This window comes from Mauremys mutica, chromosome 3 (assembly GCF_020497125.1).
Source record: "Mauremys mutica isolate MM-2020 ecotype Southern chromosome 3, ASM2049712v1, whole genome shotgun sequence".
NCBI lineage: Eukaryota > Metazoa > Chordata > Testudines > Geoemydidae > Mauremys > Mauremys mutica.
In genome coordinates, this window is record NC_059074.1 from 116,456,012 (window position 1) to 116,600,190 (window position 144,179).

The 144,179-nt window shown below is 42.6% G+C and overlaps 1 protein-coding gene across 4 annotated transcripts; it reads right to left on the bottom strand.

The window, feature by feature from the left end:
* Window positions 1–42,658: 42,658 nt before the first annotated feature.
* IPCEF1 (interaction protein for cytohesin exchange factors 1) lies at window positions 42,659–119,421 on the bottom strand. 4 transcript variants are annotated; one of them, XM_045009413.1, is made up of 11 exons: window positions 119,377–119,421; window positions 93,622–93,673; window positions 88,602–88,638; window positions 87,800–87,969; window positions 78,803–78,876; window positions 75,468–75,539; window positions 72,951–73,012; window positions 68,866–68,957; window positions 60,943–61,315; window positions 47,850–48,040; window positions 42,659–44,071 (listed from the first exon to the last, which is right to left on the bottom strand). In XM_045009413.1, the coding sequence occupies exons 2-11, from the start codon at window positions 93,643–93,645 to the stop codon at window positions 43,907–43,909; spliced, it is 1,260 nt and encodes a 419-aa protein (XP_044865348.1). In that variant the 5' UTR covers window positions 93,646–93,673; window positions 119,377–119,421; the 3' UTR covers window positions 42,659–43,906. The 4 variants fall into 4 exon arrangements, with proteins under 4 accessions (XP_044865348.1, XP_044865346.1, XP_044865349.1 ...); XM_045009411.1 differs by having other exon boundaries at window positions 119,373–119,406; XM_045009414.1 differs by lacking the exons at window positions 88,602–88,638; window positions 93,622–93,673; window positions 119,377–119,421 and adding an exon at window positions 88,427–88,548.
* Window positions 119,422–144,179: the final 24,758 nt, after the last annotated feature.

The window sequence follows — 144,179 nt, forward strand, 5'->3', positions numbered from 1 at the left end:
CATGTACTGGGATTTCACTGAGCCTCTCCTCCTCCACCAGCCTGGGTTCCTGCTCGGTTTTGCTAAATTAGGCACTCCGGCCTCTTGCAGCACACACATACAGGTAGGGCCCTACCCAGCTGCAGCCACAGACTGAAGTCAGCTCTGTGTGAGAGGACGCCCCTAGCACTTACGTGCACACCCCTTGGGAGACAAACCCAAAATAATACTGTCTTGCACTATATGGAAAAATCTGCACAATGCAAGCTCATAAAAATCTGCCCTCTTCCTCAGTGTGAAGAGAGATGTGCATGGCTTCTTCCTCCTCCCCATTAGAAATTAAATAAACTGGGTTTAATAATAAACAAAATAAGTTTATTAACTACAAAAGGTAGATTTTGAATAGTTAAAGGGATAGCAAATAGAACAAAGCAGATTACCTTAGTAAATAAAGAAAAGCTGCAAACTGAGTTTAACACACTAGATAGGTAGGATACAAATTAACAAACTCTCACCTGGAGTGATAAAAAGCTGGTAGATTCTTAAGGCACAAGTTGCCTTGGCTTTCCAGGTTTTATGCACAGGCTAAAGATCTTAGCCTGGGACCATCACTTCCCACAGTTCAGTCTTTGTTCCTTGGGTGTTTTTAGGTGTGTTGTTGTAGGGAGAGTGAGGACCTCTCATGTTCTCATTGTCCCTCTTGTATATCCTCCTTGCTGGAAAGCTTTTTTGCTGTAATCTGGGTCAAACAGTTCCCATTGTATAGAGCTGTCTCTGGGAGGTTTCTATTGCACACCGTTCCTGGGATGATCATTATGCTAGTGTGCATTTCTTCAATAAGTCCCCAACATTGTTTGGCCTCATCCAACATAGCACATTTGAAATACAGAGACATGGTCAATATTCCAGACTTCAGATACAAAAATGATAAACACATACAAATTGGATAAACACATTCAGTAAATCATAACCTTTCCAATGATACCTTACATGTGCCATCTTGCACAAAGTACACTTCAGTTATGTCATGTCCATATCCTAACCATTTTTCCTTGAAGAATATGGGGTGTAACATAGGGTGACCAGACAGCAAGTGTGACAAATTGGGATGGGGGGAGGGGCTAATAGGATCCTATATAAGAAAAAGCCCCAATATCAAATTGGGACATCTGGTCACTCTAGTGTAACATCACAGTGTGTTCTGTTAATAATTAGCACTGCTATAGCGCTTTTCATCTGCAACTTGATTATAAACAATGATTATTTATTGTACATTTACCTCAAAGAAACTTGTGAGCATATTGGAATGAACTGAGAAACAAGAGAGACTTTCTGCAGTCAGATGTAGGCAGTGACCTTTTGACAGCCATTTTGTGTTTTATAACATACTATGAAGAGCAGTCCGACCTAACATCCTTTTACCTTCCATTTTGTATCTTGTCTGGATGGCAAAACTGACCACATCTAGAATTAGCCCCATCTAATCACACATCAGGCTTTTCCTGAAGTCAATTCTGAATTTTTTTAAGACAGTCACAATTTGTCCCCTCTCTGCAGGAAGTATCTCTTTTTTTTTTTTTAAAGAGTATTCTGTTAAAGTCAGGCCCCTCACTCAGCCAGTGCTAGTGAGACGACTGACATCTTGGCTGACATCAGGAATGAATGAGGGAACCTCAAAAGCTAAAAGCATGAGCTCCTACAGCTTAGGCTAGGTCCGGAGATTAGGCCCTGTATTTGGGAACTAGAAGACACAGCCGCTGAGTGGATGCAGGTAACATACTGAAGAGTTGCTTACATTAACGTACTGCTGAGGGTCATTAGACAGCCTTCACAGTTTAGGATTAAATTAATTAATTTTGTGAAATTGATCCTTTTTCCGCCTTTTAAAAGAAAAACAATTGCCTATTACATAGCAATAAGCCTGGTTACCTAAGATTTGTGGGACTATACTTAAATAAAATGTCTCCTTTAACTGAAAAACTGGTGGTAAATTTCTCTCTCCTAAGCCGCCGCCGCCGCCTCCTCCTCCCTGTGTTATTTTAATTTATGGTGTGACACTTTTCATCTGCTTGGACTAAATCTGCATTCTTTTTTTCTCCCCTTTTGGTTGATGGATGAAAGAGTCACACTTTAGGAAAAATGGACAATGATAGTGTGTTTGATAGTTTCGGGCTTTATATTTTTTAAAATGAAAAAGAAGTTTGTAAGGCCTTGTCTACACTACAGGACTATTTCGAATCTACTTAAGTCGAATTTGTGGATTCGACCTTATGAAGTCGAATTTGTGTATCCATACTAAATACACAAATTCGAAATTCTGAGTCCACATTCGCGGGGCCAGCGTCGACTTTGGAAGCGGTGCACTGTGGGAAGCTATCCCACAGTTCCCACAGTCCCCGCTGCCCATTGGAATGCTGGGTAGAGCTCGCAATGCCTGCTGGGTGAAAAAATGTGTCGAGGGTGGTTTTCGGTTACTGTCGTCATTGAACCGTCAATCATGCCCTCCCTCCCTGAAAGTGCCGGCGGGAAATCTGTTCGCGCCCTTGTCTGGTCGGTTACAGCGCGGACGCCACATCACTGCGAGCATGGAGCCCGCTGCAATCATCGCTGCACTTATGGCCGTTGTCAACTCCTCGCACCTTATCGTCCACCTCTGCAACAGTCAGATGCTGAGAAACCGGGCGAGGAGGCTCCGGCAGCGCGGTGAGGACAGTGGCACAGACCTCTCAGAAAGCAGGGTACGCCGGGCAGTGGAGATCATGGTGGCAATGGGTCACGTTCATGGTGTGGAACGGCGATTCTGGGCCCGGGAAACAAGCACAGACTGGTGGGACCGCATAGTGCTGCAGGTCTGGGATGACACAGAGTGGCTGCGAAACTTCAGGATGCGTAAGGGCACTTTCCTTGAACTGTGTGACTTGCTGTCCCCTGCCCTGAAGCGCCAGGACACATGCATGCGAGCAGCCCTGAGTGTGCATAAGCGAGTGGCCATTGCTCTCTGGAAACTAGCAACGCCAGACAGCTACCGGTCAGTAGCGAACCACTTTGGCGTGGGCAAATCTACCGTGGGGATTGCTGTCATTCAAGTAGCCCACGCAATCGTTGAGCAACTGCTCTCAAAGGTAGTGACTCTCGGAAATGTCCAGGTCATCATAGATGGCTTCACCGCGATGGGATTCCCAAACTGCGGTGGGGCTATAAATGGGACTCACATCCCTATCCTGGCACCAGCCCACCAGGCCAGCGAGTACATTAACCGAAAGGGCTATTTTTCAATGGTGCTGCAAGCTGTGGTGGACCATAGGGGATGTTTTACCAACATCAACGTCGGGTGGGCGGGCAAGGTTCATGACGCGCGTGTGTTCAGGAACTCTGGTCTGTTTAGACGCCTCCAGGCAGGTACTTTCTTCCCGGACCACAAAATAACGGTTGGGGATGTGCAGATGCCTACAGTGATCCTTGGGGACCCGGCCTACCCGCTAATGCCCTGGCTCATGAAGCCCTATACAGGCGCCTTGGACAGTGAGAAGGAACTCTTCAACTACCGGCTGAGCAAGTGCAGAATGGTGGTGGAGTGTGCTTTCGGACGTCTCAAGGGGAGATGGCGGAGCTTACTGACTCGCTCGGACATCAGCGAAAAGAATATCCCAGTAGTTATTGCTGCTTGCTGTGTGCTCCACAATCTATGTGAGAGCAAGGGCGAGACCTTTTTGGCCGCTTGGGAGGTTGAGGCAAATCGCCTGGCTGCTGTTTACGATCAGCCAGACACCCGTGCCGAGAGAATATCCCAGTGGGAAGCGATGTGCATCCAGGAGGCTTTGAAAGCTAGTTTCCTCGCAGAGCAGGGTAACCTGTGACTGTCCACTTGATTTTAAGAGAGCCTGATCATGGGCCTGTGTCTGTATGTGTCGAGTTAGATCTGAGCTCACAAACCCGGTTCTCCAAGTTTCCCCCACTTCCAAAGCACGTTTTAAAACTAACGAAATGTTACAGTAATTAATAATAAATCTTTCGTTGACTTTGCATTTCTGTTTCTTGGTTGAAACATGGAAGCATTCTGTGCTGGGTAAGGTGTGCACTGATGTACAGACCGCTTGTCCAAAACAGGACGGACAGCCTCCTGCTCCTACATAGGTCTGTGAGGTGGGGGACGGTTTACGGTGGTTGTGCATGTAGGGGGAGGGTTGCAGGAATGGGTGGGTTTGCAGGAAGGGGCGAGGGGTGCCGTCTTTGGATAGGGGTTTACATGATGGCTGTGGGCTGTGGGTTTGGGCGTTGGAAGGGGTGAGGGGTGTGGGGGAAGGGTGAGTATCTGCCCCTGGATGAGGGCTCTTTTTGGGGCTCAGGGCACCGGGGAGGATCGTGGCTACGGTCGAAGTGCATGTGAAGGGAAGCCTGCCTTTACATTCGGGGATGGCAGGCACCAAGACCCTGGACAAGCATACACATCAACGAAAGACCCGGGGCAGCATACACCACACAGACTGACCCTGGTGCCTAGTGACTGCAGTCTGTGTGTGCCCTGCAGTTGACCCTGCACCCAAGTCTGTACCATGGTACTGTGGGCTATGCACTGCAATTACAATTCCCCCCCCACACACACACACCCACAGAAAGTCTTCTGACACGAGAAACGTGACGGAAACAGTGAGTAACACCAAACCGCTTTTAATAATGTAGTACACAGTGGGGGGTTTAAACTTGGAGTTGGGACTGGTTGATGCTGTAAGGAAAGAACTTGTACAAATTTACAGCGCGAGAGGTGTCTCGAACATTAGCGGTCTGCTGCGGTGCAGGGACAGTTCTCACGGCCCCTACCGCCCCTCCTTCTTGTAACTTTGGGTGAGGGGGGGACAGGACTTCTTGGCGTTGGAGGGCGGTTGCAGATGCACTGCAGGGGGGCTCTCTCCTCCTGCCTGCGGTCTTGCAGAACATCTACAAGGCGCCGGAGCGTGTCCGTTTGCTCCCTCATTAGACCAAGCAGCGTTTGAGTCACCTGCTGGTCTTCCTGCCGCCACCTATCCTCCCGTTCCATGTGTGTGCGATGCTGCTGACACAGGGCCTCCCTCCACTGTCTCTGCTCTGCCGCCTCCGCTCTGGAGCAGGCCATCAGTTCCTGGAACATGTCGTCCCTAGTCTTTTTCTTTCGGCATCTAATCTGAGCCAGCCTCTGCGAGGGGGATGCCGGGGCAGTCCGGGAAAGAGCCGAAGCTGTGTGATGCGAAAAAGTAAGTGATTTCCTTGAACACATACATGTTTGCCAACAGTAAACACAGTCTAGTCAGTTTCAGTTAACAAGACCAAAGAGGGAACCAAGTCTCAGGAGATCTCAGAACTAGTCCGAGATTTCGGAATACGCTCTCATTGGCGGCGCCATTGCACTGGAGAGCGCACAAGCGAGGAAAGACAGCTGCATCCCTCTTGCACAAAGTCCTGGTAAGCCCTACAGTACATACTGCTTATCAGTTAGTGGTTAGCTGTGCTCCCCTGCTAAAGGCAATGTGCAAAGCAGAAAGGATGAGCCTTTTGCAGCCCCTCCCGCCAGTGCATGGGAACGATCGATGGATGCTTGTTCTCTGTGGCCTCTCGCACGTGGCTGTTAGGCGAGGGTCATTGTTATGCAACCTAATTGTAAACCATTAACAATAGTAACACTACACTAATTGCCCTACTTAGATGCAGTATTTGCAGAACGAGATCACCCTGAGGCGGGTCACTCGTGCCCAGAAAGACAGGATGTTACGGGACGCACTGCACAGACCAGGACCATATGCAGCAATGCTAGTCGAGGCAATGGTTCCACTCTATATTCGGATGTCCTGGCGTGGAAGACTCTGCTTCCACGGAGCGCCCAACAAGGCACCTCTTCCGACGAACCTCATGCGGAGGCTTTGCGAGGAACTGAATGACACCTTCGTGGAAATGTCGCTAGAGGATTATTTTTCTATCCCCATTTGTGTGGACCTTCTCTTCATATAGTTTAATATTTAGAATTTTGTAAATACAGTTTCTATTTTTTCTATAACAATGTTATAAAAAATAAATGTTTATACGTGTGTAGCACTTACCGCCTGATCCTTCCCCTGATTCCGAGTCCGGGTTAACGGCAGGGGAGGGTTGGTAGGGGATCTCTGTGCGGGTGATGAAGAGATCCTGGCTGTCAGGGAAAGCGGGAGTGTGTTCACTGTCGCCTGCGCCGTCCTCAAAGGACCCTTCCTCATCTTCCCCATCGGCGAACATCGAGGAGGAACTGTCCCGGTACACTATTCCATCCTCGGAGTCCACCGTCACTGGTGGGGCAGTTGTGGCAGACCCACCTAGAATGGCATGCAGTGCCTCGTAGAAGCGGCATGTCTGGGGCTGTGCTCCGGAGCGTCCGTTTGCCGCTCTGACTTTTTGATACCCTTGTCTTAGGTCCTTGACTTTCACACGGCACTGCATCGCATCCCGGCTGTATCCTTTCTCTTTCATGGCTTTCGAGACCTTCTCGAAGGTCTTCGCGTTCCGCTTGCTGGAGCGCAGCTCCGAGAGCACAGACTCCTCGCCCCACACAGCGATCAGATCCATGACTTCCCTGTCAGTCCATGCTGGGGACCTCTTTCTATTCTGGGATTGCCCGGACTCCTCTGCTGGAGAGCTCTGCATCGTTGCAGGTGCTGCGGAGCTCGCCCCGATGTGCAACCAGAACGTCAGATTCAAACCGCCCAGACAGGAAAATGAATTCAAATTTTCGCGGGTCATTTCCTGTGTGGCTGGGCAGAGAATCCAAGCTCGGACTGCTGTCCAGAGCGTCAACAGAGTGGTGCAGTGTGGGATAGCTCCCGGAGCTACTAAGTTCGATTAGCATCCACACCAAGCCTAATTCGAGCTAGCCGTGTCGAATTTAGCGTTACTCCACCTGCCGGGGTGGAGTACCAAATTCAAACTAAAGAGCCCTCTAGTTCGAATTAAATGGCTTCCTGGTGTGGACGGTTGAGCGGTTAGTTCGAATTAACGCTGATAAATTCGAATTAAAGTCCTAGTGTAGACCAGGCCTAAGAGTGAAACACTTGCTGGACCCCAATATATAGGCTAAGAAACACTGTTGTGATGGGTTTCCCCCAAGGTGCCACTTGGAACTGGGGTACCACTGAGCCCACCTGACGCACCAGCCTGGGCTCCCTTTACACTGTACTGCTATGCAGCCTGTCAAGCCCTTCATCAGGCTTCATTCTGCACTTAACCAGCACACATACAGATAGGGACACACCCAACTGCAACCATACACACATGCTGAGATCAGCTCTGCATGGGAAGGCTCAGCTAAGGCACCTCCCAGTTAAGAAGGCATGTACCCCAGTCTGGAGTGTAAACCCAAAATTATACCATCTTGCACTGCACAGGGAACACTCATGAAATTTGCCCCCTCCCTTAATGTGGAGGAAGATATACAACAGCTTTCTGCCCCGAGTTATAATTCCCACACACCCTGGTTTTAGACAAAACAAAACAAGTTTATTAACTACAAAATATAGATCTTAAGTGATAGCAAAAAGATCAAAGCAGATTACCTTGGTAAATAAACAAAACCACAAACTGAGTTTAACAGACTAAATAGGTATGCTATGAATTAGCAAATTCCCACCCTGAGTGATAAACAGACTAGCAGATTCTTAAGGCACAAGCTGCCTTGGCTTTCCCAGGTTTTCATAGACAGGTTAAACATCCCTTGAGCCTGTGACCATCACTTCCCACAGCTCAGTCCTTGCCCCTCCAGTGTTTCCAGGTGTGTTGTTGTAGGGAGAGTGAGGTACCATCATTTTGTCCCTTTTATATCTTCTTCCCACTTGCTGGAAAGTTCTTTTGTTGTGACCTGGGTCAAACTGTTCCCATTGTATAGTGCTATCTCTGAGAGGTTTCTATTGTACACAGTTCCTGTGGTAACCCTTGTGCTTGTGTGCATTTCCTCAATGAGCCATTAACATTGTGTGGCCCTTTTACGTGTACCTGAAAGGCTGCTTGTGGGTGTTTTCAATCTCACAACATGTTTCAGTAACACACACATAGCCTAACTTCACATACGATGATAGCACATACAATCCAACAAGATATTAATGTCTAGCAGATCAAGACTTTTAGAATGATCCCTCCCTTTGTACCCCTTGTACAAAACATATCCTAATTACATGATAGTGGTGAATATTGGGGTGCCAGGGTGTCACAACTGTGATGCTGAATATGCTTATATTTATTGCAATGAAAATAAAAGACCTTCCATGAGGAGAGAGAACTCTGTGAAAAATGATCAAATATTTGTCGCAATCTGATTCATAATTATGGCTCTGTATGGCCAATTGTCGGTCCACGGCCATCTTGTCCTGCTAAAAGGGCAAGGCAGCCTCCATCTTGGACCAGGTTCTTGTTGTATAGGGGAGGGCAGAAACTCAATCCTGCCCAGCAACACTGGCTGTGTATGCTCTCCTGTGTTTTTTGTTTTTTTTTCTTTTTCTGTTGCTGGGCCATCTAAAGGTCAGGCTAGTTCTGTGTATGAAGGTCTGATTCTGCCCAGCAACCTGTTTTTTTTGGGTCGGTCGTCTGGAGGCCAGGTTAATTCTGCCCAGAGACTCACTTTCCTGCTCTTTTTGGACCCAGTCATCTAAGGGTCAAGTTTGTTTACTCGTCAACTCCAGTGTGCCGTGTGCAAAGCCTTCCGACGTGGGGTGGCAACAGCTCGAAACCTGAAGGGAGGAGGGACCAGGGAGCCAATCAGATGCTGACACGAGGGAGTGAGACCTTTCTATAAAACTAGATTTCCCCCCAAAATTTGTGTGGAGCATCCGCGTGTTAGCTGAAGGACCTGATCACTCGTTCGGCCAGGGTCTCCTCCCGGTAAAGTGCACTCGTGTCGTATCGTTTGGATTCGTTGTCGTTTGGACCCGATCCCTGTCAGCTCGTCATGCTTCTGGTGTCTGTTCTGCTGGTCAGCTGTGCCTGGAGTGCGGTATTTGCTTTTTGATATCTGACAGTTAGCTTATTTAGCCTCTTATTTTTTCCCCTCCCTAACTTGGTACCAAATATCTACTCAGAATATCAGGATTGTATTAGTGAGCTCAGAATTGCACAATTGTTTAGCTAGCTTGTATTATTGTTCTATTTGTTATTGAATTGTTAATTGCAAACTGCTTTATGTGTTTGAATCACTGCTCTGTCTGTGTCCAGTGTGTGTGTGTTTAACTGGGGAGCTGCCTCTACTTAGAGGGTAGCTGACCAAGGGGGTCCAGTCCCCGCGGTCTGAGTAAGTGGAATCTGCCCAGCTGCAGCCGCACCACACTCTGGGTTTACCCTCTGTGTGAAAGCAAGGGTGGCTGAGGCAGTGGCCCGTGGGTCTCTTTTCTGTGTTTGCACCGGGGACCGCCCTGATGAACCCGATTCCTATCTGTGTGATTGGTGTGTCTGCCTATTTGGTGTGGTGTGGTGAGCAGTATAAAGTGTATTATTACTGTGTTTTGGGGTGTGTTTGTACTTTTGATACCATCCCAGCCAAAGTTGCCTACTCCCCCAGCCCACGTTGTAATTATCCCCTAAATAAACGCAGCCACTTGGCTTTTCAGTGTTACCCTGGTCCTGCCTGTCTTTTCCTCACTCAATACCAAGCTTGAACGAACCCCCAGCTAATTCAAACAATATTCATGGTACATTCTGTTTTATTCATATACATTTGAATACTAAGAGCAGCAAAAAGAAAAGGCTCATCATAAACCTGAAGAGAAATATGATACTCCATTTCACACACTCTTTGTCTCTGCTGCCATAAGACCTTTCCCCAATCATTTTCTAATTATTTTTATGGTACCCAGAGTATGTATGCATGTGGGCCTGGGACTCCCAATGAATATCACTAATATGCTACTATCCAGTGATCTGGAAAACAACAGCGCCTTGAGTTCCTATCCGAGTTCAACACCCCATTTTTCTAAGTGCTGTACAGACAAATGCAGAAGGGAACATTCTGATCATCTAGTCTGACCTCCTGAATAAATATGTGGATAATGGAGTGGAGAGTATACTTATTAAATTTACAGAAGACACCAAGCTGGGAGTGGTTACTAACAGTTTGGAGGACAGGATTACAGTTGAAAACATCCTTGACATATAGGAGAATTGGTCTGAAATTTATATGATGAAATTCAATAAAGGTAAGTGCAAAGTACTACACTTAGGAAGTCAAAATCAGATGCACAACTACAAAATGGGGAATAACTGGATCGGTGATAGTACTGCCCGAAAGGAGCTGGTGAATGTAGTGGATCACAAATTGAATGAGTCAACAATAAGATGCAGTTACAAAAACTCATTCTGGAGTGTACTAACAGGAATGTCATATGTGAGACATGAGATACAGGGCACTGGTGAGGCCTATGATGGAGTACTGTGTCCAATTCTGGATGCCGCACTTTGGAGAGTGCAGAAGAGAGCAACAAAAAAGATTAAAAGGTTTAGAAAACCAGATTTGAGGAAAGGCTACAATAACAGACTAAACATGCAGGAGAAAAGAAGAGGTGGGGACCTGATAAGACTTCCAATATGTTAAGGGCTGTTATGAAGTGTACTGTTGTTGGTGCCACTAGGCCTGAGTAAACCAAAGTTGTGACTTTGGGCCTGAAGTGAACCAAAGTTCTTACATGCTGTGAACTTTAACCAGCCTAAGATGCTAACAGACTGCAAGCAAAATGTGTAGCTGTCAGCAATCTCCGCTTGCAAATGTAGGAGTTTGAAACAGCAGAAGCGGCGGGGAGGAGGGGGAGAGGGGGAAGGAAAATCTGTATGCGTTTGTTCTGTGAAGGCCATAGATAAGCTTGTGCATGAGAACCTTTTCTAACACGCTGAAATGTAATGCCTAATGTAGCTGCTGCTGGGAAGGGAGGGGTGAGGGGGAAAACCGAACAAAAGGCTTACACAAACAAGTGGGGTATAAATGCTGGGACCCCGCCTGCGCGCGGGCGTGCAGGATTTGAGAAGGCTTTTCTCCCTGGCACCTTTCTTTGGGCCCAAATAAACCTGGTTTTGCTTCTCCACCCTGGTGTGATAATTAGTGCGACGCACACCGGGCAACGAACCCTGCTGTTGCTCCACCTCGGGCTCTTTGAGCCGGCAACAGTTTTGGCGTCCCTGGGTGGGCTCGAGGCAAAATTGTGCCTTGCCCGGACTCCTCCAATGGCCGGTGGACGATGGTCACAGCCGATGCCTAGCGCGCACTGGTGTCTTTACCGGGGGCCTCGGCAGAGACGCGTCAGGCTGACCTTGGAGGACACAACGGTGCAACGCACTCAGATAGTGGAGAAGCAGTTGTGGGCAACGGTGAAGAACCGGTCGTGTGGATAAGGTAGGACTTTTGCCTGAGGCTGGGGACGCCCAGCCGTTGTAATTCCCACTAGACAAGAGAGCGTCCTATAGTGGGTCAAGGGCAAGCCCATGGTATGGGGCAGGAACAGAGTACAGGCAGCGTATGGTGTACACCCTTAGAATGCATTCTGATGAATTGGAGAGTGTTTGAATCAGATCCATTGACTAAAAGTAAACTGAAAAGATTTTATACAGTAGACTGGCCTCAGTATCAGTTAGAGAGCCAGGAAAGGTGGCCACCAGAAGGATCACTTAATTCCAACATGATCCTTCAATTATTTCTGTTTTGTCAGTGAATGGGTAGCTTCTGAAGCTGTTTGTATGTAGAGCTCTTGTAAAAATCCCTCATCATATGCCCCAGAGCTGCACTGGGAGGAGAACTGTCCATGGGAATGTCTGTCTCTGCTGGGCTCATGCCATTTGAATTTATTGACTGTGCAGCAAGATAAAATGCATTGTGGCAATAGGAAACAATGCCCTTGGTGTGTGTGTGTGTATACCTATGTGAGTGTTCGTTGCTGGAAGACGCCCAGATTGCCCTGTGAAGCGATTGCTAATGATCAGGAGTAGTCTAACGCAAGCCCAGTAACTAGTGGATCTTTAGGAGATCCGACCCACGGTGGGCTGACTCAGCCTGGCATCGTCCGGCGAGGAAGCTGCCTGGGTCTAGGAATGTGTGAACCCATCTTCCCTCCCCCCCCCCTTCCTTTCCGTGTGGGCTACTGACAATCTGATCATCTCATTGGATGCAATTAGAGTATACGGCGCTGTGTCTCCCAGAGACTAGCCGACGCTCTTTGCTGAAAGGGGATGTAGGAGAGTCAGTCATCCTTGTTAGTCTCCCCTGTGTGACTGTTCTGTAGGGAGAGATTCTTAGTTTATGAGCCGCTAGCGCGGACAGGGTACCCTCTCTGTGTGTGTAAGTGGAAAATGGGTAAGAGACAGTCTAAAAATTCTACCTCACCCCCTAAGGGTACCCCAGCATGTTCCATGTACGTACATTATGGTCCTAAAACCTGCAGGTATTTAGAGAATTGGAATCTTCACATGTGTAAAAATCCATCTAAACAGTGCCCATTAGAAGGTATCTTCAATCTAGATAAGATCATATATCTCAGAGGAGCTTTTAATCACAAAGAAAAGCCTCTGACACAGTGTGAGCAATTTGTCTAGGAACGGGTTAATTTGAAACTCGGCTAACCCCAGAGATAAAGAGAGAGCTGCTCTGCCTACAAGGTCAAGAGCCAGCACACAGACTATGCTAAGTAAAACTACTTTCAGCTCCAGCTGGTTGTGGAAAATAAACAGAGGCAAACCAAGGGCAGTATAAATTACAGAACTGAGATTGCATTTGCAAAGCTTAATTCTCCAGTGAGATCCAACAGTGTGCTTCTGCAACCCTGTAGCTGGTATGGCTCGGTGACACTGGAAAAGCCACAGGCAGCTGACCTGAACTGGAATCTCTGAAAGAGACGCCGTAGGAGAGTCCAGGGTGTAAAAGAACAGCCATCCCAAGAGTGGAAGCATGCTGGAAATGCTGGACAAGCTGTATACAGGATAATCTCCCGTCCACCTATTTCCCTTCTCTGAACATTATACACAGACATGCCAGTCTGGATATGTGTAAGTATTAAAGTGGCTTAAGGCTTGGAGCATTCATATTTTTTCCTGAGTGATGTGGGAGTGTTCCCAATACTTTCCATTGTTGTTTTATTATTTTTAATGAAGCTTTAAAATTTGGATATATGGTGTGATTTCTCTATCTACCCCCCCCCAGTCCTGCAATGTCAGTTTGATCACCTGACATAAGGGATAATTGGTAACAGAAATTTGTCAGTTTGGTGAGCAATAGAGAATTGGGAAGCCCTGCAGAATTTACACCATCTGTTTTACCCTTGTTATTTTATGTTTGCTTTGTTTGGTATTGTTTTGGTATTATATAATAAGGATTGTAATGGTTAAAGGTGAGCCCTAATAGAATAAGGAAACACTATCTGGTTTTGGTGCACTATCTAGTTTTAGCTCTGTTCTGTTTAAACCGGTTACTGTTGGTTTTTCTGCTCTGTTTATTTGGGCGTTAGGTGTGTGGGCAGAAACTGAACTTCTCGTTCGTAATTCCTCAGGGTGGAAGCCATGTGTGCGATGAAGCTCTGAGGTTGTATTGAGATAATTCTGTCCCGCCCCCCTGTAACGGACAATGTAATAGAAGTGGAAAAATCTGGCTTAGACTGTAATTTTCTCTGCTCTCTGTGTAATTTTCTTTTCTGTTTAAGTGTCAGCAGACAAATGGGTGGGTCTCTGGGTAGACCCCCTTTAGGAGTTTGGATTGTGTGTTAAGTAAATGGCCTCTACCCAATGGCCATGTATTTTTGCCAGATGGCAAGCCTTACTAGGGAGGACTTGAGTAGTTTTGGGAGTAAAATGTTTTAGGGAAAAGACCAGAAGGGTAGGGGCTAGTTGTGAAGCCCACCCTCCTAGCTAAACTGGTAGTGGAATAAGTTTGTGTCCAGGATAAGAACAGTTCAGCGAGAAAAGCAGGATCGGGCCCAGGCGGACAGGCAGCAGAGAGATTGGAAAACAGGTTGGAAACTTTTGAGGGTGTAGTGAAAAGGAGTAAGTGAGTATATGCATGGAAAATTTCAAATACTCAGGAGGATATTTGGAAATGGTGTGATGATTGAATTGGTAAGTGGCTGCTGAAGGAAAAAGCAAGTGATTTAAGGGAAGAGCATGTGATTTTTAAGGGAAGTGAAAAGTTAACTCTTTAGTTGCTGGAGGGAACAGCAGTTGAACTTTGTAAAAATGCTAAAGAGAAGTTTTTGGTGTCTTTGAAATGTTTGTAAATAAATTCAGGCAAAGAAAAATATGGGGTAAATTCTCCTGAATTAACAAGAGTATTCGTATATTTTAAGTAATGATTGACTGCCCAGAAGGGGGTAGACTTCTGTTTTGTCTTTCAGATAATCAAAGAAAACTAATGCCAGCTGAACAGCATTCAACATATCATGCATTTACTGACAGAGTAACAATTATGTTTTTGTGTTCTATGTTCTGTCTTGTGGTGTTTGTCCCGTGGCCAAAATTGTTGTGTTTAATTTTTTTATGGGATGGTCTAATTTTAAAATCAAGTGGCAGTGTTAAATTGAAATGCAGATACTTGTTTTGTTCAAACTTAGAATACAAAGTGTTTGGATATATCAGAGAAAATGTGATATACTAAAGTCTAATACATTTTCTTAAGTAAGAGAAAGAAACTTTATTAGCCAAATCTTTTTAATTGAGAGTGGTTATTAAAATTTGCATACTAACAGTCTTTAAAAGCAAGGACATGGAAAGTTAACCCACTCCCCATATTGTACATGGGATCCTTCTGGCTACCTCAGACTTCTAGCCAGAGGGCTGGGATGGTGGAAAGCTATTGGACTAAAGGTTATATTAAGTGAACTCATCAAAGTGGGTGTGCTTGTCCTGGCCTGTTGTTCTAAAGCTCTGTAATAAGGTTAATTTAGTAAAAGGGTATATGTGGCATACATTAAATAATAAGTGTATGTGTTCATTGTTAACAAAAGGTGTATAAATGAAAAGTAAAAGTTTCCTTTGTAGGTTAAAAGAAGCCAAAAAGGGGAAAAGGAAAAAGAATGAGTTAACTGAGAAAGTAAATAGTTAACATACTCAGTTTCAAGATAAGACACTGACTCCGTTCAAGGACACAGCCAAGTTTTAGCTGTGAGCAAACAACCAAGAAAAGGGGGGGGGCTTGAATATACCCAAGCAGATGTAAAATCTGCAAAGACACTAATGCAATATGTTAGGTTTTTTTCTCACAGGTAAAGAAGAAACAACCCAAAGATCCTAGCAGTCCTACCACTCCTTGGAACCAGAAGACTGGGTCTACATAAAGATCCATCAACGAAAGACTGCCTTGGCTCCACGCTGGAAAGGCCCTTTCCAAGTCCTGCTGTCTACCAACACTGCTGTGAAGTGCCAAAGACTGACTGCTTGGACCCAGGATTCTCACTACAAAAAGACCCCTCCACGTCAGAAGAATTTTCCTATTGATGATTAGCCTATTCTTTCTTCTAGTTCTACTGTGCTTCTGGACAGCTTCTGGACAACCTTTCCCTTGTCCACTGACAGACCAACTGTGCCTTTAGACTTTTATAGAAAAAGCACAGCTATTACAGGGTGATATGTGCTGGAAACCTCTCCCCTGTAGGATGCTAAACCACAATTGTTTTGGAAAGAAGAAGAAACACTCACTCCACTGACATTGCCAAAGTCCAGGAATTCCTGACTAAAAGGACATTGAGAGAACTGACCCTGGTGAAGAAACAAAGAATTGTACACTGGCAAGGAAGAAATTTATGGGACCCATGATTGGGAATGTGGTATTAATTGACTTTTGGGGTCTTAATCTACAGGCTGTGCCCTGTGTTTTGGATAAATCCTTCAGTATGTATTGCCTCCCTAATTGGATTTTAAATGACATTGCCCTTATCCAGTTTTCAAATCACTTCTACATACCCAGATTGCTCACAAGGGGCTGCCATTAGATTAGCACAACAGAGGGCCTGGGTTATTTCCTCTGGAAAGAAAGAGAATTGAGCAGATCCCTGTGGGCTAGGGCCAATATCTTAAAAGACAAGAACATAATAAGAAATTGGGCCAACTAGAAAAGGCTACTAGCCTTATTTTTGAAACTCAGCTATCTTAAATACAGGCTGGAGTTGGTGAGTTACATGTCATTTCAGCCCTTAGTTCTATAACCCAGAAGTTACTGACAGAGATGGTATTGCATATCACTGAGGCTGGAAAGGTATTGCAGTGGGATCTAGACCAGACTTGGCCCACTGCCCTTACAGATGCATCAGGAGTACCATCTGATCTGTGGTCATGAAGACATACTTGGACACTTTCTGGATGGAAGTGGGGACATTCACAGTGCTCCTTCCAAGCATATGGATCGGTTAGGGTGGGTGTGGTTTCCACATACTGAATCCTGCTGGGTCCATGGGGAGCATGCATATGGGACTCAATTATTCACCGAGACATCAGGGAAAATTAAACCACTTAGTATACCTACCTGATCTATAGTCAGTGTCCCAATCCCTTAGTTGTTAAATGGACATTCCACTCTTTTGTCCATGCATTCATTCCTGGGTTGGGGGTAACTAAGCTCAAAAGAGCAGTTGTACATATATCTGTAAAGCTTCATTGTTTTTTGTTTTTAAAGTTTGAGAAAACTCGCCAAAAGTTTGTTGAGTATTCTCAAAGGGGGGAATTGTTGGTGCCACTAGGCCTGAGTAAACCAAAGTTGTGACTTTGGGCCTGAAGTGAACCAAAGTTCTTACATGCTGTGAACTTTAACCAGCCTAAGATGCTAACAGACTGCAAGCAAAATGTGTAGCTGTCAGCAATCTCCACTTGCAAATGTAGGAGTTTGAAACAGCAGAAGCGGCGGGGAGGAGGGGGAGAGGGGGAAGGAAAATCTGTATGCGTTTGTTCTGTGAAGGCCATAGATAAGCTTGTGCATGAGAACCTTTTCTAACACGCTGAAATGTAATGCCTAATGTAGCTGCTGCTGGGAAGGGAGGGGTGAGGGGGAAAACTGAACAAAAGGCTTACACAAACAAGTGGGGTATAAATGCTGGGACCCCGCCTGCTGCGCGCTGGGCGTGTGCAGGATTTGAGAAGGCTTTTCTCCCTGGCACCTTTCTTTGGGCCCAAATAAACCTGGTTTTGCTTCTCCACCCTGGTGTGATAATTAGTGCGACGCACACCGGGCAACGAACCCTGCTGTTGCTCCGCCTCGGGCTCTTTGAGCCGGCAACACTGTGATCAACTGATCTCTGGGTCCACTGAAGGTAGGACAAGAAGTAGTGGGCTTAATTTGCAGTAAGGGAGATTTAGGTTACATATTAGAAGAAACACTCTAATTATAAGAGTAAATAAGCTCCGAAATAGGCTTCCAGGGGAGGTTGTGGAATCCCCACCATTGAATGTTTTTAACAACAGGTTGGACAAATACCTGTTGGGATGGTCTAGGTTTACTTGGTCTTGCCTCAACTCAGGGAGCTGGACTTGATGATATCTCAAGGTCCCTTGTAGCCCTATATTTTTATGATAATACAAGCCATAGACCCTCACAAGCCTGTATTGTCTGTTTGAGCTATATTATATCTTTTAGACAGATATCCCTAAAGACTTCCAGTAATGGAAAATCCATCATGTCCCTAGGCAATCTGATCCAATGGTTAATTACCCTCACAGTGTAAAATCTGTGATTTATTGCTAGACTGAATTTGTCTAGCTTCCAGCCATTAGATCTTGTAATACTTTTTTTTTTTTGCTAGATCAAAGAGCTCTCTGCCATTAAATTCTCATCCTCATATAGGTACTTGTAGACTGTGATCAAGTCACCTCTTAATCTTCTCTTGAATAAGCTACATTGATTGAGCTTCTTAAGTCTTTCACTATGAGGTATTTTTTTCCAGACTTCTAATCATGCATGTAATTCTTTTCTGAACCTTTCCAATTTTTCAACATCCTCTTTGAAATATGGACAACAGGTAAGAAAACTTTATTCCCATAGTAGTCACACTGATTCTGTATAATAAGGTACTTGATATTCCCTTGCTTATGCATCCCAGCATCATGTTCACCCTCTTAGCTATATCATCACACTGGAAGCTCATGTTCAGTCATCTCTCTACCCTTATCCTTTAAGTCCTTCCTAGTGTCACTGTACTCCAGGACACAGTCCCCCGTCTTGTAAGAGTGACCTACATTCATTGTTCTTATATGTATGACCCTGGCCTTTCCAAGCAATCCATATTAGTGCATGCACTTGGTTGTATTCAGTACTAGGTTACCGCTTCATGCTAAACTAAAAACAATAACATTCAATGAATCATTGACAAAAAATTGAAATATTTTTGAAATGTCATTTTTCACCATTTTTGCATATCACTCCAATAGCGGCAGACTGGATGGTTTCTAGTCTGATTCACTTTCAGGTTCTCTTGCACTAGAACAATGCTGCACTATGGCAAATGCCACAGGAAAATATTTAAAAAGTAAGTTATGATATTTTGCTCACAATTTATTTTAAACTAAAATCTAGGTTTGGGGCCTGGAGTGTCTCTAACAATATAAAACCCCTCTTTCCTCTAAAACCAGTCAATTATTGTACTGAAGTTACTGTTCCACCACTTGCAGACAATAAATTGTTTAATGTATTCCTACATTGCTACATAACTAGCTGGTACATATTGACAATGCAAATTCTAGTAGGTTTATTGGGCCAAATTCACCACGGACATAATCAGGGACAACATAATCAAAGTCAACGGATTTAAATCATGTTCTATAAGCTGGGAATTTAACTCGTTCTTATTAGTTGAGCCAGCACAAGCCAATATAATAATTACATATGTTTTGCCTAAGATTGGTTTGAATTCCTCAATTCTTCAAAATAGCTCGGATATAAATGATGAAAAACACTGGAGGAAAAAAATGGACCAAAGGAAACTTAGAGATTTTAAATTTAAAATGACTGTCCATTACAATGAAACTAACAGATTGAACAGAGGTTATAGATTGAATATGTATGTTTGTTACTACTTCTTTTAAGACTATTTATATTTTATTAATGAGGGGTTTTTATGTCACCTAATGAAGGACATAAATCCACACCATGCAGAGGCCAAGCATAGGAGTTTATTACACACAGCGCTGGTGGAGTGTCACCTGGCTTATTAGGCTCAGAGACACTGTCAATTAATTGATTGCAATAGAATATATAGATTTTCCATGGGCGGGGGAAAGTGACGGGGTAGGCAGTTCCACACCCCAGGATAGGTTTTGCAGCAAGACAAGATAGCACATTAGCCAATGGTTAAAAGGTTACATAATGTCTCCGCCCATGGTCTCAAGTTAGCAAATTAACATTTAATTAATACTTTGATAAAATGTTATTAGTATAAAATATATATGTTGAATTCTGATTTGGGGTCCACAGGAATGAAGCAACTCCTTTGATTGTCCAACAGATACATTCCTAGAGGTTAAAGCAAAGAAACAGTGAAAGTCTATGGCAATAAAGATTGTCCCCTTTATGTCTTAAGGCAGGCATTGGTCCCTGGGAAGGAAGGTGGAAGGATGCCATATCTTATACTGACATGTGCCAACTTTTCAAAAACTCAAGGTTGGATCTGTGGGAAGAACGTTCCCTACAGAACAGATTGACACAATAGGAACAGGGATCCTTTGTTCAATTTGAAACTCTGAATAAGACACAATTATTTAGTTCTTAGCTTCAACACCTGGCAATTTGCTGACCAGGCCTATTTTAGCAAAACAAGATTATCTGTTTACCCCAGCTTTCTCTTAGCTAATCACTATTTGCTAGGCCTCTGGTCTCTTGACCAAACTCTGGACTTTGGGTCTGAGAAAGAGCTGGCACAATCTATATACCAGGTTGTTATATAAAATGCACATGGATTTTAACCCTTCACCTAAAGATTGCCTTTCCTCCAAAAAAAGTTTTGTTTTTTTTAAGATTACACCACATCTGAATTCCAAGGACTGATACAATGATAAGAAAGAAATCTAGGTAAAGCACTACCATTTTTTAATAAGAAAAATATACATATGGTGTGCAGTGCTGCGACAATGAGTTGCTTGCAGACGTGGAGACCATATGTAATTAACATCACCAGTAGGTGGCCCATCATTCAAATTGCTCTCCAGCAGTGACACACTATCTTCTGCATTACCAAGAGATAATGTCATTGTACACACACTGATCCATCACAAGTTATCGCTTACAGTTGGCCTTCTTTTACCTTTGACTGGCTTCTGGATATGGTGGCCTAAGTTGACATGGCAGGCAAAAAGTAAAAAAGGAACATGCAAAGTTGCAGCAGATCAGAAGTTAATACAAGTCATTCCTGTACAGGAGGATCACCTGATCAACATCATGATGAATCAGTATATCTCTAAGACCCTTTGTTATTATTATGTATCTAGTCATTTATAAAGCTCGAGATTATATTGTACTGTATTGCTTTTTTTATGTGTGGTGCCAGAATATGCAAACATGTTCTTCTGTATTGTAATGTTCTTGCATATGAGATAGACTGAGGTTTACAAATGAAGACAAATAATTAAACCAGAACACCTTGTGCATTTCTTTAGGAACACTGTCAATTAGAGTGAGTTAAATGCTCAAAAGAAAGTGAGAAACCTGTATATTCATAGGACTCCATTAAATGCTAAGAGATATTCTGGGTTACTTACAATCATATCCAATAATATGGTGCATCATCTGAACTTCCTTGGAGTGCAATGCAATAGCACTCTAATTGGTACCTAGAGGAATAACTTCTAACGTCACATTCTGTGCACACACCAAAATATTAAAGGTCATCATTCTATCCCTATTCTTTGTGCAAAGGTCCCGTTGTTAACAATGGGCATTCCCAGTATAGTATGAAGGCACCATATGTCTCTAAGAAAAGGTGAGGCACAAGAAAGGAAAAGTGGTTTTACATCAATGTGAAGATCACGGGTGACAGTTATCCTGGCTGACAAAAATGCTTTTCCATTTACCAATCAACTACTATATGGGGATATTTACATATGTGGAATATCAACAAATACATGTAATTTTAAAAGCAGTAGCACAGTTCAATCCCTCATTGCTACTTCAGAAAGGTGAGACTATAGAAACAAAGGCACACAACAAATGATGTGACAAATCATTGAAAACTACGACTTGCAGGGACTAAATAGTTCCCAGACCTTCAGGGCTGTCTGTTTGGAACCAAGTGCAGCTTGGAGTTTGGGGAAGAGGAGAGCTACAAAGGTCACTGTAAGGTTTCATGATGCTTTGGCCACTGGAAAAAATTGCAAATATATTGTTCTTGTGGAGAATTCAAAAAACTGCTCAGAATTTTAGTCTGGGCAGGGGATTAGGCTAAAAATATAAATACGTGCTTGGATTAGCATTCAGCCAAAACAGTATAAATAGTTTCTGATTCACTCCATTCTTCTGATGTAAATGCTTGACATTTAATAACTGGAAATAGAATTGGGGAGGGGGCAGGAAAATGTTTCAATTGAGGGGCAGGTTAGAAACTTTTGGGGAAAAACAAGAAGATTAAAGAGCTGATCTGGCTGTCTGATTTAGAGGTTACTATAATATCTGTCATTGTAATAGCTATTTCCAACCAATTATCAGTTCCCACCAGGACAGTTGATCCAGTTCTAGAAGTCGTAGGTAAATATTGTTATATAAGCCAGTGACTCAAGTAAGTCAGTAGTGCACTCTTTTATGTCTGTAGTACCAGGGAATCTTCTGGAACACTACCAAACACTTTGAGAGAATAGTGAAAACTATTAATCTAGGTCTGAGTCATTGCTGGAGAAATGAGTGAGGTTTCTTTTGAAAGTAATTGCTAATATTTTTATATGAATTCCCCAAACTGACTGACTGAGTTTTGAACAGAGTGATGTGGGATTTAACAAACTGATATTAGTGCAACAGAAGAGCCAAAAGCTTTACATTTATCAGAAGACATTAGATTTTTGAAGACTAACTCCAGTTCTTGTCAGATTCTTTTCAGAGAGAGACACAAGGGGGCAGATTCTGATCTCACATATGTCTCAACAACATGTCATTCAGTTGAACTCAGTGGAGTAAAAGTGATAAAGTCAGCGTCAGGATCAAGAATCTCACATTTTGCAGCTATGGAGTGGATATAAACATAGAGAAAGTGGATAAAGTTACACCCAGAAAGCCCAGGATTTGGGCTCAGCTGGCTCCCCAACAAATCCTACTTGTCCCGTACAACAATACACAAGAGGGAGTCTAAACAGGAAATCTCCTTGACATGTTCTCTCACTCTGTTCCCCCATAACACGCCCTCTGGGAAGCACAGCATGTGGTAGACTAATCAGGCAGAGAGAGTGACCCACAAAAGGAGCTGCTTACATGCCTGTCCCCAAGATCTGACAAATGTACGTTGCTACCCCTCTCTGCCCCATCTGTCTAGTGAGCTTCAAAGAACATAAGAATGGCCATACTGGGTCATACCAAAGGTCCATCTAGCCCAGGATCCTGTCTTCCAACAGTGGCCAGTGCCAGGTGCCCCAGAGGGAATGAACAGGCAATCATCAAGTGATCCATCCCCTGTCGCCCATTCCCAGCTTCTGGCAAACAGAGGCTAGGGACACCATTCCTGCCCATCCTGGCTAATAGCCATTGAGGGACCGATCCTCCATGAATTTATCTAGTTATTTTTTTAATCCTGTTATGGTCTTGGCCTTCATAACATCCTCTGGCAACGGGTTCCACAGGTTGACTGCGTTGTGTGAAGAAATACCTCCTTTTATTTGTTTTAAACCTGCTGCTGATTAATTTCATTTGGTGACCTCTAGTTCTTGTGTTATGAGACGTAGTAAACAACACTTCCTTTTCTACTTTCTCTACACCAGTCATGATTTTACAGAGCTCAATCGTATCTCCCCTTAGCCATCTCTTTTTCAAGCTGAAAAGTCCCAATCTTATTAATCTCTCCGCATATGGAAGCTATTCCATACCCCTAATCATTTTTGTTGCCCTTTTCTGAACCTTTTCCAATTCCAATATATCTTTTTTAAGATGGGGCAACCACATCTGCACACAATATTCAAGATGTGGGTGTACCATGGATTTATATAGAGGCAATATCTCTCTCTCTTAATGATTCCCAACATTCTATTCACTTTTTTTGACTGTCGCTGAAGATTGAGCAATGTTTTCAGAGAATTATCCATGATGATTCCAAGATCTCTCTCTCTCTTTCTTGAGTGGTAACAGCTAATTTAGACCCATCATTTTATATGTATAAGTGAGATTATATTTTCCAATGTGCATTACTTTACATTTATCAACACTGAATTTCATCTGCCATTTTGTTGCCCAGTCACCCAGTTTTGAGAGATCCTTTTGTAGCTCTTCGCAGTCTGCCTAGGTCTTAACTATCTTTAGTAATTTTGTATCATCTTCAAATTTTGCCACCTCCCTGTTTACCCCTTTTTCCAGATCATTTATGAATACGTTGAATAAGACTGATTTAGGTGCTTATAGAATCCTCATCACTGTAGCATTTGAATGCCCCACAATTACTAATGGATTTTTATCTTCACTGAAACACTGTGAGACAGGCAAGTATTATCTCCATTTTACAGTTGGAGAATTGAGACACTGGATAGATTGCAAGACTTGACCAAGTCACACAAGTAGTTTGTGGCTGAGCTGGAAATTTAACCCAGGTCTCCTGAATCCCAGTTCAGTATCCTATCCATTAAGCCAGCCTTCCCGTCACATGCAGATCTCTTTCACTGTATGTGTGTAAGTAAACTGGATGGCAGTGGGGGGAGTTAGTTACAGGACTTTGATTGTACCATAAGCTTGATTGCTCTGGGATGAGATCAATATGCTTTGTTGTTCAGCTGCTCCAAACTCTTCCCCCAACCAGCTGCCATGCAGTGGTTCCTCAACTGTTACCAAATTTCTGCCCTGGTCTACACTACAGAATAACTTCGGTATAACTACATGGCCCAGGGGTGTGAGTGACGTAGTTATACCAAACTAAATGCTGGTGTAGACAATACTCTGTTGGCAGGAGACCTTCTCCTGCTGACTTAGCTACTGCCTCTCTCAGGGTATGTCTACACTACAAGAGTAGTTCGATTTAACTTAGGTCGAATTTGTGGATTCGACCTGATGAATTCGAATTTGTGTATCCACACTAAGGACACTAATTCGACTTTGTGAGTCCACACTAATGGGGCAAGCGTCGACATTGGAAGCGGTGCATTCTGGGCAACTATCCCACAGTTCCCGCAGTCCCCGCTTCCCATTGGAATGCTGGGTAGAGCCACCAATGCCTTCTGGGGGAAAAATGTGTCGAGGGTGGTTTTGGGTAACTGTCGTCATTCAACCGTCACTCCCGCCCTCTCTCCTTGAAAGCGCCGGCGGGAACTCTGTTCGCGCACTTTTCTGGTCAGTGACAGCGCGGACGCCACAGCACTGCGAGCATGGAGCCCGCTGCGATCATCGCTGCACTTATGGCCGTTGTCAACTCCTCGCACCTTATCGAACACCTCTTCCACAGTCAGCTGCTGAGAAATCGGGCGAGGAGGCTCCGGCAGTGCGGTGAGGAAATGAAGTGTGAGAGTGGCACAGACCTCTCACAAAGCACGGGATCCCGCACCGTGGAGATCATGGTGGCAATGGGTCACGTTCATGCTATGGGACGGCGATTCTGGGCCCGGGAAACAAGCACGGACTGGTGGGACCGCATAGTGCTGCAGGTCTGGGATGAATCACAGTGGCTGCGAAACTTCAGGATGCGTAAGGGCACTTTCCTTGAACTGTGTGAATTGCTGGCCCCTGCCCTGAAGCGCCAGGACACCCGGATGCGAGCAGCCCTGAGTGTGCAGAAGCGAGTGGCCATAGCCCTCTGGAAACTTGCAACGCCAGACAGCTACCGGTCAGTAGCGAACCACTTTGGCGTGGGCAAATCTACCGTGGGGGTTGCTGTGATGCAAGTAGCCCATGCAATCGTTGACCTACTGCTCTCAAAGGTGGTGACCCTGGGAAACGTCCAGGTCGTCATAGATGGCTTCGCCGCGATGGGATTCCCAAACTGCGGTGGGGCTATAGATGGCACTCACATCCCTATCCTGGGACCAGCCCACCAGGCCAGCCAGTATATTAACCGAAAGGGCTACTTTTCAATGGTGCTGCAAGCACTGGTGGACCATAGGGGACGTTTTACCAACATCTACGTCGGGTGGCCGGGCAAGGTTCATGACGCGCGTGTGTTCAGGAACTCTGGTCTGTTTAGACGCCTGCAGGAAGGTAGTTTCTTCCCGGACCACAAAGTAAGTGTTGGGGATGTGGAGATGCCTACAGTGATCCTCGGGGACCCAGCCTACCCGCTAATGCCCTGGCTCATGAAGCCCTATACAGGCACCCTGGACAGTGACAAGGAGCTCTTCAACTACCGGCTGAGCAAGTGCAGAATGGTGGTGGAGTGTGCTTTCGGACGTCTCAAGGGGAGATGGAGGAGCTTACTCACTCGCTCGGATCTCAGCGAAACCAATATCCCCATTGTTATTGCAGCTTGCTGTGTGCTCCACAATCTCTGTGAGAGCAAGGGGGAGACCTTTATGGCGGGATGGGAGGTTGAGGCAAATCGCATGGCTGCTGATTACGCTCAGCCAGACACCCGTGCGATTAGAAGAGCCCAGCGGGAAGCGCTGTGCATCCGGGAGGCTTTGAAAGCTAGGTTCCTCAGAGAGCAGGGTAACCTATGACTGTCCAGTCTCTTTACAGAGAAGCTGAACCTACCCCTGTTTCAGTTACTATTGACTTTTTTCAGCGGTTACATACCCCGTTCACCAGGTTTCCCCCCTTCCAACAGACGTTTAAAAATAAAGTTATTGGAACATTTTTAATTAACAAAGTTTTCTTTACTAACGAATTCTCATTCAAGGGTTCCAACAGGGACACAGACTGTGGTGGGTACGGTGTGCAGTGATGTACAGACCGCTTCTACACTCGAGGACTGACAGGCTCCTGCTCCTACAGCGGTCTCTGGGGGGAGGATAGTTACCGGAGGGTGTGCAGGAAGGGGTGGGTTTGCAGGAAGGGGTGAGGGGTGTGTGGGAAGGATGAGTAGGTGTGGGGGGATGATGGCTCTGGCTGGGGCTCAGGGCATCGGAGAGGTTCATGGCTAGGGTGGAAGGGCATGGTAAGGGCAGCCTGCCTTGCCATTTGTGGATGCCAGGCGCTCGGACCCTGGGGCAACATACACCTCCCAGACTGACCTGGGGCAGCAGACACCTCCCACAGTGACCCGGGTGCCTAGTGACTGCACTCTGTGTGTGACCTGCTGTTGATCCTGCCCCCATGTCTGTACCCTGTTAATGGTGGCTGTCCTATGCAATTAACAAACCCCTCCCCCCCCCTTCACACAAAGTCTTCTGCAAAGAAACATGACGGAAACAGTAATGAACAGCAAACTATTTTTAATACTCAACTACACAGTTGGGGGATGAAACTGGAATTTGGGATCGGGTGAGCCAGGAAGGCAAGCAATTCTCATACTTTAGGGAATGAGAGCTGTTTGGTACATGAGCGCTCTGCTGGGGTGGAGTGACAGTTTTCACGGCCCCTAGCACCCCTCCTTCTTGTGATTTTGGGTGAGGGGGGGACAGGACTTTGTGGCGGGGGAGGGCGGTTGCAGATACAGTTCAGGGGGGCTCTCTGCTCCTGCCTGCGGTCCTGCAGAACATCCACAAGGCGCCGGAGCGTGTCCATTTGCTCCCTCATTAGTCCAAGCAGCGTTTGAGTCGCCTGCTGGTCTTCCTGCCGCCACCTGTCCTCCCGTTCGCTGTGTGAGCGCTGCTGCTGAGAGAGGGTCTCCCTCCACTGGCTCTGCTGGGCCGCCTCGGCTCTGGAGCAGGCCATCAGTTCAGCGAACATCTCGTCCCGAGTCTTTTTCTTTCGCCGCCTAATCTGCGCCAGCCTCTGTGAGGGGGATGCCGGGGCAGTTCGGGAAAGAGCCGCAGCTGTGTGATGGGAAAAAGGAAGTGATTTCCTTGCAAAGATACATGTTTGCGAACACTGAACACAGTCTACTCAGTTTCTGTGAACAAGACCATACAGGGCACCTAATCTCATGTGCTCTCAGGACAAGTTCGAATTTTCGGCATTTGCTTTCATTGCCTGGGGTCTTGCACTGGAGATCGGACAAGCGGGGCAGGACAGCAGAATCCGTGTAGCAGCCAGGCCTGGTAAGCCGTAAACTTTAGGCTGCTTAACAGTTAATGGATAGCAGTGCCCTCCTGCTGCAGGCAATCTGGAAAGCATAAAGTCTGACCCTGTTCCAGCCCCTCGCGGCTGTCCCCGGGAAAGATCCCTGTATGCTTTTCCTCTGCAGCCTCCAACACGTGGCTGTTAAACGACGGTCATTGTTATGCAAAGGAAAAGTCAAGCATTCACAATAGTAACATTAAAGTAATTCCCCTAATTAGATGCAGCAGTCGCCGAGCGAGATCACCCTGAGGCGGGTCTCTAGGAGAAACAGAGAGCGCATGCTGCGTGAATCCCTGCACAGACCAGGGCTCTATGCTGCGATGCTGGTCGAGGCAATGCTCCCATTATACCTCAGGATGGCCTGGCACGGAAGAGTGTGCTTCCACAGAGCACCCAACAAGGCACCTCTCCCCAGGAACCTCCTGCGGAGGCTTTTCGAGTACCTCTCCGAGAGCTTCGTAGAACTGTCCCAAGAGGATTTCTGTTCGATCCCTATATGCATTGACCTTCTTTTTATACAGTTTTTATTCCTGTTTTGTTAAAAAATAAATGTTTACATGTTTATAGCACTTATCGACTGATCCTTCCCCTGATTCGGAGTCCGGGTTAACGGCCGGGGAGGGTTGGTAGGGGATCTCTGTGAGGGTGATGAAGAGATCCTGGCTGTCGGGGAAAGCAGTATTGTAACCGCTGTCGCCTGCCTCGTCCTCCACAAACCCTTCCTCATCTTCCCCATCGGCGAACATCGCCGAGAAACTGCCCCTCGACACTATCCCATCCTCAGAGTCCACGGTCACTGGTGGGGCAGTGGTGGCAGACCCACTGAGAATGGCATGCAGTGCCTCGTAGAAGCGGCATGTCTGGGGCTGGGCTCCGGAGCGTCCGTTTGCCGCTTTGATTTTTTGGTAGCCTTGTCTCAGGTCCTTGATTTTCACGCGGCACTGCGTTGCATCCCGGCTGTATCCTCTGAGTGCCATGGCTTTGGAGACCTTCTCGTAGGTCTTTGCATTCCGTTTTTTGGAGCGCAGCTCCGAAAGCACAGACTCATCGCCCCACACAGCGATCAGATCCAAGTCTTCCCGGTCAGTCCATGCTGGGGCCCTCTTTCTACTCTGAGATTGCATGGACTCCTCTGCTGGAGAGCTCTGCATCGCTGCCAGTGCTGCTGAGCTCGCCACAACGTCCACACAGGAAATGAGATTCAAACTGGCCAGACAGGAAAAGGAATTCAAATTTTCCCGGTGCTTTTCCTGTATGGCTGAACAGAACATCTGAGCTCGGACTGCTGTCCAGAGCATCAACAGAGTGGTGCAGTGTGGGATAGCTCCAGGAGCTAGTAAGTTTGATTTGCATCCACACCTAGCCTAATTCGACATAGCCATGTCGAATTTAGCGCTACTCCCCTCGTCGGGGTGGAGTACCGAATTCGAACTAAAGAGCCCTCTAGGTCGAATTAAATGGCTTCCTGGTGTGGACGGGTGCACGGTTAATTCGAATTAACGCTGCTAAATTCGAATTAAAGTCCTAGTGTAGACCAGGCCTCAGAGGTGGATCAACTAATCCAACAGGAGAAGCTCTCTCCCATCGGCTTAGAGCATCTTCATTAAAGCATTACAACAGCACAGCTGCATTGGTGCAGCTGCGCCAATGCTGCATTTTAAATGTAGACAAGCCCTCTGCAACAGTTAGATTATAAGGCAGCAGGATGTTAATGTAGATAGAGCCCCAGGTCCCTGCTCAGGTAGGTTTTCTGTGATTTTGCTCCTATTGGCATCATACAGCAGAAGGAAGCACATGTCCCGCAGTTGGAGAGTTCAGCCAAACACTCAAGCGGCCATGGATATAGAAAGTGACTGAACTGATCCTATCCATAGCTCCAAATCGCAGAAACATTCCCATCTGGAAAATCTACCAACCTCAAACTGTGTTCCTGCCTGATAAACTTTACCTAGAATAAATATCACTGATTAGAGACCAGTCTCACAAACACCAATTTGCAATCTAAACACACAAAGAGAGCAAAAGTCACAGATTATCTACAGCTGCAATCTGCCCCTCACCCTGCACTCAGAAAGCTTTCAAGCTCCCTGTGTTTGACAGGAGTCAGCTGGGAGAGCATTAAAACATCCAAATAATGAAGCAAATCCAAGTCATCCTTGTTCAAGGCCATTCAGGGCTCTTCTTTTTTTTTTTAACCTAACCAGGTGTCCACACTCATTTGCTCAGTCCCACACCTTCACATTCCTAAAAGCCATTTGATTACCCTTTCTTCCCCACAGCCAAACTTGTTGACAGAGACTCTAAAGCCTCCCGCTCCATCTGTTTCTACTCTCACAAAGCGTCCCATAAACTTTTATCCTAGTCCTGTCTCCATCAGCAGCACAGCTGGTCGAGTGCACAAAGCTGCCTGTTAAGTTAAAAATAACATTTTAAGGATAGTTCTATCATCTGTGCAGCATCTATCCAACAAAGATGCATGTTACTGTCCTGCCTCTCTTGTGCTAGTGGGGTGGGAGGGGAGAGAACTGTCTGTACACTCCACAGAGCAGGGCTGCCCTGAGGATTCAGGGGGCCTGGGACAAAGCAATTTTGGGGGCCCCTTCCATAAAAACAGTTGCAATACTATAGAATACTATAGTCTCGTGGGGGGCCCTGCGGGGCCCGGGGCCTGGGGCAAATTGCCTCACTTGCCCTCCCCTCTGGGCGGTCCTGCCACAGAGTCCCAGGGGAGGGCACAGACAGGTCAGGCTTCAAAAGAGAGACACACATCTGAGACGGGGGAAACCAGGTGCCAGTTCTTGCCAGGGCTTTAGGCCTCAGCCCAGCACTGACAAATTCATTGCTGGAAACTCTGCATGTTAGTATGGTTAAGATGGATATTGCACTTATAACAATGGGTTTAGGGTTTAGACTTTATGAAATGCTTGGAAGTTGCTGCATGCATTAATCTCACTTATAATATTTTTATCACATGCTATTCGGTAATATTTATGTTTTTGCTTTATAGCTGTAAAAAAATGTTTTCGCTAGAACTGTGTATCAATCAGGATGGATCTTCTCCCAACCATCAAGAAGGCCTAACAAAACTGGGCCACTGAGGGATATTACAATACAAAGACTTTAATTGCCCCTTCACACCCATGAAGAGGCTGTGGAAAAGGGCCTGTCCCATCCAGTTGAATTATGGAAGAAAAAATAAAAATAGCTGTCAAGAAAATTTTTCATCTCTCTCTTTTGCTGTTTAGACTCTAATGGCCAGAGCTCTGAAACAGAAGCAGAGATCCCCAGGGTCAACCTGGGTTAGCCCTAAAAAACATTCGGTGCTGACAGATTACCACAGCTGTGTCACCTTTTGGAACTGTAGACTGTAACTTATTTGTGTATGTATGTTTGCCTGCTTTAACCTGTCAATAACTCTCATTTCTTTTTTCCTAGTTAATAAATCTATAGTTAGTTTACTGTAGGACTGGCTACAAGCGTTGTATTTGGTGAAAGATCCCAGGTACAAATTGACTGGGTTCGGCTTGCTTGGGTGGCAAGAATAGACTGGAATGCCCAAAGGGACTGTCTGTGATTCTATGGTAAGACTGTGATAGTGCTTTAGGAGTTCACATTTGTCACTGGGTTGGTGAAATCTAATAACAACACACCACCAGTTTGGGGTGTCTGCCCTGAAGTCAGCACTCTGAGTTGTGAACCACTCCAGACAGCGTGACAACTCCCACAGACTATACACATAGACAAGCACTGTAATAATCCCCACCTTTATTACCATTATGGTTAAAAACCAAAAGTAGAACAGGTTAAAGGCAAAAAGCTAACTCAGTATTAGCAGTGATCAAGAAAAGTATTTTATTTTCTATACCAACAACTTTTTAAAAATGAAACATTTTCAGTTTGGTCAGCAACAGTTGTGTTTTCCAAAACAATCCAAAACTGGAAAATTTTTGGTTTTCAACAAAACCTTGAAACTGTTCAAACTACTCATTCAGCCCTGGCGATACATCCTGCTGGCAGTACAGCCAGTGCGCCACTAGACACTCCCTCTGCAGGTATCAATCAGCCTTCATTCCGGTGTCCTCCCAGGGGATTCCTAGAGATAACCACAGCTGTCTGCAGTGGTGGATGTGGAGGTCTAGTTTCACACCTGGTGCAATTTTGCATAGCTCAGTTAAAGTCAATAGATCTACACCAGCCAGGAGTCTGACCTTCAAGTCTTTAATGGACATCCCCTTCAGCAGCATTGGTGGGCCTGCACTCTCTAGGGAATGGTAACTGACTGTGGCTATGCACGTTATTTTTATTCTATTACATAAAATCATCTTTAAAAATACAAAACAGTTATAGTGAAGCAGTTCCCCATCCTGTGTGTGATGGGTTGGATCACTGAACCCCTCTTGGGAGCTGCCAAATGATGTTCCAAGACTACCTCTGCCCCTGCTTTCCTATCCCGTCAGCTTAGGACTTCAGTGCCCTGCCTGGTTTGAGCCAGACTCGCTAGCCTGCTCCAAACCCAGACCCAGGTCTGAACCATGTCCCCTAACAGCTGTAGGCTTATCCAAAAGCAGCTCACAGAAGTGTTCCTGCCTTTAACAGTCAGATGCCCAACTCCCAGTGCGGTCTAAACCCAAATAAATCCATTTTACCCTGTATAAAGCTTATGCAGGGTAAACTCATAAATTGTTCGCCCTCTATAACACTGATAGAGAGATATGCACAGCTGTTTGCTCCCCCTGGTATTAATACATACTCTGAGTTAATAAGTAAAAAGTGAGTTTATTAAATACAGAAAGTAGGATTTAAGAGGTTCCAAGTAGTAACAGACAGAACAAAGTAATTCACCAAGCACAATAAAAGAAAACACGCAAATCTATGTCTAATCAAACAGAACACAGATAATCTCACCCTCAGAGATGCTTCAGTAAGTTGTTTCCACAGACTGGACACCTTCCAGACCTGGGCACAATTCTTTCCCCCGGTACAGCTCTTGTACCAGCTCAGGTGGTAGCTAGGGGATTCTTCATGATGGCTTCTTCCCCTTTGTTCTATTCCATCCCTTCATATATCTTTTGCATAAGGCAGGAATCCTTTCTCCCTCTCTGGGTTCCCACCCCTCCTTCTCAATGGAAAGACACCAGGTTAAAGATGGATTCCAGTTCAGGTGACATGATCACATGTCACTGTAAGACTTCAAGCCTTCATTCCTCCCAGCCTGACTCACAGGAAGGCCCTGCCTGCAAACAGAGCCATCCACAGTCAATTGTCCTGGCTGACGGGAGCCATCAAGATTCCAAACCACCATTAATGGCCCACACTTTGCATAATTACAATAGGCCCTCAGAGTTATATTTCATATTTCTAGTTTCAGATACAAGAGTGGTACATTTATACAAATAGGATGACCACACTCAGTAGATTATAAAATTTGTAATGATACCTTACATGAAGCATATTCCAGTTACATTATATTCACTCACTAGCATATATTTATAAAATCATATATTGTGCAACGTCACACCGTGCACAAGACTCCTACATCCCAGGCCAACTTTAAAAATTAGAGGTTTTCACAAAATCCTGGCCCCACTGAAATCAATGGCAAAACTCCTATTGACTTCAGTGGTGGGGGTGGAACTCAGGATTTAACCCCTTATCCCTATATTCTGATCACTGTTAACCTTCTTAGCCAGCTTACCACCAGATTTGCCCCTTTCTTTGGGGTACGCTCATTTATTAGCGTTACTCTTCTGGGGGGGAGTGGAGTCTGTAATTCTATCAATGTACTGCTTGTGTCACTTGTGTTCTCATACAGTCTTTCGTGAGTCAGACAGGCTGGGTACTGCACCCTGGTTCCCCAAGAACACAAAGCTGCTAGGTAACAAGCTCACAAGAAAGGAAGCATTAAGGTTATGTAATGTGAAGCTCAGCTTGATCCTTCGTGCTGACTGCTAGAGTTTCAAATAACATACTCCCAGCCAAATGTTTGTGATCAATCCACCCAGCAGCACAGAAAATAAATACATGTCTTTGGTTAAACTGCAATAACAAATTCAAGGAAATCACACTCAGCTCACTGATGTTTCTTGAGCAAGGAGAGAGGCTAAATTAACTGTGTGTGCCAGTCAGTCAGTTCTACTTCATACCCTTGTTCTTACATGGACAGTGTTGTTTTATAAGCCATTCCTTCCTATATCCTCAATGCCCATCTAATTTCCTGAAGACTGAGGAAACCATGTTTCCTTGCTAAGCAAGCTATGTGGGTCTCACAGTCACAGCAAGCCATCATTTGTGTGTCTCTCTGAGGCTCTGAGTTGTGTTTGCAGAGATGGGATGTGAGCATTCTAAAGCTGCTCCCAGCCAAAAGTATTAGCAATGTAATTCAGCATTTTACAGTATAAGAAAATGCTGTTCAAATCACAGGATGATTGATTTTGAATTCCCTTTGCTTGTCATCATGCAAGCAGGAGAATTTCTAGGCTGAATAATAATACAGAGACAATATCAACTGACAATTGGCCTCAAGGTGAAATAGCAAACAAAGGCCACACAGGCAGACAATGAAATTAATGCACATTTTTTCTAGTTATGTGCAACATTGTATATGGTTTCTGTTGGCACAATCCCCCCATTGCAGGGTTGAATGCTGCTCTCCTTCAGCAGAACCCCCCAAGAGTGGATAGCAGTGGCAACATTGTCTTCACCACTCATGCAGTTTGTGTCACCACGTGCTAGCAGGAGCGAATGTAATTCACTGTCTTTAAGAAGACTGAGAATAAAAAAATGCAGCAGTGGATCTGCAAAGAGAACAGTGCTTGAAGTGTCATAAGGAAAGATGGTTTTGTGGTAACAACACTGGATTATAATTCAGGACAGCTGAATTCTATTCCTAACTCTGCCATAGACTTCCTGTGTGACCTTGGGCAAGTCACTTCTATTTTTTAAGCATAAGTTTCCCAATGTGTAAAAGGGAAAATTTCTCTACCTCAGAGTGAGATTTGCAAGGATAAGTTCACTGATGTTTGTGAGGTGCTCCGCTACTACCTTGATGAACGCCATAGAAAAGTCTATAAACACAATATCTGAAGGGCACATTGCATGCTCAGCGCAACTATTTCACAAGTTCATAACTCTGATCATTTCTAACCAATTTTTCTAAGTGCAGTAAGCTGGATACATCGTCTGTGCTAAATTTCATATTTCAAATCACAGCTGTGGTTTAAGCTATTTGTAGGAATTAAAAATGCAGCATATTTTTAGAATGGGAAGAGTATATTTTTATCCATGCTCTCAGTAAATTAAAAGCAGTTGGATCCAGCTTGCTTAAACTTTCACCAGAAAAAATCATTGTTGAGATTGAGACAAAGCATAAAAAGGCAAATGTTTTGGGAAGTCCTGATGTATTGTGAGAAAACTGTGTATTATAACAGAAAGAACACAGCAACCCTCACGATAGCATTTGCTACGTATGAGCAAAATAGGTAAGGGAGAGAAAATAATTATGTATAAGAATGTAAGTGAGGGACCATATATTACCAGTTAATACCTTAACTAGACTTGAAGTCGGTTAGATAATACAATGGTGTGTTTTGTGGAGCTTCTGATGTCATTTCTACAGTTAGTTAGGATTGACTAATATTTAAAAATATTTTTTCTAGCCATTTAAAAATTATTAGTAGATTCTAAAATACAGAATTGCTTAGATATTTGTTATTGTCCTTGCATTTACATTTGCTTGTACCAACTTAATATATATAAGGAAGCAACAACAACAACAAAAACCCAAGGAGAGCCAAATAGGGCATCTAAAAAAATCAAGCTTCTGTCATGGAGATAGATACTGTTATACCATTTAATTATTAGGCACCAACTTCTTGTAAAAGCCACTGCAGATAATGGATGTACCTGAATCAGGGTTGTAGAATGACAAGGGCCTGATCCCAAAAAGAGCTCCACCTAGAGTGCTCCAATACAGAGGTCTACAGGGGGTCCAGGTGGGCAAAGAATCTGCCTTCCTGGACTCCTCGCAGGACCAGGGCCGTTTATGTGACATGTAGCAGAAGCATAACTGACATACAGCCGGCATAACATGTTTTGGGGTTGTTGTTTTTTTGCCAGGGAAAGTGAGTTGGCCAACTGACGTACACGGTTATTATAACTAGGTTTCAGTGCTCAAGTTCAAGTACCTATAGATGTGACAGTGGGTTTTGTGTATAATGCCAAGACTTTGAGTGATGCAATAAAAATACAGATGGGAAAATATAAAGATATAAAAAGGAAAAAAAATCATTAAGTCCTATGAATGAGCTCATTGCATTATTAGTTCACTTGCAATATCACTAAAAGCCAGCAGGCTGTGCATGTGTACTAGTTTTCTTAATTAAAAGAACCCCACTATTCCATAAAGCTATCATAAAGCTGCCTTTTCCCAAAGGCAATAAAAAGGTAGTTTTAGCCCAAAACATGGTCACCTGCTTTTCCTTTGTTTTATTCAGATGTAAGAAGGGAACATAGGCTGAGGATCTTGCCCAATAACCATAAATTATTGTGATATATACAGAGTGATATACACGTACACACATGCTTTATGTATATGTAACACACAGTCTCCCACATATTTAAATCTTTTACTTACACATAAGGTACATGCACAAATCAAAGAGTTCCCTTCATTTACATTCTTACCAAAAGAAGCTGATGAGCAGTTACCCTTTATGCCACCAAAGGACAGCGTAACCTAAAAAATTGACGAGAAAGGAGGAAATGGAAAAGACTTAAGTTTGCTTCATAACAATGTATGATAACAGGGACGTGGAGGAAGCATATTTCCTATGCTGCTGCATGTGTTGCCTTTCTAAAATGAAGTGAAATTTCCCTTATGCAACTCCCATCCCCTTCATTATTTTATTTTAGTAAAAAGAGCTGCCTGGCTGTGCTACATATATGAAAATGTAAACACATCACATGTCTTTCAAGGGTGTTCATTTGGCATGAAGTGTCCTTCTTTAGGAACAAGTACAGCAGCCAGTTAAAGGGACTGTTTCAGCCAGTCCGTCCGAAAGGTACGTTCTCTACCAGAGTGCAAGGCATTTTTCAAAACAGCCATTCACAGAAGCTTCCTGATTCTAAAAAAAACAGGCTTTGAAATAATAATCCCCAAGTAAATTTGCCTGTCTTAAGAACAGGCTGTTTTTTATGTTACTACAAAGCAGCCATGTTAGTTTTGTTTGTTTGTTTTTTCAAAACCAATTTGGAAAAAAAAAAGTCTGAGTTAAGAATTCTGTCTTGTGTGTTTAATGCAGAAGTGCCAATGTAGGAGGCTAGTTTCCCTGGGCTACATGTATGTCATGTCCCCTAAAGTTAGGAGTTACATGACTGTACCAAGATGCAAAAAAAATAGTACTGAGCACACTTATAGCACTTTAAATTTTAAAATATTGAACAAATATTAACCTAACTAACTGGACTGGGGCTCAGAAGATCTGGGCTCTGTTCCTGACTCTGCCACTGGTCTACTGGGTTACCTTGGGCAAATCACTTCATTGCTCTGTGCCTTAGTTTCCCTATCTGTAAAAAGAGGATAATGATACTGCCCTTCTTGGTAAAGTGCTTTCAGATCTATTATTATTATGCATGTGTGTAACTCTATTCATCTGAATTATTCCATTAACTTCTCATGGGTAAAGTTACTCACCTGTGTAAATGTCTGCAAGACTGGGTATTAATTTTCACATCACCATATGAGGTACATAAATATTTATATCTTCATTTTACAGAAGAGGGAAAGTGAGCCAGGAAGAATAACTTGTGAGAGCAGCTACAGTAACCTGTTCAAGGCCGCACAATATCTGGGACAGAGTGAGCATAAGCACTCAGATGGTTCCTAAGTCCTTGACCAATCGACTAATGCAAAACTTCTGTCTTGGAGAAAATTTACCCCTGTGCAGATGGTCCACAAAAAGGCTCATGTTCACTTAACTCCTCAACATAGGTTCTAAGTGGGATATTAGTGGCACGTCAACTTGGTAGCATCCCTCTGCGGAGGGGGAATTTAACTCTAATAGTAGCCCCTTCTGTTTAAAGGCTGGGCCAATGTAAAAAAGAAAGCAAGAAGAGTAAACTGCGGAACTTGCTGAGAGTTCAAGGAAATCATGACTGACATTTTAAAATGTATGTTCTTTCTACATGTCCCACATAAAACAGGAAATACCACTTTGGCCCTACCACTAGAAGAAAACCACTCCATTTCCTGTTATTGGAGTTTAGCTTTTCTCATAAATGATACATGCTGCCATTGCAATCGATCACAGTTGAGCCACACAAAAAATCTTCCCATACAGTGCAGGGAGACTCCTCCTTTGGAAGTGCCTTACACTTAGAGATGGATTTTATCAAAAAAAGAAGTTGGTATACCAAATACACAGTATTATACACACACCCATGCCCATATATGTAGACATGATACCCATGCGATAAACTGCATTTATCTTCCACATTGATTTACCTGCACTCTGCCCATTAACTTCTCCAGCATTAATTGCAAAACTCTGAGTAGATTTAAATTAGCTCCATTACCCCACACACAAACACTTCAACATACTGCCACAAAAATGTTTCCTCCCCACCCCCCAAATGGTAGGATTTCTCCCAAAAAATGACAGTTCTCCTGAACAATATGTGCACAACACACATGGTCGAGGTAATATAATGGCACCCATTTAGGACCCGACGCATAATTCCCTGTATACTTCGCACTTTAGAGTAATGCTACCATTCCCAATTCATGCCCCAAACCTTTTATACAAACACAACTGACTGTAAACACCACTGTGCGGAGAACATGGTGCTCAGTGCTCTCTTGTACTGATGTGATTAACAGTTACATGCACCACTTGTGTACGTCTGTTCACATAGGATTCATCTCCTTCAGTATCTCCTCTCATTCTGACTGAGAGATTTGAGCTTTTTGAGCTGTTTTTGCTGCAATTATTTCAGCATCAGACAGTAGAGTTATTTATCAGCTAAGAAGATTGGAATGTTATCCCTTAATGAAAAATATGTCCTTTTATTCTGATTCTATCTTCACTTCACATTCTCCATGCTTTCCATTTCCTTCATGTCTGGGAGGCCTCAAAACCATCTGAAGAGGCAGGAGATGAGTTCTGATTGCTGCACTTATAGGTACAGTAAATTTACTTTCTCAGACACAGGAGTTTTTTGCCTGTGATATTAGCTACATTAAAGTCACCCTGTGCTGAGAATTCTCTGTTCTATTTTAAGGAAGAGTGATGTGACCCACCCTCTGCTAGTTGTGGAAAAGTCAATAGTTCAAAAATCTATTTGCCGGTTAACAGGGCAGTATTCCAAAACAATTTCAGGCTACGTGACCCTGTTAAAACCAATTGTACTGCGTTTGTCAATCCAAGGACATTGTTGCATCGCTATATATTATACAGACATACACACATATACACACGTGTATATGCATGCATTCACTCTGAGAGTAAGCGAATATGAATCACTGGGCCAAACTGTGCTCTCATTTGCACAGTGTAAATCTATTTCAACCAATGGAGTTACTCCACATTTGCAAGGGTCTGAGGGCTCATCACTGCTGCTGCTGCTGATCACTCTGGCCCTGATTCAGAAAAGCACTTCAGCATGTGGGCAGTGGAGGTGTTTAAAGTTAAGCAAATGGAAATCAGCAGCTTGCAAGACCAAGCTCTAAATGACTAAAATTTGGCCTTCATTTATTGATTGATCTTTTAGCACCAATAACAGGTTTAAATTTGACATGGACCCCAGAGATTAATCCCCAAGTTGGTACCTCTGAACATGAGGATACCACAAATGGGCTAAGTAATTATTTGATCTAATGCCAAACACATGGGCAGAGATCCCTCTTTATTTCCACATCTTTTCATTTTCACATCTAATCATGTAGTTCTCATTTGGGGAATTACATCCAGGCATCAGACAACTGGATTTTTCCACCTTCTAGAGGTTTTGCTGGAAATGATGCAAGATAACGAAAACCACTCCATTAGGGTTTAGTTTTTCTCATAAATGACACATGCTGCCATTGCAATCAGTCACTCTTGAGCCACACAAAATCTTCCCATACAGTGCAGGAAGACTCCTCCTGTGGAAATGCCTTACATTTCAAGAGATGGATTTTATCAAAAAATAAGCTGGTATACCAAATATACAGTATTATATACACACCCATGCCCATATATGTAGACATGATACCCATGCAATAAACTATATTTATCTTCCACATCTGAATGATTTACCTGCACTCTGCCCATAACTTCTCTAATCAGGATTAATTCCAAAACTCTGAGTAGATTTAAATCAGCTCCATTACCACACACACATATACACACTTCAATAATCTGTCACAAAAAATGTTTCCTTTCCCCCCTAAATGGTCAGATTCCCTCCCCCCACAAAATGACATTTGTCTGCGGCAAAAGGCTGTTGTCATTCAGCCCTGGAGCAATGACAACATTTCAGTCCACTCTCTGGTGAAATCATTACAGCTAGTTTAAAAAAAAAAAACGTTACAGGTGAAAAAATATATACACAGATAAATCAGCCATGAGATGCTAATTGGTAGATAAAATAAATGTCTCTTTCTTCATTTGAGTCTATACTGCTATAAAGCCAACAATTTAATTCTCACTCTCAGATGTATGCTAATCATTTATATTTACATGGTTTGTTTTACTCCTGAAAACACGTACACATGGGTTCTCCATAGGTAAAATCCACTCCTATGCAGAGGGCCAATAGGAGGCCTAGCCACGACTTATGTCCCACTTAACATTATTTTGAGGGCTTGCATGGGACTGATGTGGTGGATGGGCCTTGTATCTAACCTTATGTTGATATTATCCAGCTGATTTAATTTCAAGTTCATCTCATGCACTTTGGGAGGTAATTTTGGCTGTCAATGTACTGACAATAAAATGTTATGTCATCAGTAGAGTTAAGGCTAGGAGGGATCAGTATGAATAATTATATGACCAAAGCACGTATCAGAGGGTTGGGGTGGAATGAATTTATTCCACTACTGAGCAAACACTGTGACAAAACCGAATTGAAAAAGTTAGGCAAATACACTCTCTCTCTCTCTATATATATATATATACACACACATATATAAAATGTGCAACAAATTTCTGCATTATCTTTATATTTTTCCAAGGCTTTGGCCAAGTTCCTAGAGTGAGGTCCAGCAGTTTGGTATCACTTTCCCAGTGGAAAGCACCCCTAAACTCAGCCCCTGAAGAGACTCTCCTGGATAGATATATCCTTGAGTAGTGCAGAGCTCCTGTATGGCTCCCACACCACCTACTCTGACAGTCAGCTTAGAGGGTGTGGCTAGGGGCAAGCTGTATTATTTGGAGCTTCCATAAACCTGGCTGCCATATGGACTCTTGGGGGCCACTGGCAGCTGATGAAGGTGAAAGGCTCCTGAGACTGTGGCCTGGTACAGAGCAGCCCCAGAATCAGGAAGTCCGACGGGCGCTGCACCAAGCACTCTATGCCTACAGGTGAAGATCTGTCCCTTCAAAGTTTAGTTCTATGGTTTACTTTAAGGCTTTTTTTTTAAAAATGTTCTTATTGTCTAAAATCTTGACAATTGACTTTTTTTAAGAAACAAAAGGAAATATTCCAAGTGTGAGTGAAAATATTGGTTTAGCCTAATTTTTTGTTTACAAAATAACATATGATTAGCTTTAAGGCAAGAAGTCTTACGAGGATAATAAATAGCACTAAAAAAATCTGAATTTTGTTGTTCACTAGGAACAACTGAAAAAAATATGTTTGAAGTCTAAAAACATAATGAGGAACTCCTTAATTTCGTAAGTCAATATTTTCTTGATTTATCCTAAACAGAATGTTCTTTAAGTTCCTAAAGTATTTTACAGCTTTGGCTGCATAATGTCAGTGTGCAACTGGCAAAAAAAAAATAAACCTTCAGTATTGTTTCTTAAAACAAGAGAATCTATACACACACACACACACACAAAACAAGCCTTCATCATGTTACAGTTAAGGTTGCTAAGTGCAATTCAAGAGAATGGTCTGGATGAGAAAGGCTGGTGTCAGATCTATTTATGTCACTTAGCTTGTGGTTTCCATAGTTTAGGAGGTTTAGTTAAAAGATTTTGTGGTTTTGTTTTTAACAGCTGTGCCCAGTGATGGTTTCAGTTTCTTTCTATGATTCCTATACTAGTTCTTACCATCCAGTTCCAGTATCCCTGCCAGTCCTTGTTCTCTAGCTCTCCATAGTCCAATACTAATGCTGATTCAACAGCCAGTCCCATTCCCTAGTTCCAGTCTGGAGGCAGTGCTGGTATCCCAAATCCAACCCTGCGTCCGAGCCACAGCACCCAATCACCTCCTGCTTTTGCCTCCCGTGTCTCGCCATCCCTCAGTTCACTCTTCTCCTCCCGCTAATATCTGCAGAAGGGAAAACCTGCTTCACGGGAACTTATACAGTCCACCTAGGCAGGGCTCCCTTCAATCAAACTTTAGTAGACTTACCAGCTGCCAAAAGTGCCCGTACATCAGAGCTCAGAGCCTCACTTCTTCCTGGCTTCCTCCTGCATTCAATCCCCACATCCAACCCATCTCTAATGATCCAACATCTCTGGGATGTTCTCGGATATAGCTAAGTGTTTAGATCTTAAAACAGTAATTGCTTAATAATGAAATATTTCCAAGCAATTAAAACTAATTGCTAGGCAAGTGGAGGAGAGCCAATCTGTTCCAGTGAAGATGGTTAATATTTGTTTTCATAATCAAAATTCTTGTAACCCACACTGTGCATTCAGGTAGGTCAATATCTGCATATATCTGATTTTTGGTATTTATAGTATATTCTGTTTAAAGCTATATGAGTCCAAAAACTTTTGAGAACATTTTTACACACTGGCTAACTGGAGTGCATCTCCTTCACACCAGAGTATTTGGGTGTATATCTTTAAATGCTAGTTCCTGTGATGGGGATCCATTTAATAAGGAGGATTATTTCTTAAAACTCAGTGGCTTTACAAAGTCATATATACTGAAATGTGCAAATCAAACTATACTGCACATGGCCCAATGGGGAGTTCAAATGCATATCCTGTGCTGAGAAACCTAAGGCTGAAAATTATGCCACTTTGCAGGAAAACAATGTAAGTGTTAATTTTTGATTAACTAGTATGTTAATCATAACTATGCCACCTGCGGTTATGAAATTTTATAGTAAAATATTTTCCTACCTTAGAATATACAGTGAAATTTTCAAACAAATCTCACATTGAGATCAAAAAGTAGAAGCAAGGTAGTTAAAATAAAGCTTACAAATGCGTCCATAACTTTGGAATGATATGAATAATATAAATTTATATTAATTATATTTGGGTATGAAGACTGAGCAGGCATTTCTCTTGAAATCAACAGATAAACAATCTCATCTATAACATGTGGTCCTTTTTACAGTAGGAAATGTACAGTTCATAAATATATAAATAAAAATATATACAGTACATGGTCACACATTCACGTAAGCCATAAAGTGACACATATTAAAAATATATATAAGCAACTATGTTTTATATGTTTGGATCTGTCCAGCTCCACCACTGCCTGCTGAGTGTCATCAGGCAAGTCACTGTCATCCTGTGCCTCAGTTTCTCCATCTGTAAAATGGGGATAATATAATGACCTCATTTGTAAAGCATTTTGTGTTCTACTGATTAAAAGTGCTATATAAGGTCTATTATTATGACTATGAATTCAAGATAAACTTGTACGTTACGTATTCACTACTGTCAAAAATATGTAAGCAGAAAATTGTCCTTTACTGAGTCCTACATTCCATAAGAAAAGTTGAAACTTGATGAGACAGAGTTTCCGCATTGCAGAAGAAATTTATTTGTCACCAACACACATTAAGGGACCCTCTCCAGATGATGTAGAAAAACAGCATCTTGATCTTGTCCATACACAATTAGGAAATGTTTATTGTGTCCATTGACTGGGTGCCTTGAAAATTATTTAAAATTCAGATTTATGCATAATAATTATCCGAGTTGCCACCATTTAAATGGTAATGCAGTCAAAACAAGTGTAAGTACAGATAAAAGTTCTTATTTGTAGTTATCTTGAAGAGACAAGTGGTAGGAGAGAGGATTGTATCCTGTTAGCATTATCATAGCTTTTAAGAAGTTCCTTCCATCAATAGGTTACATGAATAAAATGACCCTGAAGGTCTAGTATCTACAATATGTACATTCCTCTGTGACTTTCAGGTCTTTGTGTGCTCGGTTTACCTCTGACAAAAGATCAGCCATTCTTGGATGTCAATCCATTTCCTCTCTGCTTCAGATAATGTTTGCTTCAGACATGTACAAAGAGGGGGCATATTTTTTTAATTTTTGGGTTCCATTTTATTGGCATGAAATGAGTTTGGAGAGAGGAAATAATGCTTTGGTGAATGGGTTGTTTTCCTTTTAAAAGGGAAGAGATAAGCACTTGGAAAAAACAAAACCTGAAACTGTAGTAGCTTAAAGCATCTGTAGGTAAAGAGGGACAGGGAGGAATCCTGTCACATACTGCAGGTTCCACTGTCCTCAGATAGCGTTTTCAATTAAAGAAAGGTGGTGGATTCATCTATGGCTCCTTGCTATTCCCTTCCGGCACAGCCAGGGCATCCTGCTGCTGATAGATCTCCTGGATCAACATTGTGTTTATATTCTTCCATTCTCTATACTTCCTTGCTGTCAGCTCAGGATCCTCCAGCAATTGGTTAATCATGGCCAGGTCATGCTCTTTACACTAGTAGGAAATCAAGAAGGTTACTAAATATATATATTTTCATACAAACTGTATACCATATTTCCCTTAATAAAAACTGTCTGAACATAAAGATGGCAAATTGCTCATCTTGGCAATGTGATTCCCTTTTTGAGTATGGGAATTTTAAAACATAGTCCATGGCAAAAGTTTCTTCCAATTGAAGTTACGGTTCTGTTTATACCTGGGTATTTAAAATATCCCAGATTTTTCACAAAAGCTCAAGAGAAGAGTTACATGAAGAACTGATCACTTTTCACATCATTTTACAAAAATGCTAAATTTAAAAAAAACTGGTAGCAGCAGCAGCAGCAATTACTGCAATTGAGACACAGTTTTTGACCTTCCAGAAAAACACTCCCTTCCCACATTGTAAATACCCTACTTTAAGTCCTAGACATATTCAATTTAGATGTAATCCGTACTCACATAGGGTAGCTAGCCATCTCATTCTAGTGGCTAGAACACATAGGGAGGTTTACAAGGCTGCTACTACTTAATTAAGTTAATGCACCCAGTTCCTTTAGCTCAGTATGTAGAGGCTCACATTTTTAGGCTCAGAGATCTCAGCTTCAGCCCTCACAGAGGATGTGAGCAGAGACATCAGTACATGGAGAATAAACACCTCAAGGTATAGGGATGGTGCCCCTAGCCTCTGTTTGCCAGAAGCTGGGAATGAGTGACAGGGGATGGATCACTTGATGATTACTTGCTCTGTTCATTCCCTCTGGGGCACCTGGCATTGGCCACTGTCAGAAGACAGGATACTGGGCTAGATGGACCTTTGGTCTGACCCAGTATGGCCGCTCTTATGTTCTTATGTTTTCTATTGCAGAGCTCCATTTTCCTTTTCCAGGTCTACAGTATCTTACTATCCTTTTGTGTGTCCCAGGCATACAGGACTCCTCCAAGTGGTGATACTGGATTTCAACTATGGACACATAGACTTCAACAAAATGTTCTTAGTAATTCTAGAGCTAGGACAAAGGGATCTGAACTGAAATGGTTCTCCACCAATCATCATTTAACTATGCCAGCTCCGGGAAGAAGCCTCAGTTGAGACAAATTAACTGCAAAAGTGACCAATTCTCTCTGGCATATGCTCGGAGCAGGCCTCTGCATGAGATGGAATTCTAGCGTTATAATAAGAAGGGATAAGCAAACACCCATTCTGGATAGAAAAAAATAATAAAAACAATGTATGTGAGGCAGCGGATCCCTACACTGGCCTATGTCAAGCACCTCTCGTCAGCCTCACGCAAGGGTCATTACAGAAGAGATGCAAAAGTAAGACAGAGAAGGTTTCCAGGTCAGAGCTAGGAGGATGAGACAGAGAGTAAGGGGGAAATAAAAGCACGTAAGTGGGCCCCAGGGGCAGCTCTAGGTATTTTGCCGCCCCAAGCACGGCAGGCAGGCTGCCCTCGGCGGCTTGCCTGCAGGAGGTCCCTGGTCCCGTGGATTCGGCGGCACACCTGCGGGAGGTCCGCTGAAGCTGCGGGACCAGCAGACCCTTGCGGCGACCGGCAGAGCACCCTCTCGTGGCTTGCCGCCCCAAGCACGCGCTTGGCGTGCTGGTGCCTGGAGCCACCTCTGGTGGGCCCAGAGCTTTCTTGACCCCAAGAATTATGCACAAAAGTGGTCCTGACCCATAGCCTCAACAGCTTTCCTGGAAGGCCTGACCTCTGTGATCTGTGCTTCTTGAACCAACTGGAGCTGGACAGCTTATTAAAAAGGGCAGATTACTCAGGTTCAACCCTATGTCTAGCTGGCAACCTTTATAAGAGGACAGCAAAAGGCACAAGACAGAGAAATAAAGACAGGTGCTGGTAACATAGAAGAGGGGATTTTTTTTCCCAATGGGGAAATTTTCTTATTTTGTGGATCTTTCTTCCATATCTCTGGAGAAAAGACTAATTTCCCCCATTCATTTAGCACGTGAAACACTCTGCACACAGCTTCCCTCTCTTCCTAGCCATGCGAAGTATGTTTTGCTAATGATATACTGTGGCAGCAGCAATGATTCATTGCTAGAGATGTGGAGTAGCAAGTCCAAACTAAGAATCTCAGTCAGCCTCGGTATGTTCATAAATCACTCTGCTTTAATCACATAAAGGTTTAGTCAAAGCACAGCAAATATGGATCAGATGTAAGACTTCTCTGAGTTCTGTATTTCCAATAGATCATGCAGGGTTAATTATGTCCTGCTTCACAGAATATTAAAAACAAATTACTTTAAAAGCATACTTTTCTACTGATGCACAGTTTGGCATTTTCCTTACTATGAGAATGTGCCTTTCACACTAGCTAATGTAAACACCATTGCTTAAAGAATTCTATTTGTCTCCGTGTGAAATTCTCTAATGCCATATTTATTTTGTCGACACTCCAATCTCCTGGTTTGAATATAGCAGAACCCATATTTTCTGCATTAAGAAGAGCAACCAAGAAAATGACCTTTCCATACTCAACTAGTGTTAGATCAAAACAAAAAAAAGTCTGAAGTTATAAAGAGTGCTATCCACTGTCAGGTCCATAATTTACTCATTTCTTTTCCCAGAGGGATGCGAATCCCTTTAGGAAATAACTCTAAAAATTCTAATAGCACTAAAGCTTTTATCCCCAACTCACCATTATCCCAATCTGAAGATTTAACATTAACATGTGAGCTACCAATCCACTTGGCACTAAGCGGTTCTGTTCTTTCCTTTACTGGTGATACGCATTACACTGGAAAAGCCGTGTAACGTTTTTCTGTCTCTCGGTTTCCTCATCTGTAAAATGTGGATACTATTTATCTATCTTACAAGTGTGTGGGGGGGCTTACTTCATTAATTATGAGATCCTCAGACAGCAGATGCTATAGAAGAATGGATTATTATCCATCTCAGAACAGCTGATTTGGCATTAGTACCAGTGAGAAATCTCTTTATAAATTTCTCCAGAGTAGACATGACTTAAAGCTAAGTAAAAACATTTGAGGTAAGATACTTGGTTCTTACTTCTAGTGACAAGCAAGAGGATGGGGAAGGCAATTTTTTTTAATGTTCATTCAAATCTCTCTATTTACAATTTAATTTTATATTAATAAGTTTTTCTCTCTCTCTCTCTCTCTTCCAGTAGCACCCAGAAACAGGACTAGAAATTCCATGAGACATAAATGAGGCTCTAAGTGATTCCTATCCATCAGAGCATCGCAGAGTCTATCTATCTCTCAGACCCTCCAGGGAATGGTCTGAGAAACCCTCTCATCCTCTGCCCATGGTAAGATTCTAACATGAAAGCAGGATGCCTGTGTTATTAAAACTATTTTAGTTCCAGGAGGCCCTTAAAATAGCTTTAGCACATCCTGTGCATTCTGCAGTAATCCCTTAAGGAAAACTTTCTTGGCTAAGGATCATTTGTTTGTCCATTACCATCAGTGTACTTTTTCTGCTCTCCCTCCTTTGAGGCTGTCCCATTCAGTGCACTCACCAAACACCCACTGAAAGTATGAATTTTACAACTGACTACAATATGATCTCTTATAAATTCCTGACACCTTCTCCAATCAGGCTGGAACTACAGCAAGAACTGAACTATTGCTTCCACTTTCAAATACAGCCACAAAACATAGAGGAAGGAGAAAATGAAACATTATTTCAAAGACTTAACTGAACAACATTCACTTTGAGATTTGAGTGAAGTTAAGGATTGTTTATTTTTCAATTCAAACTGTTTTTCCTCTTTTTAGGCTGGAACTTTACCCCTCGAAACACCTCACCTTTAATGTGCTATTCAGCATTCGGATTTGGTGGAGTTTCTCATTCATGGAGGGGTTTTTGCTCCGTTTGGCGAAGGACTTTCTGAGCTCTTTTTTGGTTGAAGGTCGACGGTCCCCGATGGGAGACAAACTTGCTTGTTCTAATGACTTGTAAAGTCGCTCCATTTCATCTTCGGAGCATTTTGCCTGTTCTATAAAGAAAAGAATAATAATAAATAAGAATGCGACTATGACAGCAAGTTACAGTGATTCTGGATTCAATTAATAGGATTTTAACAAAGTTAAAGTGACTATATTTTCAAAATAAAAACAGATGACAATTTTTCAGTAACAAACATATGACAAAAAAAAAAGTAAGTGCTGATATTGATACTTCCAGCTTCTGTCTCAACAGTGATAAGTCTATTTCTTGAAGTGAAGGGCTATTTTGTATTCTGAATGTCTTTAGTATGTAACTCTGAACAAGTGCTAACAACATTCACTTTGAGCAAAAAGAAGCTTTGATAGAGTCTCATTCAGCTTTTCCCTTCACTCCAAATACTGTTCATCACCTTGAACACATGTTCCACTGGTTTAAGCGCGTAGTGTAGACCAGGCCATTATGAACAAGACATGGGCAGCTTTATCTCCTGCAAATGTAAACAAACTTGTTTGTCTGAGCGATTGGCTGAACAAGAAGTAGGACTAAGTGGACTTGTAGGCTGTAAAGTTTTACATTGTTTTATTTTTGAATGCAGTTTTTTTTTGTACATAACTCTACATTTGTAAGTTCAACTTTCATTATAAAGAGATTACACTACAGTACTTGTATTAAGTGAATTGAAAGATACTATTTCTTTTATTTTTATACTGCAAATATTTATAATAAAAAATAAATATTAAGTGAGCACTGTACACTTTGTATTTTGTGTTACAATTGAAATCAATACATTTGAAATGTGGAAAACATCCAAAAATATTTATATAAATGGTATTCTATTATTGTTTAACAGTGTGATTAATCACAAATAATTTTTTTTAATCACGTGATTAATCGTGATTAATTTTTTTAATCGTGGGATTAATCTCGATTAATTTTTGCACTGGAAAGCCCTAGTAAAAAAGCATTTTCAATATGGGAATCTTGACTGTAGGACTCATTTTGCTGCTAGTTTGACAAGGCCAGAGATTTTTGGTCATCAGCTCATACTACAAGCTACACAGTTTAGGCTCATCTAGCCCACATAATCTCTCAGGAAAAAGGCCTGAGTTTATTGTTTCTTTCGGTGATATTGGGTCCTTTAGCTGGTAGTGGTATAACATTCAACTTTATTTCACTGCTTTTTTTAAAAAAAAAAATGGCCACCTATGTGCCAACTGAATTTTGTTGATCAGAATATTTTATAAACTGAAGTAAATTAAAAAGTGAAATTAATCCTTTCCTTTCATCCTACCAAACTGTCGTTTCTTGTCTGAAGGAACAGGTCCCACCCATCTTCCCCCCACTCCTCCCAACACACACACTCTCTCTCTCCTTTATACAAAAGAGCCTTCACATTATGACTGCCCTAACCTCTCCAAGGAAAGGATTAATTAACACTGCCCAGAGTGATCCATCTTCTTGGCTCTCCACAGTAAATATTTTAAGGAAAAGGTAAATGGAAGCCACCACTGTGTCACAAGCTTCTTTTATATGCCTATGTCGTACAGGTTCTCAAGTGACACTTGCCATTAGAGAGCAGCACTAAGGGAGATCAAAGAATCATAGAGTAGGCTAAGAGCTAAGATTTGATCCTAAGAATATCTTTGTAAGGTTTTCCTATAGCACCCATGACCATAATGTCTAAAGGCCTCATCCTGTATCCACTGAAGTGAATGGGAATCTTTCCATTGACTTCAATGGGCAGTGGCTCAGGCACAAAATGTTGAAGTAGTATAAAAGATCTTTCCCATGGTCTAGAAAATGTTGCTCTCTTTCCCCCTCCCCACAATGCTTTTTAAAACCCTTTGGCTATAGTGAGAAAACTTTAGTTTTATGATACTTTACACATATTTGTGTTTCCAGTGCTCAAGGTGTGTGTGGGTTATCAGGCATTTTGACATTACTTTTCAAATATAAACAGACTGACTGTACCTTGACTGGAACTAAATATAGCTTATGGCTTTGATACAATATTTGGGGGGGGCAGGGAAGCAACTGCTGTATATTTAAAAAGCTACCGGAAACAGAAAAAAAATGCACGTGCTAGGTATAATACACGGCAGTAATATTTCCTGAAAATTGCTGGCTCGCACTGTTTACTTTGGAAGAAGCAGCTGCATTTGTTTCAAAAGTTGATTTCTGCTCATGACAGGATTGGCTTTGGGATTGTAAATGTGCAATTCAATTTCAGAGTGAAGGTAACAATTATCAGGTGTATAAGCAACTCAGGAGACAAAAAAGAAATGGAGTTTTATTTTATTAGCTTCATGCCACAGCCCAAAACACACCAGTTAGGGAGTAAGGTTAAAAAAAAACTAGATAATTTCATGGAGGATAGGTCCATTAATGGCTACTAGCCAGGACTGGTTGGGAAGCAACACCATGTTCTGAGTGTCCCTAAACCTCTGACTGCTAGGAGCTGGGAATGGGCAACAGGGGATGGATCTGACCCAGTATGGCCTTTCTTATGTTCTTACACAAGACTTTCTTTTGGAGCTACTCAATAATGACCACCAATGCACTACAGGGGCCACTGAGGAGCATGAGACATGCCATCCATGAACACACTTCTTCTGATTTCTGCATGCTGACATCTCATAGAGCAAAATGACTATTCTTAACCAAATATAATAATAATAACAAAATAATAACAATAATATTTAATAATCAGCCGGGTATTTTATGTGGCAACACAGAGCACTAATTCCTAGGTCAACCAGACAATTTTCAAACTCTTTTTGATCAATTCCCCTTTCCATCACCTCCACAAAACAATCCAATTGGAAAGATTCTCAACTTGCTACTAAAACACTCACATGGTCGAAGGCCAAAACCAGCTATTTATCTCAGAGCCTGTATGACAAGGAGCTGATGAAAATTCACATTTATTAAATCACTGCATCAATTTGGAGTGGGTAAGGCCAGAAAGGACCATTAGATCATCTAGTCTATCCTCCTAAATCTCACAGGCTATTAAACATCACTCATTTACCATTCCACTGAGCCCAATAACTTGTGTTCTCATCCTACCTGTCTATTTTCTCAATTTAAACCTTATTATACAAGAAGGGAGGATTTCCTTATGGCCAAAAACTCCACATAGCAGCTCCCAAGTAACTCCATGCAGTAGCTCCCAAGTGACTAGGACTTCAAAGGACAGGCAGAATAGGGTGACCAGATGTCTCGATTTTATAGGGACAGTCCTGATATTCAGGGCTTTGTCTTATATAGGTGCCTATTAGCCCCCCCCACCCAATCCCAATTTTTCATACTTGCTATCTGGTCACCCTAGACCAGAATTTTGAATTCCACTTCCAAAGCCTTTCAAAACAGCAGAATTAGAGATTTTTTCCAAAAAAGGTGGGTCAGAGTCAGTAGATTTTACATGGAATGTTAAAATACGAAGCAGTTTCGCTCAGGTGAATAAAAGTAGCATCAGTGTAGAATCTAAATAGAATTTTAGAAAATGGTTTAAAACAGGGCTCTGTTGACCATGGTATGTGGAGCACTGGTGGACTGGTCACATGATGTTCTTTGTTTCCAGTTGCTCATCAACCTGGAGCTGTAACCAAGGAGAAGAGTTGCCACCGGAACAGTTAAAAATAACTAAGTAAATACTTTCCTAATATTTCTCTTTTGTAAACAAATCCTGTAGTTATCAATAGATAACATGCCTGCCTGTCTATAGACCAGAAGATTTCAGATTTGACTCCTGCCTGGCTTGTAGTTCTGACCTCAGCAGCCTGCCTTTTAAGCTCCCCTTCCCCAGAAGCAAAGCCCAATGCTTTGTGGTGATGAAGGTTTTACTTGATGCTTTATATTCAATGCTATGCAATTGCAAAATGTGAGACATGATCCAGGTGGCTATAAATAGCAAAGGAGTTGTCCACAAGACATTCACTTTTCGGATGTGGTCCATGCCTTTGAAATGCCTCATTTTAATGTGTCAATTAGGTGTTTCAACAAGACCAATAAACAATTTGTGATAATAAAAAATACTTAGCACTTGGACAGTGCTTATCAACTTTGAAGTGTTTCACAAGCATTTTATCATGTCAGAAAACAAGACGACACTAATTGTAGTTTTGTTTCCATAAAAATATTAGGGAAAAAATTAAGGTTGGATGGTTGTGATAAAGTAAGCACTGACCCAAACCTTGACCTGGAACTGAACGTTTTCTGAGGTTCAAATCATAGGCGCTGACTCCATGGATGCTCTGGGGCTGGAGCACCCACGGAAAGAACAATAGTGCGTGCTCAGCACCTACACGCGGGCCCTGCTGATCAGCTGTTCAGCAGCGGGCAGGAGGTGCTGGGGTGGGAGGCGGAGGAGCAGGGACAGGAAGAGGCGGAGTGAGGGTGGGGCATTGAGGGAAGGGGTGGAGTGAGAGTCGAGCATCTCTGGGGAAATCTGAAAGTTGGTGACTCCGGTTCAAATAATGTGATGTAGTCACAACTTATTTTCTATCTTTCAGCTTAGTGCTTCTGGTCCATCCATGACTGGAAACAAAGTACTGATACAGAATATCACAAGAGCAACTCAGTATTTCTATTCCAAACAGAAGCAGGAAGCATAAGAAATCTCACAAGGAAGCCAATTCTCATCAGCTTTGTGAGCAGATGTTTTAGGGCCCAGTGTATTCAATAGTTCATATAAAACTTGAGCAACCTTAGGGTGTATTATTGTATCATTGCAATATGTTTACTTTGGGTCAGATAGCGAAAGGATACGCAGACAGTACACATCACTCAGTCTCCCATATCTGAGTGAAAAACCAATAGGTCGTCTATATTGGGACACCCAAAGGGGGATTGCTCTGAAGATGTACAGTAGAACCTCAGAATTATGAACACCTCAGGAATGGAGGTTGTTTGTAACGCTGAAATATTCATAGCTCTGAACAAATTGTTATGGTTGTCCTTTCAAAAGTTTACATCTGAACATAGACTTAGTACAGCTTTGAAACTTTACTACGCAGAAGAAAAATACTGCTTTTAACCATCTTAATTTAAAAGAAACAAGCACAGAAACAGTTTCCTTACTTTGGCTTGCCTTACCCTGGCAAATCTTTCTTTTTAAGCTTTCCCTTTATTTTTTAAGTAGTTTACATTTAAGACAGTATTGTATTTGCCTTTTTTTTTTCTTGTCTTTGCTGCTGCCTGATTGTGTACTTCCGGTTCCAAATGAGGTGTGCGGTTGACCCGTCAGTTTGTAACTCTGGTGTTCATAACCCTGAGGTTCTACTGTAGCAGCAAGGTGCTGAAGAGTTTGGGTAGGCGAGCTGTCTCTAGAACCTCTCTGATCTTCATCCTTCCAACTGGCTCATCTAGCCAAATTCAGGTCAAGTTGTTATTCATCTCTAGCAACTTATTTCATAACTCATCACAAATTAGTATTTTCTCTACCCCTGCCCTTCAGAATATGTGTATTCTCTCTAAACCATGCAAGAAAAGCCATATAAATGCAACTGCAGCACTTCTTTATCTCATCCAAATTTTTCAGTTCAGAAGTGATTGATACAAACATGCTCATTTTCTCCCAGGAGCTGCAGAGGGACTGGGAATAAAGTGAAATAGTGAAGATTAATAGAGAAGAAATACAGCTGGTATGTACTTTTCCATTTGTCTGGCATCATTAGCTAAAGGCTTCTAAATTGTAGGAGGTTACTGATGATCAGACCACACTGATCAGTTTTACAGCATCTTTCAAGCAAGGATCCTCCAGTAGTTTACAAACATTGGTATGTTAAACCTCACAACACTTCTGAAGACATTATGTCTGCTACATAGGTGAATAAATTGAGGCCGAAAGAGATTGTGACTTGCCCATTGCTACAGAGGGAGGAAGTGGCAGAAAAGGGAACAGAACTGAGACACTAAACTACTTGTTCTCCATTCCCCTAAATACCAGATCACACATCTTGCCAATAATGTCAGATAGACAAACCAAGTAATCTATCTGCTGCATCCTCATTCTCCTCTGCTGCGCACAGCTATTGCTTGTGACCAGGGCCAGATTAACGCAAGGGCTTTAGGGGCTGCAGCCCAGGGTCTCAGGCTAAGGCAACAGGCCTGCCAACAGGGGAGGGGGACAATTGCCCGGAGGCCTGGGTGATTTAAAAGAGCCCAGGGCCCCAGCTGCCACCAGTGGTGCAGCGGGGCTAAGGCATGCTTCCTGCCTGCCCTCGCTCCTTGCCGCTCCTGGAATCGGCCGGCACGTTCCTGCAGCCCCGGGACATGGGGGAGGGTGTCTCTGCACACTGTCCCCGCCCCAAGCGCCAACTTCGCAGCTCCCATTGCCCAGAAACTGCGTCCAATGGGAGCTGTGGGGGTGGTGCCTGAGGGCAATGACATGCCGCAGAGACCCCCTGTAGCCCCCCTCCTAAGAGCTGCTGCCAGAGGGGTGTGCTGGTTGCTTTTGGAAGCTACCCAACGTAAGGGGCAACCCCTGGTGCCCTCCTGAACCCCCACCTCCTGCCCCAGCCTAGAACCCCCACACACACCCTCCCTCCCAGAGACCACACCCTCTCCTGCACCCAAACTCCCTCCCGGGGCCTGCATCCCCTTGGACAAGGCACCACAAAATCTAATAGCCTCAGGCCCACAGGATAGTTAATCCGGTCCTGCTTGTGGCTATCACAATGCCCCGACTTCTGACTGTACCAAATATTTTGGTGTCAAGGTTCACAGAAGAGAAAAGAGATCAGAGGGAGAAATGGAAAAAACAAACCAAAAAAAAAAAAACTCTGCACCTCCATCTTATGGCTCCCTTTCTCTCTCTCATATCTTGTCTCCTTTCCCAGTTATGTCTGTGGGATTCCACTGTCTGTTTTTTATGGTAATAGAAGACATGGAACCTGTGGTTAAGAGGGAACCAGGGAGACTCAAAATCTTATTGTTCATTTTTTTAAAAAAGTCCGGTTTCAAGATTTTGATGATGTCCCTGGGAAGTTAATTACAGCTCCCTCAAACCCACAGACAAAAGAAACTGGGAAATAATTGACTTACGAGCATAGGGTAAACATACTAGTCCCAGTGAATGGAGAGCTGCAAAACTCAACTCTGTGAAAGGGAGTGACAGAAGAAACAAACATTAAATACCAGGCCATTTACCCCACTTGTACTTTGGGTTCAGAACTGAATCAATTTCTCAAGAACTGAGACCTGACAAGGAGTTGCACAGTTAAAAGCTCATTTGCAAGGTTCTGAAAAATGTATAGGTAAATCTTCACTTTAAAACATTGATCCTTTTCTACATCTATCAGAATTATCATCAAAATAAAGCTAAGGTTAGCCACGTCCATCTACAGGGCTACCTTCCACATGCAATACCAGTGTCTCTCCTGAAGCAGAACTCCACCAAGAGAACTCTGTTGGTTAGCTACAGCCAGAATCTTACCCCTTTATACAGTCAGAGCAGGAAAAGGGGGTCGAGGCATACTAGAGAATCTGGCCCATGGCATTAGCAGCAGAAATGGGTTAAACCAAGGGAAGAGAATGTCAACTCTGAAAACCAGGAACTGTTCAGATCCAGATCTCATTAACAAATTCCTTCCCACAGAGCCACCCCTGCCAAAGTTCAAGGAGTTTGAAGAACAGGCGCCAGTTTTGCACCATCTCTAGTTATGAGCATGTGACAGATCATCAGATGTTTCTGGCTAAAATGAAACAACAGAATAACCAGCATGAGAATCATTCGCCGGAAGAATTTTTGCCTTAAGCTTTAGGCCATTAACCTCAGCTGGCCGTAAATCCTCAGGAAGAAGGATGTTATTGCTGTTGTAGAAGAAACCTATATAAATATAAATAAATGTTCCCATTCTCTTGTAGCAATGTTTCAATATCTTCTGCTTCCTTTCTTTCTTTGTTGTTGTTGTTATTTGTGGTGATGGTCATGATCAGGCAATTTGATCCAACAGTTGCCAAAAGAAATAAAAATTATAGGGATTGGTAATTGAGTGCATCTTGCTGCCAGGGAGAAGGTAAGAGAAACCCCTGGATACAGAGCACGTAGTCAGATACTTGTTTATATTCTTAACTGACTGGTGTTTATTTCTCTGTTTCTTTATGCCAGACAGAGTTTTAATTCCTTTGTCTTATGTGCAGCAGGCAACAATCCTGCAATATTAATTTCTATAAAAAGCAAATGATTGAAATAGGAAGTTGATTCTGAGTGAGAAACCTGTTACATCTCTCTACAGAAAATAGTCCCCTCCATCTTCCCTCTTATCTAGGGTTTTGTACCACACTCATATTTACAATATCTGAACCTTCCTCAAAATACAGAGCAGTGGATTTAATACTACTAATAATATTTAAAAATGCTGTGCAAGTCTCAAAACATTCAGCATTTCAGTTTGAATAATAACTCGAGTCTGAACATTTAACTGAATCCTTTGCTTCTCTTAAGGACATAGCCATTTTAAAAAGTGAGAATGGGTTTGTTTCATTTCTGTTTTCCTGTGTCCATGTAACTCTTAATCATGATATTTACTATGACCCAGTGCATGTTTTTGGGTCTACTGAATTCTATCTCCAAAGGTGTATCACATAGTAGGGACTCTGCTGGTGTAGCTGGGATTGTATTTCAAAAATTTACCGTTGCTTGTTCCTATTCTTATCAGCTCATTATTATACAGTTGGTTTTCTTTGCAGCAGAACATTTTTTTAAAAAACTGGTGTTGCTGTGTTTCTTTTTCTCTTGCAAATATATCAGCAAAATTCCTTGTTTAGTTTTGAACATTCCCCCAGGTTTAAAGTAACTGTTTAAATCTGTTTTTATCCCAGTTTTTTTCTTCACATATATAGTCATCCATGGCACACATAAGCCTAATAGCAAATGGCAAAACATCAGGCTAAACTCAGCTGAAGACAAAGAAACAGTGTTTATACAACTAACCTGATGTTGGGGTTTGCAATTGGAAGGTCTCATTTTGGGTTATGGAATCCTTTACCCACCAGGCCCCTTCTTTACTGCATAGCCCTTCCACAAAGTCAGAGATACTCCTCCCTCCCCGTAGGTCAGGATTTTCCCTATGTAGATCCTTTTGCCTGGCTGTTGATAACCAAAAAATTCATCACTTCTGGCAACCTTTCACCTAGGTCCTACATGCCACCATGATAGAAATTCCATTCTGGTACCTCCCTTTGCCAAAGAGCCTCAAAGTAGATTGTGTGACAGGTTATTTCTCTCCCCTCAAGAGTGAAAAGGGAGGCGTGTGCATGGAGCTGAATGTTTCAAAGCCAGAATATTCATCAACTCTATAATTGTTCTGGTCACAATGGTTCAGGCCATTAGGCAATAGGAGTATTGGGCCTTCAAGGAGCAGCAATATAAACTGGCACCTTGCCCCTTACATCCTATCTCAGAGGCAGAGGGGTATGTAAGAGCAGGCGTGCAGTACATGTACAGGGAAGAACCAATACTCGTTGCATTAACAAATCTTCAAGCCATGGTATATTTGTTGCACTGATTAAAACAATCCTTTCATTCTGTTGTTGCTTGCTCTGAATAGAGTATTTTTACATCTGGCTTGCCTGTGCTTTGCTAATGTACCCACAGGGTTCAGACACATCCCTATTAGCTATCTGGAGTGGGAAGGTCCTGCTTGATGAACCTCAGAACCAGCATTATATTCTTTCCAATATTCTCATCTCAAGCTGAATCCCTGATTTTCTCAAATCTCATAGCTGAAACACCATGAAATTTATCTGCCACTGAGACTTCACTCTCCCCCCCCCCCCACAAATCTGCTACAATAAAAAGCTTTCACTCACCACCACCACCCTCCCCACCACCACCACTCCCAACCAAATAAAGGCGAGAAAGACGTGTACAGTATGTAAGTGGATTACTCGGTAGTGGGTTATGATGCACACAAGCAAATACGGAGGTTATTCAGTTTCCATAGTGACTACTCTGTTGAAGTTATCTATTTCTGGAGTTCCATCATAGAACATCAATAGCTAGGGATCAGTTTACAAGCACTCTGCCTTTTTTGACAGCTGGCAGCTAGACAATGCAGGAGGAGGAAACGTTACTTTTCTCCAAAATACATTCAGCCATTTTAAACCAGTGTACCAATAGGACCTTTATAACTTCACATGACAATTATACCAAAAGGTTCACAGATTTTCTTCAGTGTTTTTTGTGGTTGGTATTGTGTTATCTTAGTAAGATTTGCTTCTGAAAAATTGTATTCCTAGTTTATTATATATTCTTGTGCCTATCCATTATCATGCTAAATCTTAGAGACAAGGTGGGTGAGGTAATTTCTTTTATTGGACCAACTTTTGTTGGTAAAAAAGACAAGCTGATCCAATAAAAGATATTACCTCGCCCACTTTGTCTCTCTAATATCCTGGAACCAACATGGCTACAATGTTACTGTATACACTAAATCTTAGTAATACAAGTAATTGTCAAAACAACTGATTATATCACAGTAGAGTATACTATGTATAAAAAGGTACAGCTACAAAAATTTGAATAGCAACCTCTGAGCAATTGTGGCAGTCCTCTCCCAGAGTCATGGAACCAAGCAATTACTGTACCCCATCACCTACTATTTAAGGAAGCTTAACCCTGCCTGAGCAAAATTGAGATCTTGGACAAAGAGCTCTTGGCAATTAACACTGCCTTTGAACAGTGATGTCACTACTTGGAAGGGGTCCATCATCCAGTGCATGTATTTACTGAGCTCGAGAACCACAAGTACAGTGCAGGGCCAAGGCCATAAACCAACGAAAACTCCAGTGGGCCCTATTCTTTTCCCAGTTCAACTTCACCTTGGCCTATCTCCCTGGAACTAGAAACAGCAAGGCTGACACTTTGTCCCAAAAGGTATGGCTCTAACCCACAAGGCTCTAGTCCAGAACCAGCCCACATTCTCAAGTCCAATAATTTACTTTATATGACCCACTGTCAGGACCTGCTGATGCTCATCCACTCTGCCTCTGTCTCTGGAGTTCCACCAGACGAGATGGCCAATACTGACCAAGAAACACATGACACCCAGGAGGGGATCATGTTTGTCAGGGACCACATCTATGTTCCCCCTCGACCTGCAAGAGTGGTTTTTCTTCAACTGTGCCAAGACTCCACCCAGGAAGGACACTTGGGGTGACATAAAACACAACAATTAACATCCAGTACTTCTGGTGGCCCTGTATGCACCCCACAATAGGGATCTTTGTTGCTTACTGCCAGGCATGTGCCTGCACCATGATCCCATGCCAGAAAGCCTGTGATCTCCTCCGACCTCTGGACACCCCATCTCAGCCCTGGACTTTGTGGTAAAACTATCAGAAGCCAGTGGTCTCATGACCATTCTGACAATGGTGGATTGCTTTTCCAAAATGGCCCACTTCATTTCCTGCTTTGGTTTACCCTTTGCAGGGGAAACCAGCCACAATGCAGTCTATCTTAATGGACTCCCAGATCACATCACCTCTGACCAGGGGCTCCAGTTCACTTCCTGCTTCTGGCACTAGGCCCTATGTCTATTAGGGGTCAATGTGCACCTGTCCTCTGTCTACCATCCTCAGTCAAATGGCCAAATGGAAAGAATCAACCAGATCCTAGAACAATACCTATGATACTACACCAACCATCAGCAGGATGACTGGTCTACACTATTACCATATGCAGAGTTCTTGTATAATAATGCAGACCATGCAACCATAGGCCACAGCCCCTTCTTTGTCAACTATGGGTACCATCCCTGACTTCACCCACAACTATCAACATCCTCACACCCCTTCATTGGCGTTGGACCTAATACAATACATCTATCACATCCAAGAAGAGATGAAGGAGGACTACAAAAGGCACATGGACCAGCATAAACATTAAGGCTCTACCTACTCTGTAGGACAAAAGCTATGAATTTCTATAGACAGACAAAGACTATCGGAAACTAGACCACTGGTTCCTTGGCCCATATCGGATTTGTCACCAAATCCATCTGGTCATCTTTGAGCTCCAACTCCCTCAGTCCCTTGAGTCTACCTTGTACTCCATGTCTCACTCATAAAACCCTACACTGAGAACACATTCCCTCATAGACTCCAGTCACTCCTACCAGTACAAGTACAAGATCAGGAGGAATATATTGTCCACAAAGTCCTCAATTCCAAAGTCAAGCAGTGTAAGATGTGGTACCTGATTGACTAGGAAGGTTATGGCCCAGAGGAATGCACTTGAGAGCCAGCTGAGAACATTCATGCTCCTGCCCTGATTTAGATCTTCCATAGGAGCCACCCTGAGAAACCTAGACCTGTGTCTCCCAGAGGGCACCCCTAGAAGAGGGGATGATGTCATAACCCACAGGCCTTGAATCTTGGCCCACAGGGTTCACAGGAGCAACCACACTCCAATCCTCCGCTTGGCAGATTGCTGACAACTGCTTACCCAGGACTCATGAAGCCCAGCCCCTGTTTGAGGCTCCACCCCTGAAGTCCTATTGACAGAGTCCCACTGGCCTGACTTAAGCCAGCAGCAGGAACAGGAAGGTGTCTGAACAACTGAGATCCACCCTGCTCTGGGCTGTGTGCTTCCCACTCTCACTCCCCCAGCTTGACTTCCTGGCATTCCAACTCAGCTTGACTCCTGGCATCTGACTTGTGGTTCTGATCTCAGGTTTGTCTTCTTCATCTGATCTCCCAGTATCCTGACCTGGCCTGACTCTTGACTCCTGTCTCGTGACTGTGGACACTAGCTCTGACCACTAGATCTGGCTGCCCACAACCCAGCCATGACAGAAGTTTATATACTCAATGCACTGTACAGACATTCTCTCATCAATCACACTCCACTGGCAAGTTATTCAAAGAAAAATTAAAAATAAGAGAGGAAAATGCAGAATTCGTGTTGTATAGTCCTGCAGAGAGATGCCTCTCCAATATGCTCACCTTTGGATAGTGTCTTTGTTCCTATCAAATCTTCTGGCACAGTTAGGCGATCCCTGCTGCTGTCTGATGAAGTTGTGTTTTCACTTAATAAAGAGTTCTGAGATCCATTATTAGATTTGAGAAGCCGACTTTCTGCCATTTCACTACAGTCTGCCATTGGATGATCATCAGCATGAATCTGGACACAGAAGGATAAAGGCTGATCAACCTCTTCCGTGTTAACTATGTCAAGCCAAGACTGTCTCTCTGGAGGAGCCATTTTGGCTAGCAAGGAAGATGAGGAATCTTGTGACTTCATGGTGCTTTCCAGGGAGGAGAGAGAACAGGATGCTTCACTTGATAGTGGCGAGATCAATAAGGACTGCTGTTGAGCCTGTTTTCCGGAACAAATTGAGAGAGAAAAATAATTACCCAACCACTCCAACCGCTCCTTTTCTTATTATAATGACCCATGAAACAGAAGATAGCTAATATATATATATATAATTTTGCACCGTTTCCCACATTTTCAAAGTATGCAAAGAAGTGCATAGTTACAAATCAACAACTTCTCCCCATGCACACTTTCACACACCCCAGAGTGCACATTTTCTTTTGAAAATGTGGGCATATGGCTTTCAAATATCAGCTAAGGTCTTGTCTATACCAGAGACCTGTTCTGCTTAAAGCCATTGGTTGCCAGTCATTAGGAGTGCAGCAATGGTGCAAACTCCAGTGTAGACCTGCACATCCACTATTTGCACTAGTGAGACTTACCCCAGTTTCAAACTGGCAAAAACTCCACCAGTGGAATGCTTATGTTTTGGATTTGGTCTTCTTGGTACCTCAAACTTCAATAGATTTTAGTTCACCCAGCTTTAATGATCTGTGTTCTGGTGACTACAGGTGTCTGTCCTACATGTGTCTCAGGCCTTGTCTACACTAGGCAGTTGCACGAGTGCAGCTATACTCATAGCTGGCCACCAATGGCAAAAATCAGGTCAAAACCCCATTGTATACTAGGCCTGAGGTACAACAGGCAAGGTCCTTCACAAGAAGCTCTTTAAGAAAGTAAGTAGTCATGGGTGAAAGACAAAATATTGTTACGACTCAAAAACTGCCTAAGACAGAAAACAAAGAGTAAGAATAAATGGTCAATGTCCATCATGGAAAAAGGTCAACAGTGGAGTGCCTTCAGGTTCAGTATTAGGTATAGTGGTGTTTAATATATTTATTAATGAACTAAAAAAAGGCAAATGGGGGGGAGAAACAGTGAGGTAGCAAAATTTGCAGAGGACAAAGTTATTTAAGTTAGCCATACCCAGAGAACACAGAAGAATTTCAAAGGGACTTCACCACAATAGGTGAACAGGCAACATGATAGAGGATGAAAGGGAATGTTGATAAATGCAAAGTAAATTAAGAGACCTTTATGGAAGCATATTATCCCATATCTGCCAACTGTGGGGTTCTTACACCTTTCTCTGAAGCATTTGGTACTGACCACTGTCAGAGACTCGATGGGTCACAGCACTGAGTCAGTATGGCAATTCCTATGTGGGATGGGGTGTTCACCCCACACCAGAAAGGATGGGCTTAAAAGCAGCCAATCAGGGTCCAGTGTGCTTACATAAAGGGAAATGCAGGGCCTGAGACATTCAGTTGCTGCAGGGAGCCCAAGGAGAGAGGACTATATTCTTAGTGGGCTGCAGGAAGGTAGCATTTTGAGCAGAACAGTTGCTGTCAGGGACCAGGGGAACAAGTGGGAGCTCCTGGCTGGCTGCTGGGACATGCTAGCTGTAGGCCCTGAGAAGAGGGTGAAGAAGGTGCTGGGACTGTGGGGAAGTGGCTCAGGGAATTGAAGCAGTATTCCCAGAGCAGTTAAGCAGGAAGCTTCTATCTATAGGGTCCCTGGGCCAGGACCCAGAATAGTGGGTGGGTCTGAATCCTCCCCACTCACCACTGGGGAAGTGGCTGAACTATAGAACTGGGAGATGCTTCCCCTCCCGGAAGGGGAAAAACAAGGATAATGACGCAGCTGGAGGGTTAAGTCATAAAAAGGATGCTGCGGTTCCTGGACTGGGGTGGGTCGACAAGTGGAGACAAGGCCAGGAGAGGCACTACCAGGAGAAGGTGCGCCGGATGAGGGATCTAATCTATGCGATGGCAAGCAGAAGGGGCTGCTCTGGGGTGCAAACTATGTCACACTGTGTTCCTAAAATAGGAGAGAGATTTGTAATGATCAGAAGAGAGAACATCAAAACTGAGAGCACTGAAAAATGTTGAAGTTGGGTTGCTAGGGAAACCTCCTGGCTAGGCATGATAAACATAACACATAATCATATACTTAGGGCCAGTCTAATATACCTCTTAACAATACACTAATGATCCATAGATTAACAGCATATCTAAAAACCAAATACAACATTTTATATTGCGCTGTACAAGCTTTTGCAATTCAATGGTGCTGTAACATGCATTATTTCCTTTTAAAGTTGGGTGAGGGGAGGGGAATGAAGCACAGTTTCTTCCTGGGGTGTAATTATCAGGGCCGGCTCCAGACCCCAGCACGCCAAGCACGTGCTTGGGGCGGCATGCCGCGGGGGGCGCTCTGCCGGTCGCTGGGAGGGCGGCAGGCGGCTCCGGCGGACCTCTCGCAGGCGTGCCTGCGGAAGGTCCGCTGGTCCCGCGGCTTCGGTGGAGCATCCGCAGGCGTGCCTGCGGGAGGTCCACCGGAGCCACGGGACCAGCGGACCCTCCGCAGACATGTCTGCGGGAGGTCCACTGGAGCCGCGGGACCAGCGACCGGCACAGCGCCCCCCGCAGCGTGCCACCGTGCTTTGGGTTGCGAAATCGCTGGTAATTATTAATCTTTTACAGAAGACAAAGAGTGTTGATAAAAAAAAATCCTGAGTAGAGCTATGTGAGTAACTGATTTTTCAGTCACTGGCTGGTCTGAAAAAATTGAAAAAAAAATATCAGTTTGTGTTTGAACAGAAACTGAAAATTTTCAGAATTCTCAGTGAATCAAAAAAGGTGAAAAAAATTATTTCATGTCAAACAAAATGTTTTGTTTGGGTATTTTTAATAAAAGGAAATGAAGGGCTAGATTCACAAAACTGGAGGTGGGGGGCAGAGGCGACGCATGGGGGGTTATGTGCCCTCTCATTTGCGCCTTGGCTTGTACTGAGCATGCTCAGTAACCCTGCTGAAACTGGCTGCCCTTCTTCTGTCCCCCCACTATTGGCAGGCACAGGTCATCTCTGGGGGTGCCCTTATACCCAGTAGCCTGGTAGCTAGGGCACTTCCCAGGCATGGCGGGGGGAGATCCAGGTTGAAATCCCCTCTCTGGAACAGGTATTTGAAACTCAGACCTTCCCTTTCCCAGGTGAGTGACTTAACCACTAGGCTATTCTGGAGTGGGTCTCTCTCCAGCTCTACTGTTCCACTTTGTATAAAATATTCATTGGGCCAGAGAAAGAGAATGACTCTATAACCCAGTGGTTCAGGTGCTCACACAGGAAGATTGATGCCCAGGCTCCAGTGCCAGCTGCAGAGTAGGGGTTTGAACCTGATTCTCCCATCTCTCACATGAGGGCATAACTACAGGGCATGGAGAGGGCACTGACACCACCACCAGTGCCAATTTTGTGAATGGTGAATAAATCTTGCCCCAACACCAAAATGTTCCATTCTGATAACGACAAAAGGGTTTATTTTGACATTTCCAAAATATTTTCATTTTTTGTTTTGACTGAAACAATTAACTGACTTTAACAAGAATTTGTGAATTTTTTGGCCAACCTACACCTGTATATTTTAATAAAAAAGGTCAATCCAAAAAATTTCATCCAGCTCTAATCCTGGGACTCTGCTTATAGCACAGACTCTCTGCATTCTGGTAACTATATTAAAAACGTTTTTTCAGAGTTCTTGAGCCTAACCCAGCTGCTTACAGAATTTAAATTATTTATGTTGTCATAAATTTCATCTGCTAGAGTCAGAAGTTCTTCATGGTATCCCAGGAAATAAACCTGACAATAAGTAAATCAGGAGGGTTCCTCCTTCCCTATAATTTAAATCAAGGAGAGACACTGGCCAAGTATCTGTTTCCCAAAGCAGTACAACTAAAACATAAAAATGAATGCCAATGTGATGTTAATGTTCTGATTTTAAAATGCTCAAAAATTACGAAAGGAAAATGTTGGAATTTACATATGTAAAAGAAAGCCTTAATGATATGTGAACTTTGCATCTTTGTGAAGGACTCTTTCTTTTCATTTTGTATTAAAAAGAAAAAGGATGACGGGGGTGGTAGAGGAAAACACTCTTCTATTTCTCTCTCTCTTTTTTTTTTTTTTTTTTTTTTTTTAAGATATCCAGTATTTACCTAAGTTACCATAGTGGTTGCTTTGGAGCTACTGCAATCTTCCATATACTAGTAAATCTCCATTTTAGGGACATTTTTAAAGCAGATGTTTGACCAAGGCAATCCTAAGGATCCCACTGGAGATCAATGAGTCTTTAGGGCCTCTTTTAGAGAGAAATTACTGACATGAAACACCTTAACTGTCCTCTTGGGGCCTCTGCAGTCTATTATCTCAAGGTAGCTGCTGTTTGGGAGCAATAAATCCACTCACATGTGGACCTTCCTGCCCAAGAAGCCATGGTTTTCAGCAGAGCCTAGATAACTCTAAATCTTGAAGTGTATAGTCCGGCTTGAGGAGACACACCTGCACTAGCTCTGATCAAATATGTACCTATGGCCTTGGATGGACTCATACTCAGGGTAGCTAGCTCCTCCTGCTGTTAGCACCGCCAGGGCTACACTAATTCCTAGCATGCTGGCTCAATTGAATTTGCACCTTCCAGCTCTTGTGTAGACATACCCTCAGAAGCATAATTCCCATTTTCAAAAGTGACATAGACACTTAGGGGCCTAAGAGTCATTGAAAGTCAGAAAGATTAAGGCCTGGTCTGCACTGGGGGGGCGGGAAGGGAGGTCGATCTAAGTTACACAATTTCAGCTATGTGAATAACGGTGTCTTCACTGCAGTAAGTCGACAGCTGACACTGTCCTGTCGACTCTGTCTGCGTATCTCGCCCTGGTGGAGTACCGGAGTCGACGAGAGAGCACTTGGCGGTTGATTTATCGCATCTAGACTAGACGTGATAAATCGACCCCTGCTGGACCAATCGCTGCCCGTTGAGCCAGTGGGGGTAATGTAGACAAGCCATTAGGCTCCCAAGTGTATCACTTTTGATGTTGGTTTGTGTTCCTAAGATAAATGTTACTTCTAATAAAAATTAGAAAGTATGTAACTAGAGTATGGATTCCAACCTTGGATGTGTCCCAAAGAGCAGATTTTCATACAATAGCATCCAAAGTCTGGCAAACTTCAGGGATTAAGAGCACAAAAATTATATATTGAAGGCACACGTCAAAAGCATTACTTCACATACCTTCTCAAAACCAGCTGCTCCACTCCAAGCATTACCCCAGTATGAGGCATGCTGTTCATTTGTCCAGTGGCTCTGCTGCTCCAGCAGCTGCCTTTGGCGATTTATGAAATTTTGGCCAAGGAGGACTTTGATATGACATTAAATCTGGTCTGGTGGTGTCTGAGTGTGCTCTGTTAGCTATGACTAGTAGTAGCCAGAAAGCTGTGGGTAGGACCGACCAGTTAGGGTGACCAGACAGCAAGTGTGAAAAATCGGGACAGGGGGTGGAGGGTAATAGGAGCCTATAGAAGAAAAAGACCCAAAAATTGGGACTGTCCCTATAAAATCAGGACATCTGGTCACCCTACGACCAGTGCCAATCAGTGCACTGCCTACTGACTAGCTAAAAAAAAGACTGGGTTGCTTAGTGGATAATAGGCTTGTTTCCATCAGGAAGGTGATGTGGGTGTGGGGAGATGAAAGCTGAAGAGGGAAGAAAGTGGAAGAAAGGAAAGAAGAGCTTGATGAGGGGAGAGATCAAGGAAATGTGAGTCCCCACAGCATCCATCTTGCTTGCACCCCTCCCACTCCCCCGCCTTCCTAAAATCCTAAAGCCAGCCTGACTCCTGATGCAGTGGATTTCACATATGGGAAGGAGACACCCAGTGATGGCCTTTGCAGTAATGGAGTGGCAAGCTGCTGGCATGCCAGAAAGAGAATATTAAAAAATAGTATGATTAAACCCACCTATGGAGAAATGCAGAGATATTCAATTAAAATCTCAAGATAACATGAGGGAAGGGCAGCTACAAAGTATTGTAACAATCCATTTGCTTTTATGCTGGCACGATTAAGACAATAATTCACTGCAGTATAAAATTCAAGATACTGTATTCATTACTAGCCTTTGACCCAGAATAAATCTTTGAGCAGAGTCTTTAATGTTCTCATTCTCTGCTCTATTTATAGCCTCCAGACCACATTTAACTTTCAGTTAGTTCAGGGAATAAAGAATCTTGAATTTTACATGCCAGTGAACAATACATGTTCCAGGAGTGCCAGGTGGGTTGTTTTACAGTGTTTAACATTTGACAACTGTTTTAGGAGAGGAAATGCAGACTAATTTATCTGACTGAAACAAAAGGGGAAATAAGTGAGCGTGTGACACATAATCCTAACTTTATAAAAGCAAATTTAGCTCTGGTGCAGGGTGCCAAACAGACATCCCTGCAGGCAGATTCTCTTTTTATCCACAGAACAGTACTCACAACAGCAGTGTAAGCGTCATTGACTAACCTATGTGCCTCAACATATTCAGGAAGAACCACCTCTGTAGGTGAGGAGGTATTTAGTATTTGACTTTTTGCTTAGGGGAAGGGAACATAAAAACAAAAATCAGTCAAATCAACACCTGCCATTAGTTGCAGTGTCAACATCTGGGCTCAGGCTCTAGCCTGAGCCCAAACATTGACGCTGCAATTAAACAGCCCCTTAGCCTGAGCCCTGCAAGCCCAAGTCAGCTGGCCTGGGCCAGACACAAGTTTTTAATTGCAGTGTAGAGATACCCTTAAATAGTCTAAAAAGATAAAGAGAAATGAGGGGGTGGGGCAATGTGCTGCATGGCAGGTGTTGATTTGACTGATTTTTGTTTTTATGTTCCCTTCCCCTCACCCAGGAGCTGTTCACTTTAACCTATAACAGAAGCCAGGCAGGAGGGAACTGGGGAATACTCTAAACGGAAGCTCTACAGGAAACAGAAAGAAAGATACAGCCAGCCTACTGAGCCTAGCTTTAGTAATAGTACTTTTTTCCTTCTTCTAATCATTTGCCTGGTCAATGTTAGAAGAAAGTGATTTTTATCATTGTCACATAACATCATCCTCCCTCCATTCACCTCTCTCTCTCTCTCACACACACACACAGTTCCAACGGTTTTAGGACCCTCTCTCCACACTATTCCCCCTCCTTCCATGCTAATGAGAAGCTTACTCATGAGATAAGTAGATAATAATTGATATGTTGGGTGACTATCAGCTAGATTCTTTTAGTATCGCAGAAGAAGAGACTCTTTGGGAGAGATTTAAATGAGGGCAGGGTAGTATCTTTATAGACCAGCCCTGGGAGGATGTTTGATACACAGTGTGAAATCCACCACTTCCCTCAAAGATACATTCTGCCCTCCAACTTTCGTTCTAAAATGATAACTTTTGGTTTAGCTCGTCACGCAGATTAATCATTTCATCCATGTGTTCAATTTTCAGTGCACTGTCATGGAGAAGGCTGACATACTAGTGTGCACTGTCACTGGGAAGGTGGGGAGGAAAGGAGGGAGGGGAAGGGTACAGCAAAATAAGTGCATCCATATTTCACAGGCAGATTAAATAAATGATTATAGCCCTTATTGTAAATTATTAGTCAGGCATGCACCTACTGAAGAGGGTGTGATGACATTTGTGCCAGCGGTTTACCAACTGGAAACAAGCTAATTACTGTAATACATACCAAATGAGGAGGAGGTGGCTGTTCTGTGTAGGGAGGGGGTGGAGTCTCTCCTGCTATTTCTGGATCTTCATGTTCACTCTCACTATAGCATTCTAGGAAAAAAGAGTAATATGAAAAAAAAATAAACACCCATTTATTCCTTCTAGCTGCTCAGCAGTTGAAGATCATTATATGATTATATTCAATTATATGATGGAGTTGCCTCCGATTGAAGGGAACTGCACTCAGTGACCCAGGAGGTCCCTTCCAGTCCTATGTATTTTGATCTGATTTGACACTCCTACAGCAGTGTCTCCTCATTGCTATTTTATGGCAACTTGTTTTGAAGTGTATTTTTATTCCAATTTTATCGTTATGGCAGGAGTCATCAGATGGCGCTGCCATAGACAGTTTTACAGTTTGCATGTGAGCAGTTTTCCGTCTGAAGAAATGCTGTGTTGTTAGTTTTGCAAGTTTGGGGAAGTTGTGGCAAGCAGTAGGGAAGTTTGTTCCCTTCCTTAGTCTCTCTATCTAGTGTCAATTCCTGGGGCAGAGTTGCTCCCGGGAAAGGAGGCATTGGTGTTTTGACCAAGATTCCTGGAAGAGGGCAATGGCTTGAATACTGTTTGTGACCATCTTCATTCTAGGATTGATGTACATAGGGTCAAATAAACAAATTGCACTAAGAATACACTCAGACTCCACCTCACTATTTTTAACTCCAGCCTGAAAGGCCCCAACATCTGCTACTGCTCAGCAGAGGGACAACAATATGAATCAAAAGGAAAATAGCAGGGGAGTAGAAGTATTTACTGCTGCCACTTGGGAGGGGTTTTTTTTTCCCAACTAAATTAAACAAACGAAGCATTCACAAATATGGTATAGGTTCTAATCCAGTTATACTCCTTTACAGACCGAGAAATTGAGACACAGAGCTTAAAATGACAAAGAAGGTGACAAAGGAAATCAGCATGCTGTTGGTCCTAACTCCCAGGGCCCTGCTGTAGCCACTGGAAAACTCGGCAGCAGCCACCAGCACTGCAGATTCAAACTCAGAGCAAGTGTTTATATGAGAGACTTCATTCTGTTTAAATGCTTTCCTGTACCACATACCATGTGCGACAGAGTACGCACATACCCTGTACCTGTACATCTGATCTGAACTGAGCCATCGTGTGGTTAGCAAGAATCAGTTAAGCAAAGTGTAATGACGACAGCATCAGTGGGTGTTGGGAGACTGAGGTACTCACTGCCCCTGTGGTTTCAATTGGAACCAGTATTCTTCACTTCCTCTTAGCAATATTGTGCAACAGCTTCTATGTGCTGTTACACAGTAGTAGCAATACCACCTTACTATCTTTGACACAGCTTACAGGAAGTTTGTGAGGTTTCTGTTTTTGTGTTCATGAAGCATTTTGTGGTTCTTGGATTTCATGGCATCATACAAGTGTGAAGTATTATTTATTAACATCACCATTTGGTAACAATCAATTATCATATCTTTCAGATAAATTATTGGTTGTACTCTTTTCCCCCTTCTTTTATATATGGAAAACTGTGTGTGTCACTTTTTTTGGTTCTAATAATTTACCTGTCAGCAAAAAGCATTGATGTGAAGATTTTAAGCAAAAGAAAGCTGTCACAAAGATGTTGATGAAATGACATTCAGGGGATTTGCCAGGTTTTGTATAGTTTTGCACATGTTCTCATTTTATTATTGGCAGAACTAGAGGATTATTTAAGTTATTTTTTAACATAGCTACGGTTTTGTTTACTGCAAACTTTGCCCAGCTACATATTTTAAAATCATGTTTAGAATAACAGATTGAAATTTTATGCAAGTAGAAACATTTAAGAAATCAAAGGAACTATTGATTAATAAATAAAATATTCTTTCTGCGGCTTTTTTTTTATTACACATATGACACCAGAAAAGTAAAATCTATATCTGGTTTCTGATATTGGAAACGGATTGAAGGAAGGACTAAATGCACAGAAACCATTCCCCTCACTCTCCTCTCAAAAAAGCAGGAATCCAAGAGTGGGAATCTAAGAGCTCCTTGAATAGTTATGATGTGTGACACTCAGGAAAGAGTTACGGTGCTAGAAACCGTAGCAAGTCCTTAGGCTATGTCAGCATTTTCCCAAAATGTGGGGTGCCCACCTAGATAATGGGAGGAAGATGGATAGGCCTTCAACAACACACACATCAGGAGTAAAGGGCAGGAGATGGGGATGGGTGCATTTTCCTGAAAATAGCAGTGCGGGGTGTTGTCCAAACTTTTTAAAGCTAATACTTGACAATGTTACGTTTGTTCTGATGATGAAGTGCTGGTAACTTGATCACCTGCTGCAGAGGTTAGCTGGGTAGAGTTTCTCAGCACAGGAGCTCTCTCGTCTGCTTACATAGTTCCCATTAAGCTCAGTTGACTTTCCTAATTTTAATTGCTTCTTATTTTCCTAACTCTTCTCTTGCTTCAGCTGTTTCTCCAAACACAACCAGCATACTGTACTTCCTGGAACTTTCATTTTTAAGCTCCTATTTGTATCCATAATATTGATAGGTTGCCAGTCAAATTATTGTCATCATCTTTCAATCAGCCCTTCTGCTGCTTGTCTAAACAGCTCAAGAAAAACTGGACCCCTTCCCTCCTCTGGTAAAATGTTCAGACTGGGTTTCCTGCTAAGAGACCTAAGATTCAGTGTAGCAATGTGCCCTCCACTTACCCCAGACCACTCTGCTCTAACACCTGAGTGAGGGGCTGAAGAGGCACCAGGGAACGTATCCACAAATGGCAAGTTTCTGGAGAAAGTAAGTGGACCAGTGAATAGAGGTTTCTGTTAAAGAGAAGGAAGGGGAAATACACTGTATCCCAGTCAAAACAAAGGAGACAGTGAAGCATCCTGATTCTCCAGGCACCTCAACTTATCATCACCCATGATTTCTATCAGCACAAACAGCTTGTAATACCACTCCATATGGCACTGAGCAAGCTCAGCAAAGTTAACACGAGCACTGTATGAATGAGTCCTATGTATGAGCTACGTCCCCATTCACAGAGGTAGCAGAGGGCCTAAAGCAGGGGTGGTTAACCTTTTTTCTATCATGGGCTCATAGGCGCCGACTCCGTGGGAGCTCCGGGGATGAAGCACCCACGGGAAAAAAATGGTGGGTGCAGAGCACCTACCAGCAGCCTCCCTACCAGAACCTCCCCCTCCCCCAGTGCCTCCTGCCTGCTGCAGATCAGCTGTTTCACAGCATCAGGAGGCTCTGGGGGGAGAGGAGCAAGGGTGGAGTGCTCGGGGGAGGGGGCGGAACTGGGCAGGGAAGAGGCGGGTAAGAGGCAGGGCAGGGGCAGAGCGAGGGTGGGAAGAAGCAGGGCAGGGGTGGGGCCTTGGGGGAAGGGGGGAAGTGGGGACTGGGCGGAGCCAGGGAGAGCACCCCCAACAAATGAGAAACTCGGCACCTATGCACGGGCCATTGACCCATATAAAAAAATCAATCATGGGCCACACACAGCCCCGCAGGGAGGCGTGGAGCCTCAGGGTTTCCTGCCCGTAGCAGGGCAAGCTCACAGTTCCAGCCCCCTGGGGGCGGGTGCTGAGGCTCAGGGCTTCAGGCCCGTAGCACTGAGACTTGCCATGAGCCGGATGAAATTAAGCAACGGGCCAGATCCCGCCTACAGGCCGTAGGTTCCCCACCCTAGCCTAAAGAGATGATTGTATCAGAGTTCTTTGGTGCTCATAAATACAAATAGTGTGAATCATTTAGCTGTAAACTTCTCGGGTGCAGGGACCTGCCGTTTTATCTCTCTAAAGCAGCATCTACACATATAGTACTGTATTAATGAATAAATAATGGAAACTCTTTTATATCATAAATTCCAAAGTTGTCAGACAATTAATTGTTGTGCCTTGGTTGATATGGAAATCAGATATTCAAGGGCACAACTGGGGTTTTGGTGCTAGTGAAACATGCAACAGCTGATGAGCCACAAACTGAAAGTTTAAAAAGAACAGCGTTGATATGAAATTCATTGTAGCAAAAATCTCACTGTGTAAAAAAAATGAAATCGTTCCATGCAAAAATTGAGATGTGAACATACCTTCTTCATTCTTTCCATTGGATGCCTGAGGAATTACAGCTAGCCCCAGTTTATTTAGCCACCTATGTTATAAACAGAAAACAAGCACATTTTTAGGGATATTTGTATTCTACTCTGCAACACATCTGACAGTCTTCAGATACAGTGATCTTCCTATCTTTTATTATCACCACCAGTTCTTTTCTTTCATCCTCAGTTTAAAGTTCCTGTGGGAATCAGAGCAGGTCTACACTACATAGTTAGGTTGGCTAACCTACATCACTCAGGGCTGTGAAAAATTTCATGCCCTCTGCAATGTAGTTAAGATGACATAAGATCCAGTGTAGACGCTACTATGTTGATAGAATAATTCTTCTACCATCCTACCCACTGCCTTTTGGAGAGGTGGATTTACTACAGCAATGAAATAACCCCTTCTGTCACTGTAGCAAGTGTCTATACACCACAGCGCTACAGCAGTGCAGCTCAAGGTGAGCCCCCCTGTAGTGCAGACTCTCCTTAAAAGGTGCTGAATACCCCTACTCCCATTGATTTTAAAGGGAGTTGAGGAGCATTCAAGCACTCCCCAAGGAGATATGTACTCCTCACCTCACAGGCTAAGGAACAGTTTATAAGGCTATTTAGAAATCCCTCTATTTTTAAACTGCTTCCATACATGGGTATCTGAACCAGTGACTTAATTATTTAAGACACTGTAACAAATTATTTATTCCTCATAGTTATACAATCTTGTGCTCTGATCAGATCATGGCATACATTGTAAGAGTAGGTCCTTTAACTCAGGCTTCCTGACCAAATTTAAAATTGTGTAAGTTATGTTCTGCCTTCCTAAATGTCCCCTTCAGTTCTATATAGCATTCTTCACTTCCTGTTCTAAACTGTTGCTGTATGCTATTAACAGCTGCTGCGTTTCCCTCCTTCCCTAGAGGGCTGTGTTTTCTTAGTGCATGAAGAGACACCTGGCTATAGTTTGTGTACCTTTTCAATTTATAAATCGTTTGGATCCTTTGAGCTGTAAGGTGCTATAGTATGCAAGATACTATGTGCTCGTTTAACCTCTCTTCAGACTAATCTGTAGGTCTAGTGAACCTCTGGAAACTAGTTATACAGCAGTTAGATGACATAGCATCTCATTTTGTTCACCATTGAGGCCACTGGGAAATTTGCCAATAACTTCAGTAGGAGTAGGATTGGGTCCTTAGTCCCACCTCCTCCTGATCACTATATGAAGTATAGATGTGCATAACAACTAAAGGTTACGGGCTGTCATTCCTGTAAAAGTGAAGAATGAATTTTGGCTACAGTTTATTAAGGACCTTGACCTTACTCAATGAAAATTAATAGAAATGAAAGTAAAAAAGAAATCTTAGTATTTCAAACAGAACGGATAGGTCAAAAAAAATCCAGATTTAAAAGGTTGCCATCATGTAGGAGTGTAAAGTGCACATTGGTAAATGCATGCAGTTATCTGCTATCCAACATTCGTTTGCTTTTTATGTTTGCATCACTACTGCAAAGAGTTCATCTTCTAGCACATGTACTAAATAAATGAAGCAAACTACTCCCTGAATAAACCCATTAGTGGTTTAATGGATGGATGCCTAAAAGAGTTACAAACAAAGGTCTTGCTCCTATAAACATTTATGTACATGAGTAACTTTACACGCATGAATAGTCCCAACGAGTTCAGTGGGACTACTCACAAGTGTAAACAGTTTCAGGACTGGGACCAAGAAGGGCAGATACCGCTCTCTCTAGTTTTATGCATGTGTGACTTTTATATAATACATTTCCATGGAAAACATTAGTATTAATACAACACTGAGAAATTAAGTTCTCATAAATCAGCAAATCCACAAAAGATCAATTCTGACCCTATGCAGGGGTGTCTCACTCAATTCTCAAGAAAGATTTTCTGCAAACTGCAGTTGTTAAGTAAATTTCATTATGGCTTAAAAAATCAAGGCCAATAATAAATTACTGTATGCCCTATTGTATCGTACCTTACTCTATAAGGTTGTATAAGAAATTTCAGTTTTTATTATATAAATGTACATGAAAATTTGTCAGACAATTCATAATTCACAATACACACCATATTTTAAAGGTCTAAATTCAAGGGTCGGAGTTAATCTTTGTGGATTTGCTGATTTATGAGAACTTTAGGAACATTGATTGATTTTTATGAAACATTGGCAGACTTATTGAAAATTGGCCTTATAATGGGATCCTAACTTAACCTTAACTATGGAGCAAATATTGCCACTCCATAATATCTTAATTAAATTGGCATGTTTTTAAACAGCCATCACTAGAGCAGGGTGTTTTATCTTACATTTACTTGGAAGATAACCACTGCATCAGCAAGAAAAAACAAAAACAGCACTCTTGAATCACAACAATCACATAATCTTGAATCACAACTACTACTTGATAACTAAAGAACCAACATGCAAAAAAAAGCAATGGTTCTATGATGCTGGGCAAGGACAGAGATATTCAGTTGCTGTTACTTACCTATTCATTTCCTCCACATTCTCTGCTGCAAAATAAAATGTCTTGATCTGTGGGTGGTTGACCTTAATAGCACTTCAAGAAAAAACAACAACAACGCACACACACACACACACACAGAGGAAAAGTTAATTTAGGTAGGAAAAAACAATGAAATTGTGTGAGCAAATTATCCAAAGCATAACACCTTTGTACACCCCATTCTATTAATGCAGACCAAGTTATCCATCGAGAAATGTATTTCTTTCCTCAAAATTCTGTGCCATTTTTGGAATTTTATAGGTCTGTCATTTTAGCAAAGATACAAAGAACATTGGGTTGAGATAGATAAGAGGTATTCCAGGACATTTTCAGAAGAAAAAAAACTGCTAACATATTTCTAGTCTATTAGCGACATTTTATGGCCTCCTGATTTGTACACCCTTTTGGTAAAGAGAAGGGAGTAAAAAAGATATTTGTGAAAATAAATGTTATAATGATATTAGCTGCCTTCTAACAAACCAACAATGGTATATGCCTGGGAATAAGCGCTAAAGTATCACAAGAAAGATGTGCCGGCTAAAGAAAAAAAGTTTCCAATTCTGGATGCTCACATACCAAGAATCCATCTCAATTCACCTCTGTTCTGTTGCCCCAAAAAAGAAAATCAGCCTGTTTCAGAAAAGCAATAAAGTTGCCTTCTAGTGAAGGACTGGAGGGCCAATGGGACTGGAATCTGCCCACAGGACTGCATTGAAAGTTGATTCCATTTGATGGTTGTTTGGTGGCTTATATAAAATGAATTGAACTCAGTCCAAATACTGCAGGCAAGTATCCACATAAACACACATCATCAACTGTGTCAATAAGTGGCAGCTACAATGAAGAACTATACAGCAATGGAGACTGAACTAGCTAGTTGAAACACACTGGTAAGTTAAAACAGAAGAAATTTACACTTCGACAGCCAATTTTATCTCTGTTCTGTGGATAACTAGAGGATTTCAGGAAGCCTAAGCAGATCATGGGGCACCTTTTCTCAAAATACCTATGATTTTTTCATTTAAGACATCTCACCATTTTTAAAAGGGCACAACTTTATATGTCCTTCTTCCTACATGTTGTTAGGTAGCTTTCTAATTATATACACCAAACTCTAGAAAGGAGATTATTGTTATCACATAAATTAAATTATAAAGCAAATTATGCTAATTTCTGCATTTTGAAAATAAGATCATAGCAGGTTCCCCCATATGTGATAATTAGTACAGGGAGAATACTTCAAAAGTTTCTGGTAACATTCATTCCAATTTTTAGATGAATTCATTGACTGTTTGCAGCCTTTTTATGTTTTATTGCAAATATTCTACCAAACCAATTTCTGTCAGAAATTATCACTGAAACAACCAGTTGGAAATTAATTGGAGAATATCCACAGAAAGCAAACACTGAATTTGCAAATAAGAATTTTTGCAGAGGAATCCTCATTCTAAGAGTTTCACTCATCCAGTCAGGGAATGTAACCATACAATTGAACATTTCATACTTGAGCCCCTAACCTTAGGCACCTAGGGCCCTCCATTTGCAAACACTATCATGCTTAGCATTGCAAATGGTCCATTGAAGCAAAGGCAACGGTCAACACTTTCTGTGTGTTATGTGGCTCATCAAACAAGGGCTCTGAGAAACCAACAGGAAACTCTGGAGCCACAGACTCTCATACTCATTTTGCCTCTGTCCCTCAAGAATTCAAGTAACAGGCCTGCCAGCAAGCCTGCCTCAAGAAAAATGTGGGGATAGAGCATAGAGAGGAAGGCATTCTCTTAAAAGCCAGGATAAAACCATGTAGTGTTTTATAGATTAAAAACCAAATCCTTGAACTGCATTTAGAAGCATCTGGAAGCCAGTGCAGTGTATGGAGCACGATGGTCAGGGCCGACCCTAGATAAAATGATGCCCCAGGCAAGGAGCATCTTCGGCACCCCTACCCCCCTCCATTTGTTAAAATTTTGAATACCTTATTTTTGTTGCATTTGTAGCCCTTTTCATGACTTTGATGCATGATTTGCATGCATGACTTATCCCTGTCATATAAGGTGATAAATTTGCACACTAGAATCTGTAAATCTGTATTTATTCATGCCATATGTAAGCAAATAAGAAAAAAATTGTTTCCTTGACTCTTACAGAAACATTTTAATTTTAAGAATAACTAAAACGTACTAATATCAATAAATTGAACTGTGCACCAACAGTGGGTGGATCAGTATTAAATAGTGTTACAGTAAGTGACAGTCTTAGAATATTAACCCTAGTCCTGGGCTTTCATTTCACTTCACTTTGTTCTTATATCTCACTGACTGAATGTTGATGCCCCTCCCCTTATATAGCGTGGCTGACAACATTCTAGGAGGTTCAAGGAAAATGTAGTTCTCAGAAAGTCTGGAAGGTTCCATGAGATTCTGCAAGGAACATTCCAGCAGGTTGGTGAAAAGTGAATCCACATACGGAATACCTGAAACATTTGACTTCAAACATTCTATTGTCCCTTTTGTCGCTAACAACAAAAACAGCATCTTGAGCCTGGTGCCCCCCGAGCCTGGCACTCCAGGCAGTCACCTGGGTCACCTGCCCCTAACTCCGGCCCTGACTGTAGTAATATATCAGACAGTTTATGCTGCTAAGTAAGCAAGCTGTCAGGTCCTGAACAAGCAGAGACTTCTATGTGATCCTCAAACATATCCCAAAGAATTCATTGCAGTAATCTAATCTAAAGAATAATCCCTGTTAATACACAGCAATATTATTTATATCATTATTAACCCTCCCAGTTAAGAAAAGGTAGCTAATCAAGAGTGCTCTCATTTGGATACCAGTAGGAAGAAAGCCCTTGGTATAAAGACATATTTGTTGTTTAATAGAGTATTATGACTCTGCATACCATAGATTTTATCTTTATAAGGGTGCACCAAATTCACTTTCCACAACTCCTAAAACTGCATAAATCCCATGCCAGGGTTCTCTGGGGAAGGCTAACTGCTCAGTCCAGATAGGGAGGCAATACACAGGAGGTGTAGTGAGCAAAAGGCATATCAGGAAAAGAAAACAAAACAAAATAAAGTAAAAATAATAAGAATAATAATTTTCCAGGCAATGTCAAACACACAAAACCAGATATTCTTTGCGCAAAAGTTAAGCCCAGTCATGGTGAAAGTAAGAAACTGAGAAGTTCTTTAGATAGTCTATTCATGACATTTCTGATCTCCATCCCTTTTCATTGACCTCCACCAAATTCAAATGTAGCTTTTGGCATGTAAAATCTTTATTCAGCCAAGCATGGGGCTGAGTGACAGACTTACTACTTTTTCTTGCATTCACTCGCTCGGTCCACAGTGAAGTCTGGCAGGTTGATGAATCCTTCAGCTTTCTCTGCCTGCAACAAAATACGTTACCGGCATTAACCCAGGCTCCAGCGGGGGACACTTCTGACCAAGGTTATATTAATTCCCGACAACCTTTTATTCCGTGCATATACATTTCTACTGCAAGGAGCCAGCTAGGACTGACTTTTATGTGACTGTGTGTAGCGGAATCAGAAACCCTGCATGGGTTGCCTATCTCAAAGTGATGGCGGTGCCACTACTCCGCCTCCTGTGCAAGTGAGCAGGGTGTGGGCATAGCTTTTGCTCCACACCCCCAAGAACCAAGCAGCACAGGTGAACTGGCACAGCAGGGGATGGAATCTGCACCTAGTATAGGGTTAGGGAAGATTACTCCCCCTCTGGAGCAACCATGCACTGACTCATAGTCAGGATTTGTCACACAAAGCCACACCCTGGTCCGTAGGGTCAGCTGTGGATACAAACTCCAAAAGCAAAATTTAGCCTCAGGTCTGAACAGGACTAAAATAGAGGAGGTGCTAGGGGAATGCAGCTCCCTTTGTAATGATCAGTGATCACATGCAGATACTGCTGTACATGAACAAAGTCATCAGCCAAACCTCATATATGCAGCATGGGAAACTGAACTCTTCAGCTCCAAAAACAGAAGTCTCTTCTCATTTGAGGTGAAGATTAATGTCAAAATAGGTCAGTAAAAGTGAGGACCATATCCTCTTTTCAGGTCTGGCCATTAGAGACTCAGAGGGGGTAAACACTTGAGCTGGTTTAACATTCAGTACAACACTGCTTAGTACACCTTGCTAAAATAAAGGGCCAGCTTTCCCAGGCTTCCTTTATTCACCCACAACATTGCCAGTGCAATTTAGACATCTAAATATCTGATTTGCAGGTATAATTAGTTAATTAAGCATTTACAGGTGGGATTTTCAGAAGTGCTCATCCTGGACCCAGTTAAATGCCAGATTTGAGTTAATAAAGTTGCAGCCTGCTGCTGAAATCCATCCCCATGTCTGTCTTCATTCACCTGTGCAACCTGCTCAATCACTGTAGACCTGAACCCTTCCCCTCTTATGAATGGCAGTGATGCAGATAAATAAGAACCTGCATCTGTATGTGTGGGGGAAATATGGATGTGTTCTTTCAAAAAATATTAGAAATATTAATGCCTGAACTACTCATTTCTTGTCCCTCCCCCTCAACCCTACCACATTATTATTCTGAAAACGTACACTGTGAAAAGCAGCTGAGCTATCTAAAGATATTTCAAAGAGCAGGGATAATTCAGATGGAGCAGAGGTGCAGAAGACTGGCAGCATCTCAAACTACATTGTTTGTGTGTGAATTTGAAGAGACTATAAAAAGGAGGATATTAGCCAAGAATAGCCTCACATTTGTATACGTCAAAGATTTAAACTAGAGCGACTGAAGACATTGATTGAGAAATTAAGTGCAGAGGAAGCAATGGGGTTAATCATAGGAGGTGAGGAAATTGCAGTTTTGTGGACTGGCTTCTTCTGCAGTGAGAAATGTTGTTGGTTTGCTACTGTTGTTTTTTGTCTTCTCTGGATTATAATTTTAATTATCTGTCAAGGGTGCTGAGAGACTGGGTTAGGCTTTATTTTACGTTTCACATGTTGAAATGTAATTAAGTTAAATTAATAGCAAGCAGGAGATCAGAAGTTTTTTTAAAATGGAAAAATAAAGCGTAAGAGAGAATTTTACTAAAATTGCATCATATTTAAAGTAGGATAAACAACACCCTGAACTAATGCTTTCAATCTAGCAGCAGCAGCCACAGTAAATGAATGGAAAAATAAGCCAGTAAGAGAAAGAGGAATTCTAGAAAGTGCCTTCCAAGATTTGGCTACTGATGGTACTAAAGGAAGAGAACAAATTATGCAGGGCTAGAGTACCGAAAGCTTGGTTACCTCGTGAGCTAAGCACAGTAAACAGACTACATCTACATTTCTCTTCCCTGTACAAGCTTTCAAAAACAAATGCCAGCACAGACAAGTGCTCCATGTGGTGCCTAGCATCGCATTGAAACAGCTGTTATTAAATGCACCATTGGACTGGAAAGGTACACCCACAATGCTGGTTTCTCCACTCCATTCACCCCCAATCTAGCTATTCAATTTTAGCAATTGAGATTAAGATGATCTTTTAAAAAAGGAACATCCCTTATTCCCCCACCCCCAGCCCTACCCACACACCAACGAACTGAAATTTAAAGCAAGAACCAATGAACTTTGCAACACCAGGTGGCTCTTTGGCAGCACATAATATATATCTCCATTTATAGAAGAAGAAGAAGAAGAATGCATATTATCATAGTATATATTTTTATATTTTCCTTGAGGGATCAACAAGATACTACTTGTGGGTAAAGTTTGCCATTACGGAAAATGAATGCAATCCAAGGCATTCAGAGTCATCCTAATACACGTTTTACCATTTTTAAAGGACGTTGAAAAATCGGAGAGGGTTCAGAGAAGAGACAAAAAATGAATTGAGGGCTGGACAAAATGCCTGACAGTGAGAGATTTAAAGCTCAATCTGTTTATTTTATCAAAAGAAGATTTAGAGATGATTTGATTACAGCGTATAAGTACCTTCACAGAGATGATATACCAGGTATTAGACTCTTTAATCTAGCAGAGAAAGGTATAACAAAAACCAGTGACTGGAAATTGAAGCCAGCTAAGTACAAATTAGAAATAAGGCACTATTTTTTTATTATTATTATTTTTTAACAGTGAGGGTGATTAATCATTGTAATCAGCTACCAAGGGAAGTGGCACATTCTCTATCGCTTGATATCTTCAAATCCAGATGGATAGCCAAACACTTGTTATGCTTCAAGTCAAACAAGTTACTGGGCTCAACATGGGGAGAACTGGGTGAAATTCTATGGCCTGTGGTATACAGGAGCTCAGACAAGATGATCTAATGGATGCCCCCCCCACCCCTCCCGCCGCCCTTAAAAATGTATGACTCCCTAGCCCTTTTCATTCATCTACAGAGGGTGCATCTCTATAAACAAGTGTAGGATATAGCCATAAGTCTCATTTGGGGATTTTGCAGATTACAGGTGACCTTTTCATTCCACCGTGGGCCACTCAGTTTTAAAGGAAATCTTTCCCCTCAGTCATTTAGGAAGATGGATACTTACAGCCTCAATACAACAGTTCATTTAAAAACAGGTGCTTCAACTAAGCATGTGATTCAGTCCAACTGAAGACACGTGACTATTCACATTCTTAATGTTAAGTAGGTGCTTAAATGCTTTGTTGGAGTGGAACAACAGTGCTCAGCACTTTTCAGGATCAACATGTAAGTGCATTTTAGGGTTCCATGTTCCTTGTGATTTCATAATTTCCACATCATATTTGATTCATTTGCAAGTTGGACATGCTACTGTTGGGTGCGGGGGTGGTTGTTTGTTTGTTGTTGTTTTTGCTTTTTGTTTTGTTTTGTTTCTGTTTTAAACTGACAGCTCTATAAACTAGACCTGGTATCTTCACTGCAATCTCAAGACATGCAGCAGGTATAACTGAGAACAGAGTTGTGATAGCTGTGTTGGCTCCACAATATTAGCATGCGTAAAAACCAGTAAAATCTTATTGTTGTCACAGAAATCAACAAATAGGATTCTAAATAAGCACAGGGAGCAGATATGTAAAGTAAAAGTGACATTTTTGTAGTCAATTTTTGGAATGGAATGGCATTTTAAAAGCTACAAACTGAAGCTCTGAACAAAGGACTGAATGACCCATCCAAGCTGTGGATATGTTCCAGAGGGACTTTCAAGCCAGCAAACACACCAATACTGCTAGGAACTTGATATATGGACTTTGAAGTCTTTCTACGTTTGTGACTATTTTACCATTTAACATTTCTCCTTGTTTTTTCTTTATAATAAACCTTTAGTTTTAGACACTAAAGGATTGGCTGGCAGCATGGTATTTGGGGTAAGAGCCAAGCCTATATTGACCTGCTGATGTGGCTGACCCTTTGGGGTCAGAAGAACATTTTGTATATGTGAGCAGTTTTTTTTAAATAACTTCTCACTGCACTGGAGCTAGGTGCTGGCTGGGAGCCAGAGAACTGGAATGCAACGAAGGGGGCTGTGTGATTTCTTTTTTGCTTCTTGATAACCAGTGTGGGGGAATCAGAAGCACGGTTTGTGACTGGTTGCGGAGTTTAACTTCAGTGTTACCCACCAATCTTGGAAGTATCTGCTCTCCCTTTTGCAGCCTGCCCTGACCGTGGCATTTCCAGCAAGGGCTACCCCAGGTCACAATTTAGTTTTAACTTTTAAGAGAACATAAGCAATCAGGGGAAAGGTGTGAAATTGATAGTGCTGGAGATTGAAGTTGTCACTTCATCCACAGAACAGCAGAACACTGATAGCACAAACTGGTTTCTGTGGCCTCATGAGTGTGCTTTAGTTGTGGCTGCGGGGGAACCATTTGCAGGCATGAGTGAGAAGTCCAGCCTCCATGTCTACTCAATGTTCTGCTTCTCTGGTACATTCTAAGATTTTTCAGTTGTGGATAATTTTTGTAATGCTTATCCAGACCTGCAAGGAACCTCATAGTCCAACAAACAGTCAGCAGAAGGCAATGACTTTTCGACAGTGCCAAGGGGTCTGATGAGCACAGTTTAAACACAATTAGTTAGACCAAGACTTAAGGATAAATATTAAGTCCATCATCACCTGAACCCCCTTTTATTGTATTCATCAGAAGATTTTTCTAAGCTGATTCCTCATGAAACAGCGTTAGAGATCAAGACTTTGAACAATGTGCATTGCTATAGAAGGGAACTTGCAATTTTTGTCCATCCACTGAATGTCACACAAGTAATCCTAGAGATACACAACAAACAGTTGATTAGTCTCCCACTTTCCAATTAATCACAGGTGCACAAGTGAGACAGACAGGAGATGAAACAGGAGTCTAGCACCAGAATTATTAGTGTTCATTTTTTTCCTGCCATGCAGAAGTAACGCCCCACTCACAAGGTTTCAGTATGAATGCTCCAGACTAGAACTAAAACTGCTTGGGGGAGGCAGAACCTGATAATGTCCTTTCTAAATGTTCAATTTAGAAGCATCCATCTGTACAGAATAGCATCAAAAAGAGGGAACTAGAGACTAGCAAACAGTGACTCTCAAAGATGTCCAGAGTTCAGTCTGGATACGCATTCAGACATTTTGGAGCTAATCGGACTAACTTATTAAGATTGCCCCACTTACTCCCAAATCAGTTCTCATTCACACCTTTCAACCCCATCACATCCTTTTCAGTTTCCTTCTCCCAAGGTGCTCCCTGACTACCTTAACTGCCTCTCCTCATCCTTTTTTAATAAGGTCACAAATCTGACACTGTTTCTGTTGAGATGGCCCAGCTGCTGTCTTCTGGTACACTGCTGGTGAGACGTGAATGCATCTGTTCCCCATTCCCTTTTCTATGGAAGACCCAAGATTTGAGCACAATAGCCAGAGCTACAAAGAGTTCCAGAGCTTCTGAAGCCCTAGGATAGATTTAATCAAGAGCATGCGATCCACTGGGGATGGTGGAGAATATCCACCCTAAAACTTGAGAAAATATAAATGTGGATTCTGATATTTCTCCAGCCTTACTAGAAAAAGGCCACCAACACCACACTGCTGTTGCTGTGCTACCGTTCTCAGTATCTGGCTGACTGTAGCATCTACAGAAAGCTAAAAAACTTCTTGTTTCTTAAAATAAAGAAAGTGGTCATACAGAACCACAGATAGCCAAGGTCACTGACTTAATTCATTCATCTGACCTCAGCTTGATTCCGCCCCCACCACTCTTCACTAGTGTGTCAATGTCTAGGAGGATCGTCGTGTATAGGCCCTTTTTTATAGTAATCTGAGTTGAGTGTTTAGATGCTAAAGTGGAAAGTGACTCTGTTGCATCCTCCCAGCCTGACATACAGCAGCTGATCTCCCCACATTGTTGAAACTACAGAATATTCTAATGATCTTTAAAACATATAGGGCACAATTCTTACATCAGTTTCGCTAGTGTAAATCGGGATTAACTCCATTGACGGTAATATAATTGCATCAGTATAAAAATTGGTGTCATGCAGGTGAATTGGGTCCATAATATCTTTCAGCAAGTCAATAAGAAACCAGAAGAATCTTATTATATGCTGGTCCACAACACTGCACCTTTATTCTGCTTCAGGCACTAGCATTTAGGAGCAGGCGTGATTAAGTGACCAAGGCATTAACAAGCATTTCTAAACATCAATGAAGAGGTGGAAATATTCGCTAGGCTATAAAATACGATGGGCCAAATACAGCCCTAGGGTAACTCAACTGAAATTAATCAAACTGCACCTGGGATGGCTTTGATCTAATAAAGGTAAGCGAGAAAGCCTTCCTCTTCCTTTGACACCTTTTCATTGGTGTGATGCTGCTGAGCACTGTCTAGAACTACGTTGGGCAGAGGCCTGTACTTTAAGTAGGCCAAGGTAACAATAGTCCAACTCAGCCTGTTACATAAAATTGTTTATAACATCAAGAAAGGTGGAGACAAATGGACCAGTACAAACTGGATTGCTTACATTAAACAACGGTGATGAAGGGTCTTCCAGGCTCCTGGCATAAAATTGCAGATTGTTATGACAATGAGCTGAAAGAGTCTCAAATTGAGAGGAAATGTTTATAGTTGAAATCACCGAGAAGTGTTTTGAATGGTTAACTAAATAAGGTAGCCACCCCTTTTTGGACATGATCTATCTGGGGGGTCACTCAGTGACAATCAGGGGTGTGAGACATGGACTGGAAGGAGACAACTTTATCACCATGGCTTCCATCTGCATCATCTCCTCGGACCCCAGAATCTACCATTATACCATTGGGCCTTGATCATCCTGATCCTAAGAGAGAAACCTGAACAGAGCAAGCCAGGGAAAGGAAACTGATGATATCACCACCTCCACCTGCTATGTGAGATTTGCATTTTGCTCCTTCATGTCCATATCCTTCCCAGTCTTATTTTTCCCCTTTCCTATCTCCTGCTTTCCTTTTACTTTCTGTCCAAAAAGAGTCTGTTTAGCAGGCCAAGTCTGACATGTCTCAGAGTGATTGATAAAGCTCTGCTATGCCCATGTCTCTCCAGTAACAAGGCTGAAAGTCAGATTCAACAGCAGAGTCAGGAGCTGCATTTTCTATCTTTGTTATTCTTCTCTCTTCGTGTGTCTGTCTTCTTTTTATTTTAAAGAAAGAAGGACTGGACTTCAATGACCACTGCAGCAACAAGAACTGCTCCAAACCACCTCAACGCTCTTCTCTTTTCCTCTAAGAGAACAGTTAGTAACATCTAAAAAGAGCCCCGGAAAGGGGTTTCTCTCTATAAAAGAACACTCCACAGCTAACGGGATGTTAAAATGAAAACCTTTCTTAATACTTTACGTTTTAAATGTTTTAGCAGCTTTCTTTGATAAAAGGTTTTAAAAAATTAACTGTAATTGTTACAATGTAACTAAGCTAGTGATTACTTGACAATAAATCCCAGACCACACTTAACTGTTTACTGTTGCAATTGTAAACAAAGGTTTCAGTAACACCTTACCCCCTTGTTGGGCCCAAGACATCCCTTTTTCAGTAGAACAGCTATTTGCATTTAGAAAAGTTAATCATTCACTATTCAGCGATTAAACTTCATGGTTCCAATCCACTCTGCTCTCCTAGTCACCTAATCCCCTGACCCCTCCAAATTTTGAGCTCCCTCAGTGCAGGTGTCGATAAAAAAAATACAGTAGGAGCTTTTGTGCCAGATCCATGAGTGAAACAGGTGTAAGTGGGAGGGGTAAATGCCCCAACTTATATCCTTCTGGTCAGCAAATGCAAGATGCTAGCCCTGCCTAATCAAGTAGGGTCACAACAAAGTCTAAAACAGGTGTATTCACTCTCCAGTACACGCAGTGCCTTTGCACACAAGCCATAATCTTTCATTAAACATCCAGGTAAAGCATCTTAGCTAAACAGGACTGGCTCTGGGCGATTGGTTGCAGTATAGATTGCCTGACCATGCCAATAGAAAGACAATTATGCTGTATTTAATCTCTGCTTCCTTGATACTTTTTTATTTCTAATTATTTTTTATTTCAGTTGATCACAGAAATCCAGGGACTGCTCATTGTCTCCATCATAGGCTGCTTCCCATTCACAGTGTAATAGAAGAGGGAATGTCTGGAGAAAGCAGAGGATTGTCATAAATAGAAAGGCTCTTTTAGGGAAAGTTCATCCTCTGAACTGAAATCTGACTCTTGAGTTGAAGTGCAGTGTACTCCTCCCTTGAAACGCTCCAAATCTGGCCCTTTATCATTGGCACCCCAGAGCAGCAGGTTACAAATTAACAGGACATATGACAGTTTAATTACAGACACTGGATGCAATGACAGAAAGACAAGAGATAACACCATAATGAGCTGGCCAAGCTGTAATTCTGACACCAGCTTTCCTATCAGACACCAATATCAAAAGGAGAGTAAAAGACAGGTCAAGCAAGGTTCAAACTGGAGGTGGGGGAAATAAGCAAGTCCCCTTATTAAAATTAAGCAATTAGTTCAGCTGAGAACATGAGGAGAGTGCTGTCCCTTCCTTGCCTGTAGGTGCCTGTAAGCTTCTTAAATTGGCAAGTTCCTTCCAGCATTTAAATGACAGTGGAGCCTGTAAAGAACACCCAGGTTTAAAGGAACAGACTGTATTTCACAAGTGCTTGCAGAACCAAAAGATGTGGCAGCATTTGCTCATTTAGCAAGAAATCTTAAGGCTGAACAAAAACTAAATAAGCCTGATCATTTATACATCTCCAGATTACACTTCAGATCTGCCCCAACCCTCTCCTTCCCAGTGCCTGTAGTCCCTGCTTAGTCACTCACACACAGTTAGGAGTTTATTGTACTCACCAGTTGGCTGCTGTACCAGTATAACGATGACCCCTTCAGCACGAACCAGAACTTTTTCCATTTGTTGCCAATGAAAGGTCCTTTTTCCTTTTTCTTGTAGAGCCACCCCTGGTAATCAACTAGTCCCAGGTCCTTGCACGATATCCTTCGTCGACTCATAATAACAATCCCTGTGCCATTAAAATAAATGGTTCTGCTTGTTTAAATGTACAGTACTAAATAAATTAAATATATCAGTCCATCTACATTTGCTATATTAAGAGTCATCCAAGTGTCTCTTAAAATGCACACAGAAGTCAGATGGTCAGTCAGTTTTATGATGTCTGTTAGACACATTCATTTGAAAGGCATTCTAAATGTACAAAGATAAAATGAGAAGAGGTTCTCAGAAAATAAATTACTGATTACTCTAAAGATAATTGCACACAAATAAGACATGAATTATTGTAAAATAAAACATACTAGATAAAAATGTGTCTCCTCCTTCTTACAACTGCATTAGAAAAGAATAGATCTATTTAAGTCATAGCTAAAGAGGACTAGCTTTCAACTAAATGAAAAGCTGCATTTCTCTCTCTCTCTCCTTCTCTCACTCTAGAATCTCCAGCTCTGTGTCTATTGACATACCACAAGGGCTTAGTCCAAATGAACAGCATGCTGTCATTTTTTCAGAATCGATGCAAAAAATAAGCAGAGTTTAAACAACAGTCCTTCACCAGCGGTATGAAAACCTCGACCTCTCCCGAACAAGACACATTTAAAAAAAAAAGAGGAACAGAAGAGGAGGGAAAAGATCTGTTACCTTGACTTTTCTGTTTGGTCTTCTGACGCAAGGGAACCTGCAAGAAATGCAGGAAGGAAAGAAAGGAAATTTCAGATTGTGTTACAACATTTGTAAAGAAAGACTGAGGGCGACTGGAGGAGGTGGTGTTTATACGGAGGATGGAATCTAAAAACCCACTTGCAGCTAAAGGGAAGCTACTAGCTGAAGCATAAAATGTGTTAATTAAAACTGATGTATGTGCAGTTGAACAAGAACAAATGTAGCACTATTATATATATGAATCTATCCACTAGTGCTTCCTGTTTCACACCCACAGGCAGCCTCTCTCTGACTGCTTTTTAGCTGAATCGTATAATGTTCTCTGAAGTAGAAAAAGAAAAGTTAAGCCTGCAACATTTTAAGCCTCATTGCCTTTATTAGGGATAATTACTGACATGTAAGGGTGAAAAATACGTCAGGTATTTTGTTATCACTGAGCTCTCAGCACATTGTGGGCATTACTGTAAACAAATAATAAAAACAAAAATATCACTGTTTTTCCCCCTTCTTTTCTTTCTAGTAAACATATACCCCCTACATGAGTAAGATGTTGACAAAATATGTTACAGATAGGAGGATAGTGTCTCAATATTAAAAAAATATTGTCCACATTTGGCTGATTTTCCTAATTTTGATGTATAAATATGCTTAGTTGATTATGTTATCCCATATATTTATGTATTTTAATTATATGCATTCAATTGCATATTTTACATATAGTATATTTTATCCAACATTATAATATAGAAAATACATTTGCCTTACTGAACAATAGAGAAATGAAACTAAGGGTTATCAGCTTGAGTTAAAACTTACAGGGGAGCCTGAGGTTGAACTTGAGCTGCCAACTCAAATTAAAAGCTGAGTTGTGTGTTTTCACTGCTATTTTAGCCTGAGTTAGTTCACATGGGTTAGCTAAACCAAGTTAAGAACACGCCATTTTGTGCAGTGTAGACGTAACCTAAACTATATGAAGAGGAGTCTGGAGAATAGGGAATTAGGAATCAAAAGTCCTGGGTTCTGTTCTTAGCTCTCCCCTGACCTGTTGTTACCTCAGACAAGGCAACTCACTGCTTTTTGTCTCCGTTTTCCCATCTATAAAATGGAGACAATAATAGTTATTCTTTTAAAACATTCATACTTCTTAGTGAAAAATGATTCCTACAAGCTTAGTATTTTGATATTTGTTTATGCACACAACCCAGCTATGCAGAGGTGATATTCATCTGATGAATTGCAGAACTATGTAACAAAGGACTATAATGTATCTTTGACCACTTAACTTGCCAAGATATTCATTTTTTAAGTTATATTATCTTTAGGGACAGAAAAGCTATTTTATGACCTTTGGGGAGGTTTTCATGGCTCCACAGTTGAACTCATGATAACTAAGACGCTTGGCTTTAGAGTGGCAGGGACACACCAAAAAATATCAAAATCATGTTTTTTTAAAACCTTAAACATTTTCTCAATATTTTTCTCTGTAACATAGGTAACACATACATAACTGTGTACCAGAAAGTTTTTATTGATGCTTATTTGGGATGACCTACCTACCTCACTTGTGGATGGCTTTGCCAAGAGTGAATGAAACCAGACTCATGTTAATCATCACATATTCCGTATTATTTTTATTTATACTGTAGTCTGTTGGGTGTTTTTCTCAGGACAATGCTCCATGGCAATAGATCAAGGAAAACAATGAGCAACTAGACCAGTTAAATGGGAGCCACTAATGTTCCCCCACTCCCATATGGGCTGACCCTGAAGTCTTCTTTCTAAAGGAAGTTGTACCTGACTCAGGCCTGAGCCCATAGGAAGATAGTAAGAGCTGCCAGGACTACCTCCTTGGACCCAATACCTCCTACCTAGCAATTAGGATGGGATGAAGAAAGAGAAAGACGAAATAACACCTCTTATGCAGAAGCCAGGTAGTAGGATTGACGCTATGATGCTGTAAAGATGATGCATCGTCTAAATCCAGATTAATGAAATGTCATGATGGTAAGATTGCAACACAGTGACAGGATGTGGCTCTCTGTAACTATTTGATGAAGAAGTAGCTCTCCGGCTAATGCACAACCTTTATCACTGAGCTAAAGCAAAATAGCTTAGACCATAGACAGGTCTGAAGGGAAGCGACAGAATCCCCATTGCATGAATCATTTATAATTGAACGGAACAAATCACTGGTAAATATAATGGTGGCAGCAATCCCCAGATCTGGGCACGGATTGCAGTCACCATGAATTAATATACACTTCTGGTACCAATTTCCATAGTTCTAGTAGCAGAAAGCCATGAACTTTTCTGTTAGATGAAAAACAAAGCCTGTGATTAGTGTGCTCTGTTTTCACTTTATTCTTTATTACTTGTTAATAAAATCATATAAAAATAAGAACAGGAGCTCTTTTTTCTCCTGTAAGAAATATTCCATTTATTCCTAACAGGTCATGAGCACAGTCAAGGGGCCCTGTAGTCCGGGTACTCTGCAGCAGTGGAATTTGTCATGGAATCTCCCCACTCTCACAGAATTGTACTCCAGAATTTCAGCTCCGATACCTATCCTGGTCCCAAAGCTAATAAATTTAATATGGGGAAAAAGCAGCTGTACTCACTAAACTCATCTTCATATTTTTGAATATATTATTATTCAAATACATAATATTATTGAAACCTCCATTTTTTTTAATTTAAATTAATCTACCACTAAACTTGTAGTCTGCAGTGTGACAAAGAATCCAGAGACTTGCAATATTTAGGTCCAGCTTGTCACAAAACACACAGGATGTTGGGTTGTACTAACAAATGGTTCTCCAAAAATCAGATTGAAGTTTCCCATCTTCAAGATATCCAGATATGGCCATTATGTGTAGGGAATCTTTCAATTCAGGATACTCAGGTGGGTAGCACAAGGAATCATCAATAAAGAGCCATTTGGGTTTTTCTGGTTTGCAAGTTTAACTTCAGACCAAGAGACAAATCCCTTTAACAAGGAGTTTTTCAAGACAATGAGAAGCAGCTAAAAATCAGTATAAAAACAGACCCAACCATAATCAATAAAACTAATGGTCCAAACCAGTGGTATAGCAGCCATGTCAAAAGAGACTGTATGGATTACAAATAGTGCACTGTCTGGAACAATACAAGACTCTGGTGTGCCAGATTGTTGTGATTTCATCATGAGTGCCATGATATTTGGTATGCTTCTTAAAGCCCCAGCTCCTGGAGTCACCCAATTTATGTGAGAATCTCAGTTTTCATTATCCTTCCAAGAGGAAAGATGAAAACATGAATCCCCTAATGGCCCCAAAATAGAAAGGCAAATAAACCAAATCTAATTTTTAAAAATCTCATTATTTTTAAGCCACTCATGATTTTGTGCAGCCTGACTTCTGATTTTTGCTTGCAGTTGACAATAGTGGAATTTTTTTCATTATAGTTTTACACATCAGGAATGTGGTGGACAGTGATGGGACTGTGGCCTACTGGAACCTCTGCACCTAAATGTAGACTGCAAACCTATGGTTTACTATCCAGAGCTCCTCCCGCAGATTGCAAATACATATATGCACTAGATGTAGCTTGATGAAACCGCAATGCTCAAACTAGGTCACATTCACTTTTCTCACTGGCTGACCCAATCAATAGGCAGGAACTTATAGAGATGTGATGTTTTGAGGGATATGTCTGTGTCAACTGACAAATTCCATTTTGGTTTTGTGAACATCACGTTGTATTTTCAACCTCCATCTAGAAGGTAGCCTTTGGTGTGGCTTCAAGCATTCATTTGGTAGCAGAAACTTCACATCTGGTGGACAGATTATGAGTATGCTCCATAGTGTAGCATAGCTCCATAGTGTAGACTCAGCCTAGCGCCAATGGAAGGGGTTTTTCTGTTGCTGTAGGAACACCACTTCCCTGAACAATGTTAGCTACATCAACAGAAGCACTCTTCCATCAATATAGATGAGTCTACACTGGGGGTTCTCTTGGAATAGCTGCAATGCTAACAGATGTGGATTTTTCATACCCCTGAGCACCGACCTAAATTTTAAGTGTAGACTAGGCCTTAAGGCAGCCTGTAAATCTCTTGTGTTTTAATGGTAGAGTGTTAGAGATTGAGGCCAGAAGGCACCACCAGATCATCTAGTCTGACCTCCTGTATAGCACAGGCCATCAACACCACCCAGCAACCGCACACTAACCCAACAACTGAAATGAGGTCAAAGTATTACAGCCCACAGGAGACTAGACTATTGTGCTGCAAGTAGAGAATAGGAGAGCCCAAGGTGCACCAGTGCCTGAGGGACCCACAATGGTAGAGAAATGATTAAGTGAGAAATACCCAGATCATCCTGGCAAGTGACCTGCACACAGACGCTGCAGAGGAAAGCAAATAATCCCCCAGGTCACTATGATCTGGGGGAAATTCCTTCCCAAACCCACATATAGCAATGAGTGAGAGTATGAGAATGAATATATAACATATTCATTTGCTAAGCCTGTGTTCCGTGCTTTACTGCCATGTTATACCTGAAGGGTGTAAGTAGAAAACCAGAGCCCCCACACCAGGTGATCTCTGGAGAGAATGTGTCTAAGCAACTGGAGGTTTGGGAGGGCTGATGCACTGGTTCTGGGGTCTAGGTTACCAGATGGTGGGATACCACTGCCCAAGAAGGGTCAGACATGGGATCTGTGCCAGAGAGACCCAGAATCAGGAATAGTGACCAGAGTCACTACCAAGACCCAATGGGCTTAAAAGCACATGGGACTCAGCTGTTGGATCCAATCAAAACAGACTGGTGCTCCTCCAGAAAGCAGGACTGGACCAGGTTGTAACAATCTCATTGGCTAGCCCAATCAATAATCAAGGACTTATTTAAAGAGTGAACGTGACCTCAGCTTTTTGGAGAGCAAAAGTACACACACAAGTAGGGCACTTCCCTCAGCCCATCCTGTGACTAATGGCTCTAGCTAAAATTGGAGATATACTTACAAGAGCATTCCCATCAGCAGCCATGTAGGATTCTAAAACCCAAGGGGAAAAACTGCAACAAAGAAAAAAGATGTTTATTTAAGATCTAAGCCACACTTTTACAACATAAATCTCAGTGAAAGGGGAAAATAGTTTTCAAAAATGTTCTAAATTGCCCTAAGTTTACAAAAGTTATGTTCTTCAAACGTAAGGGTGCTGTATATGATGTAACTTTACTAGCAGAGAAGTAAAATAATGATCTGGACCTGAGGTCTAGCTTCATCGAGTCTCTTTTCAAGATGCGCAATATAAAAAGCTCAAGGTTAAAATTTGTTTTAGGCAATGGGTAAGCTGGTCTAAAACTAATTTTCCCTGTAGAAATTTTTGATTAAAATGAAGAATTGATTAAAAAAATGCTAAACTTTTCATCAGAAATGTAGAGTTTTCAGACTAAAGGCTTTGGCCAAAAATGGGGTAGCGTGTCAAATGAATTTAGTTTGATCCTCATGTCCCCATTTTCCTCTATGGGCTAGGATCCCCAGCTGGACTATATCTCCCATAAGCCATCCTGGTGTCCACTTTTGATGGGGAGAAGCAGTGCAATATTAAGTCCTTGGCCACAGTGTGTTATAGGAGATGTAGTCCAGCAGGGGATCTCTTCCAAAGAGAGAATCTCTCTCCAGGTTTTAGGCCACCAGTCTAGATAATATCAACTGCAGACTCAGTATGATTTTGGAGAGCAATATTCTTTTGGGCCCTGGAATATTTGTGTCAGGGAAAATATCAAAGCAACTTACCAGACAGAAGAAAGCCACAATAACTTTACTAGGACTAGCTAACTAACTAGAAAACCAATCCCTCAAAAATAATGGACTGCAAAGAGTCTTTCAGTAAACTGGAGAGTTTAGAGAATACAGTATTTTGTGTAAATGAGCAGCAGCCAGAATGTAAAGAAATATAGTCACTCTTCAGGGAACTCTATAATTAGTACTTTTTTCCTGTGCTGTCTAAAACTGTGAATTTAAAAGATATGCCATTCTTAATATGTAATATTTGTTTTATTTTGAAAATAAAAACAGTAAACAGAAAAATACATATATACAGAGTCTGGCCCCCAACAGTTTCAAACCAAACTAAAAAGATGAAAGTAGCTAAATCTGAAGAAATATATTAATAAGGAGAGATGCTATAGAAAAGAATGTCAAGGTTTAGAAGTCATATCCAAGTATAAACAGGAAGAGAGGAAACATCTTGGTTATACAAGCAAATTAAAGCAGAAGCATCAAATGTTGAACCAGAAAACAAGGGAATAACTGAACGAACAATTGACAATGATGATTACTGTGATGTGACAGCACAGGACTGGATCTGACAAAGGACTTGATGCAGGGTTTCAGAAAGCCTGATTTGTCTCTTTAGTCCAAACCAACCTGGCCCAGGCCCTGAGTTAAATCTCACAGCAGCTTTGCAAGGATAATAAAATGGGGCAAAGCACGACCACCTATGTATTGAGTTGGCCAAGAAACAAATGTAAACCCTTATGATCAGTGGGTACCACTAGTAAAGCAACAGCTTGTACCCCTTCACATGCCAGTTTCAAACCATTGGCTGACAGAATGCCCTAGAAAGTCTACAGCATCTTTTGCATAACTTAACTTAGCTGCATTCAACTTTATGACAGCTTGTTGGAATTGGGTTAGCACCTGGTCCAGAATACCATTATGCTCAGGAAGGGTCTTAGCAATGACAAGAATGTCATCCAAATAGCAACATGCCCCCGGATATTATCAAGGAGCTAAGAGACCACTCTCCAAAATACCTCAGGAGCTGAGACTAAACCCCAAAAGCAGACGTTGATAGCAGTACCTCCCAAATGACATGTTGAAAGTCAATAACAGCTGCGAACTTTCAGCCATAGGTATTTGCCAATAACCTATCAGTAATCCAACAAAGAGAAAACCCAGGAACCACTTACCTGGCATGTCACCTCTTTGAAGTCTGGCCATTAAAGCTGCTCATGTTCCACCTATTTATTACGTGCACTAAAATCTGTGCACAGTCAAATGTCACCATTCTTCTTGTATACAATCACTGTGGGTGAGCTCCTTTCCACATCCCAAATAATACCATTATCTTTCATGCACTGCAGTTCTGCTTGTATTTTGTCCACAAGTGCACGGGTACACAACATGCAGGCGGTGCAAAGGGCTTGGCATTCCAATCCAACTGCAGAAAATACACACATCCCATGGACAGAATACCGTCACTGTTAAATAAATCATGGTGAGGTATCTGAACAATACATTGGGTATGCCCTTCTAATCTAGCCGACACAAATGCACCTGAGGTGTCCTGTGCAAATTCACAGATCATATGACAATAATGGGACTATCTGCACAACAGGGCCTTTAACAATGCAAAACTTCGAAGTCAAAGCTATGCGTTTGTAGAGCACAGAGCATACATCTTCACCCAGTGTCTGCAAAGCATACCAATTCCAAGCTTTTATATCCACTGTAGTCAGAGAAATGTCCAGATTATGAACTAACCCAAAGGGGAGTATGTTAAACTTCAGTACCAGTATCCACCATGCACTTCATCACTGTACCATTAATTTCTACAATACAGGATACCAACCACAGCGCCTTGCCACTTGAGAAGATCGGATTAAAAGGTGACATCAGGGTCCCTGGTAAAGGTACTCTCATGCAGCTTCATATTCACAGTATGCATTTCAGGCCTACCCTTGTTATTGTGTACCACAGCACACTAACTTAAAGTGTATTTCCTTCCCACAAGCCCAACACTTAGGAGTTCTAGCTGAGCTCACAGCGAAATTGGCTATGTAACCACAACAGTAACAGTGAGGAGCGGGCCCTTTTTCCTGATGTGGTCATGGAGCTGGTTTAGGTAGCATTGTATGACTCCGGGCAACTGAAGTAGGAGGAGGAGCTGATGGTTTAAGAGTAGACACAAAGGGAGTAGCAGCCTGACACATAGAACCTCTTTCAGCCTGGACCACGTCAAGTGCCTCATTCTTAGCAACTACAGCATCAAGAGTCACCATTCTAGAATCTTCCACCAGTAACCATTCGCCCAGGCAGTTATCAGCTACACTGGTCACAAAAATGTCCCTAACCACAACTATCATAATATCCCTAAATTCACAGTCCTGGGCCAACCACTGCAAACAATATGCAAACTCATGTATGGTTTCATTGGTTTTCAAAAAATTTCTTCTTCAAACAGAATAGAATCTCCAGTGCAAAAATGCTCATTGAGGCACTGCCCACCTACACTAAAGGAGGACTTGGACTCTGGCAGTCCATCCTAAATATCAATGTTATCATGGCCTAAGCAGTCCTGCAGCAAGGGTAACCTAGCAGCAAAAGAGAGTTGCATGATCTGCACATATATCCCGCCATCAACACTTTACTGTTCTTTCCCCATACTAATCTCTCAGCCGCCAATCTTCAAATAAAGTAGCACTAGTCACAGGACCGGTGCAACCACTAGGTGAACTAGGCAGCCGCCTATGGCGCCAAGTGGTTGGGGGTGCCAAAAAGCACACTCAGGGGAGGTGGTGGAGTGGAGGTGAGCTGGGGCGCCGGGGGTCGTGGGGAGGGCTGCCTGCAGGAAGTAACGGGGGGCATGCACTCTAATTCTCCTCCCCGCCAGGGTTGCCACGCCAAACAGCTGATTGGCACGGCAAGCCTGGGAGGCGGGAGAAGTGGAGTGGCACCGGCATGCTCAGGGGAGAAGGCGGAGTGGAGGTGAGCTGGGGCGGGGAGCTGCCGGGGTGGCGGGGGAGCCGCAGGGCTGGGACTTGCCACAGGGGCGGCTCCCCGGCTCTTCCCCATGGCCCCTGCCCCTGCTCCGCCCCATCCCCGCCTCTTCCTGCCCCTACTCCACCCCGCCCCCACTCCCCTGAAAACTGCAGCCAGGCCTGACCGACCCTGCACTCACCGCATGGTAAGTGGAGTGACCTGGCCCCAGCCTGCTCCACTTCCCTGGCTCCCAGAGAGGCTATCAAAATTAAGAACCCAATAATAGTGGGGGATTTCAATTATCCCCATATTGACTGGGAACATTTCACTTCAGGATGAAATGCAGAGATAAAATTTCTCGATACTTTAAATGACTGCTTCATGGAGCAGCTGGTACAGGAACCCACAAGGGGAGAGGCAACTCTAGATTTAATCCTGAGTGGAGCGCAGGAGCTGGTCCAAGAGGTAACTATAGCAGGACCGCTTGCAAATAGTGACCATAATATAATAACATTTAACATCCCTGTTCTTCCCACCACATCTCAACAGCCCAACACTGTGCTATTTAATTTCAAAAGGGGGAACTATACAAAAATGAGGGGGTTAGTTAAACAAAAGTTAAAAGGTACTGTGACTAAAGTGAAATCCCTGCAAGCTGCATGGGCGCTTTTTAAAGACACCATAATAGAGGCCCAACTTCAATATATACCCCAAATTAAGAAACACAGTAAAAGAACTAAAAAAGAGCCACCATGGCTTAACAATCATGTAAAAGAAGCAGTGAGAGATAAAAAGACTTCCTTTAAAAAGTGGAAGTCAAATCCTAGTGAGGCAAATAGAAAGGAGCATAAACACTGCCAAATTAAGTGCAAGAGTCTAATAAGAAAAGCCAAAAAGGGGTTTGAAGAACGGCTAGCCAACAACTCCAAAGGTAATAACAAAATGTTTTTTAAGTACATCAGAAGCAGGAAGCCTGCTAAACAACCAGTGGGGCCCCTTGACGATCAAAATACAAAAGGAGCGCTTAAAGACGATAAAGTCATTGCGGAGAAACTAAATGGATTCGTTGCTTCAGTCTTCACGGCTGAGGATGTTAGGGAGATTCCCAAACCTGAGCTGGCTTTTGTAGGTGACAAATCTGAGGAACTGTCACAGACTGAAGTGTCACTAGAGGAGGTTTTGGAATTAATTGATAAACTCAGCATTAACAAGTCACCCGGACCAGATGGCATTCACCCAAGAGTTCTGAAAGAACTCATATGTGAAGTTGCGGAACTATTAACTATGGTTTGTAACCTGTCCTTTAAATCGGCTTTGGTACCCAATGACTGGAAGTTAGCTAATGTAACGCCAATATTTTAAAAGGGCTCTAGAAGTGATCCTGGCAATTACAGACCGGTAAGTCTAACGTCAGTACCGGGCAAATTAGTCGAAACAATAGTTAAGAATAAAATTGTCAGACACATAGGAAAATATAAACTGTTGAGCAATAATCAACATGGTTTCTGTAAAGGGAAATCGTGTCTTACTAATCTATTAGAGTTCTTTGAAGGGGTCAACAAACATGTGGACAAGGGGGATCCAGTGGACATAGTGTACTTAGATTTCCAGAAAGCCTTTGATGAGGTCCCTCACCAAAGGCTCCTATGTAAATTAAGCTGTCATGGGATAAAAGGGAAGGTCCTTTCATGGATTGAGAACTGGTTAAAAGACAGGGAACAAAGGGTAGGAATTAATGGTAAATTCTCAGAATGGAGAGAGGTAACTAGTGGTGTTCCCCAAGGGTCAGTCCTAGGACCAATCCTATTCAATTTATTCATAAATGATCTGGAGAAAGGGGTAAACAGTGAGGTGGCAAAGTTTGCAGATGATACTAGACTACTCAAGACAGTTAAGACCAAAGCAGATTGTGAAGAACTTCAAAAAGATCTCACAAAACTAAGTGATTGGACAACAAAATGGCAAATGAAATTTAATGTGGATAAATGTAAAGTAATGCACATTGGAAAAAATAACCCCAACTATACATACAATATGATGGGGGCTAATTTAGCTACAACGAGTCAGGAAAAAGATCTTGGAGTCATCGTGGATAGTTCTCTGAAGATGTCCATGCAGTGTGCAGAGGCGGTCAAAAAAGCAAACAGGATGTTAGGAATCATTAAAAAGGGGATAGAGAATAAAACTGAGAGTATATTATTGCCCTTATATAAATCCATGGTACGCCCACATCTCGAATACTGTGTACAGATGTGGTCTTCTCACCTCAAAAAAGATATTCTAGCACTAGAAAAGGTTCAGAAAAGGGCAATTAAAATGATTAGGGGTTTGGAGATGGTCCCATATAAGGAAAGATTAAAGAGGCTAGGACTTTTCAGCTTGGAAAAGAGGAGACTGAGGGTGGATATGATAGAGGTATATAAAATCATGAGTGGATAAGGAAAGTGGATAAGGAAAAGTTATTTACTTATTCCCATAATACAAGAACTAGGGGTCACCAAATGAAATTAATAGGCAGCAGGTTTAAAACAAATAAAAGGAAGTTCTTCTTCACACAGGGCACAGTCAACTTGTGGAACTCCATACCTGAGGAGGTTGTGAAGGCTAGGACTAGAACAGTGTTTAAAAGGGAACTGGATAAATTCATGGTGGTGAAGTCCATAAATGGCTATTGGCCAGGATGGGTAAAGAATGGTGTCCCTAGCTTCTGTGGCCTGTCTCCCTCCCCCCTGTCCCCCATGGAGGTCTTGGGTCAACCCCCTCCCATGGAGGCCTGGGGCAGGGCCCCACACAGTCCCCCCGTGGAGGCCTGGGGCCAGCCCACACAGGGGGGCTGTGTAGGGCACCAAAATAGCTAGGGACAGCCCTGGATCCCCAGGCCGGGGGCCGGGGGGCACAAGGTGGAAGTTTCACCTAGAGCACGAAACATCCTTGCACCGGCCCTGACCAGTCAACAGCAGAAATGACGTGCAAGCAGCCTGGGTGGCACAATAGGAGCACTTGTTACCATGTCATGACACTCAAATGTACCCCAGAAAACCCAGAAAAAAAGAAGCAGCAGCAAAACATGCTGGTAAGTTGTCAATCAAAACATGTAATAACCATGAACCAGTCAAGTCAGCAACAGTCTGAACAAAACATAACAGTCTAAAACAGGATTGCCAACCCTCCAGGATTGAGCTGGAGTCTCCAGGAATTAAAGATTAATCTTAATTAAAAGTAATGTCATGTGATGAAACCTCCAGGAATTCATCTAGCCAAAGTTGGCAACCCTAGTCTAAAATGCCGATATGCAGGAGCAGACCAAGAGTAGCTGCACACAACCAATTTGTCATAGTGGGATTTCTTCAAAGATGAATGTTTTCTTTTTCAGAAATCATTGATATTGAAAAACTATTGAAATTTCTGCACATTGGGGAGTCAGGGGGAAGCAAGCAGAGTTTAGACCAGCACAAATTATTAGTACTCTTTACTCCTGTTCTTACAAGATCTACATTAACCAAGTGGCATGTGAGTAATAGATGATGCAATTAGCATGGAAACACAGCAAGTGACTTATAAGAAATATCTTGCAATCATTTCCACCTGGCTACTGCCTCCATTCAGAAAAATAGAGATATCACTGTCAAAGATCAAAAAACCACGGAAAGGAAATAAACAGGTACCCACAATCCTCTTGTCAAAGGGGAGCCCTAATCTGCTAATCACATTTTTCTTGCAGAATTTAAAAGGTACAGTGTCTGAGTTTGTATCTCCCAGCTTGTAAAATACAGTGCATGTGCTGATTTCTAGTTCTTTTGGCACAAGTCTGGCTTTTGGCACATCCCTCAGATGACATCCAGAAAGAGGGAATATGCCTTGCAGTTTGTGAACAAACACTTTAGATATATAACATGATTCTGTTTGTATTGTGGTAGCATCCAAAATCAGCATGGCTCCGTTCCCGCTCAGAAAAGTGTACGGTATAAAACAGACTGGCCTACGGAATTCCATTTTTCACTCAGGCTAGAATCAGCGCTATGAAACAACCTGGAAGTAGGCAAATGATTTGGCGTTCTCTCACTTTTGTTTTCTATTCTTAGATTTCTCACTAACTTTAGCCCTGCTGGTATTTTTGTTGCCTGAAAGACTATGTTCCAGTAGATAATGAATTGACAGACGACGTTAAACTAGCCACAGCTTTATTAAAAAAATAAATAAATAAAATAAAAAAAGACTTTGCCATAGATTTCACTTAATCATCATTAACAATTTCATCACAACAAACCATAATGATGCTTGAGGCATGTCTGCAGTTGACTTGCATCAAGGTCATAGTCTTACATAACAGTCCTTGAGTCATCTCTTATTCTCTGGGGAAGGTCCTTACAGCCACACAGGGTAAAGCCACATGAGCTTTAACCCCATGTATCTGAAAACAGATGACTCATCTGGACCCAGGAAGCAACACCTTTTGTGTCATCCTTTTGGCAACTGGATACATTCTCGGTTAGTGTGGACTTCCCTATTCGCAAATTACTATCTCACTTGTATCTCAAGGAAATGGAGGATCATCTCAGGAAGGTCAGCAACTAGACTGATCAGTTGTTCCACCAAGCCAGCTTCAGACCCAAATGGTGAACACTTTTTGAATTCCCCATGTACTGTACCCTATGTTGACTGCAATTAAATAACATTTCAAAATGTAAATGCGCTACAGCAGCTGCAAAACTACAGATTCCCAGTTTGTTTTTTAAAGGACAAGAACTCTGCACTAAAGCATCATTGACAATTAATGTTTTTCCAAAGAGTACCTGCACCCTGAACTAGAATGATATATTTAGGGGTTGATGTCACCCCCTCTGGATAAATGGCCCTTTGAACGGTTATGACAGGTATAAAAATCAAGGAAGCAAGAAATGCATTTAACAGATTTATACACAGCTTGGTTAGAGGATTTCATACCTCCAGCATCCTTGTTTTCAAATAGGTTGAAGGGGATTCAATCCCCTCTCATGGATGTCTCCCAAAAAGAAGATTTCTGACTCCTCTTGAGAAAGGCCCAAGAAAAACTGGGGCAAGGTTCACTGATCCTACCATAAATGGAAAAGGATCCATAGATATAATCCTGACTGGATTGCAGCCAGTTACTGAGCTGTCAATCCAGCAAGGAGATGTGCAGACAGGCTGCATGTGCACGCACTTCTGAGGAAGTCTGAAGGAAGCAGTTCCACGAGTAGCTGGCTCCCAGAAAAGACGGGGAGGAGGAAAAAGTAGATTCAAAGGAATAAGGATGCTGGTGGTAAGGCCACTCCTGAAGCACTCAGGACAAAACAAATTGTTATGGTGACTGGCTATAGTATATAGGGGTATATTTCTACCCTTTATCTGCACTTGCTGGTGTAATCAACTGGTGAGTGTGCGGTGTAGGATCCCTTTTGTGCTGATCCATAGAAGGTGTGAGCTGTTACAGCTCCTAACTATAGCACTTTGGCTCCAGCTCTAGCAGCCAGGGCCGGGCTCCAGACCTCAGCGCGCCAAGCGCGTGCTTGGGGCGGCATGCCGCGGGGGGCGCTCTGCCTGTCGCCGGGAGGGCGGCAGGTGGCTCCAGTGGACCTCCCGCAGGCATGCCTGCGGAGGGTCCGCTGGTCCCGCGGCTCCGGTGGAGCATCCGCAGGCATGCCTGCAGGAGGTCCACCGGAGCCGCAGGACCAGTGGACCCTCTGCAGGCACGTCTGCAGGAGGTCCACTGGAGCCGCGGGACCGGCGACCGCCAGAGCGCCCCCCGCGGTGTGCCGCCGTGCTTTGGGCAGCGAAATTCCTAGAGCCGCCCCTGCTAGCAGCTCATGCTATTAGGTCTGGAGATCCCTGGATTCCCGGCATATCAGCCATGTGAGCAGCCCTCACACTTGCAGGCTTGTAACATGCTGCAAGTTCAAGTGGGTGAGCTGATTGGCAGCCTGGCTCTGAAGTTTACTCTGCTGCTATCCTCAAGATAATCCTAAATGGGTTGCCAGAAAAGCAGAGGCCTGCTGGGAAACAGGACTATGATCTCGAAGGTGCTAAAGCCCTCTTAGGCCTGGTCTACACTACGCGTTTTGGTCGAATTTAGCAGCATTAAATCAAATTAACCCTGCACCCATCCACACAACGAAGCCGTTTAATTCGACATAAAGGGCTCTTAAAATCGATTTCTGTACTCCTCTCTGACAAGGGGATTAGCCCTAAAATCGACATTGCTGGTTCAAATCAAGGTTAGTGTGGGCGCAATTTGACGGTATTGGCCTCTGGGAGCTATCCCACAGTGCACCATTGTGACTGCTCTGGACAGCAATCTGAACTCGGATGACTCGCCAGGAAGACAGGAAAAGCCCAGCGAACTTTTGAATTTAATTTCCTGTTTACCCAGAGTGGAGAGCTGATCAGCACAGGTGACCATGCAGAGCTCATCAGCACAGGTAACCATGCTGTCTGAGAATCGAAAAAGAGCTCCAGCATGGACTGTACAGGAGGTACTGGATCTGATCGCTGTTTGGGGAGAGGATTCCGTGCTAGCAGAACTACGTTCCAAAAGAAGAAATGCCAAAACATTTGAAAAACTCTCCAAGGGCATGATGGAGAGAGGCCACAATAGGAACTCACTACAGTGCCGCGTGAAATTTAAGGAGCTCAGACAAGCGTACCAAAAAGCCAAAGAAGCAAACAGATGCTTTGGGGCAGAGCCACAGACATGCCGCTTCTACGCTGAGCTGCATGCAATTCTAAGGGGGGCTGCCACCACTATCCCACCCTGACCGTGGATTCCGAGGAAGGGGTACTCTCAGCCATGCCTGAGGATTTTGTGGACAGGGAAGATGAGGAGGAGGAGGAGCTTGCAGAGAGCACACAGCACACCGTTCTCCCCAACATCCAGGATCTTTTTCTCAGCCTGACTGAAATAGCCTCCCAACCCTCCCAAGGCGGTATCCCTCTGGTGAGGGTACCTTTGTAAATATAAAACATGGTTTAAAAGCAAGCATTTTTAAATGATTAATTTGCCCTGAGGACTTGGGATGCATTCGCGGCCATTATAGCTACTGGAAAAGTCTGTTAACGTGTCTGAGGATAGAGCGGAAATCCTCCAGGGACATCTCCATGAAGCTCTCCTGGAGGTACTCCAAAAGCCTTTGCAGAAGGTTTCTGGGCAGGGCAGCCTTATTCTGTCCTCCATGGTAGGACACTTTACCACGCCATGTTAGTAGCAAGTAATCTGGTATCATTGCATGGCAAAGCCTGGCAGCATATGGTACCGGTGTTTGCTGACATTCAAGCAACATCTGTTCTTTATCTCGCTGTGTTATCCTCAGGAGAGTGATATCATTCATGGTACCCTGGTTGAGATACGGGAATTTAATTAGGGGACATTCAGAGGTGGCCATTCCTACTGGGCTGTTTGCCTGTGGCTGAAAAGAAATCCTCCCCGCAGTTAGCCAAGCAGGGCGGGGGGGCATTGGCGCTGAGCTGTTCACGTTTGGCTAGCAGGGATCTTCTCTGATACCAGCCACGTGGTGGGAGGAGGGGTAAAGCGATCATCCCAGAGAATTGGATGCCATTTCTCTGACGGAGGGAGGGGCGACTGACAACATGGCTTACAGGGAATTAAAATCCACAAAGGCGGAGGCTTTGCATCAAGGAGAAACACAAATAACTGTCACACAGAATGGCCCCCTCAAGGATTGAACTCAAAAGCCTGGGTTTAGCTGGCTGTTGATTTCACAGAGGGAGGGGGGAGCAAATGAATACAAAACAAATCTGGTCTATTTCTTGTTTTGATCCACTCCATCCATCTTTTACATCTTAGGCAGGCAGCAGACAGTGCAGTATGACTGCTAGCCATTGTCATCTCCTGGGTGCTTAGTAGAAAATGGGACATGACCTGGCTGAGTCACTCCCATCTCTGTATGATGATGATGGCGGCTTTCAGTCCTACCACACCATCTGCTGCCAAAAGGCAATGAGCTGCTGCTGTGTAGCAATGCAGTCCCATGTCTGCCAGCACCCAGGAGACTTACGGTGACTGTGAGCTGAGCAGGCTCTATGGTATGGTGTCAGCACAGGTAACCTAGGAAAAAAGGCGTGAAACAGTTGTCTGCCATTGCTTTCACAGAGGGAGGGAGGGAGACGGGGGGCCTGACGACATGTACCCAGAACCACCTGCGACAATGTTTTTTGCCCCATCAGGCACTGGGATCTCAACCCAGAATTCCAATGGGTGGGGAAGACTGCAGGAACTATGGGATAGCTATGGGATAGCTACCCACAGTGAAACACTCCAGAAGTCGACACTAGCTTTGGTACTATGGATGCACACTGCTGAATTAATGTGCTTAGTGTGGCTGCATGCACTTGACTTTATACAATCTGTTGCCAAAAATCAAAATCTGTAAAATCGGAGTAATTCCGTAGTGTAGACTGAACTTACTGAACCTCTTGTAGTGTTCTCAAACAGTCATACAGCAAAGCTAAGCTACTGGTCGCTGAAATGGGTGAGAACAGCTGCTGAACGTGCACTGCTGGTGGGTGGAGGTGCTGGGGGAAAGTGTTAGTGCTAAGGGAATCCTTCCCAAAAGGATTCCATTCCAAAATGCAAAATTCCCTTGGTAGTCCAGAAGATGAAAGAAAGGATGAGACAGCAAAAAGGCCTTGCCTTAGATGTTGAGGTCCAGGGAAGACTGACGATAAAGGCAATGTAGGTGTCCTATGCTGTCGTGTTTTTTCTTCCCTCTATGGAAAAGTAAAAGTAAACTTTTTCCCCCCAGAAACAAATCCCCTGCAAACAACACGCACATAGAACAGACAAGAAACATCTACTCCCCTCTGTGGAAGCCAACTGCAGAGAGCCCTGTCCATTCAGCAAGCATGTCAGCAGGGGACATTTCAAGTATCACCTTCCAAAAAGAGAAAGAGAGGAACTCTGCCTCCATTCACCAGAAATGGACAAACATACCCAGAGCAGTCACTCCAACACAAGGTAAACAAATACCTCTCGTACTCTAGCTCCTGCTGCTCTCATTGATAATCACTTAGTTCTTGGGACGCTGAGTGGAAAGGGGTCTTGGAGGGAATCCCAATAATATAGAGCTCCACATTTATTCTTAGTAGGCACATTCATCTGTCTAAATATAGCGAGTGCACTTAAAAAATTTTTCCCAGTTGTAGAAATAGAAGGTATAGTTCTGGAACACTGAAAATAGGAAGTGCAGCTAGAACTAGTAGACATTCTTAAGGGCACCCACTAAAATAAAATATTTGTTTCCAAAACAGTCCCTGAGTTTTTAGCTGCACAACTCAGATTAGTCAAGTGAAGGAATCCTGGGAATAAACCACTGACAAACATTTAGAAAATGTAGGGGGTAAGGTTCATTGTAGAGCTGGTTAGAAAAATTGACAAAACATATTTTTTGTAAAGACGGGTTGGTTTTCATAAAGTTCAAATGTAACCCTGCCTGTCAGGCGGGTTTCCAGAACAAACCTGCCAGATTTATTGTCAGCTCACCTGCCCAGCTCCTCAGTAGCCCACCTGAAGAGGAGCCAAAAACCTGGAAATCCCAGCTCCCAGACTCACGGCCCCCTGGAGTCCCAGGGTCTCTTGCTGTGGGGCAGCGCACCTACCAGGCTGAAAAGGAGCTGAGAGCCTGGAAGCCCTGGTTCCCAAGCTCCAAGGCTCCCAGCTCAGCTAGCATTCCAGGCTCCCAGCTCCTCTTCAGCCTACCAGGCAGAATTTCATTTTGAAATTATCAAACATGTTATGATTTTTCTAATATAAACATATTTTTTTAATTTCTGTTTTATGTAGAATTTCAATTGGGGTGTTTTGTTCCAAATTGGAAGGAAAATGCATTTTAAAATCCTCTGAAACGGAATTTACAGATTCTCCTCCCAGCTCTGGTTCATTGATATGTTTTCCGCATCAAGGTCTTAATAAGGAATTTACCCTGTAACTGTATATATGCACAGAGCCATCTAGTGGCCAAAAGTCATTTAATTTATGACAGTGAACTCATTAATACTTCAGAAACTAACCATCCCACCCACCCGCCTAGAATGCCCTCCGATTTCACTAGAACACTCCACATTCCAAACTGAACATAGGACAACCTAATATCGGAATCTAATATAACTGACTGGCAGGCAATTGTGGCAACAGCAATCAGTCCTTTTCAGAAGTGATACTAAACATGTCACGACTGTCAGTGTAACAAGGTAATAGTAGAGCTGCTGTAGGATTGTTCAGTCACTAATACTCAGTCTTTCCCTTTGATGCACACATTTAAAAGTAAAAGAAACAGAATGTCACTACAATTTGTGCTCTCTCTGGTTTGTGAGTGGATCTTCTCCCTGATCTGGGCACCCTTGTAAATCCATTGAATATGTATAAAGATCTGGCACTGAGAATCAAAGAGAAATGTCAGAGAAAGAGCACAGATTATAAAACAAAGCAAAACAAAATCCATGATGCTGGTCAGAAGAGGGAAAGCTGTGGAGAAATAGCTTGGGCATTACTGTCCTCTTCCATCAAAAGCCTCCATCCTATATTCATGAAAGTGAATTTCTTAGAGGGCTAAAAGGATGTGAGGCTGTCATGAGAGGATGTAGTGGCGATGGACAATGCCACCATTCTAGAATGAAATCCATTCAGATAAGGACCATTTTGTGCACGTCCTGTGTTTAGAATGGTGACAGGCACTTCCACACCAACAGGGTCACGGGGAACCAGAGTGCCAGCATCGGAGTTTTTGTTGTAATAGTTTAATTGGCAATGGCTCCAGAACTTAACATCCAATCCCAAACACCAATGTGGTGCAGAGCCAGATTCACCAAGTCATGATGCTTCAGATGTTTATGAATCAGAGCAGGATGTGCTCCACTGAAGGGAAAAATTATATTTTAAGATATTAAACTCAAAGAGCAATTGTACTGTAGAGACAGTTTGCACTGAAAAATATTTTTGCTACTTATTGGACAATCTCCCCACTTACTGTATTATTGATTTTAGCAACACGTTTCATTTCCTTTTAATCCCCTATTTGATTGATCTTCACTTTTTTCACCATCATTTTAGAAGTGAAAATTTGACAAGAAAGGAAGAGATTTGTAATTGTACTTAGCACTTATGTAGCACTCTATAGCTCCAGACTGCTACATGAACATTAAGGGTGCAGAGTTGCACCTGTAGGAGGAGGGTTCAGAGAGGGGGAGTAAGCAGAGGAGTATGAACATACAAGAATAATCAGTATTAATTGCATTCAGTCCCCACAGAATGGGACCCTTTCTGCTTCCTCTGTCTTTTAGGGCTTCCTTTTCTCACTGACTCCTGCCCAAGGAAAACCAGCAATATGATTAGCCTCTACTGCCAGGTGAAGGGTGAGGATATTAGACTGAACTGGTCTGGGTAAAAGGACTCTGGGAATGAGACATGATAACGGTCCAGAAGAGAGAAGAAAAAACTGACCCTGATCACCCTTATAGTGTCATCTAGAGAGGGGTGCACTGGAAGTTTTCCCACAAGTGTGAGTTCTGCACTTTTAGTATTTATATTGTATTTTGAGTCAATCTGGTATTTTGCAGATTCTGCCATAGATTTTCAGAAGCGACTAGTGGTTGAGACATTTTCAGGAAAAGTTGAGCACCTACCCAATGAAAATCAGGCATTTCCAAGATCTCAAATGGCGCACCCACAACCACTAGTCGCTTTTGAAAAAAAATTAACCATAGCTTTACTACTGCCGAAGCTAATACGATGTAGAAGAAAGGGGATTTTCCCCACTACATTCACTGTTGCCAACTCACAATTTTATCACGAGTGTCGCAATGGGTGTGGATTTTTTGAAAGCCTCAGCTCTTGGGGTCGCATACGTATGTAAGAATCTCAGCTTCCATTTAGAAAAGTCTTCACAGTGGGAGAGAGAAAGCTTAAAAAATGTGAACCCCAAAGGTTCTGGAAGCCAATGAAAAACCACCCAAAGTTTTATTACTTTTTACAATCATGATTTTATTGGTGCCTGACTAATTTTAAAAGCTGGAGGTTGGCAATAGAATCCACAAATGGTGACACAGGGACAGGCAAAAGATGGAAGTTGTAATACGATGCATGGTGTAGTTCAAGAATTTCCTTTATACACACCCATAAAATGTAGCAATCAATCAGTCAGTCATAGTCTGACACCGTTTGTGCAGAAGGTAAGAGAGAAAATGGTGTTCAATGAAAGGATAATTAGTACTAGTGTGTTTATATTGTTAAATCATTGGGAATTCAGACCCCCAAGTAAAGGAGGCAGGAAAGAGAGAAACATGATGTGCGACGAGTGAAGCTCCAACCACTGCGAGCTGCATGTAGAGAATGTCTCCTGTAACTGAACCACAGATAGTATTCTAGTTAAGCAGCTGTTTCTCAATACAAACCTTTTATCTTCACTTAGCACTCAAATGCTATATACCACCAACCAGGGAGAAGTGGCAGAGGTTAACTGTCCTCTTTACCACCTTCAAAGCTTCTTGAAAAGTGTGACAATTTCAGTTTGAAAGTAGGAATTGTCTGCATGGAAACCGCCTCCTTTGGGTCATTAAAGAGACAAGCAGTGAGATAAAATCTTTTATTGGATCAACTTCTGTTGGTGGAAGAGACAAGCTTTTGAGCTACACAGAGCTTTTCCTCAGGTTCTGGGAAAGGTAACAAGAGAGTCTAAGGGCTTGGCTACACTTACAAATTTGCAGCGCTGCAGCAGGGTGTGAAAACACACCCTCTGCAGCGCTGCAAATTGCGGCGCTACAAAGCGCCAGTGTAGTCAAAGCCGCAGCGCTGGGAGCCGCGCTCCCAGCGCTGTCCGTTATTCCCCACAGGGAAGTGGAGTACGGACAGCGCTGGGAGAGTTTTCTCCCAGCGTTGGTGCTTTGATTACACTTAGCACTTCAAAGCGCTGCCGCGGCAGCGCTGCAGCGGCAGCGCTTTGAAATGCAAGTGTAGCCAAAGCCTCAGCTAAATACAAGGTGGGAGAGATTGTTAAGCACAAGGAGTTAACCCACATGTTGCAAGAGACCATTCAAGTTGAAGTGGGCAGTTAGCACCTCTGCAGTCATAGGACAGAGAGTTCATGAGTTATGGATTGTTGTAATGAGCCATAAATCCAGTGTCTTTACCAAGTCCATAATTTTTAGTGTCTAGCAAAATTATGAATTTAAGATCCCAGGGTCATCTTTTCAAGGTGTAGTGCAGGTTTCCATTGAGAACAAGGACTGAGAGGTCAGTTGTGGAGTGATTATTCTGTGAAAAGTATTCACCCCACAGGTGATATGGTATAGTTATCTTATTTTTCTGTGAGAGTTCATTCGGAAGTGTAGGGATTGTCTCATTTCACCTACATGGTTGTTACTGGAGTGCTTAGTACACTGGATGAGGTATACCATATGTTGTGATGGGCATGTGTAGGACCCATGGATCTTGAAAGAGATGTTGGGGGGAGGGGTTATTGATCATCGTAGCAATGAAGATATGGATGCAGGTTTTGCATCTGTTGTTCTGACGGGGCTGATGCTGCTTTGAGTTGGTGTGTCTTGATCTGTGGGGAGGTTGCCTCTGATGATGAGTTTGGTGAGGTTCAGGGGTTGTTTGAAGGCCAGAAAAGTGGGGTTTGGGAAAGACTTCTTCCAGAATGTGGTCCGCATCAAGTATGGGTTGTAATTGGTTAAATGATGTTTTAAAAGGGGTCCAGTGTGGGGTGGTAGGTGACAATTAGGGGTGTGCAGTCAGCGGTTTTGTTTTCCCCCCTCCCCCCGTATTGAAGTAGGTTCTCTTGGGATATTTGGGTGGCCCATTCCATGAGATGATCTATTTCTCTGGTGGAGTGTCCTTGTTTGGTGAAAGTAGTTTTAAGTGCATCAAGGTGTCATGATGACCACAAAGAAACTCAGAAGCAAGACAGTCACTAGGAAGAGGCACCTCTTTGTAGGGATGGAAATATCTCCAAAGGAGGTGCTCTGCTCTGCTAAACTTGAGCTCTTACTACTGCTCTGCTAAACTTGAGCTAACCAAGCCGTTCCTCTGACTCTGAGTTAAAGTCCAAGAATTTATGAAAGGCAGCAAATAGCCAGATTCAGATTTTAAATATACCAGAGTAAATCCAGAATAAATTCTTTTAAATCCATGGCTTTATTTGAGTTATATCAGTGGGTATAAGGCAGCAGATTCAGGCCCGAAATTACCAGATGTTTGTTCACTTGTACCCTTCACAGATCTCAGACATGCCCTGTGCCTTTTTTGGTTAGGTTAGTGATGATGGAGAGGAGACAGAAGAGAGGAAAACCTGCTGTGTCTATAGATCACACAAAGGGCCTATGTAGAAATATTTGGAAAAATTCCTATACCTATTGACAGGCTGGAAAAGGGATCACATATGTACCAGATGTTTAAAAAACCACCACCACCAGAGAGGCCTAGGAGCAAGAATAAAACATTAGCTAAGCTCACTGCTAATGGCATGGGTAGTTGGAGATATTTTACTGTTGTAATCAGCCAAACTGAACATACTGGATCTATTGTAGCTATAGTTTCATGTTTAAGCCTAAAATGCACAGAAATGGATCCCCAATAGAAGATTGTTAATTACCACTCAGAGGGGGGTAGCCGTGTCTCAGACAATTGCTTTTTGAACTTTGTACTGTTGAATAGTTGATGAACATACTCAACATAGATTAAGAATTGCCACCATTGCACCTGAAATTAGGTGATTGCAATGAAGTTGGTCCAAAACAGTGATCAAAACTCGTCTCTTACCAAAAATGGCCCTTTTTGTAAATGATTTTTTTTAACAAAATGAAAATACGAGTGGAAAATTTTTCATCATTTTTCCCATAAAAAATGGAAAATTTCTGTGAAAAGCCTGAAAATTGATCAATTTTTTTAATTAAAAATACTTACTATTTTGTGACCAGGTCTGTATTACATTTTTTGCTCTCATGGGCTTTACAGTGTGGAACTCATTCCCCTCTAAAATCTATCCTGTTACATCTCTCTCCACATGAAACACAACTTGACGGTTCCTTTTTTAAAAGAGGGAAAAATGTATTTTTGAATGACTAAAGGTGACCCTCTATCACCTTCCCTCTCTCCCACGCCCCTTTTTTCTCTAAATTGGACCCAATTTGTTTGTATGTGTTTGTATTTTAAGGAGATATTTTATTTGAATTTACACTGTTGTACAGAACCTCAAATACTTCAATAATTTTGATGAGATTATTATTTTTACAGTTCTGGTGGGAAAAGAAAGCATACTTTCAAAATTTTTGAATGATAAATGCATGGACTAGTTTGTTGAGTATAAAAAGTACAAAATAAAAGCATTGTAACAAACTGTTTAGGGGTTTTGTGTAGTTTAAATCTAACTATATAGCTTGCATATACTGTATTTCAATGACACGTGGGGGGATATGGATCAGCGATCACATCGCACCCTGTCAGTACCCAGTCCAAGCCGGGGAAGCTAATGATCCAACCAGCGGATCAAATTCGTTGATCAGTCCTAGTCACGTGCCACCTGAGGCGTGTTGTGCATACACTAAGAAGAATGACACATGGTGAATAGAATTAGGAATGAAGACTGAAGAGATTCATTGAGACACATCACTTCTTGAACATGGCACATATTTGTTATAAAAAAGCAGTAAATGCCTGGAAGGTAACTAACCCACACTCAATACATCCAACAGTCATGTACATTGATTTCAACTGCAGTAATTTAAATCAACTAGAGATTTTTTAAAAAAGATTAATATCAGTATTTTAAATACCAGTGATTTAAGTTGCCTTGACTGAAACCAATCCACCTGGCAGGACAGTGCTTTTGGACTGAACTCTTGCCTAACATATGGAATGGCATTTTTGTCCCTCCCATCTAATATTAATGGCCCATCCAAGTACATGCTGCTATGCATCCTGTTTTTGTTGGCCGCTACATGACTTTTCTCACCTTCTGACCAGATATTCTAATCTAGTGCATATGTTTCAAAAGTGTTATCATGCATAAGATGATAAACGAATAGTAATGTCTTACAGAAGTACTGTAATGGTAAGTTATTTGGCCAAGTCACACAGGCTATGTCTACACTGCAATGAAAAAAAACACAGCTGGCTTGTGCCAGCACACTTGGGCACATGGGCTGTGGGGCTGTTTCACTGCAGTGTAAATTTCCAGGCTCAGGCTGGAGCCCAGGCTCTAGGACCATGCGAGCTGGGATGGTGCCAGCCCAAGTCCAGAAGTCTACACTGCAGTGAAACAACCCTGCAGCCCGAGCCCCACAAGCCCGAGTCAGCTGGCCCATACCAGCTACTGGTGTCTAGTTGCTGTGTAGACTTAGGGACTTCAGGGAGGGATGGACAGCTCAGTGGTTTGAGCATTGGTCAGCTAAACCCAGGGTTGTGAGCTCAATCCTTGAGGGGGCCACTTAGGGATCTGGGACAAAATCAGTACTTGTCCTGCTAGTAAAGGTAGTGGGCTGGACTCAATGACCTTTCAGGGTCCCTTCCAGTTCTATGAGATAGGTATCTCTCTCTCTTTTTCTTTCTTTTTTTTTTTTTTTAACTGCAGCACAGAGAAACTATCTGCAAAATGGGCTTAACAGCACTTCCCTACCTCACAGGGATGTTGTGAAGATAAATACATTACAAGTTGTGAAGGGCTTTGCGACCTACTTATGAAAAGCACTATATAGGCACTAAGTATTATTACTATTATTTAATGTTTTGGATGTAGCTCGTCATCTAAGACCAGTCTTTGGCTGGCACTAGTACCATAACTGAATTAGTGCCTTGTGACCAGTGATGATGCCTTTCTGATGCCTGGTTCTGACTGAAGACAGTTAAAAGATCACAGAAAGCTGCAAGTGCACTTGCAGAAAACCAGGTTCCTATTCAATAAGGGCAAAAAGCCAGTCTTCCTGAGGTAAGGTTGCTATAATGCATGGCCTCAAACCTGCTTTTAAATAGTGAAGACATATGTAGGAAAATTAAAAGGCACATGACAAACACCACAACTGAGGGACAAATTCTGCCCTTGTGTATGCAAATCTCACAAATCTAAATCATATCCGTTGAAGTAAGAGCTGGCCAAACCAAAAAAATCAATTATTCACCCAGCTCTAGTTAGAGCAGAATGTGTATAGAGGAGTGCACTACATAAGGTCTTGTTTACACAGGGAAAAGTCCCAGAATAACTCATGCAGAATTGCTCTTGCCCAATAGCTATGCACATTAGCTCCCTATGTGGATACTCTTATTCAACACTAAGCGCTTACCTACACTGGGACAGGCAGGGAACTTAAGGTGACTCAGTTGAAGGTGTGATGTGAGTGTGCCTGAGTTAAAGCCTGTTACCACCAGCTCTCTCGGGAGTAAAGTGATCTTAAACTGCTGTAACTTAATCCAACAGCAAACAGAGGCTACGCCTACACTACCGGAGCCTATGCCAGCACAGCCCCATACGGTAATCACAACCCATACCAACACAAGGAGTTTTTCTGACAGTGTAGAAATACGTCCCTAAACAACATTAGCCACGTCAACAGACGAACTCTATTGGCATAGCTCCGTCTACACTTGGGGGGAGGGGGAGGGGAAGGTGCTGGCATAGCTATGCTGGCTGGAGTGTGTGTTTTTTTCACAGCCCCAACTGACATAGCTATGGTGACATAACTTCTAATTGTGGACCAAGCCTAAGAGTGCCTTTGTGAGCTTTAGCTTAACCCACTTCCAAAGTGGACTGATCTAAGGGCATGGATACACTTGCGAGTTAGAGCGCATTTAAGCAGCCCTGGGCACCCTAGCTCACTCCCCATCCACACTGACAAGGCACTTAGAGTGCTCTGACTCCGTGGCTAGAGCACTCCTGGTAATCCACCTCCACAAGAGGCATAACGCTTGCTGTGCCTCGGCTGAAATGCCCCAGTGTCAGTGTGAACGAGGTGTTGCATTGCTGCACTCTGCTCAGCCTCTGGAAACGTCCCATAATCCCCTTAAGTCAAGTGGCCACTCTTGTCATTGTTTTGGAATCACTGCAGGAATGCCGATATGCCATTTCAAAGCTCTGTTTCTGACAGGCAGCTGCTTATCTGCTCCGGAACAAAGCAATCATTACTGTGGAATGCTGTGTGTGAGAGAGGGTCTGCTGATGTCTGAACTTACAAGACAGCATGCTGACATGCTCTCAGCCCCCACAAAGCCCACTCTCTCTCACATACACACAAGACACAACACACTCCCTGTCACACTCCACCCCACTCCCCCCATTTGAAAAGCACGTTGCAGCCACTTTCATGCTGGGATAGCTACCACAATGCACTGCTCTCTGTGGCTGTTGCAAGAGCTGCTAATGCGGCCATGCCAGTGCGCTTGAATCTGACTGTGTGGACACACTGCAGCGTTTTCCCTATTGTGGTCTCTGAAGGCTGATTTAACTCACAGCACTCTACATGCACGCGTAGCCATGCCCTAAACAACACAAAGGCACTCTAGGGGCACATCTACAGGGTGACACTCAGAAAAGTTAAAGTGAATCAAGTAAAGGTGTGAAATCAATGTGCATGAGTTAAAGCACATTTAACACCCTCTGGCTCCACAAACACCCATGCAGATGCTCTCACTCAGGAGTAAAGTGCGGTCTTAGGCTTTGGCTACACTTACACTTCAAAGCGCTGCCGCGGCAGCGCTTTGAAGCGCTAAGTGTAGTCAAAGTGCCAGCGCTGGGAGAAAGCTCTCCCAGCGCTGTCCGTACTCCACCTCCCTGTGGGGAATTACAGACAGCGCTGGGAGCCGTGCTCCCAGCACTGGGGCTTTGACCACACTGGCGCTTTGCAGCGCCGCAATTTGCAGCGCTGGAGAGGGTGTGTTTTCACACCCTGCTGCAGCGCTGCAAATTTGTAAGTGTAGCCAAGCCCTTAGGCTTGGGCTACACTTAAAAGTTATATCAGCATAGCTATAGCAATCAAGGGTTGAAAAAGAAACCAAACAGATGCCAACCAACATAACTATGCTGACAAAAATCCTAATGTAGATGCAGCTATGTTGACAGAAAAGCACTTCCATGGATGTAGCTACTGTCATTCAGGGAGGTGGTGTTCCAACATTGACAGAAAAACTGTCAGCATAGGCCGCACCTACACAAGGGGTCTATGATGGCACACACTTTGTAGTGTAGATGGAGCTTTAGTGCAGAATAAGAGTGCTCACATGAGGAGTTTGTGCAGAATAGCTTTGCACTTTAAATTCACACCTTAGCTATTTCTCATTAACTTTCCTGCGACTTGCCTGCGTGGACAAGCCCCAAACTGTAACTGATCTATTGAAACCTTATTCCAAAATAGGTGCAACAGCAACCAAGTGGGGAAGTCTATATAAGGAACACCAACAGGTTTACTGCCCGATAGATGTTTTTAAGAAGTCATTCAAAAGTATTCCTGATACTGTTTGCAAATGTCTGTCTTTGTACTACATGTTTGGCAGTAAGAACTTGAATGGAACTCTCTCTTTGAGGCTGCGTGACAGCTATTAACAACACTTACATTTAGAGTTTTGCATTTCATAGCTCTGAGGTTTAACTCTGTTTAACACTTCTCTGAAAAAGTTGTGAAAAGACAGAACTCTGGCCTGTGCTGCCTCAGAGAGGTAAGCTCAGGTGCAAAATATGCGGACTGTAAAAAGAGTGAGTGTATTTCCTGCTAGCAAATCAAACACTGCCAGGTACTATAACCCCGCAGTCCAGGGGTGGCCAGAAGTTAATATGCGGCTCCTTGTATAGGCACATACTCTGGGGCTAGAGCTACAGGCACCAACTTTCCAATGTGCTGGGGAGTGCTCACTGCTCAATCCCTGGCTCTGCCACAGGCCCTGCCCTCAGTCCACCCGTTCCCTGAGCCTACCATTCCCACACTCCTCCCTCCCCCTCTCCCTCCCCCCAGCCTCTGGCACGCCATGAAACAGCTGATCAGGAGGTGCTGGGAGGCAGGGGGAGGCGCGGACAGGTTCTGGGTCGTTCTGTTCAATAGCTTCATCAGTGATTTAGATAATGGAATAGAGAGTACACTTATAAAGTTTGCAGATGATACCAAGCTGGGAGGGTTGCAAGTGTGTTGGAGGAGAGGATTAAAATTCAAAATGATCTGGACAAACTGAAGAAATGGTCTGAAGAAAATAGGATGAAATTCAATAAGGACAAATGAAAAGTAATCCACTGAGGAAGGAACAATCAGTTGCAAACATACAAAATGGGAAATGACTGCCTAGGAAGGAGCACTGCAGAAAGGGATCTGGGGGTCATAGTGGATCACAAACTAAATAAGAGTCAACAGTGTAACGCTGTTGCAAAAAAAGTGAACATCATTCTGGGATGTATTAGCAAGAGTGTTGTAAGCAAGACTCAAGAAGTAATTCTTCCGCTCTACTCTGCGGTGATTAGGCCTCAACTAGAGTATTGTGTCCAGTTCTGGGTGCCACATTTCAGGAAAGATCTGGACAAATTGGAGAAAGTCCAAAGAAGAGTAATAGAAATGATTAAAGGTCTAGAAAACAATCTACGAGGAAGGTTGAAAAAATTGGGTTTGTTTAGTCCGGAGAAGAGAAGACTGAGAGGGGACATAACCGTTTTCAAGTACATAAAAGGCTTTTACAAGGAAGAGGGAGAAAAATTGTTCTTCTTAACCTCTGAGGATAGGCCAAGAAGCAATGGGCTTAAATTGCAGCGAGGGAGGTTTAGGTTGGACGTTAGGATAAACTTCCTAACTGCCAGAGTGGTTAAGCACTGGAATAAATTGCCTAGAGAGGTTGTGGAATCTCCATCATTGGGGATTTTTAAGAGCAGGGTGGACAAACACCTGTCAGGGATGATCTAAATAATACTTAGTCGTGCCTTGAGTGCAGGGGACTAGACTAGATGAGGTCCCTTCCAGTTCTATGATTCTATCAAAGAGACAAACTTTTGAGCTACACAGAGCTCTTCTTCAGGTCTGGGAAAGGTCAATAACTGATATTACCTCACCCACCTTGTCTCTCTAATATCCTGGGACCAACATAGCTCCAACACTGAAAATAACAAATACTTGATAACTGTATTCAGATTTGTTAGCTGAAATAAAAGAATATATTAGCAAGGGGTACATTAGGATTTAAATTCAACCAAGCACAGAGAGAGAGACTTTTGGGAGTCAGAGATGCTTGGAGAGGCTGAACCTTAAATAGGTCTTAGTCCAGTTTAGGGGAATTGGTATTAGGTTTGGACCCAGTGTTTTGTAATCTGGAATAACCTATTCACAGAGAAACCCAGGATTAGACCAATACGAGAGTGACTGTTAAAGCCTTAGCTGAGTGATTAAGCTCACATAATACATGCCTGTCATTTTGCATACCACCACCACCACCACCGCTGCCACACACATTTTTATGAGCAAAAACGATGAAAGATTCACATATTCCTTCCTTCTTAAAAAAATAGAAAACCATTTACCTAGTGCTATTGCTACAGCAGATTAAATCCCATTGTTTATATAGCACCATAAATCCACATAACATGTTGAGAGACTCGCACATTTTTCTCTGAGAAACTGAAATTGGTTTTGCAGTTTCTGTTTACTTCACTATCAAATACTCATCTTCACATACATCATATTTCAGTGAAGTAACCAAAACGAAGCTCTCACACTGACCTCTGATGCAGCTTAGAGATAATCAGTAGGATCTTTTACAAAGTAGAAATACATTCATTTAAAAAAAATATTTCAGAATAATCCATTTCCTTTGTTTAACCAAAGGAAAAAAGGAAGTAGCACATCGCTTTTAAGCAGACCTTTGTAGAACAGAGCAGTTATGTGCCTATGTGAACAGCTTCCTTTATTTTATAAGTGTATTACTGATCATTTGAAAGGAAGTGAAAATTCAATACCATAATAGTCATTCAGCAAAGACAAGAAAGCATCCAATTTAGGAGGAAAGGATTAAAAGTTACATACCCACCAGCTAGGAATTCCTGTGACCAGCCACACACTTGCCCTGCCAACTCCTATACATCTCAAAATGGAGAGGAAATTCTTACTCAAATTAGTTGCAATGCTGAAGTTGCCCAAGAGGAAACTGGTGTGTCTTTGAAAAGTCATGACTATGCAAACTAAAAGTGGTAAATCAGTTGACATAGCAACTGCTGAATGCCATACCAACCAGGACCATGCTAGCTGGGCCTGCAAAATTGGGATGGATATTTCATGAACATGTTCTCTCATGGTATTCCTGCACATCTAGTCCTGTAAGCCAAAAGTGTAGAATGACACAGGAGTGTGGGGACAGAAATTAAATGAAGAACTTTCCAACCTTCTTGGTTTACATTTTGGGATTTGGGGCTTTCAGTGCTAGTGGTTCCATATTACTGTGGTTAGCTTCTTCTTGGGTTTGTTTTACGGCCACAGCACATTTATTGTTTTGACTACTGGTATCATTGACACTATTGATGTCATTTGAAGACCATTCAAAAGACAAATTACATTTGGGTTTGCTTTGATCTGGTCAGAAAGACCATATTACAGATTATCACACTTATTGGCAATTAAGCAGAAGCCCAGGATTTAATGACCACAGAAAATGAATGACTCATTTCAAACTGTAATGGCAGTCATTCTAAAGCCTCAACCACACTGGGGAGATTGTACCACTTTAAATATATTGGCATGGTTAAAGCATGTCCATGTGGACACTGTTATATTGGCATAAAGGTGCTATATATGAGGATAATTAATCCTGTATGGGAAGGGGAATAACTACAGCAGTGTAAGGTACCTTTACACCACTACAATTCATCTGTACTAGGGTTTGTACTGGTATAACTGAATCGGTAAAAAGTCAGACTCCTAACCAACATAGATATATGGTATAACTTCCAAGTGCAAACTAGGCCTATGCCAGACCTATGTTCAGACTAGGCCTATGCCAAGGTTGAGACAGGTTAATAAGGCAAAAGTTTGCACTGCTGTTGCTGCTGCTGTCAGATTTTCTTTAAATAGTGGACTTCTGCTATTAGAAAATATCTCCAACAGCCAGAGATAGGCCAGTAATAGGGAGGGCTCTGAGTTACTACAGACAATTCTTTCCCAGGTGTCTGGCTGGTGGGTCTTGCCCACATGCTCAAGGTCTAACTGATCACCGCATTTGGGGTCAGGAAGGAATTTTCCCCCAGGTCAGATTGGCAGAAACATTAGGGTTTTTTCACCTTCCTCTGCAGTGTGGGCATCTTCACTTGCTGGTTTGACCTAGAGCAAATGGTATAACTTGAAAACTTGAAATCAAGATCTGTGGATGCCAATAACTCAGCCAGAGATTATGGGTCTATTATAGGAGTGAGTGGGGAGGTTCTGTGGCCTGCGATGCGCAGGAGGTCAGACTAAGTGATCATGAATGTCCGTTCTGGCCTTAAAGTCTACACGTCTGTATGTAAATTCAGCACCAAGGTTACTTTTTTAAACAGAGTAAAAATATGCTTTATTATTAAATATTTAGTTGTTCTTGTGCCACATCTCCATGATGGATGAAGTCATCTGTGTTTGAAAATTTGTACTGTTTGTGAAGCACCACTGGAATTTTATGAATGGGAATGTGCTAGTTAAGCATTATTGGGTACTAATATTTTTTAATCAGAAGCAGTTGTATTTATTAGTCTATTTGTTATATTTTTATCCTATATTGACAAAGGTTCCAATCCCGCTATGACTAGTCAGTCTGAGTCCCCTACCTAACTCCAGGGAGAAATAAAACTTGAAACAAGTGTGGACATTAATATCAGAAGCTTTCCATTTTCTGAAGTCCCGAGCTATCTACGGTACTAGTGACTTTCCAGAGAGCAAAGTCTATTTACATCTTCTTTCCACTGTATAATTTGAGGGTCTATATGAAGACATGGGTAAGTGTGTGCACATTTGGCTCTGCATTCCCAGTTTAAATATTTGAAGGGTATTCAGCAGAGTAATCTGTACCAACTGAGCCATGAAAGTATCCACTCAAAAGAGGAACCTGAGTGTCATATTAGACAGCTCAGTGAAGGCCCTCTGCACAATGTGCAGCTGCAATTACAAGTCCAATTAGGATGTTAGGATGCCCAAGAAATGACATGGGGAATAATACAAGTAATATTACAATGCCCTTAGAGAAATTGAAGGTGACCTCCTGTGGAATACTGTGAGCAGTACTGTGCACCCTGTTTCTAACAGGATACTGCAGAACTAGAGAGAGTTCAGGAGAAGAGTCACAAGAATGATCCAGGGCTTGGAGAAAAACTCTCATATGAAAAGAGATTGAAAAGATTGGGATTTTTTATCTTACAAAGGCGATGAATAAGAGGGGACATGATAAAATAGCAACTGGTCTAAGGAAGGTAGACTAGGAAATTCTGTTTTCCCTGCCTTGTAACACAAGAACATAGACTGTTCAATTAAATTAAAAGGTGGCAAATTCAAAACTGAAAAAAGAAATACTTTTTTCACACATTGTGTAGCCTGTGGAACTCTCTGCCACAGAAGTCATTGAGGCCAAACACATAACATGTTTTAAAGAGACTGGGTGTCTAGAGGGATATCAAGAATATCCAGACTTATAGTTAATGACATGAAGTGGAAGAAATATTAAACCGTATGCTTCAGGGTTTAAATCAAAGTAACTATAAGAGACCAGGGTGAGACCTGACCTAGGAGGCAGATTATCCCATATTGGCCTTTTGCACGGTTCTTACACCTTCCTTCCGGGGTGCTGGAACAATGTTTATAGTGTGGGTGCTGATGATGGAAACCATGTATTTGGGTTGCTATTACTACTTCAAGCGGGGTGGGAGGGGGTGGCAGTGCCCCCCAGTACCTCTAGTTCTAGCACTACTGTCTTCCTATGAAGCATCTCGTGCTGGCCACAGTCAGAGACAGCATACTGGACTAAATGGACCTTGGGTCTGCTCTAGTCAGGCAATTCCTATGTTCCTAAAGGAGGGACATTATTATTATTATGAGGGACATAATAAAGAAAATGGACCCTTAAGGTCTTGCGATCAGGCAGCAGTCCAAGTGTTTTATAGATAGTTCCTTGGAGATTTGCATTGCAGTTTGTGTAAGTAAAGATAACATGAAGGGGATTCCTTGCAAACACAGAAGCTGGAAGGGAAGATTGAACCCATGGGGTTTACTAGGTGCATGAAGGCAACAGCCACTGTGTGCTACACACCTAGAGCTCTAGAAGCTGGCATGGAAGCAGAATTATTATACCTGTGAAGCATAACACATGGTGGATCACTGTGTATGGGACAGCCAGGGAGAAAGTAGTTCCCAGTAGAAATATTACATCCCACATGTCTAACAGGCAATAACTCAAATATAGGAAGTTAGCTATAGGCATAGTTTTCCAGATTTAAATAGTCATGCAAAATAAAAGGCCATTTCTGGGCCAGGGGATAGATTCTGTGCACTGAATATGTGTGGTTTTGATTCTGCTGAATGATGCAAACCCCGAAAGAATCAAAACCATTTTCCCTCAGCAAAAAATAAATCCTACTAACATTACCACGTATTACACATATCTCAAGGGAAAAAAACTGACCCCCACCGCGTGGGCGCACGCGCGCACACACACACACACACACACTGTTTATTTAAATGCTTTGTCAGGAAAGCTCAATAAATATGTTTTTAGCATAAAAATCTGGTAATCGCTGTATCTCTCATCAGAAAGGAAAATCAATTCTTCCCATCCAGTCCTGATTGTCTATCCAATTTAATAACTGGTGGCTATGCATAAAGAAATAAGAAAGCCACTGAAGGAAAATTGCTCAGCACACTTCCTAAATTCTGCCCTAGGTTTGATATCTGTCGACTACTACATACCACAAATGAGAAGATGCAACTGTTTTCAACCAATATGATTCAGATTTGCCACACCCACTTGCTACAGGGAAACAGTCACATCACATATCTAAGATTTATATTTAAAAACCATACACCACCCTCACTTCTTCCTTCCCCCCCACCGCGCGCGCGCACACACACACACACACACAAACACAACATTCAGATAACTCTAAAGGTTTCTACTTTTACTCATCAAAGCCAGGAAATTCTGAGTCATGTATGAAGTCATTGTTTGTTTGGGTTTGTTTCTACTTACATGCGTGAAGTGGTTTTGCAGCTCATAAAAATCAACCAGTGTTTGAAAACTCTAGCAACACCAATACAAAGAGGATGGTGGGACTTAAAAACACATTTGTAGCCTGAGTTTTACTTTTCCTTACTTTCTGGGTTCAAGTTAAGCCCCCAGGAGTATTATTTCAAAGCAGTTGGGAGGGATTTGGCTGTGCAACTCCCATCAGTGCCAGTTGTTGTCTTTGAAAATATAATCTCAACAGATTTTGAGGGATTCATTTTCTTTTGGTTAGAATAGGGAATCAGAACTCCTAGTTCTAGTCTCAACTCTGCCCCTGACTCACCATATGATTTAGGGCAAACAACTGACCGTCTTTGCACCTTAGTTTCTCCATTTGTAAAATGGGTGTAAATAACAATTACCTACTTCAGAAGAATGTTGGATGGTTTCATTAATACATACTTGTGATGAAGTGTTGGACGTTTCATATGAGGGCAATATATTGCAGTGGTTAAAAAGACAACAACAGAACGAGTGGAGGCAGGTGGGCAGGAGTGCAAACTTATAGATCGTAAGACTGGAAGGGACCTCAAGATGTCATCCAGTCCCCTGCACTCATGGCAGGACTAAGTATTATCTTCTAGACCATCCCTGACAGGTGTTTGTCCAACCTGCTCTTAAAAATCCACAATGATGGAGATTCTACAACCTCCCCAGGCAATTTATTCGTCATACCAGTAGGGCCTGATCCAGCAAGCCTTTTGCACATAGAAAAACAATGAAAATCATCTGCACACAAACCGCTTGCCGGATTAGCCCCAGCGACTACAATACAGCTATAGCAACTGCTTATGCTCCTTTTTGACATGACAGGTTGTAACAGCCCCTTGTAGGACTAGCCAAAGTGACACAGTATGGACATAATGGCTAGACAGACGGTGAACTGAGACTGTTTATTATGAAAAATGGACGCATTGTAGCATATACCTCTCCCTCCCAAAGTACAAGAAAAAAAATGTAAGTGTTCCATTTTCAAAAACTGGAAATGAAAAAAAAGTTTATTTCCTAGTGAACATTTACATTTAGAAACTTTCCTGCCAAATGAATTGGAAAAAAAAAACTTCCAACAAAAAATTTCAAATGAAAACTTTTTGGTGAGAATTTTTTAAAAAACAAATAATTACATATAATTTTTTCAACCAGCTCTTCTTGTCATAAAATGAGACAGTGAACTTTCTGGGGTAGGGAGCAGTTTTTATTTATTTGTTGAGCACCTAGCACAATGGGATACCAGCCCAACGGTAGCACAAAGAACAAGAACCACTACACTGATATGGATATACAATTAAACCATTATCAATTATTACTCTATATAGGCCTGACCTGGAGTCTATTGACTTCAGTGGTCTTTGGTTCAGGACCCCATGTACAGCAGTCACCTATCAATGTTAATGTTTTAACATGTAAGGCCTCATCTCCATTATGGACAACTTTAAATTTTCAAAAAGTCTATTTTTATATTAGTAACAAAACAGAGATGTAACATGGTGTAAGTTTTATGTTTGCATCCCAAGTTCTAAAACGGTGGCTTTAAATATATATAATGCAAGACGTATGGGGAAGAAGCAGGAAGAATTTGAAATGCTAGTAAATAAGCACAATTATGACACAGTTGGCATCACAGAGACTTGGTGGGATAATACCCATGACTGGAACATTGGTATAAAAGGTACAACTTGCTCAGGAAGGACAGGCAGGGAAAAAAGGAAGGATGTGTTGCCTTTTATATTAAAAAAGGTATACACTTGGACTGAGGGTTGAGATGGAAATAGGAGACAGACTCGTTTAAAGTCTCTGGGTAAGGATAAAAGGGATAAAAAACAAGGGTGATATGTTAGGGGGTCTACTACAGACCATCTACTGGGAAGAAGAGGTGGATGAGGCTTTTTAAACAACTAACATCATTCAAAGCACAGGACTTGGTGGTGATGAGGGACTTCAACTACTCAGGCATCTGTTGGAAAAATAACACAGCAGGGCACCGATTATTCAACAAGTTCTTGGAATGTACTGGAAACTATTTTTTATTTCAGAAGGTGGAGAAAGCTAGTAGGAGAGAGGCTGTTCTAGATTTGATTTTGACTAATAGGGAGGAACTGGTTGAGAATTTGAAAGTGGAAGGCAGCTTGGGTGAAAGTGATCATGAAATGGTAGAGTTCATGATTCTAAGGAATGGTAGGAGGGAGAACAGAAAAATAAAGACAATGGATTTCAAGAAGGCAGACTTTAGCAAACTCAGGGAATTAGTAGGTAAGATCCCATGGGAAGCAAGTCTAAGGGAAAAACAATTGAAGACAGTTGGCAGTTTTTCAAAGAGACGTTATTAAGGGCACAAGAGCAAAACTATCCCACTGTGTAGGAAAGATAGGAAGTATGGCAAGAGACCACCCTGGCTTAGCCAGGAGATCTTCAATGATCTAAAAACTCAAAAAAGAGTCCTGCAAAAAGTGGAAACTAAGTCAAATTACACTGGTTGAATATAAACAAATAGCACAAGTATGTAGGGACAAAATTAGAAAGGCCAAGGCACAAAACGAGATCAAACTAGCTAGAGACATAAAGAGGAACAAGAAAACATTCTACAAATACATTAGAAGCAAGAGGAAGACCAAGGACAGGGTAGGCCCATTACTCAGTCAGGGGTGGGAGGAAACAATAACAGAAAATGTGGAAATGGCAGAGATGCTTAATGACTTCTTCATTTTGATTTTCACCAAGAAGGTTGGTGGTGATTGGATGTCTACCATAGTGAATGCCAGTGAAAATGAGGTAGGAGCAGAGGCTAAAATAGAGAAAGTATAAGTTAAAAATTACTTAAACAAGTTAGATGTCTTCAAGTCACCAGGGCCTATGAAATGCATCCTAGAATGCTCAAGGAGCTGAGTCAGGAGATATTTGAGCCATTTGCGATTATCTTTGAAAAAGCATCGAAGATGGGAGAGATTCCAGAAGACTGGAAAAGGGCAAATATAGTGCCCATCTATAAAAAGGGAAATAAGGACAACCTGGGGAATTACAGACCAGTCACTTAACTTCTGTACCCAGAAAGAGCAAATAATTAAGCAGTCAATTTGCAAACATCTAGAAAATAATAAGGTGAGAAGTAACCGCATGGTTTTATCAAGAACAAATTGCATGAAACCAACCTGATAGCTTTCTTTGACAGGGTAACAAGCCTTGTGTATGGGGGGAAGCAGGAGGCGTGGTATATCTTGACTTTATTAAAGCTTTTGATACTGTCTCACATGACCTTCTCATAAACAAACTAGGGAAATGCAACCTATATTGAGCTACTATAAGATGGGGGATAGCTCCATGGTTTGAGCACTGGCCTGCTAAACCCAGGGTTGTGAGTTCAGTCCTTGAGGGGGCCACTTAGGGATCTGGGGCAAAAATCAGTACTTGGTTCTGCTAGTGAAGGCAGTGGGCTGGACTCAATGACCTTTCAGGGTCCCTTCCAGCTCTATGAGATATAGGCATATCTCCATATATTTATTTTATGGGTGCAAAACTGGTTGGAAAACCATTCCTAGAGAGTGGTTATCAGTGGTTCACAGTCATGCTGGAAGGGCATAACGAGTGGGGTCCCACAGGGATCAGTTCTGGGTCCAGTTATGTTCAATATCTTCATCAATGATTTAGATCAGGGGTTCTCAAACTTTATTGCACAGCCACCCCCTTCTGACAACGAAAATTACTATATAACCCCAGGAGGGGGGGGGGGACCAAAGCCTGAACCCACCCAAGCCGCGCTGCTCTGGGTGGGGGGGCCAAAGCCAAACGGCTTCAGCCCCTCACGGGGGGCTTGTAACCTGAGACGTTCCAACCCAGGCTGAAGCCCTTGGGCCTTCAGCCCCGAGCAGTAGGGTTCGGGCTTCAACTTCGGCCCTCAGCCCCAGCAAGTCTAAGCCAGCCCCAGCGACCCCATTAAAATGGGACGGCGACCCACTTTGTGGTCGCAACCCACAGTTTGAAACCCGCTGATTTAGATAAAGGCATAGAGACCACACTTACAAAGTGTGGGGATGATGCCACGCTAGGAGAGGTTGCAAGTGCTTTGGAGGAGAGGATTAAAATTCAAAATGATCTGGACAAACTGAAAAAATGGTCTGAAGAAAATAGGATGAAATTCAATAAGGACAAATGAAAAGTACTCCACTGAGGAGGGAACAATCAGTTGCACACATACAAAATGGGAAATGACTGCCTAGGAAGGAGCACTGCGGAAACGGATCTGGGGGTCATACTGGATCACAAGCTAAATACGAGTCAACAGTGTAACGCTGTTGCAAAAAATGCTAACATCATTCTGGTACGTATTAGCAGGAATGTTGTAAGCAAGACACGAGAAGTAATTCTTCTGCTCTACTCCGCGCTGATTAGGCCTCAACTGGAGTATTGTGTCTAGTTCTGGGTGCCACATTTCAGGAAAGATGTAGACAAATTGGAAAAAGTCCAGAAAAGAGCAACAGAAATTATTAAAGGTCTAGAAAACATGACTTATGAGGGAAGGTTGAAAAAATTGGGTTTCTTTAGTCAGGAAAAGAGAAGACTGAGGGGAGACATGATAACAGTTTTCAAGTACATAAAAGGTTGTTACAAAGAAGAGGGAGAAGAATTGTTCTTCTTACCCACTGAGGATTAGAAGCAATGGGCTTAAATTGCAGCAAGGGAGGTTTAGGTTGGACATTAGGAAAAACTTCCTAACTCTCAGGATGGTTAAGCACTGGAATAAATTGCCTAAGGAGATTGTGGAATCTCTATCATTGGAGATTTTTAAGAGCAGGGTGGACACCTGTCAGGGACGGTCTAGATAATACTTAGTCCTGCCTTGAGTGCAGGGGACTGGACTAGATGACTTCCCAAGGTCCCTTCCAGTCCTATGATTCTATGATATACAGAGCAAGAGCGAGAGCGACTGCCAAAGCCAAATTAACACCTAAATTGTGTTTGTGAAAATGTACAGATCAAAATGAATGAATGCCCAAAACAAAAGCTTTATAATGGAAATGCTGATAAATTCTTGGTTAGAGCAGGATTAGCAGGTGGCACCCTCCAAAACTGTTCACTTTTCATTTCTTGTCAGCACTTTCTGCTGAGACTGCAAATAGAAATGTTTTTCAGTTCCTCTTTTTATACTTTACTCCTCCACTTTATTGCTCTCTTGAGCATTGCAAATACTGTTCTAGCATACAAAGAATGACAAGTTCCTTCTCTTTGGGTTTTTTTCTTTTTTCTGTGCTTCCTCCACCCCCAGCTTATTTGCATTCTCCATTATTAAAGATCAGTTCACTAGGCAGAGGAAGGGATTAATTACTCAGACACATCAAGAAATACTCTGCTAATGTTAGACTCGTGGTCTAGTGGTTAGAATTGAGCCTTATTTATTTTTAATGTGCCCCTTACTATAGTATCTAGGCACCAAGAATCAAGACATCTGGGTTCTCTCTATTTTGCCATTGATTCACTTGTTTAGAGTAGCACTTTTCTCACCATTGATTTATCACTGTGAAAACTCCACTAGCGGTAGCAACAGCACGAATGACAGAACTGAGAAGGAGCAAACTTTTTCCACTAGTGTGCTGCCTACCACTTGTGTGTTAAAACTGGAGATCTCAAAGCAACATTCAAGTATGGTTCAGTATTGTATTATTCCCACTTTGCATATGACAGGGTTTCTCAAACAGGGGTCGCCGCTTGTGTAGGGAAAGCCCCTGGCGGGCCAGGCCAGTGTGTTTACCTGCCCCATCTGCAGGTCCAGCCGATTGTGGCTCCCGCTGGCTGTGGATTGCTGCTCCGGGCCAATGGGAGCTGGCAGCAATTTGCGGCCAGTGGGAGCCGCGATCAGCTGGACCTGCGGACGGGGCAGGTAAACACACTGGCCTGGACTGCCAGGGGCTTTCCCTACACAAGTGGTGACCCTTGTTTGAGAAACCCTGTACTAGTGTTAGATGACATCCTGCTTAAAAATAAAAACCACTGCCATTTCTACACTGGCACTTTCACTATTGCTACCGGTAATGAAGATGCACTCATACTAGACTAATGGCAGAAGCACTGGAAATTCCCAATATAGTTGTTCTCACTCCATGAACTTGGGCAAGTCACATGACATCTTGGTGCTCAGTTTCCCCATATGTAAAATGTGAATAATCCTTAACCATCTTTTATTTTAAAAAAATAATTTCAGATTCCCATGACTATTATACAGCCATAGTGGCATGCAGAATGGATTTTTGTCTTGAATGGTCCCTTGCAAATCTTCTTCCTTTGGCAAGAGTCCATATAGGAGGGGTTAGGCTTCTTAAATCCTTTAAAATTGCATCTTTCAAGCTCACTGGCTTTATGCACTACTTCCTTCAACTTCAGTTCTATGAACCTTCTGTAAAAGCATACCTTATTCTGCATGTCGGACATGACCCCATCGTGGCAGTTATCTTGTTCTCAGCTGATGCAAGACTCCAACTTGCCGGGATCGTCCAAATATCTCCTCGTTTGTGACAAAAAAAAAATATCAAACCAGCGGACGTTAAGAACACACGATAACGTTTCACATTCAGTATTGCTTTTAGTTTCCTCTCTGCTTTTAATGACCATGTCTCTGCTCCATACAAGACAGTTGTCATCTCTGCTGTGTTGAACACTCATATCCTAGCTGTCACACAGACATCTCATCAAAACAGACACCTTGGAGGACACTGAAATGCCATTGACACAAGACCAATCCAACATGCAACTCCTTTGGCTGTAAAACCTTCTGCTGTCAAGCGAATACCCAGGGAGATAAAAACTATACACCCATTCAATGTCATTGCCATCTACGTTCAACATTGGCAGGCCATTCATTTCTGTTTTATAGGAGACATGCATAGCTTTAATTTAATCACCGTTGACCTTAAGTCCCATAGATTCTGCAGTTTTCCCACAGCAACTCCAGTGTTAGCTGTAGTCTCTTCAAAAAAGGCAATATCATTTCCATACTCAAGATCATCTCATCAATATGACATAAGAGCAAAGTGAGCTATTGTGTTTTTAACTCATGAACACCTTACATTCAAAAGGAGAAATCTGCTTTCCTTTTAAATCCTGGTTTAATTTCAAATACCATGTATGTGTCATTCTTACTGACGTGAAGGAATATAAATTAAACCCATGAACAGCAATGTAGGAAAATTGCACTCATTTTTCTCAGCCCACCAGTCTTGAAAAAAACCTGTGAATTGTATTATTTTTATAAAAAGGGCTTTGAAGTTGGCACTGCTGACCCAATTGGTGGAGGCGTCCATCTTGATGAAAGTGAGGTCATTTGAGAGGCTGACAGCACATGAGAAGAACTGACATGAAAACAAGTTTTCAATAATCAGAATACATTTCACAAAGACACAATCTACAGTTTATAAATGGTGACCATTGCTGCTTATATTGTGAACTTTCCTATTGCTGGTCTGTGTAAAAGGGATGCACATTTTCTTTTCACTGCTTAAGCCTTCTGCAGTGTAGGAATGATGAGAGAACCCCTAAAAGTACAAACCCTTTAGAAACTCTGCTTTCAGTATACCTACAAAACACTGAAACTTGGTGACTCACCGAGGACTATTTAACTTGTAAGATCCTCTATTAAGAGTTGCAATGATTCCAACTGCTCAAAGCAAGCAGATGCAAAGTCCTTCCTCACCCACTCACCTTACAAGGTGCTCCCTCCAGGTGACTCGCCTACCCTGAAATCAAGCAGGGGTCAAACCCATGCACCTAGTCAACACTCCTAAGAAGTTGTTTCTTCAGTGCAACCAAGTGCTGAGCCCCCATCCACTCGTGACACAGTGCTCTGGATGTGGTACTATTTTCAGCAGCTTTCAACTACTGTTTTCCATGATTAAAATAGTTCCTTGTTTAACTACCCAAAATGGTGAAGCAATTAAGAGACTGAAATAGAGTGTAAAAGGAAATAGATTTTGAGGGTGGTGGGGAAAAAGGCAAGAGACAATTAAGGCTCTAACTGGGCTGGCTTTGTATTGCTCATTCCTGCTTTACTGCATTTGCTTCCATGATGTCCTGCTTCTCTGCTGCACACTGCATGCATTCCACCCCCCGGCTCAACATCTCCATCCCTTCCTAAAGGGTCTGTAAATCCTGGACGTTTAGCCAGATAGGTAACAACATATTTTGGGAGCTCAGCACAGCTCTGGATAGTTTCTAGCTCCAGTCACTCCTCTCCCTGCTTTCTAAACCCAACCCTCTTAGGAGAGCTCTTTTTAAAAAAAAAAAATCACCATTTCAAGGGTACTTCCTGTCCTGAATGCTGCCTGCTAAGGCCTTTTCTAGCCCCAATTCCTATCCATTTGGGATTAAACAATGTGGATTCAGCTCCAGAATTTCACAGTCAAAAACTAACCAGGCGATATGACAGAAATTTTCTCTTGCCCCAGTAGATAGACCCCAGGAGACCTCCTCTCCTTACCAGGTGTTTCACACTAAACCATGCTCACCTCAGTCCCTAGCCTTCAATTAGAGTTGCCTCCCAGTTCAGCCTGTCCCTGCAATCTTGCTCCTGAAGCAGTACTCATCTGAGCCGACATGACCCAGGGTGTGGAGAAACAGCACAAGGTCCTTTGCACCCTTTGGCCCCACAGGAGGACCGGGCAAACAAGACCATGAGGAGAGCAGTCATGCAGAAATGCCCACATACCTCCTGGGTCTTTGAACCAGCCTTAAATAAACTAGAGCAGAAAGTTGACATGCGGGTCCACATTTATGCAGATCCAGTGGTTTCCAGCTCCATGCAACTGGTATGTGGGGCCAGATTTTCATAAGTGCTCAGCACCCAATATGCACCCAATGCACTTTTGAAAATCTGGCTGCAGCACCTATCCCCCTTATACAAGAGAACAGCGGCTTCAAGGGGATAGCATTGCAGTGCTGTTCCTTGGATTGGGAAAGTCGCTTTGACTTCATTCAACTACCGCGCTGTCCTCAACGCATGGATTACACTTATAATGCTATCCTCTACATGCAGAAGGCAGTTTGGATTTGTAAGATGATGCAGACCTAAAGCTCATACTTGTTTAGAGGATAGAGTTGTGGTACATTGCTTCCATGTTTTTCTGAGTTAGTTCACACACTCCTAATGGAATGGAAACAAGTATTGAATAAGTAGATCTATATCTGTTCAAGTCTAGTGAAGGTGAGATATGTGGGACTGACTGTAGCATGTATCCTTTCCCCCCACCCTCCCGAAATCTGTTTCTCAGGGCTACCTCATGTCCAGAACAAACGTTTTGCCTATAACATTTTCCCCACTCAATAAAATTCTGAGCCAAGTTCATCCTAGGTGTGTCTCTTTATAAGGCTTCCGAAGCCTGAAGGCTTTGTCAATCCTCAGAAAGAGCATCTCAGGGTGAGTAAGAGTCCACATCACCTTGAAAAGAAATTCTATGACACTGCATGTAACTCATAAAGATCTTGAACTGCGCTAAGATTCACAACAAAAGCTGATGTTTCACTAACAGTCCTGGCCTCTCCTTGAGAGAAGCTGGAGTTTGTCTGTCATGGTTTTGCCCCAGAACGTCCACAAGGTGGCAGCACCTCAGAACACTACTCCGGGTTAATGTTTACATTGCGGCATTCATAGGCGCTTTAAAGGTCACTAGCAATGTTGTGCTGGGAAGCGGCTGCACACACCAAACAAACAGACAAATGGAAATAGTTACATGCCAGTGCTGCTATGCAAGATGGCTTGATTAATAGACATTATACAGTCTGTATGCATTGCATGCACACTCTAAGCAGCTATTGCATAGTATTATATTTAAATCATCAGGCCTCCTACCCCAAATCTTTGGGCTGTCTGCCATAAGCACTGAAATGGAGTAACTCCCAAGATTTTTCTAGATCCTGACCCCATAATAACAAATGTAAAGCATTCTGCAACCCTATCTCCTCCAGCCATAATGTCTAACTATTAACTACTTGCTGGACTGTGAAGGATTTCTAACAGGCACAGAGTAAGTTCTGTTTTATTCAGTGTGTTAGGGCTGGAGAAAGCAGTGTTTTAAAAAGAAAGTATTTTTGTGACATGACAGGCTCCAGTGACCCACTTGAACAACCAGAAAGACCACGGGGACCCACTCTCCTCCAATGGGGCTCAAGCTACAGAGAATTTAAATTTCAATCATGTGCTCCTTTGTCCAGATCTCAGTTCAAAATGCCAGAGAGTCAGGGCAACAAGTGAGGCTATTAGTCCCTACAGGAGGCTACAAAATAATTTTTAAACATGATGATCCCATCCACTGTAGCTGGCCAAACCGTGGTGAAAACTGGTTAAGTTAGAACAGTGTTGAGCTGTGTTATATTTTAGAGGTTATGATCAGCACTATGCAAGATTTTCCAGAGAGTGCTAGTTACAACCAGCTCTAAATTCCCTGAATAATACTCAGATTAAGCACTTAAGGGCCTTACATAGTCCTTCCCTACAACACATATGGGAGCACAATTTTCTGTGAACCCAGCCAAACAACCCTGGAAGAAGAAATGAACGGCCGAGAGATACTTTGAAAGAAAGGGCACAAGAAGGTTATTAAGATCCTAGCAAAATTATATACAGTTCTTACTTCAATGCCATTTGAACAATTATAACCCAATACAAAGCTCCAATGTCTGTAGACAATCTAGGAACTTAAATAGAACTCACCCTATATGTGTAACAGACATAGCAAACTACAAATCTCAAGCCTCTCTTACACATAACTTTCCAGTAACTTGTGAATATCATGTCTCTCTCTCTCTCTCTCACACACACACACACACACACAGAATTTGGGGTTTTTTGTGTGTCCATCTCCAAAATGGGGAAAAAAATACAGGCACTTTGTATTATTAAGAAAAATAAAGCTGAAAACTAGCAAAAAACAAATGACAACAGGGTACAAGGCTGTCTGAGATGCATCTAAAACTACGATTTGTTAATGACAAACATCTTACACTGACTTGGCTCCAGTAGAACTTCAAAAGATTTAGACATTGATCATTGTTGTCACTGCCAAAAAAAAATAAAAAAGGGGGATGGGGAGGGGACTGCAAACACAAGCTATGGAATTGCCCTGACAGAGCAGAACAGTGGCTGGAAAATCAAAATCATTCTAGATAGATGTAGGGTCGGATTTCGCTCTCTCTCAGTGATGTGATATATAGATTCTTAGCCTCACATGTTCTCAATAAACTAGGCTTCTGACCATGCACTGAATCCTCTGCAGGCATAGGGGTCTGTCCAGCCAGAGGGCATTGCAGGATCACAGAATCATAGAAGATTAGAGTTGGAGGAGACCTCAGGAGGTCATCTAGTTCAACCCTCTGCTCAAAGCAGGACCAATCTCAAATAAATCATCCCAGCCAGGGCTTTGTCAAGCCGGCCCTTAAAAACCTCTAAGTATGGATATTCCACCACCTCCCTAGGTAACTCATTCCAGTGCTTCACCACCCCCTTAGGGAAACAGTTTTTCCTAATATCCAACGAGACCTTCCTCACTGCAACTTGAGACCATTGCTGCTTGTTCTGTCATCTGCCACCACTGAGAACAGCCGACCTCCATCCTCTTTGGAACCCCCCTTCAGGTAGTGGAAGGCTGCTACCAAATCCCACCTTGCTCTTCTTTTCTGCAGACTAAATAAGCCCAGATCCCTCAGCCTCTCCTCGTAAGTCATGTGCCCCAACCCCCTAACCATTTTTGTTGTCCTCCGCTGGACTCTCTCCAATTTGTTCACATCTTTTCTGTAGTGGTGGGGGGTAGAGGCGGGGGGGACAAAATTGGAGGCAATACTCCAGGTGTGGCCTCACCAGTGCCGAATAGAGGGGAATAATCACTTCCCTCGATCTCCTGGCAATGCTCCTACTAATACAGCCCAATATGCTGTTAGCCTTCTTGGCAACAAGGGCATACTGTTGACTCATATCCAGCTTCTCATCCACTGTAATCCCCAGGTCCTTTTCTGCAGAACTGCTGCTTAGCCAGTGGGTCACCAGCATGTAGCAGTGCATGGGATTCTTTCGCCCTAAGTACAGGACTCTGCACTTGTCCTTGTTGAACCTCATCAGATTTCTTTTGGCCCAATCCTCCAATTTGTCTAGGTCACTCTGGACCCTGTCCTTACCCTCCAGCATATCTACCACTCCCCCATCTTAGTGTCATCCATGAACTTGTTGAGGGGGCAATTCATGCCATCATCCAGATTATTAATGAAGATGTTGAACAAAACTGACCCAAGGACCAACCTCTGGGGCACTCTGCTTGATATTGGCTGCCAACTAGATATTGAGCCACTGATCACTACCCGTTGAGAACCGATGATCTAGCCAACTTTCTATCCACTTTATAGACCATTCATCCAATCCATACTTTTTTAGCTTGCTGGCAAGAATACTGTGGGAGACCATATCAAAAGCTTTGCTAAAGTCAAGGAATAACACGTCCACTTCTTTCCCCATATCCACAGAGCCAATTATGTTATCATAAAAGGCAATCAGGTTGATCAGGCATGATTTGCCCTTGGTGAATGCCTGTTGACTGTTCCTGATCACCTTTCTCTCCTCCAAGTTCTTCAAATTGGATTCCTTGAGGACCTGCTCCATTATTTTTCTGGGGACTGAGGTGAAGCTGACCGGTCTGTTGTTCCCCAGATTTTCCTTCTTCTCTTTTTTAAAGATGGGCACTATATTTGCCTTTTTCCAATCATCCAGGACCTCCCCCAATTGCCACAAGTTTTCAAAGATAATGGCCAATGGCTCTGCAATCACAGCAGCCAACTCCCTCAGCACCCTTAGACGCATCACATCCAGCCCCATGAACTTATACATATCCAGCTTTTCTAAATAGTCCTTAACCTATTCTTTCACCACTGAGGGCTGCTCACTGCCTCCCCATGCTATGCTGCTCATTGCAGCAGTCTGGGAGCTGACCTTGTCTGTGAAGACCAAGGCAAAAAAAGCATTGAGTACTTCAGCTTTTTCCACATCATCTGTCACTAGGTAGCCAGAGGTCATTGCAGGATCAGGGACTAGGTGTCTGATGCTGCCTACCATCAGAGTTTAATGAATAATCTGCAGACACTAAATTGAGGGACCTTTGAGAGGAAGAATGGAAGTTGTCTGAGCACTAATGTAAGACTTAGAAGACCCAGGTTTAATTCTCTGCTCTGCTATGGGCTTCTTGTGTGACCTTGAGCAAATAACATGAAGCCTTGTGCTATTCCCATTAAAGTCAATGGCAAAACTCCCATTGACTTCAGTGGTGTAAGAGCAATAGTGAGAATAAATACAGTAAAGACTGTGAGGTGCTCAGACACTATGGTTACAGGGACCATATAAGTATCTTAAATACTAGATAGCCATTCTGCTATCTGAAGACCCAGTCAGTGACAGTCATCTCATCAATAGCAGAGTCCACCATAGAAATTAGACAAATTCAAAGAAATACAAGAGCATATTAAACTGCTCAGCCAAAGTGTGATTAATAAAGGCTAGGCACTGTAAACTGCACAGAAAGACTGCCAACTAGGTCTGACTACAACAGAATGCAACGGAGCTGATCCCACTGCTAAAGAAGTCTTTGTCCTCAGCACCAGGGACGTAGACCCTAACCCTGCAATAGGACCCATGCAGGCTGATTCTGATATACGCACAGAGCCCTGTTGAACACAGGGGCTGCAAGCATCCACCTGTGTGGATCCAATTACAGAGGTAGGGCCTAAATACCGAGCAAGTTTCCCTTTGTCTGAAATTAATGAAATAAAACAATTTCCCTGGCCCAGCTGAAGACACAATGTTTCCCCTCTTCCCAGATACCAAAGGTAACAGGGGAGAGATGCCAACTTTTCCTATTTTTCACCAATATTCAATCTAGTATTTTGTCACTTTCCCTCTAGAAGCATCTCCCAGGACCGTTAATCTCAGTACAGTAAAAACACGGGGGGTTGTTTTAATTCCCTACTTAAAATATTTTCAAATGTTGCCAGATGTGATAGGAGTATTCACCCCTCCATACAATAGATTTCCCTCTCCATTTTGCTCTTTAAGATTGTCAGGCGGGGTGGGGAAGGGTTTCTTGCCACCAGCTTGCTTGTTTGAAATACAGAAAGAGAGCAGAACTCCTGAGAAAGTGGGTAGCAGCCTCTTTTCTTCCACTTGTAAAACACAGCAATGTTCCCCTTTGATTTAATCTTCTCTGCTCAAAGAACCTTTTCTCCAGGGGAGGGAGAAAGAAATACAAAAAACATGAATGATACCAATCCTTCTTTCAAAATGATATAGTATCTGTCTCCTGAAGCCTGCCACAGAGAAAACACTCCTTTTTCCTTCCTTCCCCTTGCCCTTTAAGGAATTTATTTCACCTGCTGTCCTCTCTCCAGCCTGCTCCAGAGTCTAGATCTCTGAAGCATCCAGATGTTCCTGGCAGTTACTGCTGTTAGGCCTGCACTAACCCAGCAGAAGCTAATGTAAAGACTCAGGTGTGACAATAACAGGAATGGAGGCAATAAGAGGCCCACTGTTGAACAGGCTCCGAGCAGATGGGCAGACTAAGACAGCTAAGCCAAAAAACACTGAGAAGCCATTGGTTGGAATACTTTGAGCTATCGTTGTCTGTATAGGCACTTTTGATAACCAATAGCTGTCTCAGAGACTTTCCAGGTATTGATTGTAACTGCTAGTGTTTGGCTGAACTGGTGCCAGCTAAAATAAGGAACAAGAAGTCAGGCCTCCGAATACTGTTTCCTAATTCCGCATCAGACATTGATATTATATTATCATCCAAAACCCGCAGATAGGATCAGCGCCCCGTTGTGCTAGTTGCTGGACAAACACATAGGAAGATGTCATCCTGCCCCAAAGATCTTACAGAGATGAGCTTGCAAGGACAAGTGAGATAACCACCAACTGACGTCTTTGCAATGGTTAGAAGGCAAAGCCTTCCCCAAGGGAGCCACCTAACTAGCCCACTTTTGGCCTCTGCCAAAATAATAATGAAATGAACAGGAATATTTAGAAATCTGAGTGTGTTTGCATATTTATCAGGAATTAAACTCAGAACTGAGGATGCTGTTTATGTTCTTGCATATGCCTTCTGATCAGAGCCAAGAAAACAGTTTAAAAAAAAAAAAAGTTTCCACGCTCTGAAATGCCACTATTTGTGAACTTTTTTCAGTTGTTCCAGTTGGTTTTATTTATGTAGAGACACAAGCATGGTAAATTTCAGAGCTATAATTTGTGGCTTCCTGACTCCAGGATCATTCTGAAGGAGTTCTCATGTGGCCATTCTGCTAGCTAAATATTTACACACATACACTGTGCATAACATTTACTTATGTGTATGGGCAAGAGCTCAGCATATTTCACATAATTTTTCAGGGTCTACATGTGTTTCAGATCATGACAATATGTAGAAAATATGTGCCTACAAAACACATCTTAAATGTATTTATACAAAACATTACGTGCTTGTCCTTGAGGTGTTTTCTATATATATAAAAACTGAAGATTAGATTTCCTGTTCTCCCTCACGATCTTTTCTTATTATTAATCACTTCCTGGCCTTTATTAGGGATCAATCATGTGTTATTTTTATCAGTATTTTATAAACTCAAAACTTAAGTAAGATAATACACACAACATCCAAAAAACACCCAACCTGGAAAAAAAATCCTGAAGAAACAAGTGAAATTTGATAATTTTACAGCAATTATGGTGGGAAAGTATAGTACTTGCTTTATAGCCAGTAAGATCATATCTGTTAAGAAGCCACTTCTGACAGGTCCTGAATGCACAGCCAAAACAAATGTGATTAAGAATGGTTGTTAAACTTGGCTGTGACTGAACTTAAATCATATTTTTTTAAACATGTTTATAAAACAGTTTGGCTTTGTCCACACATAGTGAAACAAATGGAGTCTAAACCTGATCCAGTCACAGTTCAGCTCCACAACGTTTTAAAATGTGATTGCTTAGGCTGTGGTTTTTACTGTATGGACAGGGCCATAAATGCACTGAGATCGCCTCCTCACTATAAGATCGAAGGGTCCCTGTTCACAATAATTCTTAGGCCCTGCTCCTGCAATAAGTTACACACATGCCAAGTAGTCCCATTGATTTCAAACAGGAATACTCATCCAGCCAAGATCTACTTAGCTCCCCACTAGTGTAGTCTCTGAGCACCTTAGAATCCTTAATGGTATTTATCCTCACAACACCCCTATGAGGTACGGCAGTACTGAAATCCCCATTTTACAGATGGGGAACTGAGATACAGAGAGCCAGATCCACAAAAGGACTTCAGTGTACTGCAGAGCCAATGCTAGCCCACTGGGGGCCCTAAACAGGAATATTTGCCCCCCCCTCCCCCCCTCCACAACTAAAACAGGCAAGTTCTTATAATAAAAAGCAAACAGGAGGTTCCCTTGAGATACTCGGGGTCCTAAGCAATTGCTCAGTCTGCTTATAACTAACGCCGGCTTTGGTGAATAAACCCCAGATTTAAGCTCCTAAGTCCCAATGTTAAGCATATCTGTGATCCACACAACCCTCGTTTGGCTGCTGCCTAACCCTGTAGGAGCCTACACTCACTGGGCACCTACATTTCTGCTATAAAGGTTCCCTAGGCACTTAACTTTCTGCCTGTTTGCATGCACATGGCTGCCTCACTCTAGGCATCTGGATGCCTCTCTCCTGCCTAAACCCTGTTCCAATCTCCTCAGGCAGAGAGGGAATGGAACTGGGGGTCTCCCAGATAGTTTTTCACCAGGAAAACTATCTGTAACATTACATTAAATCTGAAATGCCTTACCTTATCCAAGTGCACAGAGAGGGGGGTTGAGCCAGAGGATAAATGTATCTATACAACCAAAGGAGGCAAATAAAGCATATTTTAAGAAGTGCAAGTGGCGCCTTGTAGTCTACAATCTGTCAGGTTAAGCCAACAAAAAGAAAAGGAAAAAAAACCACCTTGTAAATAAAGTGATTACAAATCTAGTTTCTAAATTCTGGCATGAGGCCAGGATCTAAGTGTGAAGGACTGAAAGGAAAACCTGTTGTAAATTCCTTCACATGAAAGTCTGTGTTTAAAATGCGCAGGATACCAGTATTTCCAAAGCAGAACTCAAAACAAAGTGTAAATCTGCAGACTCTAGCAAAGTCAACATTCAACCTGACTCATTTTTAAAGTCAGACAGCTGCCATAGAGAAGCAAATCCTTTGCATAGGAATGCCAAATAGTGATTGATGAGAAACTCTTGCGCTGAACCTTGTGTATACTATTAGGCGCCGTGACCAAAAATTAAAACACTTTCAGAACATTGCATCTGAACTGTTATAAAGAATATTTGTTGTATATTCCAAAACAAAAGAGTTGCACCCTCCCTCACACATTTTAAAATAGTAATTGAAGTATGTCACAAGGTGAGCTGGGGCTGGTTTAACCTGCTTCCCTGGTAATGGGGTTGAGTCCAAGGGTCAGCTGACAGTCATGTGACTTAGCTACAGTATATTAGGAGAAGGAGAAGCCTGCAAGGAGGGGATGTAAGAAAAGTGAAAAAGTGGAAGCAGGGGATTTAGTTCTCTTCTGAAGGAACCAAGAGAAACGTCTAGCAAGTGCTTTCTCTGATCTATTTGACCAGGCTACAGGCAAAGTTTGAACCTGGGCTATAAAGTAAGGTAAAGTCCTAATAAGAGCCTGGGGATGAGGGTTGGGAGATCTGCTTTATGGTAAGGTGATAGTTTATATTAATAAACTAGACCCCGATATGGTGAACTAATTCAAAAGCCCCCGTTGTAGGCCCTTTGACTGGAAGAGGTAAACTAAGGCATTGGATGGGCCTGACATCAGATCAAGTAAGATACTGCTGCTACAGGTCTCTAAGTGGACATCTGGCTGCACTCAAGCAAGCTTCAGTGTTCTCAAGAGCTGGCACCTGACATCAAATAGCAAAGAAGCTTTTCGGTGCATACGCTCCTGGACAGTGCTGGGGGTATGGCAGGCTGTTCAAATGTGTATTCAGTCACACTTCTACTGTAACTACTCTGGTTATTGTGCCTCTAGCCTTGCTGTCCTTGCATGTATCAGTAATTATTACAAACAATTCATTGTAAAGTTCTGTTATCTGTTCTCTAGATGGAAGTACCTGATCCTGCTTCCCTAGTGAAGTCACTGGCAGCATTGCCATAGACTTCATTGGTCACGGGATGGGGCTGTGCTCAAGAAAGGGAGAAACTGGGGTACTAACTCTTTACCCCAGTTTTACACTGGTGTAATGAGGTGTCTGTATGCTTGTGTAAAATGGATGGAAAATGCTACCATTATGCTTTGACAGCATTTTGCACAAGGTGTATGGGGCCAGATTCTCTTCTTTGGTCTGGCGCCTCTGTGTTGCTTTGGGTCAGAAAGTTTGAAGATTGTCCCAGCTAAGGATTCTACTGGCATAGAACTGACATAGCACCAGCTTCCCTATAGCCACCAGTGTGGAGTACCTGAAGAGGGGTAAGGGAGTGTAGCCATAGCACTATGGTGCTCCAATAATCTCCACCTGGCAAGAGCTGAGAGCCACAGTTGCTATTGTACTGTAGAACACCCCTGGGATTGTACTAACCTATGCTGGAGCTTTCATAGATCAGGGAACCCCAACCAGCTGCTTTGCAGCTCCCTGCCCCCATCCGAACCTAGCTGATACTGAGAATTTGGGTCTTGATTTTTAAATCCCTTTAAAAACGCTGTTTGCATTGCAGCTTGGTTTTGTGTGTACTTACCAAGTTTAAAATACAAGCCCCCAATCACAAGCCACTGTGACAAAGAACAAATTAAATACGTGTAATATGACCTCCTTCCTCCTGTACAAGTCAGTTTTAAATTGCTGTAATGAACCTTCCACTTCTTTGCTTGCGTAACCAGTCCTTGGCATGAACACAGCTTTTTCATCATCAAAGCACTTTCCAAGCTAATTGCACTTAAAATGCCCTATTTGAAAAGCTGCCCAAAAACATATCTTCATTTTGAAAGAAATTGTTCTTATAGGTGAATGTGCATTAATGCACAGAGCCACCTAACTATTGCCTCCCAAACGAAATAACCCCTTTATCAGTGCATTGCCCTAGGCTTACAATCTGCCTAGTGAGTGATGGTGACAGGCCTGAAGAGGCATACATGTTACTTTGTGGAAAGAGTGGAGGACACTGCTGGATGTTGCTCAGTAATTTCACTGATTCTCAAAGGAAGGCTGGCCTAGTCTATTAATTAGTAGAGTGCAAATATGATCGATCCTAGGTTCCAGGCATGTCTCAACCCACTACTGCTGCAAAGAACCTTGAAACACACATGTTTTGCTAAAGTGAAATAAAGTTCCAGGCCTCTGATGCCTCTGGGGTTCTTTCACTTGCTGCTCTTGTATTACTTTTGAGTGAAGGCCCGCTTTGCCAGCATACTTGGGTTTCTCTGTGCTGCTCCATCTGAATGAGGCTGCCCTAAATTTAGTGACTCTAGTTACTGAGGAATTGATTGATCCTGCATGGAGCCACCATAGCAGCACCCCTAGAACCCACTCCCCTTTGGGCCACCGACAACCAACTAGGACGAGGGAGCCCAAAGATGATTTTTAAAGCCACCTTTGCATGCATACTCCTGAGCTCAACTGAGGGTTCCTCAACTGCTTGTCAGGATCTTGGGCCATATATTTTCTCCTCTTGGGACACCAAATGGGATAGTTCTCTTCCCCTCAATAATCAAAAGGGATAGAATCTTAATCAGGGCTGCCCAGAGGATTCAGGGGGCCCCTCGCCGCCAAATTGCTGCCCAAGACCCCGAGCGGAAGAAGCTCTGTGGGCCCGGGCCCCGCGAGAGTTTTTCAGGGCCCCCGGAGCAAGTGAAGGACCCCGCTCCAGGGGCCCTGAAAAACTCTCGTGGGGGCCCCTTCGGGGCCCAGGGCAAATTGCCCCACTTGCCCCCCCCCTTCTGGGCAGCCCTGATCTTAATTCATTTTAAATGACAGCTGTAAAAACTGACAAGACATCTAGAGAAACACAAGGCTAATATTCTAGCTGCCCTCAAGCTCTGTGTTATTTTCTCCCTTTTACAAGAATGAGAATCAAAATGGGGGTGGGCAAAAGAAATGTTCTCTTACCTGATCACTTCTGTATGAAGGATGATCCTCGCTGGTATCTATAGTGTATGAAGAGAAGATTTAAAAGGCCAGTATAATAAAAACATGGGCGGGAGAAGGGGAAGAGGTTAGGTGTTTTTTTAGCAAAGCAACACAACCTTTTTACACTGTTGATCTTTCTTCACTAGAGGATCCACCTAATCACAAACCCTCCCCTTTCTGTGCAAACAACTTAACTAGATCTTAAGAAAAATACCACGCACTTCTCTCAGCTACAGTCATTTCTGGAGCAATATTTCTGCCCATAGGAAACGAGGGTTTTAGTCTAACAAGCTGTCAAATTACAAAAATGGGTAGTTTGCAGATGACTGTTCTTTTTCAAAGTAAACTGGTGCTCTGACAATGCATCTCGCAAGTTTGCTTTATCCCAAGGCATCCGTCTTTATTGCAAATCTAATAAGCTATAGTGA

Bases quoted from the DNA above. Each gene is read 5' to 3' on its own strand.
- IPCEF1 (XM_045009413.1), bottom strand. From the start codon at position 93,645: ATGGCTGCTGATGGGAATGCTCTT. The intron at 75,540-78,802 runs GTAAGTCTGTCA...TTTTTCTTGAAG, and splicing joins AGTGAATGCAAGAAAAAGTA to TGCTATTAAGGTCAACCACC. The intron at 48,041-60,942 runs GTGAGCATATTG...TTTTCTTTATAG, and splicing joins AACAAAGACACTATCCAAAG to AACAGGCAAAATGCTCCGAA.